Genomic DNA, 144,179 nt, shown 5'->3' on the forward strand with positions numbered 1-144,179 from the left:
CCATATTAATAAATTGAAGGAGAAAAACCATATGATCATCTCAGTAGATGCAGATAAAGCTTTCGACAAAATTCAACACCATTTATGATAAAAACCCTCCAGAAAGTAGGCATAGAGGGAACTTTCCTCAACATAATAAAGGCCATATATAACAAACCTACAACCAACATCGTTCTCAATGGTGAAACACTGAAACCATTTCCTCTAAGATCAGGAAAGAGACAGGATGTCCACTCTCACCACTATTATTGAACATAGTTTTTGAAGTTTAGCCACAGCAATTAGAAGAAAAAGAAATGAAAGGAATCCAAATCGGAAAAGAAGAGTAAAGCTGTCAGTTTGCAGATGACATGATACTATACATAGAGAATCTTAAAGATGCTACCAGAAAACTACTAGAGCTAGTCAATGAATTTGGTAAAGTAGCAGGATACAAAATTAATGCACAGAAATCTCTTGCATTCCTGTACACTAATTATGAAAAATCTGAAAGAGAAATTAAGGAGACCCTCCCATTTACCATTGCACCAAAAAAATAAAATACCTAAGAATAAACCTACCTAAGGAAACAAAAGACCTGTGTGCAGAAAACTATAAGACACTGATGAAAGAAATTAAAGATGATACAAACAGATGGAGAGATATACCATGTTCTTGGATTGGAAGAATCAGCACTGTGAAAATGACTCTACTACACAAAGCAATCTGCAGATTCAATGCAATCCGTATCAAACTAACACTGGCATTTTTCACAGAACTACAACAAAAAATGTCACAATTTTGTATGGAAACACAAAAGACCCTGAATAGCCAAAGCAATCTTGAGAACAAAAAATGGAGCTGGAGGAATCAGGCTCCCTGACTTCAGACTATACTACAAAGCTACAGTAATCACAACAGTATGGTACTGGCACAAAAACAGAAATGTAGATCAATGGAACAGGACAGAAAGCCCAGAGATAAACCCACACACATATGGTCACCTAATTTTTGATAAAGGAGGCAAGAATATACGATGGAGAAAAGACAGCCTCTTCAATAAGTGGTGCTGGGAAAACTGGACAGCTACATGTAAAAGAAAGAGATTAGAACACTCCCTAACACCATACACAAAAATAAACTCAAAATGGATTAAAGACCTAAATGTAAGGCCAGACACCATCAAACTCTTAGAGAAAAACATAGGCAGAACACTCTGACATAAATCACAGCAAGATCCTTTTTGACCCACCTAGAGAAATGGAAATTAAAAAATAATAAACAAATGGGACCTAATGAAACTTAAGAACTTTTGCACAGCAAAGGAAACCATAAACAAGACCAAAAGACAACCCTCAGAATGGGAGAAAATATTTGCAAATGGAGCAGCTGGCAAAGGATTAATCTCCAAAATTTACAAGCAGCTCATGCAGCTCAATATAAAAAAAAAATCAACCCAATCCAAAAATGGACAGAAGACCTAACTAAACATTTCTCCAAAGAAGATATATAGATTGCCAACAAACACATGAAAGGATGCTCAACATCACTAATCATTAGAGAAACGCAAATCAAAACTACAATGTGGTATCACCTCACACCACTCAGAATGGCCATCATCAAAAAATCTACAAACAATAAATGCTGGAGGAGGGTGTGGAGAAACGGGAACCCTTTTGCACTTTTGGTGGGACTGTAAATGCATACAGCCACTATGGAGAACAGTTAGGGAGGTTCCTTAAAAAACTAAAAATAGAACTACCATAAGACCCAGCAATCCCACTACTGGGCATATACCCCGAGAAAACCATAATTCAAAAAGAGTCATGTACCACAATGTTCATTGCAGCCATATATGCAATAGCCAGGACGTGGAAGCAACCTAAGTGTCCATCAACAGATTTATGGATAAAGAAGATGTGGCACATATATACAATGGAATATTACTCTGCCATAAAAAGGAATGAAATTGAGTTGTTTGTAGTGAGGTGGATGGACCTAGAGACTGTCATACAGGGTGAAGTAAGTCAGAAAGAGAAAAACAAATACCGTATACTAACACATATATATGGAATCTAAAAAAGGAAAAAGAAAATGGTTCTGAAGAACCTAGGGGCAGGACAGGAATAAAGACTCAGACATAGATAATGGACTTGAGGACATGGGGAAGGGGGAAGGGTAAGCTGAGATGAAGTGAGAGAGTGACATGGACATATATACACTACCAAATGTAAAATAGATAGCTAGTGGGAAGCAGCCGCATAGCACAGGGAGATCAGCTCGGTGCTTTGTCAGCACCTAGAGGGGTGGGATAGGGAGGGTGGGAGGAGATATGGGGATATATGTATATGTATAGCTGATTCACTTTTTTATAAAGCAGAAACTAACACCATTGTAAAGCAATTATACTCCTATAAAGATGTTAAAAGAAATTCCTCTCCTGGTGTCCTCTTTGCTGATAGAAATAAATTAGCATGTCATAATTATTAATATTTTGTGGCTGTTAGCTATATTATTCCTTTCTGGTGAAATACTGAAACCTAACCAAAGCCTCAGGGTCATAAACACTGAAGGCCAAGGACTTACCAGTATAGGCTTGTGAACATTCTAGCAAGTGAGCATTTTGCCCCTGCTCAGTTGCTACCCCACACAGGGGCTGGCTCTGCCAGTGTTTTAATCACATGAGAAGCATGCAAAGTAAATCTTAGAAAAACTACTAATTATATTAAGTATAGTCTCCTGGAACACAGGAAGCAAGCGTGTTTCCCGCCTATGAACAAAAGGAGGCTTTCCAAATGAATCCATTTATACAATGGGCTAGATCATATTATGTCTTGTGAATTAAACTTAAGAGCTATGTGAACATACTCTGAAAAATATGAGAGGAATAAAGAATTTACCTGTTCAGCTATCTACTTCTAGAAAATTTTATTTCTTTATGTTCATTCGAGACTGAACTCTTAAGAAATAATTTCTACATTAAGAGATAATTTTATGTTAATATTTAGGAAGGGTGTGATTATTTTTCATGAACCTCCACATTTTATTTTGACAGCGTGAGTTTTATCAAGCATTTTTAACAACATTTTGTCTTCCTTTATATATTTCTTATAGTAAGTGGAAAAAATCTTATTGGTTCTTCTTTAATTCTTTTGTAATTAAAATTTTCTTTGTGCTTTTTAGGAGAACCCTTTCAAAATGGTAGAAGTTAGACATTTTGTGCATGGTGTTAAGGTCCAAAGAAACAAGTTGGAGTGAGAAAAGAGGGCTTCATGTTCCCCTTAGAAATAATCAAGAGTTGAAATTTCACTTTGCAGACACTCCATTAGTATGAATACTTCTTCCTAACGGCTTTTCGTTTATGGACTCTGAACACAGGTGCTTGTTGACCTTTGGCTACAATAATAGTTCTCCACTTTTAAGAAATGGACTTGTATGATTACAAACCAAAAACACTTCAAGTGGTTATAGAACAGGGCCTTTGTAATGAATGAAACGGTTAAACTGTTCCCTAGCTTGGTCATTGTTATGTGCTTTTGAATCCTTATGTTCTGTGATTGAGCACTCTGCTTTTACAGTCTGTATAGTTCTCAGTGCTTGACAAATGTTGAATATTCTGTAGCTACATTGGGTTCTTAGAGCATGCAGTGTTATCAAATTTAAGACCTATAAGAGATTTTGTGCAATGTTTAATGAATACTAAGGTTTTCTCTGCTTTGGAACTTATGAAAAATCCATTTTTCTTCATGTACTCTAAATATCCCATGCTTTTTAAAACAGGCTGTTCTTGGCTATACTTGTTTTTATGACTTATCCTCTATTATAGAGAATGTTACAAAATGAGGCCTTTGCTGGTATGTTAACTTGATTATAATTTGTATGTATCACAATAGTAGATGTGATTCTTCCATCGTCAATACTAAATGAGAGCACTCTTTTAAGCCTTGGATTTTTTTTTTTTTTTTTTTTTGGTCAGCATCTTGCATTCCTAGCTATGGGCTAAGCAAGGGTGTTGAGATTAGTATGCAGCACTGGGTCCCCAGTAAACTGTTGACTCAATACTGTGCTCATCTTTTGTGATTATAACAACCACATACTTAGCAAGAGAGTTCCCAGCCTATAAGTAGATTTATTCTATCTTAAGACAGGCCTTGGCTAATATGAGAGAGGTTTCTGGCATCTGGGAGATGGGGTTACGGGAACTTGATTAAAAGAAAAAGGAGATGGTATGGTCTGTCCTGTTTTAGGATGAACAAGGTGTCTAGAAAGTTTTCCTTTAAGCCTGTGTTAACTCATCGTGTTATTTTTTAAACTCTGGTCCCTCTTCCAGAACCACATCTTAAAAGATAAGCATATTTAGTAATAAAATTCCCAGCCTAGAGGGAAGTACCAATAATTGCTGTTTTCAGAAGAGAAGTATAGTGTTTTAGAGCTAGCTAGATCTATCCCTCCCTGTTTTTTTTTTTTTAAACAGATGGAGAAACTGAGTGCCAAAAGGTTGCAACATCCTTGAAGTTATATAAAGAACTAAAATAGCATATGGCTTATCTAGGAGGTAAAGATGGGAACGGCTTCTGCTTGATTGGCGCCCTCTTGAAGAGAAATACTTTTGCTCAGCTTGGTGAGTATTGACCTTCTGATTACATCACTTACGAATTTTTTAAAAAATGTTAAACCTATATTGCAAAAATACATATGTTGCTTTTAAAATGAAAGCTTTCAGCAGCATTTAGATCAATCCATGTGTTACGGTTTAGGCCAAATTAACCAGCCAATTTCAGAGCTGTTTTTTGGAAAGCTTAGGTATACATTCACTCGAAATTTCTGTCAAATCACAGCTTGTAGAAGTTATTTTGAAACGTCCTTTCACTTACTGGTTAAATGAAGGTTGCTTCTCTGAGGAAGAGGTCGTGTGCTCCTAATTGGGGCCAGCCATCCTTCCCTGGTGCTCCCTATGCCGTGCCTGCCTGTCACCTGCCTCTCAAGCATCATGCTCCCTGTCTACTGATGGCATCCTTTCTGGGGCCCCTCTGTTCCCACGTACCTAGGCTCCCTCCTCGAGGGCACAGGGCCTGGGGGTTCAGGGCTAGGTAGAGGACCCTACCAGGCAGCTCTATCCTCTCATCCACTACTAGAGAGTTACAGCAAGCAGGTCACCTGATGGGAAAGCTTCACTGGGGTTCCGCTCTGCAGTCAGGGTAGAGAATTCTTGCTGTAATGAGTGATGGACTAATTTCTTTGGGAAGAAACTCAGAAAGTGACATGGATGATACACACCTCTACTTGGGCTCTGTGTTTGAGTTCAAAGAAGAACATGAGAGGCTTTCTCATACTGTCTCATGGGTCTTCATTTGTTAGAACTGCTGTTGTGTGCCAGGCTCTGAAATAGTATGACCACATTTAATCTTCACTGTGACACTGTGAGGAAGAGATTATTGGCCTTATTTTAGATATGAGGCCATAGATACTTGAGAGAGGCATTCAAATCATTTTCCCCAAATCACATACCTAGTAAACAGTAAAAGGTATGCATTATCTTCACTTGTATGATTTCACCAAACCATACCAAGAAAAAAATAACAAAATGGATGTTTGGTTTGCTCTTTCCTCCCTTCCTTGTATATCACTGTGAATAACAAAATAGTGACTTTTCAGGGCATATATTTATAGTTTTGGCAGAATTTTTGTCTAAGAATGAAATTGTCTATTTATTCCAAAAAACACTTTTTGAGGTCCCACTATATGCCACACTCTGTACTAGGTGCTCTGGATACAGTAGTGAACATGTATAAAAATAAGTGTTATTTTTGTCAAGTCCTGAGATAAAATGAGAAGTTTTGTGCATATTTCATCTTGTCCTTTCTTCTATCAAGTCATTGAGACACAGCCCAAGATTAGTCGCTGTCATTTTTCCATTGACTCACAGAATTACTGAACTAACAGGGTACTTCTGAGGTTACTTCGCCAGCTCCTGAGGATCTGAGGGAAATGTGAACTAAACCATTCTATTAGGTTTCAAGGAGGGAGATTCCATTAAGCCTTTGTGTTACTTGCTGCTTTACACTTTTACAGCTTATTGTGATGATGATTAATTATTTGTGCCCAAGCACAGTTGGCAGGTATGAATCTCAATTTTAAGCTGAGTACATTAGACATTAAAAAAAAATCTTAAGTTCTATACCTTTAACCAAAATAAGCACCTTTAGAGTTTTGAAATGATGAGCAGAGAGCCCAGGGGGGTGGTCAGACACCTGTTTGGTACAACTGTGGCCTGAATCCTATCCATTCTGGTGACAGTCTCTGACAGTTACTCCTGCTTTTCTGTCCAAAACTATGTGTTCCGTTTACCTCACTTCACAATGTAGTTTAGAAGACTCTGGAAACATCTCTTTTAGTAGTTTTCTTGGCCACCTCGTAGGTGACTTGACCTTGTTTTTTCTTCCAGAAGGCTCTATATTTCATGTAGAATTGCATACCTATTTCAGTCATTATCATTATGGTTAAAAGAGCCTGACCTCCTGATACAATAGAATTCTCAGTTCATGGGCTACAGACTTGAGTCTGTTTTATTCAACTCTCATGTGGTAACTTACTATGTGCAAAGCTTCAGTGATGGCCACTGTCACCTCAAGTCTCAGATTCCATGATTTTGTTTATCCCTTGAAAATAGAAGGGAAAGTCAGAGACCCTTTAAATGCTCCCATCATGAGAGCGCAAGTTGTGGGGGAAACATCTCCCAAAAGAGTAACTTGTCAAACTTTCATAGAAGTTTCCCATATAAAATGTTAACATTGATCAGACTCTGAGATAAAGCTAGAAGCTTTATCTGTGCATGTTTCATCATGCTCTTTCTTCACGAGCAAGCTGTTGAAACAGATTCCTACATTCATTCATTCTCTGCTTGCAGAACTATCCAGTTTACTCAGCAGAGGGCTCCCGCTCTCTGGAGTTTGTCATGCTGTTGATTGGAGCCTGTTCAGGGCCTTCGTGGCTGCAGTGCTACCTCACCAGCAGCATCTGGGTCATGATGCTTGGCTTGAGCCACCTTACAGTGGCTCTTTCATCCTGGTCCAAGAAAGGACTTGTGGCTAGAATCATTATTCCTTTCAATGTCCGTCTTTTTGTCTAGCTCCTTAGTGTACTAAATGTGATATTCTTCTCCATTTACCTGGCTAAGATTGTGCTTCAGATGGGGGACAAAAGCACCCTCTGGGTGGCAGACTTAAACAGCATGCAGTTTCACTTCATCACTGAAAGATCACATGTGATAATTCCCCAATTTTCCAAGGCGAAACTTTTCCATTGAAATCACTATGACTGTGGTACTGATGGTGGTGGTGGGTTGTATTTTGGGAAAAAATGTTAAGGAAATGTATATTTAAAAAAAAAAAAATAAATATATATATATATATATATATTTGGTTGCGTTGGGTCTTAGTTGTAGCATTCGGGATCTGCGTTGCGGCATGTGGGATCTTTAGTCGTGGCATGTGAACTCTTAGTTGTGGCATGTGGGATCTAGTTCCCTGACCAGGGATTGAACCCGGGCCCCCTGCATTGGGAGCATGGAGTCTAGCCACTGGACCACCAGGGAAGTCCCAAGGCAATATATTGATATTTACACTCCTTGCATTGCCCCTTAGTGGTTTAATATGCATTTCCATTTTAGTTATCTGGGCAATTGTTGAATGTCTATATTCCCCACTGAAGTTCAATTCCACGATGACAGGAACTGTTGTCACACTGCCTCATATATATATATATAGTAGCTGTCCAGTCAAAACTTGTTTTTATGTGTAGGGTAAAGAACACTGTGCTGGGACCTTGGAATGTGGGCTCCAGTCCCATTTTTGCCTCAACAAGGTAGGCAACCTTGGGCAAGCTACTACCCATAACTGGACCACAGTCTCCTCATCTGTGAAATAAGGTCATAGACAGGGGGATTCATGAGGTTGCTTTCAGCTTTATGAGTCTCAGTTTGTGAGTCTGACTAAACGGAGGAAGAATTGCAGCCAGTCAGTTGGATGCCACGACTTTGTTTCCAAATGCAGGATGACTCCATTGCAGTGCCCTGCCTTGGGCTGGGAAGGGCTGGCCCAAGGTCTTCCCTAGGAGCCCAGGTCAGAACCCAAGTCACCTCCTTTGGGACATCTGGGGGCAGTGTTTTCCACACTTTTTCTGTAGCAGCTCAATTCTCTTCAAAATAATAAACGAATTAAAAAGACTGCTGGTTATGTGTGGGCAGAAACCATGTCAGCCCTTAACCTGTGCCTGGGTATGTATTTGCTGCCAGTAAGATGGAGAAGTCCCAGGAGGTGGTTCAGAGGGCAGTTGCTCAAATGGGGGTGGGGGGTGGAGACACTGTAACATTTCAAATCCTCTGCCCTGGCCAGGTAATAGGGATTCAGATGACTGTAGTAACTACAGAGGTGTGTGACAGGTCAGTCTCAGAAGCTAGGAGCCTGAAATTTACCCTATCAACACTCTCCTCTGATCCCCCTGTAAACTCCCCCTTCCCCCCTCCCCCTACCACTATCTGATTTACTGCCAAGAAGATTGGAAACCTCTCTGTGACAATCTGGAAAATCCTGGATCAAATGGTCTCTTCTCTAATCCAAGAGGAATCAAACTTGAGAATTCAACAAGAACTTACAGCGATTCTCAAGAAAACTACAACCTACCAAAACTCATCTGAGATGAAATCAATAACCTGAGTAGTTCTATAATCATTAGTAAAACTAAATTCATAGTTAAAAATCTTCTGAATAAGAAATCTCCAGGCCCAGGTGGTTCTGCTGGTAAATTCTAACAAACATTTGAGGAAGACATAACACCAATTTTAGACAATATCTTTCAGGAGAGGGAAAAGTTCCCAATTTACTTTATAAGGCCAGTATCACTCTGATGCCAAAGATGGTAAAAAAAAAAAGACAAAACCACAGACCAATATACCTCAAGAACGTAGATTTTAAAAATCATAAAAAATATTAGCAATATTAATTATCAAATTTATATGCATAGAGTTGTTCATAATATTCCCTTATTATCCTTTTAATGTCAGTGGGAACTGTAAGTTATGTTCCCTCTTTCACTCCTGATATTAGTAAGTTGTGTTTTTTCTCTCCTTTTTTTTTCCTTTGTCAGTCTTGCTACAGGCTTAACAATTGTATTGATATTTTCAAATAACCAGTGTTTGTTTACATTGATTTTCTTTCTTCTCTTCTCTTTCTTTCTTTCTTTCTTGTTTTGCTTTCAATTTCATTTATTTCAGCTCTTATCTTTGTCATTTCCTTCCTTACTTTGGGTATATTTTGCTCTTCATTTTCTAGTTTCTGCATGTGGAAGCTTAGATTATTGATTAGAGACCTCTCTTTTTTCTAATATAAATATTTGTTATAAATTTCCCTATAAGCACCGTATTAGCTGCGTCACACACATTTTGATATGTTGTATTTTCATTTTGTTCAATTCAACAATTTTTTTCACTTGAGACTTTCCCCTTTGACCCATACATTATTTAGAAGTACAATGTGTTGTATAATTTCCAAGTATTTGGAAATTTTTATCTTCTCTCTTTGCTGTTGATTTCTAGTTTAATTTCATTGCGATCAGATGACACATTTTGCATTATTTCAGTTCTTTGAAATTTGTTAAATTGTTAAAGTTTTATACTTCAGGGTATGGTCTATCCTCATGAATGTTTTACGTGTGCTTTAAAAGAATGTGTATTCTGCTTTTGTTGGTTAGAATGTCTTACAAATATGAGATGCAGTTGGTTGGTGGTATTTTCCATCTACAATTTCCACATATTACTGGGATAGGAGTGTTGAAGCTTCCGACGGTAACTTTAGGTTTACCTATTTCTCCTTTGAGTTCTGTCAGTTTGGGCTTAATGTATTTTGAAGGTCTGTGGTTAGGTACAAATGCATTTGGCATTTGGAATTGTCACGTCTTCTTGGCAAATTGGCCCTTTTATGTAGTGTCCTTCTTTGTCCCTGGCAGTTGTCTTTGTTTTGAAGTTTGTTTTGTCTGTATAAAGCCACTTCAGCTTTCTTTTGAAGTGTTTTCATGGTATACCTCTTTCTATCCTTTTACTTTTAACCCATCTACCCGATAGTATTATATTTAAAGTGATGTTTTTGTTACCATATGGTTCATATTGTTTATTCATTCTCATAGTCTTTGTCTTTTCATTCATATGTTTAGACCGTTTGAGTTTAACATAGTTATTGATGTTGGATTTATGCCTATCATTTCATTATTGTTTTCTGTTTGTTCCCTCTATTTTCAGGTGTCTATTTTCTGCCTTCTTTTGAGTTATTTGAATATTTCTTAGTGTTTTATTTTACTTGATCTCTTGTGTATCTTTTTGTATCATTTTTTAAGTCCCTGCTCCAGGAATTGAGATGTATATACTTCACTGTCAATTTAGAATCAACAGTTTACCACTTTAAGAGGACTGTAGAAATCTTACCACCATATAGGTCCCTTTATCCTCCCTTCTTTTGTTACCTTCATCTGATCTGTTACATTAGCATACTTTGAAAACCCCATAGGCAATGTTATAATTTTTGCTTTCAACAAAGAACTCAAGAGGAGAAGTGTAGTGTTTTATATTTACCCATATATCTACCATTTCTCTTGCTCTCTCTTCATCCCTCATGCTCCTTGTGATATCATTTCCCTTTGAGCTTTCTTTAGCTGTTATCTTAGAGGAAGTCAGCTGCCAATGGATGTTCTTAGTTTTCCTTCAGCTGAAGATATCTGTATTTCACCTTCATTCCTAAAGGGTAGCTTTTTGAATGTATAGATTTATGTCTCAAGAAATTTAGGAAGTTTTCATCTATTATATTGTTAGATTTTCTTCCTTCACTACATTCTTTCTCCTCTTTCTGGGACTCCCATGACACAAATGGAAGACCTTCTGTTCTTGTCCCTCAAATCCTTAGGGCGCTGTAGTTTTGTTTTTAAAACTTTTTTCTCTTTGTTTTTGTTTGTTTTCTCTTGGTTTCTCTTTGTTGTTCAGACTGGCTAATTTCTATGGTTTCATCTTTAAGTTCACTGACTCTTATCTCCATGTTGCATTGAGCCCATCCAATGAGTTTTTATTTCAGTTATTATATTTTTCCATTCTAAAATTTCCAACAGTTCTCCTTTATACATTTTCTGTCTTTGCTCAGACTTTGTATTCCTCTGTAGGTTTCAAGATTGCACGATTGTTTGCTGGAGCACTTTTGTCATAGCTGCTTTAAAGTCTTTGTCAGATAGTTCAAACATCTCTGTCATCTCGACATTGGCACCTGTTGATAGTTTTTTCCCATGCTGAGTAATTTTGAATTTTATCCAGCACATTTTGAATATTATGTTATGAAACTCTGAATCTTGTTGAAAGCCCATGAAGAACGTTGCTATTTTTGTTTTAGCAGACAGCTGTCTTGGTTAGGTTCTAACCCACCTTCTGTGAGGTGTGGTCCCAATGTCAGTTCAATTTTCCAAGCCTTGGCAGTGCTACTTGGATGTGTCTGATATGTACGTGCCCCAGCAACCCGTCTGGGACTTAGGCAGTTCAGTTCTCAAAGTCTTCAGTAGGCTCTTTAGGATGAGATCCATGCATGTAAAGCCTGCAGGTGAGTCTGAGAGTTCAGAAACAATTTATGGGGTCTTTTCCCGAGCTCCTCCCGCCCAGTGATCTTTCCAATACTTTTTAAAACAATTTGGTTGATTCCAGTATAGTTGGTTTACAATGTTGTGTTAATTTCTGCTGTACAGCAAAGTGATTCAGTTATATACACACATTCTCTTTCATACTTTTTTCCATTATGGTTGATCACAGGATATTGAATATAGTTCCCTGTGCTATACAGTAGGACCTGTTGTTTTCTGATACTTTCCAATTCCACCAGGCTTCTGTTTTTTGGTCATTTAGCCAGAAACCTTGGGATTTCATTATCCTGCTCTGCCGCGTACTTACACAACCGTGCCCACGTCCCCAGTGCCAAGCAGTAGAGAAAAACAGAGAGAAAAAAAATCGTGGGGTTTGGCTCCATCCTCTTGGAACCATAGCTCTGCTGAACCCAGAGGGACGTTCTCCCCCTCCGGAGTTCTGGTCCTGCAGGCTTCTGTTGCCGCAGGCTGCTCTTGCCACTTGGGGGCTGTGGCTTGAGAGAACAGAGAGGAGGCCCCCTGCTCTCTGAGTATCAGGAGTTTTCTTTCTTGCTCCCTGGGCCAGAGCTACAGGACATCTCCTGGCTCTCTCTCTGTCAGTGCCCAATGCCTGCTGGCAATGTGTTGAGTTCAGGCTTGGGGCATACTGGAGGAAAAAGTCATGGTAAACTCACGCGCAGTTTGCTGGTATTTTGAGTTCTGGTCGTTCCTAATCTGCCTGCTACTATTTACTTTTCAGTCCTCAAAGAACTACTCCAGGCTGTCTTTCCAGGTTTTATAGTTTGTGTTCACTGGGAAAGACAGGGTGGAGTGTGCTCACTCCATCTTATGCAGACCTGGAAGCTCTATGTCTGTTTTTGAGTATGTAGAATAGTATGAATCTAAACAATGAATACATGAATTGTCTCCTTAGTGTTACTGTTTGCTTGAAAAACCATCTTTACATCTTTGCTTGAAGAACCATCTTTAGGACCCAGATGCTCATTTTAGGAGGAAGGTGGGATTAATACTGCCAATCAGTAGCATTATTTCTATCATCTGATGAAACAAAACTTGCTTCCTTCTCGACTCTACAGATAAAATTAAATGGGGGAGTGTTTTTTCTCATTGACCTATTTATTACAATGAAAGTCCTTTTTCAAACACAGAGTTATACATACAAGTCAGAGCTTTCTGAAATCCTTTTAGTCCAACTAGAAAAAGACCAGGAAGATAGTGCTTCTGTACATCTGAATCCAGCAAGCACCGTCTCTAGTAAATGAAATACTTCATGAATGAGGAGAGCTTTGTCGTGCAGATTTTTCAGTGCCCTGTTTTTAGATTCTGAGTGTTAACTGGGCTAATAATTCCTGGAGAAGTGATTATTGTGCTAATAGTTAAAATAGTTGAGTTAAAAATCTGAGAACAAGCGTCTATGAAAATTGGAAGTGAAGTTGTAAATACCTCCCTCGATAGCTAAATGGTTAAAGGTATTACCAAGGTGGTGAATGATATTCAAAGACCTGTTGTTCAGGAGGGGTAGGGAGCAGGAAGCTCTGTTGGTGTTAGGGGAGAATGGAATGTTTTAGGCAGTGGGGGTTTGTCATTTCCAGGAGCAGGGCTGGCAGCGCGGTGGGAAGGTCTGGCTCCAGCTTGAGCCCACTCACAGGATGTTAGGGGGAAGTGTGACTAAGGTCACGACCACGCCACGTGGTGGGCCAGCTGGAGCCAGAGCAGGGGCCGCTGTGGCCACACATCCTGAGTTTCCATGGTCTAATGCAGTGGGCTTGAAAGAAAGGGTGGATGCAGGATGCTGGCTGGGCGTGTGTGTGGAGCGCGTGGGTTGCGATGTCTTAAGTGACAGTGGGTGGAGATTACAGCATTTCATCTGCTTTTCCTTTGACACCTTTTAAAGATACAACCCACGGTTTGCAAGGGTTTATGCCTGTGTCTGCTAGAGGGATCTGAAACCCTTCAGCATTCTTAGGAGCACAAGGAAAATTTTTATTTGAGTACCATTGACAATGAATACGGAAATTATAAGTAGCTGGAAATTCGAAATGCTTGTCATGTTAAGCAGTTTATTAGGGGGTTATTTTGAAATCCTTACGTAATTTTAAGTCGTTTTCACATCTGAAAAGGATACATACATTTCTCGTAACTTTTCTTTGGAAAAGGTCTATTCAGGATGTTTAGCAGGTTGGGTTTCAGAATTTCAGCAGCTTGATGGCGTTGTCATCCAGTTTGACAGATTGAATGTGCACTTAGAGGAAATGGAATGTATTTTTAATCGCTGGAATGTATTGTACCTAAGGAACATGGGAGAGTATATGTCAGGTTTCAGCTGTGATTAATCATTTTGCTGATGATTTTTCAGCTACGTGGCAAGCTTAAACTCTGACCTCTAGTCGAACAATGTCTAGTATTTCCTGATTGTCAAAAAGACAATGGGTCTTAGAAAATTGGTCTAGAATTCTTATCCTTAGCCCATTAGGATTTGTGGATGTCTCACTTGAAAATTAATGTCTTAATTTAGGAAAAAAATTTGTATTAAAAAGTATAAAGTAGGAATCTTTTCCCTCCCCCAACAAATTATTTAAAACTGCTTTGAGGAATGAGGCAAGGGGTTTTCTTTAGATTGCCGGATAGTTTGAATTCAAACCCTTTGAATTCAAGTATCACCATAGAAACTTAGGTGGGAGGCTGGAAGTACCTTGGGCTGTTATTGTTAGGTATCGTGGTGAAGATACTGGGTTTTTAAGACCATGCCTCCTGGCAAGAATTCATCGAAATGTAAAACGCATTTCCTTTAAAGTGCTAAGTATTTACTTAGCTCCGGTGTTCTTCCTAAAAATTAAGACTTGCGTTCCTCCTACAGAGAGAAAAGATAGAAGAAATCATAATCTTGAGTTATGTTACTTTTGAATGTAATGCCATATTCAAAATATGTGAGCTTGCCTTTGCAGACAGGTGTCTGCTTTAGAAGCTACAAATTTTTTAACAGAAAGGGATAGTGGGAACCAACATTTTTTTTTTTTTTGAGCGCCAGTTGTGTGCCCTCCTGAAAGCAGGCCATCCATTCTCCTTATGGTTTCCTTTAATTTTCACAACTATTCACTGAGGTAAATTTATAGTTTTGAAAGAAAATCAATGCATAGGTTGGTAAGTTTGGCCTTTGTTGGATAGGGGATGCTAAGGAGGAGAGGCTAAACAGATGGGTGTATTTGGGGACTTAAAACAGTGGTTCTCAACTGAGAGTAACGTGGCACCTTAGGGACATTTGGCAATGTCTGGAGCGGTTTTTTTTGGTGGTTCCAACTGGGGAGTGGAGATGCTATTGACCTCCAGTGGGTTGACACCAGGGATGTTGCTAAACATCCTACAATGCACAGGACAGCCCCCCACCCCACCCCCACCATCAACAACGATGAATGGTCTGGCCCCAAATGTCAACAATGCTGGTATTGAGCAACATAACTTAAAATGAACATAGAAAAGAAATTAAACCCAGTGTTCTCCCTGCCTCACTGAGATGTGTAGAACAAATGTTAGCCTGATTCACCCACCTTAGCAAAGAGTTAAATCTAAATATTATTTCTAGACACCTCAAGGGGTGGAAACTATAGCTTACTAACAAAAAGGATTTACATGTGATTTCTGGGGCCATTATTTATTTATTAATTTATTTTTGTATTGAAGTGTAGTTGATTTACCATGTTGTGTTAGTTTCAGGTATACAGCAAAGTGATTCAGTTTCATATATATATAATATATATGTGACATATTTTTTTCACATTCTTTTCCCATATAGGTTATTACAAAATATTGAGTATAGTTCCCTGTGTTGTACAGTAGGTCCTTGTTGTTTATCTACCTGGGGTCCATTATTTTTTAGGTTTTCACTTTCAGGATACACTTCTTTTTCTCCATCCTGAATTTCTCGGATACAACTTCTTTTTCTCCATCCTGAATTTCTCATAGCATAATTTTGGCTGCTTCCACTTGCACTTGATCTCTCCATCATGGAGGTAATAATCAGCTGACAGCCATTCTGCATGAAGTATTCTTTTGTCCAGGGTATTTAGAGGCTACTGTTACATTGCCCCTGAGCTTCAGATACCATCATCCACCGCGGGTGTACTGCGGAGTGCTACAGTGTGTCGGCATTGTTCAGATTGTTACTAAGCGTCAAAAATAGTAGGGTCCCCAAGTCAAAATATAATGCACTGTAATGATACGGCTTTGTTAGCATCAACTGGCAGTAATATGTGGTTCTTGTTAATAAAACACGTAAGTTCTGTTTTTAAATGTTTCTCTTGTACCTGGAGACTCAGAGATTGAGTTTCAAGGCTTCAGCAATTCAGAAGTCCTGTGCTCCCACCTGCCATCCAAACGGGTTCCCTTTTTCAGCGTTCCAAGTGGCCATAGATTTGTAAAAGGTAACATACCCACAGTATCTGGCACGAGAAGTCATTCTTAGACATTTTGGAGTACTTACCACTGTTTTAAATGTCAAAACACTGAAATCAATGAAAAAAGGTAAGGTTTGTAAAATAAACCAACAGTGGTTCATATCTGAAATATTTTGAGTGCCTAGCAAATGTGAGTTCTTTAGGCACTGGGGATGTAGTAGAGAGAGAGACAGAGAAACAGAGAGAGAGAAGGGATGCGATTTAGCTTAGAACTGAAAGGGCAGAGGGAAGGAACAGCAGACACGACAATCTAGGCTGCTGATTTTATAAAATAAAACATTTCTTATAGTCCTAGGAGAAGAAAGATGTCCTGCTTCTCAGTTTTAATTAGGAAATGTGCTTCAGTTACCTGAAAAGGAAATGATCTCTGGCCTCTTAAAATTATATTTTACAAAGATGCCACCACCATCTCTACCCAAAAAAAGAGAGCTGTATATGGGTATAAATAACACACAAATGGAGCTATCTTCTCAATTATAGACACGGAATTTCAATTTAAAAAATAAAGATTTTCCCCCATATTACCTTTTTTAAAAATGTCAAACGGTAGACATACAGATTTTTGTTGTGGTGGTTCTCTGAATGATAACCTTTAATCTGCTAATAAATTTAAACTCCACAGGAAAATACAAAACAATCTAACCATTTAAAGTCATATTTTAAAAATACATCTCTTGGCCTGAAAAGATTTACATATTGTATTGCTTATCTATTTTCCAGCTGATCTTTTTAACTTCCTGAGGTCAGAGAATCTACTGAAAAGGGTGGTATGTGACTTTCACTCAGGGAGGGTCTATCTTTTATATTTTGTCTTCCCTTAGTTTTAATCTTTCAAAAGAAACTTACAATTAAAAAAAATTTGGCCAAGTTATAATCTTATACCTGCTTTTAACAAGGCAGCTCTGAGTGAGGCACTTGCTCTTTAACATCAATTTTATTAACTTCTTCTTTTTTTTTTTTTTTTTTTTTTTTGTGGTACGCGGGCCTCTCACTGCTGTGGCCTCTCCCATTGTGGAGCACAGGCTCCGGACGCGCAGGCTCAGCGGCCATGACTCACAGGCCCAGCTGCTCCGCAGCATGTGGGATCTTCCTGGACCGGGGCACGAACCCGTGTCCCCTGCATCGGCAGGCGGACTCTCAACCACTGCGCCACCAGGGAAGCCCCAATTTTATTGACTTTTAAAATGAGGGAGAAAAAACAGTGGTGGATGGGGATAGATGAAACAAGCTTGGCAAACATAACCTTTGCAGACAATTAAAGACATGTAGGAGTCATTATACTATACTATTCTCTCTACTTTTGGAGATGCTTTTAAGAGTTTCCACAACAAAAATATTTTTAAAGAGGCAGCAGAAATAGATGACACTAAATCTTGTTCCAGGACTACCATTGGTGCTCTTAAAAGGTCGGGGGGTGGGGAAGAGCTGAATATACCCAGAGGCCAAGTTCAAAGGCAGGCATGTGTGGTATGGGATCAGCTCAGGAGCTGTCTGGGGTCAGTGGAAGATGAAGGCAATAGACGAGAGTATTTGAGGAGGGGTGCAGATAGAAATTACTTAGCTGTGATGAGTGAGTCCTGACCTGGCTCTTATAAACCATCGAGTAAAGGGGCTTTTCCAATGAAGCCTGTCCTCCGCTCATCCTCTTCAGCTCCATTTTCCCCCCTTTCATCAATAAATTGGTCCAAACCTTCCATTGCCCTGAATAATGGTTTACGTTCATATGCTGAATATGGTGCCATCCCCAGAGTCTTGCATGCTCTCAGCGAGATGATCAAGGATTTCTTCTGTCTCAGCACTTCTAGGAGCTGTGAATTTCTGGAACACTTTGGTCTTTGTCCTGAAGTTCTGATTAAGTGCCTCACTTCAGTGGTTGGGTTTCTGGAGCCATCTCCTTATTACCTTGCAAGAGCTGTTTTATTCTGATGTACAGGATACACCTTAGGTAGAACTTTTACCCTGTCTGTCTTGGAACTCACTGGTCCTCAAGTCTTACACTTGACTTTCTGTAAAGTCCCAATGAGAGCTACTGAGGGGAGAGACTTGGGATATCTCAAAAACACTGGAAATACATTTCAATATAAGAGCTGCATAGATGTTCCTAGCAACCCCATGAGTACACGTACATCCCTTCTAGTTCTCCGGCAAGGACCAGGGCTCTGAAGAGCGGAGACTTAGAGCCCAGGTCTTAGCTCTCTTCTGAGGCTGGAAATAGATGTAGTGCCCCTGCCACCCTCATATGGAACTGCACATACATTCCCCATTTACATAGTGATTTTTATTTTCATTTTTTTTCTTCGTAAAACCCCGAGTGAAATCTTGGAAGAGGGAGAGAAGGGAAAAGAGGAAGGAAAGAATTAGATTGAGATTGAGGTAATCATAACAGCACAACAAAAGAGCTTGAAGAATTGAGGTGTGGAGGGCAAATCCAGTCACGCTGGCACTGTTAATAGTGACTTGTGAATAATTTATCCGTAGATTTCCCTTTACTTAGAACCTGATACCCCATATACTTCCCCTAAGCTGCGGTGTTTCTCTAATGGAGGAGAGACAAAAGAAGTTGGGTTACAATTTGCTGCCTAATCTAATATTTGGTTCTTGTGTACTCAGCAGATATGTATTGAACACATGTGTACATGAACACATCTGGGCAAGATGCTGAGGCAGTGGCAAGACAGATTCAGACTCCTCTTCTAATGTAAGAATGCACCATGGCCTGTGGGTACACACAGTGTACTAACTTCTTTGGCATAGGCAGTGTTATAAATGCTGCAATGTTTATTTCTCTTGAAAAACGGGGAGATTTGGCCCCCTGGACCTATATCCCGGCATGGTAAAAGTCAGGGAAGTTGGGGGGTGGGAGGGAAATGCCTGCCATGGTAAGCAGAAGCACATGTTCTACAACCTGCTGTGGCCTCCGCCTCTCACTTGTTGTTTTTTTTTTTTAACATCTTTATTGGAGTATAATTGCTTTACAATGGTGTGTTACTTTCTGCTTTACAACAAAGTGAATCAGTTATACATATACATATGTTCCCATATCTCTTGCCTCTTGCGTCTCCCTCCCTCCCACCCTCCCTATCCCACCCCTCTAGGTGGTCACAAAGCACTGAGCTGATCTCCCTGTGCTATGCGGCTGCTTCCCACTAGCTATCCACCCTACGTTTGATAGTGTATATATGTCCATGCCACTCTCTCACTTCGTCACAGCTTAACCTTCCCTCTTCCCGTGTCCTCAAGTCCATGCTCTAGTAGGTCTGTGTTTTATTCCCGTCCTACCCCTAGTCTCTTCATGACATTTTTTTTTCTTAGATTCCATATATATGTGTTAGCTAGCATACGGCATTTGTTTTTCTCCTTCTGACTTACTTCACTCTGTATGCTGGAGAGGGTGTGGAGAAAAGGGAACCCTCTTGCACTGCTGGTGGGAATATAAATGGATACAGCCACTATGGAGAACAGTATGGAGGTTCCCTAAAAAACTACAAAGAGAACTACCATAGGACCCAGCAGCTCGTGCAGCTCAATATCAAAAAAAACCACAAACAACCCAATCCAAAAATGGGCAGAACACCTAAATAGACATTTCTCCAAAGAAGATATACAGATTGCCAACCAACATATGAAAGGATGCTCAACATCATTAATCATTAGAGAAATGCAAATCAAAAGTACAATGAGGTATCACCTCACACCAGTCAGAATGGCCATCATCAAAAAATCTACAAACAATAAATGCTGGAGAGGGTGTGGAGAAAAGGGAACCCTCTTGCACTGTTGGTGGGAATGTAAATTGATACAGCCACTATGGAGAACAGTAGGGAGGTTCCTTAAAGAACTACAAATAGAACTACCATACGACCCAGCAATCCCACTACTGGGCATATACCCTGAGAAAACCATAATTCAAAAAGAGTCATGTACCAAAAATGTTCATTGCAGCTGTATTTACAATAGCCAGGACACGGAAGCAACCTAAGTGTCCATCGACAGATGAATGGATAAAGAAGATGTGGCACATATATACAATGGAATATTACTCTCACTTGTTTTTGATACTTTACCCCCAGGGGGCATCTTGGTTGGGATCCCCTGTAGTCATGTCCCTCCTTTTCACAGGGATCATGCTGTGGGATGGGGAGGCTTGGGGGAGAGCCGGGACAAGAAGCCCGGCTTCTGAGTTGGGATGGGACGTGTGGCTCTCTGCTCTCCCTGCCCTTTGGGTGATGCTCTTGAGTTCTGCCCTTCATCCATCCTTGCCCAAGCCACCGCTGCACAGCTTACTAGCTGCATGGCTGCTGAGTGCTCTTCAGGATTCGAATATAAGTCAGAAAGGGGAAATCATGGCCCCAGCTTTTTCTAACCCTCCAATCCACGAAGCCTCCATTCCTGACAGTTGTGTTCTTTTTTTCTTCCCTAAATACACTTCTGGCACTGTTTCTGCCTCCACACCCGTGTCTTTGCAATTCTTCCTACCTAGTTAGCCCTTTCCTACCTGCTCATTGGTGCTGCTCACCTTTGAAAGCATACCCTGCCTCGCCTACTCTAGGGCTCTGAAGGCTGGGCACCGGCAGGGTTCAAGGTTGAGGGTGGGCATCAGGGAACAGAGCCTCCTACAGGGGCTTTTCTAGCTTCTGACAGATCACTTGCTTTGATCTGTTTTACATATTGAGCTGTCTTGTGAATTTCCTCTGAAGAAAGCATTCCAAAGCTTAAGGTATTGTCTTTTTCATTCATTTGGAGGTTACCTGTTACTTCATAGTATTCATTATCTTTCCTAACCTGGGTACCTGGTCTCTACAATTGCATCTTGAATTCTGGAGGACAGGGTCTCTGTCCTATACAGTTCTACAGTCCCAGAGCCCAGCTTGGGACTGCACATAGTCAAAAATAAATATTTGTTGCATGAGCAAATCAATATTTCATTTACAGATTGTCAGAGCATGGAGTTTATAGATGGTCCAAATTTAAATTTTAATACCCTGACATCCCTCTCCTTCTGAGGGCACACACATTCCTTTGCTCCTCTTAAAATGTATGTAGTTTTGAAAATGGAATCTGTGTATACCATCCTCTCTTTATTTCCCTCATCCATTGGGTTCTGTCTCTTTAAGTCTCAGGCTAAAGGTAAGGGACAGGTGGTGACAGGCCTGGCTGGAACAGACCCGGGAGCCTCAAGCCACCTGATGTGGGGGAGGTAGGGAGGGATGGGCGCTTTGACAGCGTTCAGGGTGGAGACCACAGTCCTCTCAGAAATACCCGGGGGGATTCCCAGACTCTCCCGCAGAAAACACTTATTTACAACATGGCAGCAGTCACTGGGCAAATAAGTACCCTTTAGGGGAGATCCTACATCCCAGGGCAAGGTGGAAGGATGACTGAACTGGCAGTTGGGAACCCTGATTTGTTAACCTCACCACTTGCTATTTATTTAATCTTTAGCAGTCACTGAACTTTTCTAGGTCTGTTTTATCTAATGTTAGGGATTAAATATGGTGGAGCCCTCACAGCACGATCCCCCCGTAGGCTGTAGCTCTCCCCTATGATTCAGACGAGGTTTTGTGCCAGTGTTCTCCTTAAGTTTCAGAAGAGAATACTAAACTCAGAGCGTGTGAGAATGAAAGGCCCTGAGGCGAGCATAGAATTTATTGATTAAGTCTCTGCCTTATCCTAAAATGTGAAGATTGTATTTTAATCTTCACTAGAGGTCTATGTTTTCACATTAAAACAATTCAAAAATTATTTTTGCCGAGTACATTATTTATCATCCTCCAAGTTTGGAGTACATTTGATGTCCCTGGTTTTGCAAATTCCCAAGAGGGTTCTCATGCTAATTCTATCTAATATTTTTTTGTGGTCAGTTTTAAATTCCAAGATGGAGATTATGACTTTATAATAATTATTGCATACAGCAATTCACTCTACCCTCCCAGTAACCCTATGAAGTAGGTAGGTACTATTGGTTCCCTTCATTTTACAGACCAGAAAACAGACATAAAGATGTTCAATTAGTTGCCCAAAGTTACACAGTTTGTAAATGGTGGAGCCTGGACTTGGCCCCGGGCAGTATGGCTCCCCAGTCTGTCCTCTTAACCTCACTCTGCTGTCTGCCTCTAGAGTTAGTTGACTCAGGTAGACCAATTGAATTTTCTTTTTGTCATTGATAATGGAATTTTGGTGCTGCTTTTCACAGCCACTACCTGACGCACAGCTTTTTTGCAATAAACTTTAATGTCATTTACAGATAACTAATTTGTCTAGAGCTCAAGAAGCTCAATGGTTGGGCTTGATGTCTTCCGTTACCAAGAACTTAGTCAGCCTCAGTTCTGAGGCCACAGATAGACTCTACCTGATGACTACCAACTTGTCAGCTTCTGTGTCGCTGCTAGAAAGACACTCCACCTGAAGTTTGTCTCATGATTCCAGGTGATGGATCTGTATAAACCATGTAGTTGGGTGTTTTCAAACAATGTGACTCAGATACAAAAGGTACTGATATTCTAGTTGCTGTAGTGGCTTTGCATTATTATTTGGTACCGATGTACTTTGCTTCGAGTTCATGGTGTTTCTTAGCTATGTAAACAAAAAGCAAACACCATTTATCATTCACAGTTCTATTTAATGTTTGTGGTTTAAACGTTTGCCAGGTATTCCAATATATAGCCACAGATCACTCTGGGTGACATTGACAACAACAAAGTCTTTGTTTCCTTTCTAAAACTTCTGTTTCTTTAGTTACTTAAAAAAAAAAATTTTGGATTGCGGCTATGGGCTTACTAGATCCAATGTGGCAACAGCAACAACAAAAAGTCCCAAAGGAGAACAAACTAATCCATGTCTAAAGAGAAGTGCTTAGACGTACGACACTAGAAATTAGACCTTCCACACATTCCTGCCTCTGGACCTATTGGCATAGGTCCATGCCAATAGGACCTATGCCAATGGCTGCTCATGGGGTTGTTTTCCCGTACTGCCTCACCAAAGGCTAACCTCTCCATGGCACACTGGGTCCCATCATCTGGCTCCTAATTGAGGCTCCTGCAAGTATCGTGTGTTTCCCAGCATCATCCATTTCTCCCACCCCCACCCCCTTCCAACCACCATGCCATTTCTCTTTATTTTATTTTATTTTTATTATTTATTTTTACTTTTATTTTTTTGCGGTACGCGGGCCTCTCACTGTTGTGGCCTCTCCCGTTGCGGAGCGCAGGCTCCGGACGCGCAGGCTCAGCGGCCATGGCTCACGGGCCCAGCCGCTCCGCGGCATGTGGGATCTTCCCGGATCGGGGCACGAACCCGTGTTCCCTGCATCAGCAGGCGGATTCTCAACCACTGCACCACCAGGGAAACCCCCCCCCCTTTTTTTTTAACATCTTTAGTGGAGTATAATTGCTTTACAATGGTGTGTTGGTTTCTGCTTTATAACAAAGTGAATCAGTTATACATATATGTATATCCCCATATCTCTTCCCTCTTGAGTCTCCCTCCCTCCTGCCATTTCTCTTTGAAAGTGTTGTCTCTATTTACTGCTGCCAACACTTCTCCTCCCATGCTCCATTGTCTTCACTCCAGTTAAGCTTTGTGTCCCCACCCACTACTACCCCAAATGGTTCCCATCAAGAGCGCCCAGGACCTCCACATTTCAAATTCATTGTTGAGTCCCCAGTCCTTATCTTATTCAGCCTGCCAGCAGGATTTGACCCAGCTGCTCCTGCCATCCTCCTGGAAATCATTTCCTTCCCTTGGCTTCCTTGATGCCACACTTGATACTCTGCCTTCCCAGAGGGTGCTCCTTGCCAGTCTTTGCTGATTCCTCCTGGCATCACCCCAACCTCTTCTTATTCAAGTGCCTCTGTCCTCCTACCACTTCTGTGTCTGTCCTCTCTCACAAAGTCAAATTAATCTCTTAGCTTTAAATACCACTTAAACGCTGAAGATTTCATCTTGGAACTCTCTGCTTAGTTTCAACTTTTTCTCTGCTTGTATGTCTAATTGGTACCCCAAACCTAGCGTGTCTAAAATCTAACTCTTCATCCCCGTCTGCATACGTCCCTACCCCTGCCATACCCAGCTTGCCCCTTTTTGGGAAATGGCAGTTTCATTCTTTCAATTGCCCGGACCAGAAACCCTGGAGTAGCCATTGACTCCTCTCTTTAGCTTATATCCCCCATCAGCAAATCCTATCTGCTCTGCCTTTAAAATGTATCCAGAATCTGACCAGTCATCATTATCTCCACTGATAACCACCCAGGCCAGGCCACTGACATCTCATCTGAATTAATCAACTAGGCGCTCTGTTCCACTCATGCCCCAGGGGGTGCCCTTTTAGATTGTTCCACTCTCCTGATCAAAAGGCTCATATGGTTTTTAGTTTTCTCAGAGTAAAGACCATGGTCCTTGAAAGATAATGGCCCTGAAAGCTTGATGTGATCTGCTCCCCCCATCCCTGCCCAACTGAATCTGTGTCATCTTCTTTCTCCCTTGCCCATTCTGCTGTAGTGACACTGGCCTCTTTGCTGTCCCTGTAACTGACCAGGTATGATCCTACCTGAGTGCCCCTGCACAAGTTCTCTCCTCTGCCTTACCCCCTCATTTGTTGCCTAGATCTCCTTGGAACCCAGTTCCTCCCTTTCTTCAGAACTTTGTTCAAATGCCTACTTGATCTGAGAGGCCTTTATTCACTGATCACTCTAAACAAAATAACAGCCACCCCCAGACTCCTACCCCTGCCTGCACCTCAGGATTGTTTGCCTTCTCTATCCCTCCAGAGATCTCATTACCAGCTAGCATATTTTGCATTTATTTGATTGTCTGTCCTTCTCCTCTGGACTGGAAACTCCCTGAGTTCAGAGACTTTGTCTCTTTTGTTAATTGCTGTATCCCTTGAACCTAGCCCAGTACCTGGAAATTAGTAGTACTCAATTAAAATGTTTTAATGAATGAGTGAATTAATCACCCGAACAAGGTGGTCAGAAACAGGCTATGGGAAATAAAGATTTTCTCAGGCTGGAAGGGGACCTACAGCAGCTACAGTATTTCAGGTGTTCGAAGAGATCCCCTCTACCCATCCCCCATATTTAACCATTTCTAAAATTGGGATGCATATTAGAATGGACAGCCTCTCTCAGGTGCCATCTGCCAGGCGGTGGTCGTGATGCAGTTGCTGTTGCCCACGCATTTACAATGTTGGCCATAGCTGTTTACATGGCCAACAGTTTAGTTGAGTTGTGTTGTTGGTTCTATATATGGCTGAGGGTACCTACCATTTGATATGCTTTCAATAAGATTACACTTATTGTCCTTTAGCAGATGAATGGATAAAGAAGTTGTGTTACACACACACACACACACACACACACACACACAATGGAATATTACTCAGCCATAAAATGAGTGAAATAATGCCATTTGTAGCAACATGAATGGACCTAGATATTATCATACTAAGTGAAGAAAGTCAGGAAGAGAAAGACAAATACCATATGATATCACTACAGTGATACATGTGGAATCTCAAAAGTACAACATACTAGTGATTATAACAAAAAGGAAACAGACTCACAGATACAGAGAACAAACTAGTGGTTACCAATGGGAAGAAGGCAGGGGAGGAGGGGCAAGATGGGGTAAGGGATTAAGAGGTACAACTTACTTTGTATAAAATAAATAAGCTATAAGGATACATTGTGCAGCACAGGGAATATGGCCAGTATTTGAAAATAACTATAAATGGAGTATAACCTTTAAAAATTGTGAATCACTATGCTGTACACCTGAAACTTATATAATATTATACATCAACTATACCTCAAAAAAGAGGTTACACTTATTGAAATAAAATTTTATTGGCACTGAAACAAAATGTTACTGTGTACCCAGAAAGAAAGGCATGAGAACAGCACGGGCTAAATTTGATATTAGTGAAGCAAATATTCATTGTTGGAGAAATTACTGAAGTCCCATATTTTCTTTCAAAGCAACAACTGGGAAAATACAAGTGGTTGAAGCTGTGTTATTTGTTGCTGTGATACATGCAGGAGGACTGCCAGTCACACGCCAAGCAGTGTAACTGAAGGCAGGAGAAATCGCCAAATCTCACAGAACAAAGCAATGAAAAGCTAGTTTGACTGTCACTCAGGACTGTGTTTAAGGGATTGTGTCATAGTTAACTGGCAAAGTTTGTTTCTTTCCTAATGGTGCATAAAAGAATGGAGTGTCTTATAATCAACGACATTTCAGGTTGGATGAAATAGACTGGGTCTCTTTTCTAGATCTTAAAATTATAAAACCAATGTGTAAATCTTTATTTTGTCATCTATAGTTATTAGTTTACATTTTAGATTTTATGATACCAAATTTACTCTTCCATATGCATTAAACAAAGAGGGAGAAGCTTGGCCAGGTACTTGTTATGGTTTCTTGGTTTTCCCACTGAATGTTTTTCTCCAGCATTAAGTAGAGAGCTAGCATTATTGGGAATAATTATCCAGAAATGAGTTTTGACTTTGGTTTGTTATGATTAGTTTGAAGATAAATTTTTTTGACAGCTGAAGGTTTCTGTTTTTTGACTTTTTCATTTGAAATAATTACAGGCTCTCAAGAAGTTAGAAAAATAATATGGAGAAGGCTCTGAGTATCCATCACCCAGCTTTCCCCCATGGTGATATCTCAGTTATCATAACTATAGCATAGCTACAGTTTTTTAAAAGTTTTTATGTTATATTAGAATATAGTTGATTAACAATGTTGTGTTAATTTCAGGTGTACAACAAAGTGATTCAGTTATACATATACGTGTCTATTCTTTTTCAAATTCTTTTCCCATTTAGGTTATTACAGAATACTGAGTAGCATTCCCTGTACTATACAGTAGGTCCTTGTTGGTTATCTGTTTTAAATACAGTAGTGTGTACATGTCAATCCCAAATTCCCAATCTATCCCATCCCCCAAACCTTCCCCCTCCACCCCATAACCATAAGTTCGTTCTCTAAGTCTGTGTGTTTCTGTTTTGTAAATAACTTCATTTGTATCTTTTTTTTAAGATTCCCCATATAAGTGATATCATACGGTATTTGTCTTTCTCTGTCTAACTTCACTAAGTATGATAATCTCCAGGTCTATCCATGTTGCTGCAAATGGCATATTTTCATTCCTTTAAAAAACTGCACGGCTAGAGTTTTAATGGATCATCTTGTACTCTTCCAATGACCTGTTGGGGCAGGAATAGAGAGGAAAAGTAGCTTTGTCATACTGTACAACCAGCCACCTCACTTTAGGAGGGTTTCTGGTCACCGGAAGTGAGACCGGAGGCAGAGATGTTCTAGAGGGCGTCATACATTGATTGTCACCTCATAGAGGAAGTAATCAGGTTAAACTAATTTGTGACCTAAAACTCTCCAACAGAGGACGTCATCATCGATTTGTTTTTGTTTCAGCACAAGTTTCTTTTGAAGAAGTTGTTTTAAAGTGATTTAAAATGTTCTACAAAACTCGTGAAATAGAGCAACTTGGAGTTCTAGAATCACAGAGTCGGAAGAGACTTAAGGTCAACCACCCATCGGATAGGGTGACTTCCCCTTTACCATCCCTGCCAGGGTCCTATTCCAGCTCTTCTTAAGGCCTTTCTCTGCTTAGGGCCTCCGTCCAGTTTCCACATGATAGGACTTTTCTTGCCCACACCTCAGACAACAGACAGTTACCTTGGTGCTTTCTCTCCTTCCTTCTGCTTAAATCAGTCTCTATCCTTTAATCCTGTAGTAGTTTCAGCAATTTCCCTCACTACCCTGCTTACTGCTCCTCCACAGGCTGCAGTTTTTTGAGAGCTTGGCGACATCCTGGAGAGAGGATAATGATGGATCAGATAAATTAGAGAGGGAGCTGAGAGATACATGTTTGGAAAAATAATGACAAAGAGGATTTAGTACCAGATTGGAAACAAAAGCTCACTATTAAAATCATACTTTTCAAATGAAACGGTGCCCTCCTTTCCTTGTTTCTCTTTCCCATTTCTATTATTTGTTCCCTTTCACAAGCCAGACTTCTAGGGGGTGGTCTGTATTGTGAGGGGTCCCTATACCCCCCCTCCCCAGCCCGAGCCTCCTACTCACTTTCTATTTTCTGCCTCACTGGCTCCCTTACCTCATCACGTCCCAGCCAAGACCACCACCAGCACTTTCACCTCCACCACTGGCCTTTCCTGGATGCCTGGCTTCCAAGTTTACTTTGGTGCTGTTTTTGGTTTTTCTCCCCTATTGCTAGATGAGAACCAGGTCACCTCAGCATAGTTAGTGACTTATTTACCAAGTCTTAAATTCACTTACACTTAGCATCAATTTTGCTTTTGAAAATTCTGGTTCTCTCCGTGGAAAATATCAGAATGGTAACCACCGTGCCCCTAGCCCCACCCCAAACATTTGGTATATTGGGAAGCAGAAAAAGCCCATGCAGAGTACCCCAAGGACTCTTCTTTTCAGAGGACTCAAACTCTGAGAAGTGATAAGACCTATTTTTCAGGGTCTTCTCCTGTAATTACTACTTAGAACATTTAAAGAAAGAGAAAGAACTAAAATATTTATTGACAATTTCTGGACACTTCTTCCCTTAAAACAGACATGGGTCAGGGTGTGACAAAATTAGATTTGGGAATATTATTTCTACTACAGAAGAAACTAGAGATTTTAAGTAGGGAGAATACTGACTTGAAAGTCAAATACTGAGATAGGGAGTCAGGTGGCAGGGAACTTGAGGGCTGGGGGGTAGACAGCCAGTTCATCTAGTCTGAAAGCAGGTCTAGCTCACTTTATATGGACCCAATGTTGATATCTTTTTGTAGATGATATAAATATTTCTTGACTAAAATCTCCAAAATGTTCCTTGGAGATATGTAAAACTGGGCATACCAATTGTCATCTCTAAAGAGCTCATTATTACAGATGAAAATTTCCAAATTGAGAAACACATAGACATGGAAAAGTTAAAAGCTTTTGCCTATTCAGAGTGGTCCTGAAAGAATTTATTTGGCAACCTTATGAAAGGTTGTGCTCCTGTGTGTAGAATATTCTGTAAGAGTCCTAGATCCATAGGGAGAGTTTGCCTATCTACAGAATATCCATACCTATGTTTAAAAGAAAAAAAACCACCATGGGTAGATAACCCAAAGAACAATGCCTTTTAGCTGTTGGTGCAGTAAAAAATGTAAATGTGTCAATAAAGTTCAAAATATGCCCTCTTCCTAATGCATAGACTTACCTGGGAGTAGAAAATATTTGGTCATTGGAGCCTTTCTCTTTAGATAGGCAAATTTTCCCCATGGTAATATTTATATTCCACAAATTACTAAATAGTTTGGGTTAAAAAATACGGCAGAAAAGGAAGTGCCTTTCAGTAAGTCTGGTTAGATATGTATCCTGACTATAAATAACTCAGCTATGTTCTTATTCTCTATGTAAATTCCAAAACCATAAAAAAAACCCTGATTTCATATGTTTTGATCCATCTTCTTCTCAATATCACTCCTAATAAATTCTTACACGATTGAGGATCCACTTATTTCAGCATAAGGCAGTTCAAAAATTTTGCGTGACAACTCTATTCTCACCAAAGACTATCGTGAAAGGCATGCCCACTTTTCCCCACGGGTTTGTTGTGGCTTGCTGCATTCCCGTCGGCATGCTCTTAAGAGGTTAAACTCACGTCTGAGTGATTGTTTTCATAAATTCAGAATTTTGCTTCCAGTACTCATGGCTTGATAGTGTGTAACCTGGTCTCTACCCAGTATTAGCCACGTTTTTTTCACACTTATCTCTAAGGGCCAAAGATTATCTCACAGAAGCTCCGAAATAATTCCCATGTCTGCAATGCATGTGTAAAAGGAAATTTTTCAAGGGAAGAGGGTGAGAATCAAGTTCAAACTCTTAAGAATTTTTGTAAAGGATTATATTGATTAACAAAAGCTCTCCGTCATCTTCTGGCAGACATGTGAGAGAAGGCAGTGATTGTAATTAATTTTTAGTGAGTGCCGCATATTTGATAATTGCTCTGATTCACACTATTATATTCCTCTTCCTTCACCCACAGCAAAACAAGCTTAATTTGATTCATACCCTTAGGAAGAAAAAAAAAAAAAGCCTAAGATTACTCACATGGCTGTGATTCAGCTCTTGGCTCTCACCTCCTCCTCCTCCTCCTCCCTTTCTCCCACCCTGCCCACTCCCATATTCACTCCCACCCAGTGGCGTTGCCATCAAAAAACTGAGTCAGTTCGTTCTTTAAAATGGGTGGGGAAAGAAGACAACTAATAAAAACTTTTCTGAGTGAAGTATACTGCTTAGATCTGAAATCATTGCAGAAAGACGGGCAGAGTGGCTGCTTATATAATAGGAAAAGCATGGAACAGAGGCAAACTCTCATAAAGAAATGTTGAGTGTCTTATATAAGTCTAGACATAGTTTGTATGCATGTCGGTAGAAGCAAACACATAGCCACATAGGCAGGTTTCTATGAACATTTTCTAATATTGGGAATCTTACATACACTGTATATGAAACTAATCTTCTGATCTCAAAGTATATTACTTTGGTATAATCAAAAAGTGAATCTCGTAGTTAGTTATCCAAAGATTTTCTTTTATCGTAGTTGATTTACAATGTTGTGTTAATTTCTGCTGTACAGTAAAGTGACTCGGTTATACACATATGCACATTCTTTTTCATATTCTTTTCCATTATGGTTTATCACAGGATATTGAATGTCGTTCTCTGTGCTCTACAGTAGGACCTTGTTTATGCCAAAGATTTTTGATTATTGTAAAACATAGGTGAGAAAGTCATTTTGTCAACCTTCAAATGAACAGTGTGACCTAGAAGCCTAAGATAGTTGTTTTCTTACCCCCGACGAGTCGCGAGACTGGTACTGGGGGTGGCAGCTCCCCCTTAGTAGCTGATGGTGGTGGCAAACATTATGGATGCAGTGATTTCTGTTCCTTCCTCATATTTTCTCAGTAATTCTCCAGGTGAAACCAAAGCCTTGGGGCAATGAAGTCACTTTCCCAAGTCCCCACAGATAATAGTCCCAGAGCCAGTATCGGAACCCAGGCTGGCTGTCTGCACCCTGACCTGTAGCTCTGGTTTGTGAGAATCCCACACAGTTGGATCATTTGGTATTTTAGAGATTGCCTGGAGACAGGAGCGTTGGCCGAGAGGAAGCTCTATGTCCAAGCTCCAAACCTGCCTTTAACTAAAACGGGTCTCTGTGCGTCTTCGAACTGACTTCCCGCATGGAGGGGAATGGAATCAAGCCTTCCCCCAAACACTCATTTGTAATCCTAATCACCTTCTCTGCGTTTTGCTGGCTTTCCCCCCATTCTGTTACCATCTGTCTCAGAAACATTGCCTGGATAAAGACAAGTTGGAGCAGTTGCTCGCCCTCCAACAAAACATAGAATTATTTCTCTTTTCCCCCAGAGCAGTGCCGAGCACCATATTTGAGGAGTTCCATATTTATAAAGCTTGCCTGCACCTCGGCGATGTCTGGTTGCTGTCCTTTTTATCATTCTTCAAATATGTTCTATGCTGGCTGGAAATGATTAGCTTTTGTTACTGGAGGGTTTGTGGGATGCTTGAATTTCTTCATATAGTTTTCAGATGGAAATCCATGTAGTTTTCTCCTTTAAGAAATGAGTTTGCTTAATGAAAGACAACATGGGAGAGAATGCATGCTGAGGTTTCTTTTCGAATCCCCTCCACACACACCCTCACTCCTTGGTTTTCCCTTAGGGTGACTATGGTGAAGTTTTATGTCATGACCCTGTGGAGAGAATAAACAGTGGATCTCGGGTACTTTTTTCTGGATCTGAAACCACTTCCTTACGCCTCTGTTTGGGGGCCCCTTGTTGATGTCAAAGGTGGTGCTCCACGCCAAAAGGGCTGTAGTATTTCTCCCAGTCTTTGACCAAACCTTCTTTGCCTTCTTTCCTGGCCGATGAGTTTCCATGTCTTGACCCATCTGGGCTGACTGTAATGGAAATTCTTCTTGAATGTCCTCCCCCGCTGGCCCCAGCCCGATTCTGCATTGGCTTTCGGAAACTCCAAGAAGTTTGGACAGAAAGGCCCCAACAGATGTCAAATGTAAAACCAGACAAGTATTTAAACCACTGAAACTTTGGGAAGGAAAATATGGATTGGCTAGGTGTTTGTCATCGTTAGTGAAATTGTTAAAAAGTGATTCTTTAAGAAAAGTTATGGAATTGTATTTTTCTCACGTAGAAATGTTATTTAGGAACTGACTAAAGTACGTATTACTCTAAAATGATGGTACAAAGGGCAGTTAAAGGGTAGAGATTGGATGATAATGGTAACAGAACAGCCAATCCTTACATAGTACATACTGTCCGTCAGGCAGTGTCCTCTGCACATACATATATTTTTAACCCAGGTGCCACAGCTAGTTTTGGCAGAGCCAGGATTCAAACCCCCAGCAAGTCTGGCCCCAGGCTTTAAAAATATGTTATAGACTCTTGTAAATGCCAGAGTGTTAGGTGTTTGATCTTATTAATATGCTGTTTTCATAGTCTGTGTTTATTTCCATTGAAAGCCATATACTTATAGATTTTAAGGTCTTTGTATATTGTAGGAAGGTAACTTTCTTTAAGCCAATAAAATTTTACTCAAAAAAAGTCAGTGGCTAAATTAATACATCCCTGTGGAAGTATGAATAAGTTTTAAGATCTGAATGTGAAATATGTGTACATAGTTAACATAGAAACGTTTCAAAAGTGTAATTCGGAAATGCACTTCTAAATTGTTCTGTGTGGATTTAACTTCTGAAAGTCAGTTCTATATGTAAATTTAGTGTGGGGTTTCTTCCAGTAAAACCCTAAAGGGAATATTTTTGTGATGTGAATAGTCAGCTCCTGAATTAACTGGATTTCATTGTTTCAGGGTGTATACTTTTTTTCTGCCCTCCTCTACCAATTTGAAAATTAGATATTTGAACGTTTTAATATATTATAGAAATAGACTGTATTTTTTTATATTATAACAAAATTAGTTCTCTATCAAGGCATAATCCACAATAAATGTCAAGCCTTGGTACAAGCAGTTGCTGATTTTGTCAGGGTTAAAGGAAGTATGCTGAAAGAAGATAACTGTAGTTGAACTGCTCAGACCGAGCCTTCCAGATTTTTTGTGTGGGGACTTGCACTTCTTATTACTGCATTCTTCCTGTCTGCGTAATACCTGGGAACAATTTATTCCATGTAATGCCACCCCCATCTTGGTAGTAAACTTGTTTTACTGAAGAGGAAGACTTTTAGGCATGCCAATTTATTTATCGGAATTTTCTCAGATGACATTTGAAGATTTTCAAGTTTTTACTTTGCAGCTTGTAGGCCAGCTGGGATTAAAGGACAGTACAGATTGTGTGTGTGTGTGTGTGTCTGTGTGTGAGAGAGAGAGAGAGTGTGATTGTATTGCATGTGTGCTTGTGTGTGAGTGGCTCAAGTTATAATGTGAATTGCAGTAAATGCAAAAGTGAAAGCTGCAACATGGCTCTCATGCCCCTGACCTCTTCCTAAAGAACCTGCCACCTGGGCTGCAGACTTAGAGTTAAACTTGGGTCCTCAGGACGGAAAGCGTCCGAGCCCCCATGGTAAAAGCCTCCAGTAGACCTAAAATTATAAGACCTGTTTACTGCTGTTCACATGAACTCAAACGTTCGGTTGCCTCAGTTGTAAAGCTTTCAACAAATAATTAAGAAGTTTTAAATATTTGGGAATAGAACCAGAGCCTTGCCATACCTTCAAAACAGTCTTGGCGACTTTCTCTTTTACATGATCCAATTCTTTGAAACCATTTAGAATGTGCATTGTGATCCTGAAATGTACAAGTTATAAAAGAAAAATGTGAGCTTGTCAGATTAACTACAATCACCAGTCTAATAAAACTGAGTCACATCCAAATGGGCTGCACTTACGCTACCCTCCCATTCTAGGGAAAACGTGGCTGGGGGAGGCAGTCTGAGTCATCACCTGGTTTGTTTGACATACGCTTCCTTCCATAAATTGGGAATGGCAAGCAGCACAGTGTTCCAGGCTTGCCTCAGAGGAGGAGCTGTTGCAGCCTTGCACGATCAAAATAGGGCCTTTTAGGTTTGAAGGTTGAAGCTGAGCCCATATTTTGGCTTCAGATGTCGGGGGAGGGAGAGAAACTGACAGACCCAAACAAAGGAAAAATGTAAGTACCATTCTGGGTGGGGGGCAAATAAATGGTAGGGGTGTTCACAGTTGAATTTTTCCTGAGATATAAAAAAATTTGAGAAATACATTGGGGGTGTTAAAATAAGTAAATTGGTAGCTAGTTCGCTAAGCAGGGGGCTCATTTACTTAACAAGAATGTTCTTGTTGTGAACAGTCCAAAATGATTACATGAGACAGAAAGAAAGGGGGAGAGACAGATGATTTGGTCGTTACCGTGCAAATTTGTCCTGACCATGTTTAATTTTGCCTGATTTATGCAACCTTTTTGCGAGACGAGTATTTTGTTTAAGGAACTTTTTCACGGCAGACTTTGAATCTCCTTCAGGGGTATTTTGAGGGGCTGAGAAGAGCAGGGGCTCCTGTGTCTCACCCATTTTTCCTCCAGTGGCTTTGCAGAGGCTCACCGGAGCTTTTTAGAATAAAGAAGTTGAGAATGTAAAATTGCTGGGGAGACTGAAGAGGAAGGGGCAGGAGGAGTAGATTTATAGCTGAAGCAGGTTTGTAAGCTCAGCCTCTGCTTTGCGATTATTTTTTAATATGTGCCAGGCATTCCGCTGATTTCCATCCTGGCTTGGTTGTGGCTTTTTGTCTGTCTGTGTGAGGCTAGGGTGTTCCCTGTTTTAAAGCCGGAGTTGTCACAGCCTGGGCGTTTTCTGTTTCGGCTTATGGCTTTTTTTTTTTTTTTTTCTCTTTTCCTGAATGAGTGTCCTTTGTGTAACCCCAGTAATTCAGAAATCTTGCAGTCATAGGGACTGCCCTGTCATGTGACTTAGGTACTAGGTGCTGCCTGCGATTGGTCAACAGCTAATTGGCGGGTCCCTATAAGAGGTCCCGCTTCGGGCGACCAGCCACTCTCCTGCCTGGGCTGCTGCTCAACAGGGACGGGGGAGGGGGCGCGACGGGTGTCCAGTGATTCAGCCACATGTGATAGATGACCAAGGGACTACTTCCTTGGGGTCTGCACATCAGTGGAAGATACCCAAACTGGTTGTGGCTGCCTTGATCAAACTCTGGCTCCCTGAACTGGTAACTGTCACTTTAATGTAGCTTACTGATTAAACTCAGAAAAATGCAGCTAAAAATCTTTGCCAGGAACTTGTGTGGACTTACTCCCTGTTCCCTCCCTATACCCCCCTTGTTCTTATTCGTTTTGTCACAGGAATGAAATGCAGATAACTCTTTAGAAAACTCGTAGGAAAAAAGCGCCTCGTGTGATCTGGAACAAAGACATTTTCTAATCAGATTTATCAAGCTGTGAAGTGGGAGTTTAGCGAACGGAAGCAGCAGCATTCTGTCACCAGGAAATACTGCTTTATCCAGAATTGGTAAGTGAAAAGTGGCATTGCTCCCTAATAGATATCATATGGTGTGGGTGGGAATTGTAAAATTGTTCACAGACCCCTAACAACTGTGTTGAACCAAAGAACACATAAACAGAGTGAGGAATTCTAAAAAAGGAGCAGCCCAAGAATACAGCATAAAGGCTGAGAAGAAGCCAGGTAGTTAACAAAGATGACCTGAGCATTACCAGTTAGCCAAATATATGTAATACAAATAGCTTGGCTCCCCGACCCCCCACCACCTTTTTCTTTTTATGAGGGGGAAGAAAATAAAAATGGGTTCTCTGGTAAAGTTGTGGCATTAACATTCCATGGATATAGATTTCCATTTGGTCTGAACAGTATGTGTGATAGATATTTAAAGGGATGTTTTCAGAATTAGTCAACTTGCCCTCCTTTCCGTCCTTCTGCACTAGGATGTCAAGAATTTAGTTAGAACTCTACAAAATGATAGTTTAAGTAATGCATTGGAAAAATTTCCTACTGGTTGTGAAGGGCAGATTAAGATGGTAACAGATTTTTTTTTTACACTTGTGTCATGAATTTTAAGACTGTTCTCTTTGATTACATTAGTACAGTAGAAGGGTGGTTTATTCCTACATGGTTCATTTTTGAGAGATGTTTCGAGATATCATGATTAGCAGTTCTTACTGGTGTGCCTGTGTCTCTCTTTCTCCGGAACCTTAAATTCAGTTTTCTAATCTTAAATCTGAGCTGCCCCTATGTTTAAATTTCCAGAAAAAATACAATAATGCTTTGAGTAATTGTGTTAATATATATATATATATATATATATATATATATATATATATATATATATATATAAAATAGGTTCTTGTTCGTGAACTGTAAGGAAACACAATTTTATATTAGGCATGAGTGTCTGATTTCTTGATTTGGCTTCTTAAGAATGATTGTGGTGGAAACGTTGAATAAAATAAGAAAACTAGAATGGAGGTGGCTACCTGATTTTATCAGTTTCCTATTGGTCAATAGAAGTAATCATGTGATGTCCACTTATAGAATCAGATGGAAAAATATTTTGTCCTTTAAGTGCTAGCAAACATGTAGGTAATTTTGGTGATCTCCCTTTATGAATATGAATATATATAATTAAAACTATTAGTGACAGAATTGTAAGTTTAGGGTTATAGAGGATACAATGTTATTTATTTACTTTTTAAAGTACATTATTTCAAATTGAGAGTTAAATCTGCATTTCTGACTTTGGGTTTTCATTCTGTTTCTTTCAAAATCTTGAAATCCTTAACTCAAAAGGGGAAAATGTATAATAAAAAACAGGATAGCAGTTCTACAGTTTCTCTTGTTGGCACTAGAGTGAGATGAGGGTGGAGGGGGGAGGAAGATGAATCTAGTGGGATCTGTTAATTGGTCTTCTTTTCCTGCTTATATACTTTGAGAATTTTTGAGAGTATTTTTCTCAGACTAATAGCTCTCAAGACTTCTGTAGAAGTATTTATTTTCAAAGAAATAGATAAAAAGGCAAGGTAAGCATGGCCGTTAAGGGCAGGTCCTCCAGTAAATCAGACTAGTGATCCAAACTTGTTGATATTACAAGTTATTTGACTTAATTAAAGTGTGGCTAAGGATATGGGAAAATGCTACCCTTTTTCTTGAAGTACATAGATTTATGGGTTTCAAAGTCTTGAAGACAGAAAAGTGGTGACAAAACATTAAGATATTTACAGGTAATTTATATCCGATTGCTAGTTTGTGTTCAGTGATTCACAATTGTTTTCAGCTCTGTATTTCATGGAAATACTTGGGAGAAACATGGTGATTTAGTCATCTGTCTAAACACTGCCATGCTTAATGGAAAAAAGCCTCTATATAATTTTTAGATTTTACTCATCCATTTAGAAGCCATTGTTTTGAATGACAAAAATATGACAGAAGCAGGTTGAAACAGTAAATGCTAAAAAGTATATTCCAAAAGCATTTCTTTAGATCTTCATGTTTTCAGTTCTTTGTGCTCCTCTCTGTTACAATTTATTAATTTAAAAAAATACATGTAAAATAAATAACAGAGCATTGCCCTGAATTCTCTGGGGTTATGGAGAGTCTTAAAAGTTTTGTATACTTTGTTAAAAGACATTAATGGTATGCACATGTCTTTGTCTTTGTGGGTATGTAAAGCTACAAACAGAAGGGACTCAGGTCAAGGGACAGACCTCAGAATAACTTTCTTTAAGTACTATTGATATTTGCAAATCTGGGAATATAAACACTTTCCCTTTGGGCTTGTATTTACATTTTTGGTGTGGTATACAGTTCTGCCCAACTAAATGTTTCGAGGTATGGATATGTATATGTGTATATATTTGATTGGAAGGAGGAACTTTAATCACTAGCGGAACAAGTGGCTGTTTGTCAGAACCTAGATAAGCCTCATAGTGTTGTTCCTATAACAACTGAGGGGTTGGGTGTTGAAATATAGCTTTAAGTTCTCGGTTTGCAAATGTCATTCAGACCTCCCACTACAGTCTCACTGAGTAGGAGGATAATGAGAAGGGGAAAAAACCATGAAGCAATATAAGTATCTCCGTTTGTTCCATGTCTTCCTGACTTGCCTTTGTGTACTGATTGCCATGGGAGTGGTAAACATAGGTCATGAACAAAGCACTACTTGAGTATAAAATAAGTGGAAAGGGGTCAGAGAAGTTGGGGAAGATAAATAACAACATATGGGGGTAATGAAGAGGCAAGAGAAGTCGGTTTCCATGCGTTTGTGCAAATCCTTTATCCAGTGCTGACCAGCAGTGCAAACATCTTGAACTAGTTATTGTATAGCTCTTCAAGAGCTGCAAATATTTCCTTAAATGCAATGTGGAGAAAATTCCTTCGGTAGCAGGATAGTTTACCACTTTGGCATAACGTTTATTCATCTCCCCTAGATGGACTACAGAGCATCCTATATTCTTTGAAGGTCCATGTTTTTTAAGTCAATTTTTAAAATCATTTAATAGCTTGTCTTTTTTTCCATGGGAAAGATAGGGTTGTACTATTAAAATAGTGGTAAAACTTAAGTATATTATCCTATATTCAAAAGTTACTTTTAAAAACCCTTAAAGATTGAGACCTGTTATTTGTGGAAATGAACTGGTTGACTGAGAAGCTTATGGCACACTCTATTTGGAGGGGAGGAGGTATTGTTTAGATTATATTTGGCATAGATTAATTATGCAGTTGTGGATTTCCCATGCCTGAAGGGCTTCCTATTTTCTACTTCTAAACGGTTTTGACTGTTGATTTGGTCATTAGCATGTCCAGAAGTTAGAAAGGAAAAGAAGACTTCAGTGGGTTTTGCCCCTTATTTACTATATAGGTCCACCATCGCTCGCTTCTGAAATCCAAAAAGGTCTGAAAACCAAAAGATTTTAATGTAAAAAATTTGGTAGCAAATCCTGACATGAAGCCAGTGTTTATAGTCTTTATTTATCTCAATCAGTAGGATGTTTTTATGTTTTACTGTAGAAATTATTAATGTGTTTGATCATGGAGTGCTGAGTTTTATATAGATAGAATAGTTACCCTATTATCTTTATAAAATCAGCATCATAATAATCAATCTGAGAGTGAGATAAGGATTTGTAGACCTCTCATTACTGGTATACATTGAGCTCACATTATATGCCAGGCACTGCTCTAAACGAATCATTGGCATCTAGAACAGTGTCTGGCACATGGCAGATGCTCAGTAGATGTGTTTTGGTATAAAATGCTTTACATATATTAACTTACTTAATCTTCACAAAAACCGAAGAGGGCCAATATGGTTTTTAATCCCCATTTTACATGGAGAAACGAGGTGAAGCAACTTACCCAAAGTGTCCCAGCCAGGAAGCGATAGAGCCAAGATTGGGAAGCAAGCAGTCTGGCTGAAGTTTGCTCTTAATGAGTCTGCTTCAGGTATGAGGGAGGCCTGGAGACGTGGCACTGGAACTCTTGACTGAGTCACAGGGGCATTTCAGCTGTTTATTCCTAGTCACCCCATTTCTGGTGTCATCAGACGTCACCACCATGGTCATTACCAGGGGCCTGCTGTGGAATGCTTAGAACAGGTTTTCCTCGGTGGGAAGGTGGGTGTTCCAGGGCTCTGAGAGGCTCTTTATCTCTTTGTAGGCTTCCCAACAGGATCTCCATCAGCAGTCAGCCTGACTTCTTTATCTTGAAAAATGAAGATGCGCAAAATAACTCTTTCCTCTGCCCCAAGGAAGTGATCTGGAATAGTGGGAAGAGTCTTTCTGGAGACATTTCCTGGGCCCTTAACCCAGCAGGAGGTCTGGGCTCTGAGAAGGACACGGATCACTGCAGAGGGAGTGAACTCCTTGGCGTAGGAGCCACACTGGACACAGCAAGGGTCCCTGTGGACCTTGTGCTGCATGACCCTGAATCCACAAAAGGGTACTTTTAACAATACTTCTCAAAGAAGTGTATAAGATGTCTCTCCAATACCTCTATATTTCTAAGGATAAAAATTCATTCCAAGCTGATAGCAACCTCCCCATTCTACTTCCCAACTTCCCTATTCCACTATCTTGCTTAATTTTTCTTCTTAGCATTTATCTCTGTCTGACATACTATATGTTTTACTTATTTATTTGTTTGGCGTTTCAGTCAAATACTAGCAGTAATGTTATCTTTGAACAAATGTAAGGGTCCTAGATTTATTTCTCTTTGATCTCCTTATTCAAACTCATTCCCTCCTATCAATCTCAGACTATCATAAATAATGAAATTTTTTCTGCCCATTGGAGTTTTCTTACTGTTAGTTATTTTTATATTCACAACCATGAGAATTTCTTTTTCTTAAACTGTTTCGATTGTGCAATCAGAATTTGGAGAACCCATGTCTTCATTCAGGAGAGGAAACTTAGCCAAATTTCATTGAGTATTTTTAAAATCAAGACAATTTTAAATTACTAAGGAAAACATACAAAGTAAAATACTTTTGTATCTTATGAATTACCTTCAATTTAGATAAGGAACTGGAGAACATTACATAATATTTATTCCAGTGAAAACATCTTAAACTCAACTACTTGCTATTCTTTTCCTTTGAAAAGTTAAAAAAATTAATATAAAACAATCATTCTGCATATTAAAGAATGTAAATGATTTAATCTTGGACATTTCCTGGCTCAAGTTCTTAAATTCTCAACTGTGTAACCTATTGTCTTTCAACCCTATATTTATTCTAGTTTATACATTCCAAAGAATTTAGGAAAATCTAAAATTGAAAAATACATAGATATTAACTATAAATAATGTGGTCATGTATATACATCATTAGAACTCTCATAGAGTTGATTTTCTTTAAGTTCTTTTTTCTTAACGTCTTTATTGGAGTATAATTGCTTTACAATGGCATGTTAGTTTCTGCTTTACAACAAAGTGAATCAGTTATACATATACATATGTTCCCATATCTCTTCCCTCTTGCGTCTCCCTCCCTCCCTATCCCACCCCTCTAGGTGGTCACAAACCCACCTAGCTGATCTCTCTGTGCCATGCGGCTGCTTCCCACTAGCTATCCACCCTACGTTTGGTAGTGTATATATGTCCATGCCACTCTCTCACTTTGTCACCTTCCCCCTCCCTGTGTCCTCAATTCCATGCTCTAGTAGTCTGTGTTTTATTTCCGTCCTACCCCTAGTCTCTTCATGACATTTTTTTTCTTAGATTCCATATATATGTGTAAGCATACGGTATTTGTTTTTCTCCTTCTGACTTACTTCACTCTGTATGACAGACTCCAGGTCCATCCACCTCACTACAAGTAACTCAGTTTCATTTCTTTTAGTGGCTGAGTATTTTTCCATTGTATATATGTGCCACATTTTCTTTATCCATTCATCTATTGATGGACACTTAGGTTGCTTCCATGTCCTGGCTATTGTAAATAGAGCTGCAATGAACACTGTGGTACATGACTCTTTTTGAATTATGGTTTTCTCAGGGTATATGCCCAGTAGTGGGATTGCTGGGTCGTATGGTAGTTCTATTTGTAGTTTCTTAAGGAACCTCCATACTGTTCTCCATAGTGGCTATATCAATTTACATTCCCACCAACAGTGCAAGAGTGTTCCCTTTTCTCCACACCCTCTCCAGCATTTATTGTTTCTAGATTTTTTTGATGATGGCCATTCTGACCAGTGTGAGATGATATCTCATTGTAGTTTTGATTTGCATTTCTCTAATGATTAATGATGTTGAGCATTCTTTCACATGTTTGTTGGCAATCTGTATATCTTCTTTGGAGAAATGTCTGTTTAGGTCTTCTGCCCATTTTTGGATTGGGTTGTTTGTTTTTTTGTTATTGAGCTGCATGAGTTGCTTATAAATTTTGGATATTAATCCTTTGTCAGTTGCTTCATTTGCAACTATTTTCTCCCATTCTGAGAGTTGTCTTTTGGTCTTGTTTATGGTATCCTTTGCTGTGCAAAAGCTTTTAAGTATCATTAGGGCCCATTTGTTTATTTTTGTTTTTATTTCCATTTCTCTAGGAGGTGGGTCAGAAAGGTTCTTGCTGTGATTTATGTCATAGATTGTTCTGCCTATGTTTTCCTCTAAGACTTTGATAGTGTCTGGCCTTACATGTAGGTCTTTAACCTATTTTGAGTTTATTTTTGTGTATGGTGTTAGGGAGTGTTCTAATTTCATACTTTTACATGTATCTGTCCAGTTTTTCCCAGCACCACTTGTTGAAGAGGCTGTCTTTTCTCCACTGTATATTCTTGCCTCCTTTATCAAAGAGAAGGTGACCATATGTGCGTGGGTTTATCTCTGGGCTTTCTATCCTGTTCCATTGATCTATATTTCTGTTTTTGTGCCAGTACCATACTGTCTTGATTACTGTAGCTTTGTGGTATAGTCTGAAGTCAGGGAGCCTGATTCCTCCAGCTCCATGTTTCGTTCTCAAGATTGCTTTTGCTATCGGGGTCTTTTGTGTTTCCATCCAAATTGTGAAATTTTTTGTTCTAGTTCTGTAAAAAATGCCAGTGGTAGTTTGATAGGGATTGCATTGAATCTGTAGATTGCTTTGGGTGGTAGAGTAATTTTCACAATGTTGATTCTTCCAATCCAAGAACATGGTATATCTCTCCATCTATTTGTATCATCTTTAATTTCTTTCATCAGTGTCTTATAATTTTCTGCATACAGGTCTTTTGTCTCCTTAGGTAGGTTTATTTCTAGATATTTTATTCTTTTTGTTGCAATGTAAATGTGAGTGTTTTCTTAATTTCACTCTCAGAATTTTCATCATTAGTGTATAAGAATGCCAGAGATTTCTGTGCATTAATTTTGTATCCTGCTCCTTTACCAAATTCATTGATTAGCTCTAGTATAAATTCTTTTTTCCTTTAAATTCTTAAGGATTAGATGCATATAACAGTTGAATATAAAATACTTTTGTTAAGTCAATATAATTGAGACATTTTGTTTTTCTTAGCTATATTTTAATAGCAAAATAGTTTCTAGTTGCTTTCTTTTAAATGGTCAATCTAACAAAGTAATAACTTGCTTAAAAACGAAGTGTAACTGGTCACTTTAAGGTAGAAGATGGAGTCATTGATTATGAAAAGCAATCTAAGGTTTTATTTTATTTTATTTTTTAAATTTATTTATTTAATTTATTTTTATTTTGGACTGTGTTGGGTCCTCGTTGCTGCACGCGGGCTTTCTCTAGTTGCAGTGTGCGGACTTCTCATTGCGGTGGCTTCTCTTTGTTGCAGAGCATTCATGGGCTCTAGGCGCATGGACTTCAGTAGTTGTGGCTCACGGGCTCTAGAGTGCAGGCTCAGTAGCTGTGGCTCATGGGCTTAGTTGCTCTGCGGCATGTGGGATCTTCCCGGACCATGGCTCGAACCCTTGTCCCCTGCCTTGGCAGCTGGATTCTTAACCACTACACCACCAGGGAAGTCCCTAAGGTTTTATTTTAAATGATCTTCCCTTTCTGCCTTGGAAGAGTTTAATTCTCTTTGAGCACCTGTTTTACTGAAAGCCCATGGCTGGTGGTGGTATTAGAAGAAAGCTTAGTTTTCCCACCATTCTTTTTTTTTCCCCATCTTTCTTAAAGCAGATGGATAAAGACTTTTAAAATGAAAACCCATTGATTTCTCTCAATTAGTTGTGTGAAATATATAAAGTGAGACTAGAGTTCTTAACAATGAGAGAAACTGAGTGACTTTGTACAGGCCCAGCAAAACGTTACAAGGTGCTTTCAAAGTTCTGATTATCTGAATAAAACCTCCAGACATCTAGACGTTTTCCAGTGAGTATCAAGTATGTGACAGTGGTTCATATGACCCCAAGACGGTAGCTGTTCACAGCGTCCATTGATGTGTTTGCTCCCTAAGAGACCCAGGCTTTGGAAATAAGTAGACTTGTGCTTTAAGCTCACTTGGCCCCTTGCTAGCTGAGTAAGTTATCCCATTTATGTCCATAAGCCCCAGAGAGTGGAGCATCAGTATTTAGCTTCCAGGGCTGTGGCATGAGATAACACATGTAAAGGACCTACTGTGGTCCCTGGAATAATGGTACTTAACACGCTTGAGTTCCTTCCCAGATCCTTTCGGGAACAGACCTCAGTTTACTCTCAAAGCCTGTGGATCCATTCTAAGCTATATGTTTTTCTTCACACCAGATTAAGCAAAACAGTGATGATAATGGTGGCTGCCATTTCTAGCACACTTCCCATGTTCTGGGTAGGCATAGTTGTGAGTACTCTACCCACATTGACCTGTTTAATCCTCTTGACAACCCATTGGTGCAATTATTATGCCTATTTCATAGATGAGGACACTAAGGCACAGAGAGGCAAAGGAATGTGCTTAGGGCCACTCAGCTGATAAGCTGTGGGACCAGAATCTACATCCAAATAAGATGTCACTAGTACAGATAGTAAGTACTTCTGGCAGAAAAGCAGAATAAAAGTTGATTGAACTTGGAAGTTTCAGAAATGGTCTTCTCATTTCTATTCTGCGAAGTGTCACGTCTTCCAGGCCTGGCCCTCTCAATATTGAAATACAAAATTGACTTTTTCTGCTTCTTATTACACAAATCGCTGGGAGCAGTTTTAGTCATTTGTGTTTTATGAGTTTTAATTAGGCCACTGAAGTCCAAGAGGGGAATTCCTTGTTTTCAGTTGATCTCATGCACTAACACATTTACTCATGTAACTTCCCCTATTTTTTTCTCTGATGTTTTCACTTGAAAGTGGGGGTGGAAGGGAGAAGTATGTGAGCTTTCGGGTCCTAGGGGATGTACTTTCATCAGTTTTTCTGGAGATTCTTCTATCGGTATAGCATTCATCCACAGAAAATAAAATGAGTAAGAATCTGTAATTACTAATATTTTCTCCTTTATCTCCATCTCATTCTGTGTGTAATCTAGATGGGCAGAATTTGTAAGTAAAGAATTATAAGAAGCCATCTATGTACATAAAGCCCTTTGGATGAGGAGTTAATTTTCAGAATATGGGAAAGGGGTTTCACCTTGAGAATTTCCTCCTCTTTCAAATATAGGTTAAGAATTTGGTTTAGAAGGCAAGGGCAGGTTGCCATAGCCCGTGGGTCCTGAGTGCTTAGAAATCTCTTTAAAAATTCTCTTGGCCTTGGACTGAGCCTGCCCATAGGAGGATATATTAAGCATATGTCTTCATTCATTCATTTATCCATATTCTCATGTAACTCATTCAACGCCTACCTGCAGACACATGAAAGAAAGGACAGGGTGGAGGGTCCATTAGGGGAAGGAAGGAGGAGTAACTACCAACTCACTCTTTGTTCCTCTCACCTTAGTGACTACATCTTTTATTTGATCCTTTGCCATCTTGGAGGCAAGGCACATTTCACAGACTGACATTCATTAAAGACTTGAAGCATCTTCCTTTGGCAGCCGGACTTCTTTTTTAAAGTAAGGGGGAGAAAAGGGCTCATGACAGGAAAATAATGCAGAGAAATGGTTTTTCTTTCTTTTTTTAATGGTGGTGGAGGAAGGGCTCATAGTAGGGAATCTGTCAGTAAATCCGGTCTAAGAATTCCCCCAACCTTTTGACTCATTTCTCTGAAGAAAATTGAGACAACAAAGGCCTCCACAACGACGTTTTGGGAAATCATTTTAAAATAGAATTTAAGCCAATTTGGAGGTAAAAAGTCCTGTTCTGCCCTCGATTAAATTTATTATGAGTTTTTGAAAATACCTCCAAGTAAAGGTGGGAAAAATGAGGGATACCCTCTCTTTGGGAGAGATGAGGATAGGGAGGAGGGTTTATACTATTAACTCTTCAAGAAGTGTTACTTGGTACCATACTGCAGTTAGGAATATTATTCCTCAAGGCAGACAGGGTCATCAACTTTATGTGTGATTTAGCAGTGATTTAAACTTGGGTGTTATTTTGCATAGTTTTTGAAAAACACATAACTAACCATTCAAACTCTTTGTAATGGCACAAACTTTGTCTGTGTGTTTTCTGATACAGGTTTGGCCACAGCAACAAAGGCGATGAAAATGCTTTATATCTTTTAGCATGAAATGTGAAGTCTACATCAACAGTAGGTATATACAGCCCAATGGAAGGAAATGTGGATGTAAATTTTAAAACAAAATCATTCAACCTCTAAAAGAATGGCTCCTGATATCAGGACTCTTTCTCTCTGAGCTAGATCAAGTAAGGACTGTTTGTGACAAGTTAGGTTGATAAAGATAGTAAATTTCTACCTTTTCTGAAAGATTCTCCTGTATCTTCTACCCTTGGGTAGCAGGGAGAGTATAAAGAAACTGTTCTTTCTTCCCCAACCCCTGCCTAATTTCTCTTCACACTGGGGAAATGAGCACTCTCCTATAGCTCCTGTCCACCTGGCCCTTGAAGTATGGGGTGTTTGATAAGATGTTAACAAAAAGTGTCCCAGGTGCCAACCAGACCTCATAAGCTTGTAGCAGAACAATTGCAAAGCTGTCAGGTGGGAAATGTTCACTTTATAAAAATGTATTGCATCATACCTGCTGCATGCCAGATGGTGTTCCTCGTCTGGGAATACAGCAGTGCACAAGGTCCCTGATTGCATGGAGGGGGCAGGCTGACAGTGATTGAACAAATAAGTAGATGCCAGGCATTAGAAGGTGCTAGAGAGAAAAATAAAACCTGGTCCAACTGAGAGGTCGTACCCATGGGCCCGGGAAAGAGCTGCTTTATCTAGGGCTGACAGGAAAGTCCTCTCTGATGTTGTGATATTTGTGGGAAAGTAGTCGATGAGGTCTGGGAGGCAGTGAATTGCAGATTGCGTAGGACCCTGTTGGCCATAGTAAGAAGCTGCTAGAAGGTGGGAGATGATAACAGAAGAGAAGGAGGCTGGTGTCCTGAAGGGACAGGTGATTTCTGCAGGGAACCTGGGGAGTCCAGCCCATTGTGCCTCATGACCAGAGTGTGTACAAGTTGTGCAGGGCACTCTTTTGGGAAAATGCTACTTTTTTCACTTAAATTACGATGATACGAAAACCTTGGTAAAGAAAGATAAAGTTGAGCTATCAACTCCTTATCAGCTAAAGATCCAAAAGTGGGTAATTTTTTCCTGTCGTATCTACTCCTCAGAGGTGTGGGGTTACTCGGTTTTCTAGCAGTGGGATGCTTCGATTCTATTTATACTTGCCCCAAACACACTTTTGATGGGGGCGTGTCTTTGCTGATTTTATACTCGGTGAGAAATAGTTTAGACTTTTGAACTGCATGGTTTTTAAGTAATTCCGTGTTCAAAATGGTTTTTGTAGCCCCTAGTTTTCTGTTCAATCAATTGATAGGTTCCCTCTTAGAATTCTGTATGAAAATTTATTGTTTGATACTGGTTAAAAAGTCGTGTCACACAGTGCTCATTTTCACAATTGGAGGCAGAAGGGGATCATGGGAAAATAAAAGCTGTTGACCAGTTGGGAAAAAAACACTTGCAGTTTCTTAAAGATAGAGTTGATTGGTGTAAATGCATTGCAGCCCCTTGTCCTTCTCTTACTCTCATAATCTGATATTAAAAGTCCTACCTTTTGTATAAGGTAGGTATAATTTCTGTTATCTGGGAGTTTACATGTTAAGAGACATGGCCTCAGTGAGGTGAGACATAAAATGTATATATAGGTCATTTTATCAACCTTGGACCATGTCACCAGGCCTGATAACAACCAGGGCTTAGCAGGAACTCAGTAGCTCTTTGGAGGTATGGTCCAGGTTTATCTTACTTTACATCACCTGAGACTTCCCATCTAACTTTTATCACCTAGCCTGACCTAGCCTGACTAGTTAGTTATGCATTGGGGTTAACATTCATATTCTTTTAGCCAGGGACCCACCTGCAGAAAAAGAGTTATTGCTTTTGTCATTTATAGTTTAGTTCAACTGGACCGGATTTCCTTACCTCCTCTGGCTGAAACTGACTGAGAATGACGGTTTCACTTGTGGGGAGGAGAAATCAGTACCTTGGGAACATAGAGTGTTTCGTGGAGGAGGGCCTAGTTTGCTCCTTTCCATCTTCCCCCTAAGGTAGGAACTCTGCACTGAGAGAGGGAGTGAGAGTTCGCACATCATGAGGAAGCTGACCCACTTGGATGAACCGCGTCGGGAGCTGAGAAAGATGTAGAAACGGATAACGAAGGATGTAGGGGAGCCTCAGGGTACTGGCAAATCTCTTTGGTCCAAAGCCCTGGTGTCCCCAGGCTCTGGCCTGACTTCTTTCTGGCATCCCTGATAGGATGTCCATTTTTGCTCATCTCCTGGGAGATGAGGGTCACGCTCCTGACTTCCTGAGCAAGGAATTCAGGAATGGGCATTCAAGACACCATCTCCCCGCCAAATCCTCCTGCATACATCTCTCTCAACTGAATCTACTTTCTAGGTGGACTACGGAGAGCTAGACACTAAGGTTCCTTTTCTATCAGCCTATGACTTCTAGCTTTGAGGGAAGCACATATATTGCCCATGAAGTCATGTGTTGTGTTCGGTCCTTCCTCTCAGGCTGGTCACGTCTCATGGTCTCCCAGGGCTTGAGCCGTTTTGCCCCATGCACCCTGGGATTTCCCCCTTTCTTCCCCCATATAAATAGGCAATTTGTTGCCTGTGTTCTAAGACCTTGCTATTTCTACTTTTGACTGGAGTCTATTCTGGTACGATTGTGTGGTAGCTGGGCACTGCAAAATGAGTCAGTTCCTGCAGTTTGGTTACAAGTTCTCAAAAAGTATTTCAGAATGTGGATGTGGTCAGCAGAGTCATTTTCCAGGCATCTAAAAGGAAACCCACATCAACTGTAACAATTGAACTGCGAACCGATGGCCCTGCACAGCAGAACTGGGCCTGCTTTTCCTCAAAGGAAAGCCTGTAGCAGCCCTCAAATCCAGCCTGCTCTACAGATCTTAAAGGAGAATTCTTCTTCATGCTTGCAAATCACATTTTAGCTGTGACTGTTTGCACAAACAACGTGACAGAGGTTTTGGCCTTCGTCACTTTTTGAATATAGGCACACGTCTGACATAAAAAATTTATTTTTGGAAAATGGGATCTTATGGGATTAGAATATAATTAGTACAAAGTGTGAAATGTGGTTTAGAGACAGAAACTTTGGTGATTTTCAACTAATGCACTGAGGAAGAACTAAGATGGTTTAGGTATTAGTAGAATACATGAAAATATAATTACTTTTTTACTAAGTTCTGAACTTGTGTAGACTTAGCAGCAATACTGATAAAAAATAAAGTTCTTTTCAAACTTTAGAAGAATTTCAAGTTTGTCATAACATTTAGAGAATATTTTAGTTCAGCATAGGTTTTAGGAAATAATCATTGTGAAGTTTTTATCCTCTTGGGTACCCATGAATTATGTAAAATTTTGATTGAGTTCTTAGTTACCAGTCTTGTACCACCTGTTAAAAAAAACTGGGGTTTTTAATAATTAGAAAACAAACAACATAGAAAAGATGGGCAAACGGTTTGAATAAACACTTCACTAAAGAAGATATATAAATGACAAATATGCACATTAAGAGATGTTCAACATCGTTAGTCATTAGGAAAATGCAAATGAAAAAGACAGTGAGATACCACTACACACCTATTTGAATGGCTGCAGTTAAAAAGGCTGACTATACCAAGTGTTGGCAAGTTTTTGGAATACCTAGAACCCTCATAATACATGTAAGTCAGTGTAAAATGGTACAAACATCTTGGAAGACAGTTTGGCAGTTTCTTAAAATGTTAAACATACACCTACCATTTGATCCAGATATCCCACTCCTCGGGAAAAGAAAGCATGTGTCCCTATGAAGACTAGTACATGAATGTTTACAGCAGTTTTGTAAGTAAGAGCTAAAAACTGGAAATAACCCTAATATCCACCAGCAGGTGAATGGATCAGTCAATTGTGGTGTATCCATATGATGGATTGTACTCAGTAGTAAAAAGGAGTGAATTACTGATATAGTGAACAACACAGATGACCCTACACTAAGTGAAAAAAGCCAGACCCCCCCCCAAAAGTACATACTGTATGATTCCATTTATATAAAATTCTAGAAAATGCTAAGCAATCTATAGTGACAGAAAGCAGATCAGTGGTTGCTTGGGATGGGGGAGCTGTGAGGGGGCAGGTGGGAGTGATTACAAAAGGGTGTGAGGAAACTTTGGAGCTGGTGGATAATTTCACTATCTTGATGGTGGTGATGGTTTCATTGGTGCATATGTATGCCAAAACTTATCAAATTGTACACTTTAAATATGTGCAATTTATTGTGTTAGTTCTTAATTTTAAAAAAAACGCCTTAAAAAATGAGCATTTTTATAGATGGAGGGGTTTAAAAATGCCCTTATTTGGCAAAATAAAAACTCAGCATCTCTTAGGAGAAAAAAAAAACTGATGAAGTTTTAATGGTTTGGGGATAGAAATGTAACCTTTTAGTACAGATGAGAAACCAAAGTTAAGCTGTAATAATTGCCATCGCTTTAGTTCCTCCTGTTTACAAGGTGTTGAAGCAAGTGGCTCAGAAAGTATCTGGTCCAGCCCTGGTTTATTAACATTTGCACTTAAACACAACTACTGTAGCACTCATTGTCTGATGGGGGCTAAAGCATCTGAAGCAGGGTTCAGATTGCAAAGACATGAAAATGCTACCATCGTATTCTACCACTGTGAGAGAAATGAAATCTCTTCTACTTGCAGAATGCATGAAAATTGGTAAAGTACTTTAATAAACCTCATTTTGTGGGGTCATCTCAATGATCCCATTATAGGTAGGGTAAGTATTATCCTCATTTGCTTGGGGAGCAAACTGAGACCTAGTGAAGCCAAGCTGTTTGTCTGGATCACAGAGCCCCCATCTTCTTAGGCAGAGGTCACCATTCTCCCCATGGCCCCTTGCTGCTTCCCCAAACTCATGTCATTGAGTATTTGGCCTGGACTTTTTGCTCATCAATTTGTCAAGCAGTTACTAGAATCCCTTCTATTTGTATATGAGGTGTTCATGGCGATGATCCCCTTTAATCCTGTTTCGCCATCTGTAAATAGATAATAACACAACCACAGGCTTCACAAGGTTGTTGTAAGGGTCAAAGACTTGGATGTGAAAGAACTGTGATAGTTGGACAGTACTGTATACACAGCAGGTGTTGACATTTACTACGTGATTGCCTTCATCCGGCCTGATTACGGATGGCACAGTACTGAGCGGGTGGCTTTGTAAAACCAACAAGGAAACCTGAGAGCTTAATTCCATTATTCGCACCGTGGCTTCCATCAAGATTGCCATGTTTCATTATAAATGAAATCTGGTGCGCTGGATTATTTTAAATTTTTCTTTAAAGGATCTCAACAGTCATTCGTTTTGTCCCAGCCACGGAAACTGGTGGCTGTGAAAGGAAACAGCATAGAGTTGAAGGCACAGGTGCCATTAGAGTTTACTTAGCCAAGAAGGTTGGCTCATGCCCGGCACCCCCTTTCCCTTTGGTTGTGTTGACAGACATGTGTCCTTGCTCTCTGTCGCTTTCAGTGGCCCTCTGTCTTCAGTATCCCTCTTCCTTTTCACATTCCTGGTTTGGGGGCAGCTTCCTCAGCAGAAATCTTGACAGATCTGTGGCCACCCAAACTTTTCCCTAGTGTATGTGATAAACTGTGCGGGGACCAGTGTAGGCTTTAGTACTGTCTAGTACAAAACATATTTTCAGGAGACAGGGAGAAAATTCTGTGTTTCAGTAAGTTCAGGAAAAGCTGGGTTGAACAACATTAAATAAGTTCCTCTCCTGCAGGACTTTTCAGAACCTTTTATGTTTGTATCGAAACTTCAAGAGGGGCATATAGTACATCTACAACATTTCCTAAATTTAATAGATTCCAAGAACTGTGGGTTTTTTTTGATTCATCTCTTCGTTTAATACTCCAAAGAACACACTTTGGGTAATGCTGTTTTGTAACCTGTTATTTGATATATCGGTAAAATGACAATTTTCTTAAGTGTTTTCTGTCTGTCCCTGCTGGCACATCTAAAACAAAACATGACGTGTTTTCTTGACCCAGTCTCGAGAATTCTAGTTTCTCAACTTTTTATTCATGATTTTAAAATTTATTGAGGTTCATTTAACCTTAGAAAATCAGGAGATTTAATAATAAGAGCATACAAAAATTGTAAGGTTTTGTCTGAGTATGAAACTCAATCTAGGGAATACCTATTTGTTTTATTTTGGTTTTTTTTTCCCCACCAAATCCTCTAGATTCTGCCCTTTTAAGTACCTCCATTTATTCCATCCCTGATTCTGTGGCCCGTCCTGGCCTCCATAGGGGCAGACATGAAAGAAAAGTGGTGATGTACATAACAACTCTCTTGTGTCAGCATAGGGTTTGCATTAACTTTTAGTGTTTCCAGTAGTAAGATGAGTTTGACTCTCAGCGTGAAAAGGATTATCATGGTATGGATGGCTTTTTTTTTCCTTTACAGTTTGTTCCCCAGACTATAGAAAGTTCAATTAGCAGGCTAGGACTTAAAAGAGAGAGAGTGTCAGAATGAATAGTAATTGTCCGTGAGAAATTTCAACAGGTTTGATGCCATTGCCTCCCAGCGAGAAATGGGAGGCAGGAGGACGAACATGGGGTCAGGAAGGGGAGCAGGTAATTCTGGACTTAGTAAATTGGGATCATTCCTGGCTTGTCACATCTACATGGGATGTATTAGCCACAGGCTGGATACCCCAAGAAAGCTTGGTCTTGTGGGGCTCTTGAGGTTGACTGCTCTTCTAGAATTGCCATGTTACATCTAGTGTGTTCTCATTAGACGTCGAGGGTTCCCCTTCATTTCTGAGCTCCTTATAGACCCCCTTTTCTCTAAATGAGAGGCTTTTGCTATTCCTTTTTGACTAAAAATGACTTCTATAGCCCCCCCAACACACACACACACACACACACACACGCACACACACGCACACACACACACATTCTCTTGTCCTCTTTGAGCCAGTCCTTTCAAGGTTATACTATCCTTCAGTGCCAAGTACCTCTCCTGACCTCTTTCTCCACTCACAGAAAGAGGAACCAGATTTCCCCTGTGTTACTTACCATCAGTATAAACCGTAGTTTTGTTTCTGCTCCCCCGACCCCGCACAGGAAGAAAGACTTCCTTCCTTCATCTCTTGACTTTGCCCAGGCCTATGAATAATCTTCCCTTTCTCTTGGACTCCGGATGCTCACCTTTTCTAACTTTTTTTTAATTCCCAAGAGTCACTCCTCTTGTATCCTTCTGGTTTTCTCCATCTGGTAAACTTCCTTTTCTAGCTAGTTCTCAGAGGATGCCCATGAAGCTGTTGCCCCATTGATGAGTGCCTCAGTGTTGTAAATGAGTGTTGGGCTTCTCTTCTACTCCCTTTTGGCTGTATTGACCGACATCTCTCCTCTTTGCTCTCTTCAGTAGCCCTCCTTCTTTGGTATCCCTTTTCCTTTTTCCATCCCAGACTACTTCTGTGACCATCTCAAAAATCTATCTCCAATTGTGAGCCAAGAGCTTAATCTTTTGATATTTTCCTCCATTATTTTTTTGAATCTGACTTTTAATTAGATGGATAGTGTTTCCCTGAACACTTTCATTTGTTCTACAGAACTGTCCATCCCTTGTCAAAAACCCTTCACTGGGATCATCAACTAATAAGGTGAGAAGAAGGTGGAGAAAAATGCTGTTGGCAAGACTTTTCATGGCCCTTGGTTTGTACTGAGTTATTACCGTTGAAACTCTTGTTTCCTTACGACCAGTTGGCGAACTGGTCACACATCCACTGGGTGGCGCCCACTCTGGGAGCAAATATTTGATGCATTCTCTAGAAGTTTCAAAATAGCCAATTACCCCCTTTTCCTTTATTTAACCCATATCAGAACAGTCTTTCTCTATAAATCTCAACGTTCCCATTTTCTCTTTGTTACACAAGTACCATTCAAGTTGCTAAACGTCTTGTGGGTGCTGTAGCTGCTAGATCATCAGATAGTATCAATAAGTATGATAAATGCTACATTTAGCCCTCCACCACTTTTTTTTTTTTTGGTCAACACATTACATTTTTAAAAAATTTTTAAAATTGAAGTATAGTTGATTTACAATGCTGTGTTAATTTCTGCTGTACAGCAAAGTCACTCAGTTATACACATACATACATTCTTTTTAATATTGTTTTCCATTATGGTTTATCCCAGGATATTGTATATAGTTCCCTGTGCTATACAGTAGGACCTCGTTGTTTATCCATCCTACATATAATAGTTTGCATCTGCTAACCCCAAACTCCCAATCCATCCCTCTCACAGCCCCCCGGGCAACCACAAGTCTGTTCTCTATGTGTATGAGTCTGTTTGTTTCATAGATAGGTTCATTTGTGTCATATTTTAGATTCCACATATAAGTAATATCATATGGTATTTGTCTTTCTCTTTCTGACTTACTTCACTTAATATGATAATCTCTAGTTGCACTCCACCATTTTCTAATCATTTTTATTAGCCCCTCCAAATCTTCACACGTATCTGTTAGCTGTCTCCCCTTCTCTTCCTTTGTGGTATGAGCCATTTACACAAACTGCATAATTTAAAAAATCAACATGCTAACTAGCACAGGGAGATCAGCTCGGGGCTTTGTGTCTACCTAGAGGGGTGGGATAGGGAGGGTGGGAGGGAGACGCAAGAGGGAGGAGATATGGGGATGTATGTGTATGTATAGCTGATTCACTTTGTTACACAGCAGAAACTAACACGCCATCGTAAAGCAATTATACTCCAATAAAGATGTTAAAAAAAATCAACATGCTACCATAGACCTCATAATAATTGAAGCCCAATGTTAGCGGCTGGTAGACATGTATGATTTTTGGAAGAGGCTTCATTTGCTCACAACATACTTCATTTCATAGCCATCACAAGCAAAGGAAATTGTAAAACCCATGGATGTTCCCTTTGTTCTTCCTTCTATCCTCTTCTCCCATCCCCCACCATTACCTGTTCAATTGTCTCAATTCTTCCATTTCATCAGAGTTTACTTGTCCTGTGGAATGAAGGCAGTTAGGATAGCCTTCCTGAGCTCCATCTTCTGTGCTACAAGGCTATTCTCCTTGTGCTACAAGGGACTGTATAGAAATGTTCACCTTGAGAGAGTGCTTTCACTAGTCTGCACTTCTGTTAGGAAAATATCCTCTTGATCCTATAAGCACCCACAGATATTATAGAAAAGTACCATAAAACTAAGATGGGAAGTGAGTAATGTTTAAAGGATAAAGAAATGTAAGAATTTTCCTGAAATGGAGATAGTCTCCTGTTGTTTTCGGTTATTTTGTTTTTTGAAGAATATCAGTACAGGTGCCAGGCATGTCACTCAGGTTTCTTTATTTGACAGATATTTATTTAAGATGACTATGATCCAGTGTACCTGCTAGTACCTGGGGAGTCTCAAAAGAACGGGACTCAATCCTTACCCTCACAGAGCTCATATTCTTATAGGGAGACGTATTTCTAAGCAAATAATTAAAGAACAATTTGGCTTGTGTTTCTGCCTGAGACACAGACTGAGTGATCAGGGAGCTGGCCCTGAGTAGCATGCAGCTAACTTTTCGGAGGACTCCAGGAAAGCCCCTTAGAATCCTTCTAGACTCTTCTAGAATCTCTTTGAGCCAGGCCCAGCAGAGGGCGAAGAGGGGCTAGGCAAGCAGTATGTAGAGGCCAAGGATTTGCCCCTCCTTAGTCCAAGCTGAGTGAAACTTGATGGGAAGAGTCAAGGAAGATCAAACGAAGAATTTTGTACTATGAGAACATTTGGTGACAAAAGGAGTTCTGTATAGTAGTGAAATCAGAGGCTTGGTAGAGATTTGATTATAAATGAAACCTGCACTGTTAGGCGTATGTGATGTCAATGCCTTTAGAAAATAGCACAAGGCTTAGAAATGAGACCAAATTTAGAAGGACCCCAGTAATATAGAATAGTAATGGGTTAATTGTTATTAAAAGTCTGTATCAGGGATTCTTGGGAGAACTGTTTTTTCTATTATTTACAGGTTCAGAAAAGAGTCACCTTACTTTGATACCTTTTTTTTTTTTTTACTTATCATTGGTAGAAGAATGCAGATTATTTTATTTCGTTTTTTTCCAATGATGAATTCCTCACCACTATTGCATACTGCCAACATTGTATGAAGAGAATTTAAGAATTTCTTTGAGAGAGGGGGAGAGTGACACAGAGAGAGAGAGAGAGATTTGCACGTGGATTTAGTGCGATTAATTTCTGGAACTTGTCCTTAAAAAGGCAGTTACTTAGGTGAAAACTATCCTTTTTCTCTGAGAGCTTTTAGTGAGTAAGATGATTCATGTTTTCATCCAATGGTTGTTTAAAAAAAATTGGTTTTCATTGAGAAGGATTAAAGGCATGTGCCTAATTGCTAAATATTATTTTTTAAAAACTGGTCTGAGTCTGTCTTTGTGGGCTGTGAGTGGTTTCGCCTTTAGAAGCTTGTTTTAGGATCTTGTGCCAACCCCATCCCTTCCCAGGCCTGTTCAGACTAGAGTTATCTGGCAGGGAATTTTTTTTTTTAATGTCTTGAGCAGGAACATCTCAGAAAACGTTCACCTCAATCTTCAAGTTGACTTCCCAAGCAATTTACTAAATAAGTGATATGAGAATCAAGTGACCGTCGGCTGGAATAAATGTTTTTGGTCAGTGTAGTCATAGGACCTCGGGTATTCAAGACTTGGACAGGCTGCAACCACATGCTGGTTATGGTGAGACCCTGGCTCAAATGCTCTAACGTAACACAAAAGGAATCCAAGTTCACAAGAACGTACTTTAATTAGACACCTGTATTTAAAAGGTTGGTTTTTCCTCGGGCATAATTTCACCCCGCGGCACACTGTGTATACATATATGTGTGCATTTCTTTCCTGGGCTACAGTTAGAGTTAGACTTTTTGTTCTTAACCACGTGGAAGGCAGTTTGTTTGTTTTCTGTACACAACTTCATTGAGTTATCATTGATATACAAATAATTGCATATATTTAATGTGTACAGTTTGATGAGTTTACATGTCCAAACACCCATTATCATCACCACATTCCAGGTAATAGACATATCCCACAGCTAACATAGCTTCCGTTTGTCTATTTTAATGCATGTGTGGTCAGAACACTTAACATGGGATCTACTCCATGGGAGGCAATTTTTGTTAGAAGTAAAATCTTTGTTCGAGTAATATACTGGCGTGTGTTCTGTCAAATCCAAAATACGCTGTCGTATATTCCTATTTAGTTCCAAAAGGCTGCTAGTACATGTGCTAAAATATGTGGAAAATCATGGATGGGGTTTAGAAGGGGACATCTAGAGCCAAACTTTACAATTTTGACTTGGTAAAGTTAACATTCTGGCAGTGCTATGAAATTGTTCATCCCTCTTCATTTACTGCTACGTACAATGCTTGGGGTCAAAATTTCTTTCCAAAAACTACAATTTCTAAAGTTAGAGATGCTTTGGGGAGGCAATATAGAATCATCCAGATCATCCCTTAAAAAGACAGGGAAGTCTACTCTTCCTTTCGTTGAATGACCCACAAAGCAGCATTTCATTAATTTCTAGTGAAATTTTGATGAGAATGTCAGCTTGACTTTAAACATCAGTGGATTTCTTTACTTCTTGGTTGGATTTATGGGTTGCCCCTGTTCTCATTCCGGAGGGTAAGCTCTTCAAATTCTAGTTAACGTTTCAAGAAATGGTCCTTATCACAGTTCCAAGCAGGCTTTCCAACAGCAGGTAGCTGGCTTAACTTTTAATCGGTCTTTTCCTCCCTTTTAACTCTCTTTCCCATTATGTGTACCTCAAATAAATGGTCTTTAGCCAGCATGGATGGGGTTTTTTTTTGTTTATGATTGTCTTTGTTTTGTTTGTTTGTACTGTGAATAGGACTTGAGCATTGAATACCTTGGTTATAATTCTTTCACCCGTCCCTGGGGTTTAATTGTCTTCTTGTTAGATAATAGAATTATGTAATTTGCCATTTTTAGTTTGACTTATTTATAAACTTCTAAAATGTATTATTGGTTAATAGTCTATGCTATAGTATATTTCTTATATATTCTCTATATTTTAATAAACTTTAAAATATGTATTATTGGTTAGTGGTTGACACTAATCTATAGAGTAACCTTTAATAAAATTTTATTTACAGTTTTTCCTTTTTGTGTTACCTAGATAAATTTAAAAGTAAGGGGAAAAAACTGTCTTAACTTTATAGTTCTTTTGACTTAGGAAGATTTAGAGGATAGATAGGGTGAGCTTTGAGAATTAAGAATGCCATTCTTCTAATCTAAATATAGACCAAAATTTATAAAAGATAATCCTTTGGATTTTGGTGTTAAGACTAACCAAGCTAAACCCTTGCCTCACTTTAACTGTTAGTCTTATTATTCATAAAAATAATTGTGAACATTTAGTTTTAGTGGTTTATGAAATGTAAGTTTGTATGTTCTGTAAATGCTTTATTTTATATTGAGGGTAAGATTCAGCCAAACCTGTCTAAGCAGTCTTTTTTCCTACTTTGGCATGTATGCCCTGGCTTTTTCGGTAATGCTAAAATATACTTCATAGATTGAGTTGTTTTTAATTTATTTAAAAAGAAATAAAAAACCCAAGCAATCAAACAAAAACCTACTTCACTTTATAAATTCCATCCTTCTCCTCTCCTAAGAGCTAACCACCTGGTGAAACACTATTATTATAATTTGGCAAGTGGGTTCCCTGTTAAAATTAGACACCTGTGATTAAATAGTTAAATCATTCCCTTGAAATTTATATATTTAGAGCTTTCAGAAATCTGGTTGTCTCTTCTTACACTTAACACATTTTAAAATTATTTATTTTTTTATATTTTAAATTGGAGTATAGTTGATTTACAATGTTGGCTAACACATCTTTTTAAAAGCTACCTTTTGGGCAATAAATATTCCCATCCAGCTTCATGTTCAGTCCAATTGTACTAATGTAAAGTTCTAAGTATAGACTTTCTTCCAATTGACGATAACTTTCCTAAATCTTTTCTAAGTGATAGCCAAAGCATTTTAAATTCATAAGAAGGTCAGATTCTAAAATGTGTGTACTTGGCGCAGACCTGCATAGTCATTTACATTCTAAAAAAAAATCCTAAAAGTGGAAAACAATAATTGGCTACAGCGGTCATATGCTAATATAAGAACGCCTTCTCCAAGACACCAGGCTTCTTCCCACTTCGGGCGGGGCCTTTGTTCTGAATCTCGCCTCTCTCTGCCATGTTCTCACACCACAGGTGTGTGCACAGTTCTCTTCCTCCTTCAAAGAATCTGCTCAAATGTCACACCCGCAATGAGGCTTTTCTTGAAAAGCCTTGTGAAAAATAGCATTCCTTTTCACTGTGGAAAAGGAATGGAAATAACCATCCGTACCTGTTGAGTTGCTTTTTGTCTTTCCCTACCTGCACCTTAAATCTTCACCTTTTAGTTCCATGAGTGCTGGGTCTTGTTTCAGTGTCACATCACCAGTGCCTGGCAGAAAATAAGGAGAAGGCTCTCAGCAGGCATTTCTGGGGTGAATGAATGAATCAATGGGGAAGACACCTATCCTCTAACTTTTTTATACCTACATGGTATTATGGGAGGAAAGCTTGGAACTGACATACCAGTGAGATGCTGCTTTGGATACTTTGTAATGTATCTTTTTTGCAGTTTTCCTAGGTGTTTTAGAAACTTGGTAGAAATAACTATCATCCTCAGTTTATAGAGGAAACAATATACTGCAATATACAGTATTCTTTATTGTACATATGTGCATCATTGCTAGATTACCCAAGTTAAAGTGTAGTAAGGCAGACAAAGATGCTCCAAGACCACAATGAAATGGTGGATTGGGTTTTTTGTTTGCTTGTTTGTTTGTTTTTCATATATATATATACATATATATATACACACACATATATATACACACACATTATTTTTTACATTAAATATACACATATTATTTATCTATCTATCTATATTTTACATTTTACTGCAAAAACATGCCAAATAATCAACTGTAGATTTTCTCACAGACAATCATGCATGCTCTAGAAGGGCAGGGAATTGCATCTTTTTTGTTTGCTGCTGGCTCTCTAGCACCTGAGAGAGTATCTGGTACTTTCCTCAATATCACTCAAACAACATATGTTGAGTAAGTAAATAAACCTAGAGGTTGTTTTAAACTGCAGACATGGGGTTAGTGTCAGACTGTCAATAAAGAAAATATGCAATTGAAACCTCCTAATACCATTCCCACATAAGTTTCCAGGATTGATGTCTTCTCTTTCCTTCCACAGAGCCCCTCCCTAGAAGGCTGCGGATCATCTAGCTGCTGGAATGTGTAGGTACCCTCAATGGCTCAGTAGCCAGTGTAGATCCTGTCTTTTGTAATCAGTAGCTACATCTGGCTACTGGGTCTCTGATGGCATCTTCTACCTTCTGTTACAGTGTCCTGAGTGAGGTTATTGGGAAGTACTCAATAATAAGGCTTTACCTTGATTTACACACACATATACACACAGGATTAAGTTCTTGGGTGGGTGGTAAGTCTTCCATTATTAGCTGGAGTGTGGGAACCATCAGGGTTTTATGAATAATGAGGTGCATTTGATTTCAGCACCACAAAGGGGAGGAATCTGGGTATTTTATCTGTGGATTGTTTATCTGTTTTTTCTCTCTCTCCCTCCCCTGTGGAAGGTATCATTTGGTCACAAAACTATCTGTCTGTCTGTCTATCTATCTATCTATCTATCTATCTATCTATCTATCTATTTATCTACCTACCTACCTATCTTATCCATCCATCCATCCATCTTTTTCATCTCTTGACTTTTAAATGGCATTCTCAAATAATGTGGTAACTTAAGGAAATTTCATTTGTAGTAAATACATCCCAGCAGTGCATTTGTGATTTGTGGTTGTCTTTTCCCTGTGTTAGAGAAGATAAATGCCAGAAATCTTGAATGCAGGGGGCATTTATGTTGAAATCATATGTGGGAAGGCTTGCAGGCACAACATCCAGGTCTGGGGCATGAACCTGGCATACAATGTAGATTTCTGTGTTTGTTGGGCAACAGCTACATTGTCTGCTGGGTTTCAGGCTACCTGGAAACACGTTCTTCATGGCTATTTTCATCAATGCTTCACCTATACTGTTTTGGAATAACTTTTCCAGGTGGCATAAGCCAGTGGGCTTTATCATTGGACAGAGTGCAGAGAAAGGACCCCATGAAAGCTGATCACCTTAGCAAAACATGATTTTGTTATGATTTCACCAAGATGGTCACACACCAGCCCAGGAAACTCAATGAACCAGAGACCAGGTGTAATGCCATCCTTCCTTCTCTCTGCCTCAACTCTCAAGGATTGGTCACCTACATGTTATTAGTAATTATTATTTGGTTTCTATTCATATTTACTATCAGAAGTCATAGCACCTATGGGCCTCATCACACTGCCCTGCTACCTCAACATTCCTACTCATTTTGGCTTCCTGCCCACCAGCAGGAACCCGGTTTCTTTTTGTTCTCCTTTTACCACAGCCCTGTAATTTTTGTGAATGACTCTCAGTCTCACCAGAATCCATATCTCTCACTCTGTCCCAGTATACCACCCCATTGTTTGCTCCCTGAAGTGAACTCTAGAATTTAAGTAAACTGGGTTTTTTTTTTACCACTGTCCACCAGTGGTAAAAACCGGAAGAAGAGCAGCTTCTTCTTCTTTATGAAACCGGAAGAAGAGCAGCTTTCTTATGGAATGACCAAGAACTTGTAAAGATAAACCACCAGTTTGCAGGAGAAAAGGAAGAAAAGAATGATGGAAATAGCTTCTGGAAAACTATTTTTTACATTATGTCTTGTTTGTCTGTTCCTGGTAAATAACTTTAAATCTCTAAGCATTTAAAAAAAAATAGACCAATCTAAACCATTAAATTCTCAATAATAAAGGAATATAACTTTTAAAGGAGATGTTATAAGCCCTTGGTTATATGAACTGGAGATATTTAGTTAGTAAACATGTATTTTAAATGAATATGACTTAACAGATTTAAAGTAGAAAATGAATATACAGAATGAAAGGATAAATGTCTGCATGTAATAGTCGATTTTAGTCATATAATGTTTTTCTGTTACCCCATGCTGAATTCAGTAAAAATAAAGCCAATGACTTGGAGCTTTTAAAAGACTGTGCTTTTTTTCTGTGTGTATGTGTGTCTTTTGGCTTTCTATCCACCAATCAGTTCCATTGTCTATTCTGTACCCAAGTCACTGGCCTTTGTGCCCTGTTAAGAGAAAGTCATTCTACTCGAGCTATTTGACAGCTTTTGAAGAGTGAGAAGAGTCTCTGGGAAGCATGGTTATGTTTAATAAATTATAATTATCAAAGGGACAGTTTTCTTTCTCCCATCTCCATTCCTGTACTTGTGATGTTCTGAGTCCCTTTAGCTGTCATTAAACAAGACAGTGTTGACAATGGAGGCTGGTGTGAAGAAGACCCCCCTAGTTACATGGTCAGGTTTTCATTTCCCTCTCAAGTCTGATGGACCAGTATTGAACTGATCCCCAAAGCAAGAATAAAGGTGCAAATAACTAGGGGCTTGTTTTCTCACTTTTTCTCTCACTCTATGGGACCCAGGAAAGGATGGAAGTTGGTATGTTGGCTTTTCTTAGAAAAGGCACAGCACCCTGGCTATATGATAACTTTTTAAACTTTCCATTCTGAAACAATTCAGACCTTAAAAAAGTTAACCAAAATAATATAAAGACAGTGCTGGTGGGAGTTTAAAATGGTGCAGCTGTTTTGGAAAAGTTTGGCAGTTCCTCAGAAAGTTAAAACAGGGTTACCATGTATATGACCAAGCACTTCCACTCCTAGGTACATACCTAAAAGAACTGAAGATACTTAAACAAATACATGTGCACACATGTTCATGTTCATAATAGCCAAAAGTTGGGAATAACCCAAATTCCCATCAACTGATGAGTGGATAAACAAAGGTGCTCTATACATTGGAATATTATTCAGCCATAAAAAGAAATGAAGTACTGGTAGGCGCTACAACATTGAATGAAACTTGAAAATATTACACTAAGTGGAAGAAGCCAGACAAAACAGGCCAAATATTGTATGATTCCATTTGCATGAAATTTCTAGAATAGGCAAGTTTAGAGAGACAGACAGTAGAGGAATGGTTGCCAAGGGCTAGGGGGAGAAGGGAGAGGGGATTGACTCCTAATGGGTAGAGGGTTTCTCTTTGGAGTGATGAAAATGTTCTGGAATTAATGTCCAAGTAATGGTTGCACAACTTTGTGAATATATTAAAGACTACTGAATTGTACACTTTGAAAGGATGAATTTTATTGTATGTGAATTATATCAAAAATACAGAGTGCTCACATACTCCTTGCCAATTTCCCAGCTGTTAATATCTCATGTAACTAGTTATAAAAATCAGTAAATTAACATCAGTATGATAATTAATCTAGACGCCTTATGCAGCTTTCATCACTTGTCTCACTGTTGTCCTATTTCTCATTCAAGATTCAATCTAAGATGCCACATATAGTTGTCCTATCTCTAGTTTCCTTTAACCCAGAACGATTCCTCAGCCTCCCTTTGTCTTTCATGACTTTGCCACTTTTGGAGAGTACAAGCCAGTTATTTTGTAGACTGTCCCTCAATTTGGATTTCCCTGATGGTTCCTTCTGCTTAAATTCAGGTTACATGTGTTTGGCAAGAATACCACACAAGTGACATTGTGTCCTTGGTGCATCATATCAGAAGGCACTTTATGTTGGTTTGTTCCATTACTGGTAATGTTAACTTTGATCATTTGGTTAAGTTGGTGTCTGATCCAGGCTATTTACATTTTTCTTTCTTGCTTTAAAAAAATTTCCTTTATCACCATCCTGTACTCCCATTTTCCTTCACTCCCCACCCAAAGTTAACTATGTTTAATATACATCATTTAATTTGTATACATTCTTGAAAATATATCTTGGTTTTGGCATTCAGGTTTTTTTTTAATTTTATTTTTTTACTTTTGGCTGCATTGGGTCTTCTTGCTGCACGTGGGCTTTCTCTAGTTGTGGCGAGCAGGGGCTACTCTTCGTTGCTGTGCGTGGGCTTCTCATCATGGTGGTTTCTCGTTGTGGAGCATGGGCTCTAGGCATGGGGGCTTCAGCAGTTGCAGCACGCGGGTTCAGTAGTTGCAATGCACGGGCTCTAGGGCACGTGGGCTTCAGTAGTTGTGGCGCACGGGCTCTAGAGCACAGGCTCAGTAGTTGTGGTGCACGGGCTTAGTTGCTCTATGGCATGTGGGATCTTCCCAGACCAGGGATCGAACACATGTCCCCTGCCTTGGCAGGCGGATTCTTAACCACTGCATCACCAGGGAAGTCCCAGGTATTTTTAATTTACGTGAGTGGTACTGTTATAGCTCATTCTGTTTCTTTTTTAAAATTAAGCACTGTGTTTTTAAGGTCAGTCCACATTGCTGTCTAATTTGTTGCTTCTAATTCTGCATAGTACTCCATGGAGTTGCACCTAACACATTTCATCTATACCATTTCTAGTAATGGACCCCAAATGGGAACCAATTTCTTGCCATCACAAATTACATCATAATAAACATCCTAATACATGTCTCCTGGATCTGTGTAGGAAATTATTTGGAATATATAATGAGTGGAGTTGTTGGATCATAATAGATACATACACACACACACATGCACACACAACATACCCCTCAGAATGGCCTGATCAGTCTCTGCTCCCAACATCAGTGAATGAGATGTCCTATGCATATCCCTGCCAATAATTGATTCACTGGAGATGTTTTTGCCAGTCTAAAAGGTGTAAAGTGATATATTATTGTATTAATTTGCATTTCTCTAGTTACTAATGATTATGAACATCTTTTCATATGCATTTGAGTTTGGGGAATTTTCTGTAAATTTCCTGTTCATATCTTTTACCATTTTAAAAATTTTAAAATTCTGAAGTATAGCACACATATGGGAACATGCACATAAAATAAGTGAACAACTCACTGAACAGATTTGCGTAACCATCACCCAGGTCAAAAATGGAATATTGCCAGTGCTTCAGAAACACTATTCTGATGAGTCCATCCCATTCACTATCCCTCCCCCTCCCCAAAGGAAACTCGTATCCTAAAATCTAAAATTATAGCTTAGTTTTGTTTGTTAATGAAGTTTCTGTAAGTGGGATTATATGGCACATAATCTTTTGTGTTTGACTTATTTTTCTCAAAAAATGTGAGATTTATCCATGCTTTATGTAGCTGTAGTTTGTTCATTTTCACTGCTGCATTTCAATCCATGTTAGTAAACATTTGGACATTTCCAGTTGTGCATCCAGTAACCTTGCTATGAATGTTCTTTTACTTACAACCTGATGGGACATGTACACTCATTCTGTTGGAGAATACCGAGGAGTAGAAGTGTTAGGTCATGGAATTGGGATAAGTCAGCTTTAATAGATAATGCCAGTGCTACGTGGTGATTGTTAGACTTCACACTTCCACCAACCACGTATGGGAATTACTATTGCCCCACATCCTTAACAACACAGTATTGTATGTCTTCTTAATTTTAACCGCTCTGCTGGTATTTAGTGATATTTATGGTGCATTTAATATGATGATTAATGAGATTGAGCACCTTTTTATATGTTTATTGGCCATTTAGATATCCACTTGGTGAGGTACCTGTTCAAATCTCCTACTCATTTTTATGTTGGGTTGGGTTACTCATTGACTTGTAGGAATTCTTCATATATCCTGGATGTGAGCTGTTTGTTTTTTTGTTTGTTTGTTTTTGTTTTTGTTTTTTTGTGCTAGGCGGGCCTCTCACTGTTGTGGCCTCTCCCGTTGCGGAGCACAGGCTCCAGACGCGCAGGCTCAGCGGCCATGGCTCACGGGCCCAGCCGCTCCGCGGCACGTGGGATCTTCCCGGACCAGGGCACGAACCCGTGTCCTCTGCATCGGCAGGCGGATTCTCAACCACTGCGCCACCAGGGAAGCCCGCTATTTTATTACAAATATATATAACTCTGATTTCCCTTTTATTTTCTCAGTGGTTTCAGTGATCAAAAATTCTTAATGTAATTCAATCTATCAATCTTTTCTTTCAGAGTAAGTGCTGGTTTTTGTGTACCCGCTTAAAATCTTTCCCTATTCCAAAATTTTTGATATTTTGCCTTTCACATTTAAATCTACAGTTCTCCTGGAATTGAATTTTGTAAATTGGGTGTGTTAGACATCAAATTTCACTTTTTAATATAGTGCTATACAATTTACCCAATGTTGTTTGTTGAAAAGACTTTCCCCAGTGCTCTGCAGTGCCACTTTTGTTGTAAGTCAAATGCCCATATATGTAGGTGTCTAGATATCTACTCTATTTTATTGGCTTATTTGAATATTCTTGTGCCTCTTGTGATTTATTGCTAAGCCATATAAATTTTTTTAAACATCTTTATTGGAGTATAATTGCTTTACAATGGTATGTTAGTTTCTGCTGTATAACAAAGTGAATCAGCTATACGTATACATATATCCTCATATCCCCTCTCTCTTGATATCCACTAGAGTTGTTGTTTTTGATATTGCTTAGGATATTTATTTTAGGCATTTCACATTTGTGTTATAAAATTTCAGAATCCATTGTCAATTTTGACAAACAGTTTAGGATTTTAATGGGAATTATAGTTAGTAAATTTTGGGAGAATTGACATTTATACTTTACTGAGTCTTCTGATACATGAATATTGGGATCTCTCCATTGGTTTAGGCCTTCTTTATTTTCTTACAATGTTTCATAGTTTTCCATGTAGAGCTCTTGCATATCATATGTTAGATTCAGAGGTAACTGATCTTTTATTATGCTATTATAAGTGGTATCTTCTTAAAATTTTACTTTGTAACGGATTGTTGCTGGTATATAAACGTGCGTTTTGTGTTTGTTTGTTTTGTTTTTACTTTGTATCCAGCAACTTTGCTAAACTTACTTGATAATTCCAAGATTAACTATAGATTCTTTTGAAGTTTTCTATGTATACAAATATATCTGTGAGTAAGTTTTCTTTCTAATCTTTTTACTTCTTATTTATTTTTATTTACCAATTGTACTGGCTAGGACATGTAGTACAGTGTCAAATAGAAGGGTAGATAGAGGGCATCCTTGTCTTGGTATCAAAGGGAAAGCTTTCAACATTTCACCAGCAGGTGTGATGTTTACTATAGTTTCTTTGTAGAGTAGACATCTTTTAAGACAGTTTACCTCTCTTCCAAGGTGATTAAGAGTTTTTATCATGAGTAGATAGTGAATTTTATCAAATGCTTGTTCTAGATTTATTGAGATGGTCATCTAATTTTTGTCTTTTTTGTTTAGTTAATGTGGTGAATTACACTGATTTTTTTTTAAAAATCACCTTTAATTAGGTATAATTTACATATGTTAAAATGCAACCATCTTAAGTGTATAGTTTGAAGAGTTTTGATAAATGTATATACCCATTAACAACCATTACAATCAAGATATAAAGCATTCTATTACCCCCAAAATCTCCCTTGTACTTCTCTTAAATAATTCCCATCACTGCCACACACACAAGGCACACACTGATCTATCCCTGTGGATTGTGTTTCCTTTTCTAAAGATTTATGTAAATGGAATTATACAATACGCAGCCTTTTGAGTTAAGCTTCCTTCACTGGGCATAATGTTTTTGAGATTCATCCTGTTGCATGTATAGGTAGTTTGTTCCTTCTTATTGCTGAGTAGTATTCTATTGTATGAATATCACACATTTGTTTATCCATTTACCTGTGGATGGACATTTGGGTTCTTGTTAGTATTTTTTATTTGTTTGTTTGGTTTTTTTTGTTTTGTTTTTTTGCAGTACGCGGACCTCTCACTGTTGTGGCCTCTCCCGTTGTGGAGCACAGGCTCCAGATGCGCAGGCTCAGCGGCCATGGCTCACGGGCCTAGCCGCTCCGCGGCATGCGGGATCTTCCCAGACCCGGGCACGAACCCATGTCCCCTGCATCAGCAGGCGGACTCTCAATGACTGTGCCACCAGGGAAGCCCTCTTGTCAGTTTTTCACTGTTATAAATAAAGCTTTATGAATATTCAATCGTTGTAAGGACATATATTTTCTTTTCTCTTGGGAAAATACCTTCGAATCATAGGTAGTTTTATTTTTAATTTTATAAGAAACTGCTAAACTGTTTTCCAAAGTGATTTTATCATTTACCTTGTCACCTACAATTTATGAGAGTTCCATTAGCTTTACATCCATGCTAACCCTTGGTATTGGCAGTCCTTTTTAATTTTAGCTACACTTACAGTTTCATTTCATTATGGTTACACTTATGGTAGTATTTCATTATGGTTTTAAATTGCATTTTCCTAATGACTAAAGATGTTGACTTTCTTTTCATGTGTTTATCTGCCATTCATATATCTTCTTTGGTTAAATATTTCTTTATCTTTTGCTCATTTTAAATTAGATTGTTTCTTTTCTCATTATTGGGTTTTAAGAGTTCTTTATATAGTCTGGTATAGATCTTTTATTAGATACCTGTTTTGCTAATATTTTATCCCAGCCTGAGTCTGTTGCATGCCTTTTCACTTTCTTAAGAGTATTGTTGCAGGAACAAAAGTTTTAAATTTTGACATTTAATTTATGCACTTTCCTTTTATGATTATCATGCTTTTAATGGCTTGTTGAAGAAATCTTTGACTACCACACAGGGAAAAAAATGTTTGTTGCATTTTCTTACAGAATATTCATAATTTTAGCTTTTGTATTTAGGTTTATGATCCATTTCTAGTTCATTTTTATGTGTGGTTTGTAGTAAAGGTAAAATATATTTTTCCTTGTAGATTTCCAATTTTTCTGAGCACCATTTGCTGAAAAGACTATCCTATCCCTAGTTAATTATCTTGTCCTCATTTTAAAAAAATCAATTAACTATATATGTGTGGGTCTATTTCTATGCTTTCTATTCTGTTCTGTTGATAGGTATATCTATCTTTATGTCAATTCCACAGTGTCTTGATAACTGAAGCTTTACTGTAAGACTTGAAGTCAGTAGTGTATGTCCATTAACCTTATTCTTATTTTTCAAATCTTATTTGGTTATTTTAGATCCTTTGCATTTCCATACAAATTTTAGAATCATCTTTTATTTTTTACAAAACAACCTAGTGGGATTTAGATTGAGATTACATAAAACCTGTAGATATATTTGGAGAGAATTGTTATCCTAACAATGTTGAGTCTTTTGATCCATGAACATGGTATGGATATTTCCTTTTATTTAGGACTTTAAAATTTTTTCTCAGTAATGATTTACATTTTGCAAGAGTAGTGATCTTGTCCATATTTTGTTAAATTTATTCCAAGTATTTTAAGTTTTTTCATTGCTACTGCAACTGGTCTTTTTAATATCAGTTTCCAATTCTACATTCTACATACATAGAAATACAGTTGATTTTTATATATTGATCATGTTTTCTGTGACATTGCTAAACTTACATATTTGTCCTAGTCTGTCTGGACTGCTATAACAGAATACCATAGACTGTTGGTTTATAAACAAAAGAAATTTATTTATTTTATATATATATATTTAAATTTTATTGAAGTATAGTTGATTTACAATATTGTTTTAATTTCTGCTGCACAGCAAAGTGACTCAGTTACACATATATAAGAAATTTATTTCTTACAGCTCTAGAGGCTGAGAAATCCAAGATCAGGGCACTGGCAGATTTGGTGTCTGGTGAGGGTCTGCTTCCTTGTTTGCTGTATCCTCACATGGTGGAAGGGGATAAGAGCTCTCTAAGGTCTCATTTATATGGGCACTAATCTCCTTCACAAGGGCTCCACCCACATGACCTAATCACCTCCCAGAGGTCCCACCTTCTAAAACTATCACATTGGGGGTTAAGATTTCAATATGAATTTGTGGGGGGAGCACAAATATTCAGTCCATTGCAGTATTCTTGTAGCTTTTTGTAGATATCTCAGGATTTTTCTTAAACAAACATGGTCATGGTATCAGCGCATGAAGATAGTTTTACTTTTCAATATATATGTCTTTATTTCTTGCCCTGTTACCCTGGGTAAGACTTCAAGTACAATGTTGAATAGATGTTGTGAGAACAAACATACTTTCTTTTCTCTTTTTTTCCCCATATATTAAGGTGATCTTATGGCATATCTTTTTTAGTCTATAAAGTAAATTACATTGAATGATTTTTCAAATGTTAAACCAACTTTACATTCCTGGTATATACTCTACTTGGTCAAGATGCATAATCCTTGCTAGTATTTTGTTGACAATGTCTGCAGATATGTTAATGAGGGATATTAATCTATAGTTTTCTTCTCTTATAATATTTTTTTCTGATATTCATATCAGGGTTATGCTGACCTCATAAAATGAGTTGGGAAGTATTCCTTCCTCCTTTAATTTCTTAAAGAATTTGTATAAAATTGGTAGTATTTCTTTTTAAAAATATTTGATAAAATTCACTACTGAAGTAATCTGAGCCTGGAGTTTTCTTTATGGGATGATTTTAAATTAAGAATTTAATTTCTTTAATAGATACCATTCTTGAGATTTTCTGTTTCTTCTTGAGTCAGTTTTCATATTTGTATATTCCAAGGAATTTGTGTCTTTTCACTTTTTTTCTTGATTTGGTTTCAACACTTTTCTTTCAGCAATTGATAGAACAAGAATACGGAAAATCAGTGAGGATATAGAAAACTTGGATAACACTATCAACCAACTTAACCTAATTGACATTTGTAGAATATTCCACTCAACATCAACATAATACACATTCTTTCCAAATATACATGGAACATACACCAAGGTTGATCATATTCTGGACCATAAAACATGTTTCCGTATATTTTAAAGGATTGAAAGCATATAGGGTATGTTTTCTGGTATAACAAAATTAAATTGGAAATAAACAACAGATACTTGGGAAAATGTCAAGTATTTGGAAATTAGCACTCATCTAAGTAATCCAGGGAGAAGAAGAAAATTAGAAAATATTTTGAACTGAATGAAAATGAAAATATAGCATATCAAAGTTTGTGAGATACAGCTAAAAGCAATGCTTAGATGGAAATGTATAGCTTTAAGTATTTATTTTAGAAAAGATGATGGTCCAACATCAATTATATAAAATTCTACCTAAGAAGCTAGAAAAAGAAGAGCAAAGTAAACCCATAGTAAGTAGAAGGATAACAATGAAAAAAAGAGCAGAAGGCAATGCAATAAGAAAATGGACAGGGACTCCCCTGGTGGTTCAGTGGTAAAGAATCTGCCTTCCAATGCAGGGGACGTGGGTTTGATCCCTGGTCAGGGAACTAAGATCCCACATGCTACAGGGCAACTAAGCCCATGTGCCACAACTACTGAGCTCACGTGCTTCACCTAGGGAGTCTGCATGCCACAAACTACAGGGCCCACATGTTCTGGAACCCGTGTGCCATAACTACACAGCCCAGGCGCCCTGGAGCCCACACCACAACTAGAGAAGAGAAAACCCACATGCTACAGCTAGAGAGAAGCCTGTGCTCCACAACAAAATATTCCGCACACCTCAACAAAGATTGCGCGTGCTCAACTAAGACCCAACACAGCCATAAATAAATTAATAAATAAAATAAATAATAAATCTGAAACAAAAAGAAAGAAAGAAAATGGACAAACAATAGAAACAATCAATTAAGCCAAAACCTTGCTTTTGAAAAGACCAATAAAATTGAAAAAATCTCCAGTTAGATTGATCAAACAAAACAGAGAAGCCACAAATTATGTGAAAAATGAAAGGGGACATTGCTGCAGATCATGTAGATGTTAAGATCTTACTACTGAGTCAGGTGTATCCCTAAATTTTTCTTTTTTGAGGTTTGCTTATCTTCTTATGACCTCTGTTTTCTGTATAGATGTTAGAGTAAATATACTGCATTTCTAAAAAAAAAAAAATCCACCTTGGATTTTGATTGGAATTGTATTGAATTTATAAATCAATTTAGATTGAATTGAGATCATTATAATAGTGTTTTCACATCAAAGAAAATGAAATTTCTCCCTTTTATGCAGATCATCTTTTATAATCATCAGTAAAATTTTTGTTTTCTCTGAAGTCTTATATATTCTTAGATAAAATAATTACTAGATAAATTATGTTTTATTTTATCAGTGGTATTTCTGATGTAGAGAACACATTGACTTTTGTAAGTTGTTCTTGTATCTGGCAACTTTGCTCAACTTATTAGATTTAATAGTTTATATTCTGTTGGCTTTTCTAGGGACATGAACTTATGTGAAAGTAATAATAGTTTCATATATTTCCTTCTAACACTTAACCTCTTATCTCTTTTTCTTTTCCTATGCCTCTGGTTAGCATTTCCAGAACCATATTAATTAGTGGCAGTTTTAGTGTGGATCTTTGTCTTATTTGAGATCTTAAGAGGAATGCATTTAAATTTTCTATAATAAATATAATGTTGGTGGTAAGTTTTATGAAGTACAAAAAGTCACTTCTATCCCTAAATTGCTAGTTTTTTAAAATCATAAATAAATGTTGAAATAAAATTCATCAACTGAGATAATATATGATTTCTTTCCTTTAGTTTGTTGTAAACCATCCCTTAATTCCTGGTGTAAACATGATCTGTTTTTGTTGTTGTTGTTGCTGCAGTTGTTTCTTTTCAAATTAATTTAACCAATATTGTCTTTAGGAATTTTGCATCTATATTCAAAAGTGGAAGGGGCCTAGATTTTTCTTGTATGTATATTATACTTCAATATGAAGCTTATATAATATTTAAAAATCCAAGAACCTGAGTGAAGAAAATAGGAAAAAGTGACTTCTGAGCTCCTTAAGATTCCACAAAATATCTGATTTCTCATCAGCCATGGGAACAGATTGACCTCCTACTTAGGTAATCTTGTAAACTAGCTAATTCCCTATTCCTTTGACTTACTTCATGAGGTTTCAGTTTAAGGGTCCAGTGTTGAACTACTGTTTCAATATGCATATTTAAAGTTACTAAGTGGGATTCCTTAAGTGAATAATAATACATCCATGCAGCTGTTCAAAATAATGAGATAGGGCTTCCCTCGTGGCGCAGTGGTTGAGGGTCCGCCTGCCGATGCAGGGAACACGGGTTCGTGTCCTGGTCCGGGAAGATCCCACATGCCGCGGAGTGGCTAGGCCCGTGAGCCATGGCCGCTGAGCCTGCGCTCTGCAACGGGAGAGGCCACAACAGTGAGAGGCCCGCATACTGCAAAAATAAAAATTTAAAAAATGAGATAGATCAATCTAAACACACTAATGTGAGAGAGCACCAAAGATGTATTACTACATGAGAAAAGCATGGTATAGGGTTATGTGTATAATATGATATCATTCACTATTTGTATGTGTGCATGAAAATTTTCTGAAAACATACTCAAGAAAATGTTAAAGTGGTTATTTCTGGGAAGTGGGTTGAGGAGGGAAGAAGATGACTTCCTTTTCAGATTATACCCTCCTGTCATATTTGAATTTTTTTAATCCTGTTGTTTATGGCATTTATATAAATCAAATGAAAAATAAACTCCCCAGATATAATTTACAAATGCCTTTTATATGTGTATCTCAGATACATCAACTTATTACCCTCCTAATATTTGAGAGTTCTTTTTTTATGCTAGGAAAGGGAGTAATGATGCTACATTAGAGAAAGCATCCAGAGTTGAAGGCTGCATTTATTAGGGCAGCTTTACATGGATGAAATCCATGTTAAGGTCAAGATCCATTGACATTCAGTCAGAATTCCACAAGGAAAATACCTATATCCCAGGGTTGCAAATTGCCCCTCTGACACTGAGCACCCTCTCCGTGGCGGTTCGTGTGCTGGCCAGCGGTAGACGGCTGGTTTGTTTAGACCCACCACCTCTATAAAGAAATTCTGATTTGAAAGTGCCTGGTGGATTTGAGGGATTTGATTTGAAAGTGCCTGACGGATTACTTATCACATTTACATAAACAGGACAGTGCATACAAATAGTTCATTACCCCTTGCTTGGCATTTATTTTGTAAGGCTATTTTCATTTAGTTTAAATTTGGTTTCATTGAAATACATTAAAAATTTAACAGATCATAATTCCAGTAAAAGCAACCTTTTTTTTCTCTCTGGTTATAAAAGTAGTAACACTCAATGTAGGAGGTCAGAAAAAACAAAATAAAAATTCAAACTCTAAGTATAGTTTGGTGCATATCTTCCCAGTCTCTTTGGCCATGAATATATATTTTCATATTTTACATACCGGTTTGTGTGTGGATTTGCTTACAGTCAATCACAAACCTTTCCCCAAACACAACATTGTAAAACAACTATACCCCAATTAAAAAAAAAAACTTTCCCCATAACATTCAGTATTCTAAAACATGATTTTTGGCTATGTAATATGGTTACACTATAATTTACTTAACCAATTGATTATTATACATTACATAATAATTTTTAGTACTATAAATTATACAAAGAGACATACAAACAAATGATTTGTTTACCTTGCTTTTTTTTTCTAATGTTCTCAATGACTTTTTTTTTAACATCTTTATTGGAGTATAACTGTTTTACAATGGTGTGTTAGTTTCTGCTTTACAACAAAGCGAATCAGTTATACATATACATATGTTCCCATATCTCTTCCCTCTTGCATCTCCCTCCCTCCCCCCCTCCCTATCCCACCTCTCTAGGTGGTCACAAAGCACCGAGCTGATCTCCCTGTGCTATGCGGCTGCTTCCCACTAGCTATCTATTTTATATTAGGTATTGTATATATGTCCATGCCACTCTCTCACTTCATCACAGTTTACCCTTCCCCCTCCCCATATCCTCAAGTCAATACTCTAGTAGGTCTGTGTTTTATTCCCATCGTACCCCTAGGCTCTTCATGACATTTATTTTTCTTAGATTCCATATATATGGGTTAGCATATAGTATTTCTTTTTCTCCTTCTGACTTACTTCACTCTGTATGACACACTCCAGGTCTATCCACCTCATTACAAATAACTCAAGTTTCATTTCTTTTTATAGCTGAGTAATATTCCATTGTATATATGTACCACATCTTCTTTATCCATTCATCCAATGGTGGACACTTAGGTTGCTTCCATGTCCTGGCTATTGTAAATAGAGCTGCAATGAACATTTTGGTACATGACTCTTTTTGAATCATGGTTTTCTCAGGGTATATGCCCAGTAGTGGGATTGCGGAGTCGTATGGTAGTTCTATTTGTAGTTCTTTAAGGAACCTCCATACTGTTCTCCATAGTGGCTGTATCAATTTACATTCCCATCAGCAGTGCAAGAGTGTTCTCTTTTCTCCACACCCTCTCCAGCATTTCTTGTTTCTAGATTTTTTGATGATGGCCATTCTGACCGGTGTGAGATGATATCTCATTGTAGTTTTCACTTGCATTTCTCTAAAGATTAATGATGTTGAGCATTCTTTCATGTGTTTGTTGGCAATCTGTATATCTTCTTTGGAGAAATGTCTAGTTAGGTCTTCTGCCCATTTTTGGATTGGATTGTTTGTTTTTTTGTTATTGAGCTGCATGAGTTGCTTATAAATATTGCAGATTAACCCTTTGTCAGTTGCTTCATTTGCAACTATTTTCTCCCATTCTGAGGGTTGTCTTTTGGTCTTGTTTATGGTATCCTTTGCTGTGCAAAAGCTTTTAAGTATTTTTGTTTTTATTTCCATTTCTCTAGGAGGTGGGTCAGAAAGGTTCTTGCTGAGATTTATGTGATAGAATGTTCTGCCTATGTTTTCCTCTAAGAGTTTAATAGTGTCTGGCCTTACAGACACTATTTTGAGTTTCTTTTTGTGTATGGTGTTAGGGAGTGTTCTAATTTCATACTTTTACATGTACCTGTCCAGTTTTCCCAGCACCACTTACTGAAGAGGCTGTCTTTTCTCCACTGTATATTCTTGCCTCCTTTATCAAAGAGAAGGTGACCATATGTGCGTGGGTTTATCTCTGGGCTTTCTATCCTGTTCCATTGATCTATATTTCTGTTTTTGTGCCAGTACCATACTGTCTTGATTACTGTAGCTTTGTGGTATAGTCTGAAGTCAGGGAGCCTGATTCCTCCAGCTCCATGTTTCGTTCTCAAGATTGCTTTGGCTATTCGGGGTCTTTTGTGTTTCCATCCAAATTGTGAAATTTTTTGTTCTAGTTCTGTAAAAAATGCCAGTGGTAGTTTGATAGGGATTGCATTGAATCTGTAGATTGCTTTGGGTAGTAGAGTCATTTTCACAATGTTGATTATTCCAGTCCAAGAACATGGTATATCTCTCCATCTATTTGTATCATCTTTAATTTCTTTCATCAGTGTCTTATAATTTTCTGCATACAGGTCTTTTGTCTCCTTAGGTAGGTTTATTCCTAGATATTTTATTCTTTTTGTTGCAATGGTAAATGGGAGTGTTGTCTTAAATTCATTCTCAGAATTTTCATCAGTAGTGTATAAGAATGCCAGAGATTTCTGTGCATTAGTTTTGTATCCTGCTACTTTACCAAATTCATTGATTAGCTCTAGTAGTTTTCTGGTAGCATCCTTAGGATTCTCTGTGTATAGTATCATGTCCTCTGCAAACAGTGACAGCTTTACTTTCTCTTTTCTGATTTGGTTTCCTTTTATTTCTTTTTCTTCTCTGATTGCTGGGGTTAAAACTTCCAAAACTATGTTGAATAAGAGTGGTGAGAGTGGGCAACCTTGTCTTGTTCCTGATCTTAGTGGAAATGGTTTCAGTTTTTCACCATTGAGAACAATGCTGGTTGTGGGTTTGTCATACATGGACTTTATTATGTTGAGGAAAGTTCCCTCTATGCTTACTTTCTGCGGGGTTTTTATCATAAATGGGTGTTGAATTTTGTCAAAAGCTTTCTCTGCATCTATTGAGATGATCATATGGTTTTTCTCCTTCAGTTTGTTGATATGGTGTATCACGTTGATTGATTTGCATATATTGAAGAATCCTTGCATTCCTGGGATAAACCCCACTTGATCATGGTGTATGATCCTTTTAATGTGCTGTTGGATTCTGTTTGCTATTATTTTTTTGAGGATTTTTGCATCTATGTTCAACAGTGATATTGGCCTGTAGTTTTCTTTCTTTGTGATGTCTTTGTCTGGTTTTGGTATCAGGGTTATGGTGGCCTCATAGAATGAGTTTGGGAGTGTCCCTCCCTCTGCTATCTTTTGGAAGAGTTTGAGAAGGATAGGTTTTAGCTCTTCTCTAAATGTTTGATAAAATTCACCTGTGAAGCCATCTGGTCCTGGGCTTTTGTTTGGTGGAAGATTTTTAATCACAGTTTCAATTTCAGTGCTTGTTATTGGTCTGTTCATATTTTCTATTTCTACCTGGTTCAGTCTCAGCAGGTTGTGCATTTCTAAGAATTTGTCCATTTCTTCCAGGTTGTCCATTTTATTGGCATAGAGTTGCTTGTAGTAATCTCTAATAATCTTTTGTATTTCTGCAGTGTCCATTTTTACGTCTCCTTTTTCATTTCTAATGCTATTGATTTGAGTCTTCTCCCTTTTTTTCTTGATGAGTCTGGCTAATGGTTTATCAATTTTGTTTATCTTCTCAAAGAACCATCTTTTAGTTTTATTGATCTTTGCTATCATTTCCTTCATTTCTTTTTCATTTATTTCTGATCTGATATTTATGATTTCTTTCCTTCTGCTAAATTTGCGGTGTTTTTGTTCTTCTTTCTCTAATTGCGTTAGGTGCAAAGTTAGGTTGTTTATTCGAGATGCTTCCTGTTTCTTAAGGTAGGATTGTATTGCTATAAACTTCCCTCTTAGAACTGCTTTTGCTGTATCCCATAGGTTTTGGGTCGTCGTGTCTCCATTGTCATTTGTTTCTAAGTATTTTTTGATTTCCTCTTTGATTTCTTCAGTGATCACTTCGTTATTAAGTATTGTATTGTTTAGCCTCCATGTGTTTGTATTTTTTACATATTTTTTCCTGTAATTGATATCTAGTCTCATAACGTTGTGGTTGGAAAAGGTACTTGATATGATTGCATTTTTATTAAATCTACCAAGGCTTGATTTGTGACCCAAGATATGATCTACCCTGGAGAATGTTCCATGAGCACTTGAGAAAAATGTGTATTTTGTTGTTTTTGGATGGAATGTCCTATAATTATCAATTAAGTCCATCTTGTGTAATGTATCATTTAAAGCTTGTGTTTCCTTATTTATTTTCATTTTGGATGATCTGTCCATTGGTGAAAGTGGGGTGTTAAAGTCCCCTACTATGATTGTGTTACTGTCGATTTCCCCTTTTATGGCTGTTAGTATTTGCCTTATGTATTGAGGTGCTCCTATGTTGGGTGCATAAATATTTACAATTGTTATATCATCTTCATGGATCGATCCCTTGACCATTATGTAGTGTCCTTCTTTGTCTCTTATAATAGTCTTTATTTTAAAGTCTATTTTGTCTGATATGAGAATTGCTACTCCAGCTTTCTTCTGATTTCCATTTGCATGGAATATCTTTTTCCATCCCCTCACTTTCAGTCTGTATGTGTCCCTAGGTCTGAAGTGGGTCTCTTGTAGCCAGCATGTATATGGGTCTTGTTTTTGTATCCATTCAGCCACTCTGTGTCTTTTGGTTGGAGCACTTAATCCATTTACATTTAAGGTAATTATCGATATGTATGCTCCTATTACCATTTACTTAACTGTTTCTGGTTTGTTCTTGTAGGCCTTTTCCTTCTCTTGTCTTTCTAGCCTAGAGAAGTTTCTTTAACATTTGTTGTAAAGCTGGTTTGGTGGTGCTGAAGTCTCTCAGCTTTTGCTTGTCTGTAAAGGTTGTAACTTCTCCATCAAATCTGAATGAGATCCTTGCTGGGTAGAGTAATCTTGGTTGTAGGTTTTTCTCCTTCATCACTTTAATTATGTCCTGCCACTACCTTCTGGCTTGCAGTGTTTCTGCTGAAAGATCAGCTGTTAACCTTATGGGAATTCCCTTGTGTGTTATTTGTTGTTTTTCCCTTCCTGCTTTTAATATTTTTTCTTTGTATTTAATTTTTGATAGTTTGATTAATATGTGTCTTGGCGTGTTTCTCCTTGGATTTATCCTGTGTGGGACTCTCTGTGCTTCCTGGACTTGTTTGACTATTTCCCATCTTAGGGAAGTTTTCAACTATAGTCTCTTCAAATATTTTCTCAGTCCCTTTCTTTTTCTCTTCTTCGTCTGGGACCCCTGTAATTCGAATGTTGGTGCATTTAATGTTGTCCCAGAGGGCTCTGAGACTGTCCTCAGTTCTCTTCATTCTTTTTTCTTTATTATTCTCTGCTGTAGTTATTTCCAGTATTTTATCTTCCAGGTTACTTATCTGTTCTTCTGCCTCAGTTATTCTGCTATTGATCCCATCTAGGGTATTTTTAATTTCATTTACTGTGTTGCTCATCGTTGCTTGCTTCCTCTTTATTTCTTCTAGGTCCTTGTTAAATGTTTCTTGCATTTTGTCTCCTCTATTTCCAAGATTTAGGATCATCTTTACTATCATTATTCTGAATTCATTTTCAGGTAGACTGCCTATTTCCTCTTCATTTGTTAGGTCTGGTGGGTTTTTACCTTGCTCCTTCATCTGCTGTGTGTTTTTCTGTCTTTTCATTTTGCTTACTGTGTTTGGGGTCTCCTTTTTGCAGGCTGCAATTTCGTAGTTCCCGTTCTTTTTGGTGTCTGTCCCCAGTGGCTAAGGTTGGTTCAGTGGATTGAGTAGGTTTCCTGGTTGGGAGGACTAGTGCCTATGTTCTGGTGGATGAGGCTGGATCTTGTCTTTCTGGTTGCCAGGTCCACTTCTGGTGGTGTGTTTTGGGATGTTGGTAGCCTTATTATGATTTTAGGCTGCCTCTGTGCTAATGGATGGGGCTGTAGTCCTGTCTTGCTATTTGTTGGGCATAGGGTGTCCAGCACTGTAGGTTGCTGGTCATTGAGTGAAGCTGAGTCTTGGTGTTGAGATGCAGATCTCTGGGAGATTTTCACCGTTTGATATTATATGGAGCTCGGAGGTCTCTTGTGGACCAGTGTCCTGAAGTTGGTTCTCCCACCTCAGAGACACAGCCCTGAAGCCTGGCTGGGGCACCAAGAGCCTTTAATCCACATGGTCTTTGAAGAGCACAGCCTTCTTTCCCAACTGCTACTGGCTCTGGCAGAAGCTGAAAATGAGACTCTGACCTCAGCCGCCTGGGACCAGCCACACTATCTAGACTCCTGTCCTCGGCCCCGGTCCCCTGCTCAGGTCCAGCAGCAACACCCGTGCCTCCGCAGCTCTCAGCTCTGGGGCCGGCTCAGCTGGGAGCCTTAAAGGTGCTGCATGAGGGCCTACGTCCTCCAACAGAAAAGCCGGCTCCGCCCACGGCCAGCCCCCAGCACTGCTCCCCGGCTGTCACGTTCTGTCTTGGGGGCTCAGGGGCAAGAACCCCCAGCTCCCCGGCGCCCCTGGCTTATAGCCTTAGGCCTGGAGTCTAAAGTTAGTATTCCGCACAACCCGTCTCCAGGCATCCAATAGCGCCTACTCTGTTTACCTTGCTTTTTAAAAAGAGTCTTAGAAGTATGACTGAGTTCAAAGTATATAAATATTTCTAATCTTTCAATACAAATTTCTCTCTGGGACAGTTGTGCCAATTAACAGTCTTACAAGCCCTTAGGTTCCAATTTCCTTGCTACATTATTGTGATAATATTGCTTTTTACATCTTTACCAATTTGACAGGTAGAATTGGTATCTTGGTTTAATTTGGATTTATTTGGTTGCTAGTGAGGCTGAACTTATTTTGATATACATGAACTATGACTTTGTCTTTGATTCTATACTCAAGCACATGGTAATGTGGTAGATACTCTGAATAACTCAAAAAGTGTTGGGTGATGAACTGACTGTACTATTGAAATTTCCTTTTTTTAAAAAAAATTCTCAGACATCTAGATTTAAATTGTACTGTATTGCTGTAAATTTTTCTATTCCAGAACTCTGCCTCTTTTTTTCCCTCCTCTAATAAGGGTGTTCTAGATAATGAAAACATTAGCTCTTTTGGTAGGAGTTTTAAAGGCCAAGGACACAGTTTTATCGAAGCTCCACGTGTGAAGATGACTATCTTAATTTAAATTTGTTTGATTCTGTCTTCCAAAACATTCCCAAGGACACACAAACTCTTTGTTATACACAAATTGTAGAAATTGAGATTGAATTCGCTAGCAAGGACACAAAACTTTATGGCAGATGCAGTATATTTTTGTCTCCTGTGAATCTTCTGTTTTCTTGATGGCATTTAGCTTACTTGTCTTCCACAAGCAAATCTGGTAAATAACAGTTTACATATAAGTTCAGATTTTAATGCAAATGTACTTAGGTAACCCAGAACATATCTAGTAACTGGAATTAGAGATCTTACATAAAATATACTTAACAGTTGAAATAATTCATTGTGTTTGTGACTAGTTATTGCCAACTTAGTAGGAATGTGCTGTTAGAACGAGGTTATTAATTGATAACCATCATCTGTTAACAGAGGCTGTAAATTGTAATTAATCCACAATGTTTAGGAAAGGGTTATTTTGACTAATTGAATAGTATTTTCACTCCACATGGGATATGGATTTTTGAAGTAATGAAAATTTAGCAAAATGTATTTATCACTAAATTTAAATTATTTCCATTTTTAATTTAGAAGACATCAGGATTATGAAATTACTTAGTAATGTATATGATCCTTAACTTTAATTGTATAGTGTTCTACAAGGATTAGATTCAATGTTTTAATAATCTCTTCTCTGCTTGAAATTAGCTTGTTGTCATTTGCTGAGAGAAAGATAGTTTTTTTATAGTTACTTTTTCATAGTTCATCTTCTAGAAAGCCAGTTTACTGTATATCATTTTTTTAACCTCTCACAAAATTTGAAATGAAAGATAGGTAGTTTTTAATAGTTTATTTCCATTGGGTCTTATTAATCTTAAATTAACCTCTCATTTAGAAAGTTAATCTAGTAGACAAATAACAAAAAAAACATAATCTTGTTTTATTTATTCTAGGGTACTGCAATTCCCATATACTCTTCTTAAACTGTGGCATTTTTGTCACCTCATTCGGACACATACAAATCAATAACCTGTGTTAATTCTGTGGAAGGAAATTGAAGTATCTTAAATCATTTGGTGGGGTATTCTTATGAATTGTTTTACAAATCGTTCCTTTTCTTAAAGTTTTAGTTGATTTTTTCTGATTTATAGTCTAATTTTCTAAAAGTTGTGGGGGAATATACAAAGTTTAAGAGGCAAATAGGTCTATAAGACTTATGGAGAAGGTTCCTGATCTCTCCCCTTCCACTCTCCCCTCCCTCAACATTTCCCACTCCCTGGAGACAACCACATTCAACTGCTTTCTTTCTTTCTTTTTGGGGGAGTATTTACCTCTATATTTCTAAATAAAATCCTTACACTGCTATTTCTTGATTTGTCAGTGCTAAAAGTTGCCCTCTCACCATCCCACACAAGTACACTTTCCATGACCTCTTCTCCCAATGTAGCCATATAGAAATCTCAACTGGAGCAATATTCAGTGTTTAATTATTATGACTTTGTAATAAAAGCTAGTCACAGCCAAGCCATGAAGTATATGATGACTACTTTTTCCTTACTGTGTAACTTTTTGTTTTCCCTGGAATGAATAATTTTCTTTTCTCTTTTGTTTGTTTAGTTTTTTGGGTATCTACAAGTACTTCATCCCCAGACTCTTCTCTATCCTTTCTCTCAATAAGTTTGAGTACATTAGATATTCTCTCAGTTTATTGTTTTTTTCAGACAAGTCTCTCCCAAGATCTGCTTAAATATGGACAGCTTGCTCCCTAGGCTTGCTGAATACTGTCATCCTAGAATCTCCCTTCACCACCATCTTAGGTGTGCTTTTTGCCTTCTTCTTGACTTGGTTCTCCTATTGCTTTTTCTCATATTTCCTCTTTGTATTTTATTGTCATTTTTGGTGAGCACATCTTCCAGTAGTTTCCCAAGAAAGAGGGCACGGGAAATAAAATTTTTGAGACTATAGGTGTTTTACTTTGCCCTCATACTTAACTCCTAGTTTCAGTGAATGTAGAACTCTAGTTGGGAAATTATTTTTTCCTTCAAGTTTTGATGGCATTGTTCCATTGTTTTCTAGCTTCCAGCATTGCTGTGGAAAAATAAAATGCCATAATGATTCATGATCCTTTATATGAAAGAACTTTTTTTTTCTTCTCTTGCTCTCTGGAGAGATGTTTTCTTTGTCTCAACTGATTAAAGCTCTGCCTTGATGTGGATCTATTTTTCTCTGTTGTGATGAGCTCTTTTAAACTGGAAATTCAAGTCTTTCAATTTTGAGAAATGTTCTGGAATTATTTTGTTGATGATGTCTTCTCATCTGTTTTTCTTTGCCCTGTGTTTGTGGAAGACAGGAATGCAAAAGAGAGACAGCTCTTACTCTTCTTTATAAGCCTTATAGAACTATTTGCCTCTTAAGCTATGTACATTCCCCTGCAACTTTTACAAAACTGAGCTATAAATAAGAAAAAAAAACTAAAACTTTTTAAAAGAAACAATTTGTGAAACTTAAGAACTCATTTGAATACCTCAGCAAATGATTTAAGTTACCTCAATTTCCTTCTACAAAACTAACTCAGCTTATTCAAATTTAGATCTTCTGAACTGGTCCTTATCTTTTTTTCTCTTATTTTTAATCAAATATGTTTTGCTCTATTTTCTGAGAGATTTTCTCAACTTTATCTTCCTAATATTTTACTGAATTTTAATTTTATTTCCAATAGCTCTTCAACTCTTTGTGTATTCTGAATGTTCTTTTCTCATACCATCTTGTTCTTGTTTTGTGAATATAATGTCTTACCTCTCTGAGACTATAAATAATCCTTTTTTTAAAAAAAAGTTTTCTTCTCTCTGCAAAGTTTGTTTCCTGCTTTTTTCTGTTTGGTTATTTTGTCTACTTTGTTTCATATTTCTCATATCTGCTTACCCTTGACTCTTTGAACACATTATAAAGCTTTGCTTACATGAGTAGGTTTTTCAACTTTGGGAAGCACTATAGGATGATCTGCCTGCTCTATTTCATTAGGAAATCCCCAGCAATAATATATTTTCCCCCTTGAACTGGTCAGATTCCCAAGAGAGGACCCTAACACCTCTTTCCAGCATTTGGGAATCTGATTGGGAAAAGAAGGCTGGCGTCAGCATTTAGAGTGTAAAGTTTCCTTTATTCTCCTTATGTTCATTATAGTATCTTTTCCATCTGCCATACTTGGTGTCCCCTGGTCCAGAAACTTGCTGTCCTTCTCATCCACTAAAATGAATAAAACTTCAGCCTTTTGTTAGGATGAAGTAAGATCTGTCTTGGCTGCTTGGAGTGGAGGGACACTTTGGGATCTAACTTCTTACACAGATTTTCAATGAAACCTCCTTTTTTTAGCCTTACCTTAGCTGCCATTTCTACATATGCCACCAATCTCTGAGCTCTTAGGAAATTCTGAAGTGCAAAATGGGTCGTTTCTTGGCTTTCCCACTGCTGGCTTAGAATTCAGCTGAATCGAGCCTCTTAAGTCAGTTACCATTTATCCATCTGTTATCCATCTTCCTTCATTTTACTGCTGTTGTCTTCTCTCTCTTCTCTTTGTTCTCATGGTTCTATGGCAGTTGTAATAATGTATGTGCTCAGTTGGTCATTATTATCCAAAACAGTGCCCTCCTTTTAACTTGAATTCAATATAATATTCTTGTGCTTTTCTGATACATTTATTTCATCCCATTGCTCCCATCATCCCTTTATCTCCTCAATCTAGCCATATGTTCAAATGTTAGATCTCATTCATAATATACACATAAGGTTCTGAATGACAGCTGCAGATTTCAGTGCAACTGTTGGAAGAAACCATATGTGTTTGAGTGTGCATGGGTGTGCGTGCACACACACACAGAGAATATGATTAGGTTAAACTCCTTGTTTATTTAGGGAAGAACATAGAATCATCTTGGAAGCAAGTTGGCCAAACAGAACAAAGGCAGATTCAGCATATCTTGTGAAGCTATCCTTCCAGCTCTGCCCCAGCATCCCTTGGAAGCTGCAGGTGACACTGACCATGCAAAGTTGAGGCGTTTTGTTTGTTTTCTTTTTTGACCTGGGAAACTCATTTTTTAAAAAACAACACCACAGTACCATCGAAGAAGAATTTACACAAATGTATGCCCTTAGAGGGAAATATTTAGAGATACCCTAGAATATTAGAGGCAAGCTGGAGATGGGCAAGAGATTCTTGAGGAAACTCAGCATCAGCAAGACCCCACACTCATTTAAAGGAAAATAGAGTGAGTGTGAAGGTGTCCCTGGACATTCTCTGTATCCATCTTCCAAGTGTCCTGGAAAGCCTGTTTCCCTACAGTCTGTCCACAGCCTTCAATAGAATACTCCTTTTGCTTGAGTGACTCTGATCCTATGTTTGGTCAAAAGATCATCTAGCATTAAATTTTAAAACAACCTCCCAAATGTTTGACTTTAGTGTTTATGGGATAGAGTAATGTTGATGTACAAATGAGTCTTTTTTAAAAATAAAAGCCATTTATTACTCTTGCAACCAGTAATATTATTGTTGACATCATAGCTTTTTAGTTCTAAGCAATTACTGATCTTCATAAATGATACAGAAACTTGCAATTTTAAAGAGTTTGCCCTCTCACTTTGCATATGGCCTTTCTCCCAGTAATACGTTTTGTTTCTTTGTAATGGAGCACAGTAGGACTGTTTAGTGTGGATTGGTTTAGTTATAGAAACTTCAAAGACTGTTCTAGGTAAAATAAGGTGCTCAAGACCTTCATGCAGCCTTATGGTAGATGCTACAAGGACCATAGTGCTTGGTGCAAGTCTATTGGCAGAGAACACTTTTTAAGCCTCTAAATGGCAAACATAAGTGAGTTCAAAAGGCCAGTAATTGGAAACAGAGTGATAGTGTGTCACCAAGGTATAAATAGCTAAATAATTCATTTTCATTCATAAAAGAAAATAATACATGACCAAAAGGAGTAAGCTGAAAATTCTCCATTCTTTTTAGTTGCCACTCCAAATTGCTGTTTAAACAAAGATTTCTTGGGTACAGAGATAATAAACCCAGAAATTTTTTACCCCAGCAGACCTTGGTGAGCTGTAGCCATTATGATAGCAGCCACCAAAGAGGATTTTCACGCATAAGCCAAGGAAGGCTTAGCTCAGATGCCCCAAATTTTACTACCTACCCTGAAAATGTTTTTAGCAAGTTTAAATGTCCTGCATGTTTGGCAGTTGGGTCAAAGTTAAATAATCAGCAGTTTTACGAGTTCTTGAGGTATTTAGTCCTTTTGGCAAAATAGATTTTTCTCATTTGAACTCAGCTCAGTTGCAAGGAGTTTGGTCTAAGTCTGAGCCCTCATATTAAGGAGTAAGCAAAGTTCATTCCCATTTTGTTCTTTCCTACAGGATGGCTGTTATTAAGTTAGTATAATTCCTTCCTTAGTAACTAGTATTATATGTTTTAGGACTCTGGATCAGAAATGTAAGAAAATACCCTCAAATTCATTTTTTTCAGACTTTTAAAAGACAACACAGACTCAAATTTCAAGTTGACATTTTTGAACAAACGTACAAACTACACTTTCTGCTGCTTTGGAGTGTAAGGGGATTTTTTTTTTTTTTGGATGTTTGTTATGTGGCTTACATGGCCTCTGGTCAAAGTTACCATTTGAGCTTATGTTTGATCTCCTGTAGAAATGTTCTTTTATCCCCTTTCAATAACTGAATCTACATACAGCCCATGGTTCATTAGTATTCACAATTTAATCAGTCCCAAGACCAAACATAGAATTGAAGAAAATTTTTAACCTGTAACATACATATCTATGTTGATGGTATGCATTTCTAAAGTTGTACATCACATTAAGAAAAACACTTGAATGAAAGGGCATATATGGAGTGTTTTTAAATCCAAATACTAATGCCATTTGCTGGAAGAGTTATAGCTAAAAAAAAAATCCCTCTACAGGAATTTGACAATCAACTTGCCCTCTGTTCTGCATTATGCATGCTTAAGATATGTTTAAAGTCTTTGGGCTACTTTCCAATGTTACAAGGAACCAGTTTTGTTGGTTTCTCTGTTTATTTTAAGGTCCCATTTTCAAAACAACCTCATAGCTGGGAGAAACTAAAAAATTAGAAAATTAACTTTAGAGCATATAAGTTCCTTTTAAAAAAAATACTACCGTTTCAAGCTCCAGGGGTGCCAGCAACACACAGATAGAGAGCATTGCCCTCATTTTACAGATAAGAGTACTGAGATCCAGCTGGTAAGCCAAGATATGTATCTGCTATTGGCAAAATAACTTTATTTATTTATTTATTTATTTATTTTTTGTTGGCAGAGCCAGATGAAGCTTTATTCTGAAAAAGACACTTGGATTGGCTTTTAGTTGGGGGCATGGGCAAGAGAGGGAGCCCCAGGCAGTTGACTCCCCCAGGGCTGGGCTAAGGACGGGACTGAGCCTCAGGTCTTTGGTTCCAACACTCCCCTGCATAACTCCTTCTTGCAGGAGCAAGTGATCAGGGAGGCTGGGAGGGGCAAAATAACTTTAAAGAGTAGTAATCATAAGCATGAGTGTACCATGATATAGCTATATATCTCTAAGTTTGAACATGTTAGCACATAATAAATGTGAAGAAAATAATTATATATAACTATATATAATTATTATAATATATATTATATATAATGTATTATATAACAATTATATATAGTTATATCTGATATATATAATTCTAGTATATATATCAGCTATATACTATATGTAGTTATATCTGATATTATATATATATGAGCTAATTTGACTATTTGGGCTCTGAACATTCCTAGTCTACACTCTTAAGAATAATACCAAAAAATGGATATGAGGCTTGAATGCTACACAAATTTTATAAAGCCCTAGCTTTAAGAATTTGATTCAGTAGACATTTATTGATACCTGCCATGTGCAAGGCACTGTGCCAGATGCTAAGAAGGTATTGAATTTCCTTTAACAAACAATCCTCAAATCTCAGTAACTAAACACTTAAGTCACAGGCCCATGTAGTCAGCAAGTGTTGGCAGGATGGTGGGATGCCCCAAGCGTTATCCAGTCTGTAGCTCCATGTGATTGGATTCTCACCAAACCCAGCCTGAGTTGGAGATGGCAGAGTAAATTAGTCAGGGTAAGTTACACACAGTGGTGTGCTGGAGTTAGTTCATACAGGCTCACAAGAGCCAATGGTTAGCATCCCTTCCCAGCTCTGTGTTCAGTGACATCACTTTGGTAGCTTGAAATTGGCCATGGTGGGAGTATTTATACCATGGAAATTTATACCATAGCAAACTTTACAAATCAATGTTTTGTTTTGTTTTGTTTTGTTTCATTTAGAGATCCAGTTGCTAAACATTTACCAGCACACAACTGGTTATATAAGCTGCTTTTACAAACAATCCCAGTACCTCAGTGAATTGACACAATACATTTTTATTCCTTGCTCACATCACTATATAATGCCAGCTGACAGGGGACTCCACTCCAGGCAAAAACCAGAGATACAACTCCTTTCATTGGGGGGCCCAACTATCTTCACATGGCTTCACCGTGACCCTGGGACGTCTGCTTACAGACAGAGGCTAGGTGGAAAGAACACAGAGAAGGCCCAACACTTCTTAATTTTTAATGCCTCAACCCCAAAGTGACCCTTTACTTCCATGCACTTCCAGCAATGAGAACTAATCACAAGACCCCACATAGAAAAGCAAGAGAGACAGCAAATGCTTGGCAGTGGAGGATAGCAGAGGAAGTAACACCTTAAAGTTATTGAAGGGCTAAACAAATGTTTTTTTTTTTTTTTTCTGGATTCAGGAAGACCTGGATTTAAGAAGTACTTATTACATTGAATAAGCCCCACTCTTGTGATGTAAATTTGACCATTCTGCTGATCAAAGCAAGTCACAAGAGGAAGGGAAAAAAATATCACCACTTGTTGGGAAAAGCAGCAGAGTTACATTGCAAAGGAGCATGGACATAGAAAGATGTGATTTTTAATAATTTACCACAACATAGTTCCAGCAGAATTCAAGCAACCCAGCCTGCCCTCTGTTCTTGAAAGCCATTGTGTGACTTTGGCTGTCTGTGATGCCAGCCCTAGAAATCAATTTAATTTGCCTGGTGTTTGCAAGACATGGGGAGAACCCCAAATTCTTCCCTAGCTTAAATCTGCCAACCCACTCTTACGTCTCAACTTTTACAGTGTTTTGTGTTCCAGCCATTTGTCTACTGATCATTTCCTCTTTACCAGGCTTCTGACTTTTTAAAATTGAGGTATATTTGACATACAATATTATTTTTCAGGTGTACAACATAGTGATTCAACAATTTTAAAAGTTATACTCCATTTATAGTTATTATAAACTATTGGCAATATCCCCTGTGTTGTATCCTTGCAGCTTATTTATTTTATACATAGTAGTCTGTATATCTTAACCCCTTACCCCTATCTTGCCCTTCCTCACTTCCCTCTCCCCACGGGTAACCATTAGTTTGTTCTTTATATCTGTGAGTCTGTTTTTCTTTTTTGTTATATTCACTAGTTTGCTTTACTTTTTAGATTCCACATATAAGTGATATCATATAGTATTTGTCTTTGTCTGTCTGACTTATTTCACTTAGCATAATAACCTCCAAGTCTATCCATGTTGTAGCAAATGGCAACATTTTATTCCTTCTTTATGGCTGAGTAGTATTCTACTATATATATATATATATATATATATATATATATATATATATATATATACCACATATTCTCTAACCATTAATCTGCTGATGGACACTTGGGTTGCTTCCATGCCTTGGCAATTGTAAATAGTACTGCTATGAACATTGGGGTGCATGAATTTTTTCAAATTAGTGTTTTAGTTTTCTTTGGATATATACCCAGGAGTGGAATTGCTGGATCATATGGTAGTTCTATTTTTAGTTTTTTGAGAAAACTCCATACTGTTTTCCACAGTTGCTGCACCAATTTACATCCCCATGAACAGTGTACTAGGGTTCCCTTTTCTCCATATCCTCGCCAATATTTGTTATTTGTGTTCCTTTTGATGATAGCTATTCTATCAGGTGTGAGGTGATATCTCATTGTTATTTTAATTTGCATTTCTCTGATAATTAACGATGCTGAGCATTTTTTTCATGTTCCTATTAGCCATCTGTATGTCTTCTCTGGAAAAATGTCTATTCAGGTTTTCTGCCTCATTTTTTAATCAGATTGTTTGTTCTTTGATGTTGAGTTGTATGAGCTGAGTATATATTTTAGATATTAACCCCTTATTGGTCATATCACTTGCAAATATTTTCTCCCATTCAGTCAGTTGTTTTTTCATTTTGTGGATTGTTTCCTTTGCTGTGCAAAAGATTTCCAGATTAATTAGGTCCTGTTTGTTTATTTTTGTTTTTATTTCCTTTGCTCTAGGGGATAGATCAAAAAAAATATTGCTACAATTTATGTCAAAGAGAGTTCTGCCTATGTTTTCTTCTAGGAATTTTATTATTTCTGGTCTTACCTTTAGTTCTTTAAGCCACTTTGAGTTTATTTTTGTATATAGCATTAGAGAATGTTTTAATTTCATTCTTTTACATGTAACTGTTCAGTTTTCCCAGCACCACTTATTGAAGAGACTGTCTTTTCTCCATTGTATATTCTTGCCTCTTTTGTTGTAGTTTAATTGACCATAAGAGCGAGGGTTAATTTCTGGGCTGTCCATTCTATTCCGTTGATCTATATGTCTGTTTTTGTGCAGGTATTATACTGTTTTCATTACTGTAGCTTTGTAGTATAGTCTGAAATCAGGGAGTGTGATACCTCCAGCTCTGTTCTTTCTCAAGATTGTTTTGGCTATCCGGGGTCTTTTGTGTTTCCATACAAATTTTTAAATTGGTTGTTCTATTTCTGAGAAAAATGTCCTCAGTATTTTGAAAGTGATTACACTGAATTTTAGATTGCCTTGGGTAGTATGGTCATTTTCACAATATTAATTCTTCCAACCATGAAAATGATGTATATTTCCATCAGTTTGTGTTGTCTTCAATTTCTTTCATCAGTGTCTAATAGTTTTCCTAGTACAGGTCTTTTACCTATTTAGGTAGGTTTATCCCTAAGTATTTTATTCTTTTTGATGTGATTGTAAATGGGATTGTTTTCTTATTGTCTCTCTGATAGTTTGTTGTTAGTATATAGAAATGCAACAGATTCCTGTGTATTAATTTTGTATCCTGCAAATTTACCAAATTTATTGATAAGCTCTAGTAGTTTTCTGGTAGTGTCTTTAGGATTTTTTACATATAGTATCGTTATCTGCAAACAGTAACAGTTTTACTCCTTCCTTACCAATTTGGATTCCTTTTATTTCCTTTAATTGTCTGATGTCTGTGGCTAGGACGTCCAATACTATGTCGAATAAAAGTGGAGAGAGTGGGCATTCTCATCTTGTTCCTGATCTTAGAGGAAATGCTTTCAGCTTTGTACCATTGAGCATGATGTTAACTGTGGGTTTGTCATATATGGCCTTTATTATGTTGAGATAGGTTCCCTCTATGCCCACTTTCTGGAGAGTTTTTATCATGAATGGATGTTGAATTTTGTCAAACCTTTTTCTACTTTGTGGATATTGAAAAATCCTTTCATCCCTGGGGTAAATCTTACTTGATCATGGTGTATGATTCTTTTCATATATTGTTGGATTCAGTTTGATAATATTAAGTTGAGGATTTTTGTATCTATGTTCATCAGTGATATTGGCCTGTAATTTTCTTTTTTTGTAATATCTTCATCTGATTTTGGTATCAGGGTGATTCTGGCCTTATAGAATGAGTTCAGAAGCATTTCTTCCTCTGCAATTCTTTGAAATAGGTTGAGAAGGATAGGTATTAACTCTTCTATATATGTTTGGTAGAATTCACCTGTGAAGCCATCTGGACTTTTGTTTGTTGAGGGTTTTAAAAAATTATTAATGATTCAAATTCTTTACTGGTAATCATTCTATTCACATTTCCTTTTTTTTCTTTTTAAGATCTTTATTGGAGTATAATTGCTTTATAACGGTGTGCTTGTTTCTGCTTTATAACAAAGTGAATCAGTGATACATATAAATATATCCCCATATCTCTTCCCTCTTGCATGTCCCTACAACACACCCTGCCTATCCCACCCCTCACAAAGCACCAAGCTGATCTCCCTCTGCTATGCAGCTACTTCCCATCAGCTATCTATTTTACATTTAGTAGTGTATATATGTATGTGTATATACATGTGTATATATACGTCCATGCCACTCTCTCACTTTGTCACAGCTTACCCTTCCCCCTCCCCATGTCCTAAAGTCCATTCTCTAGTAGGTCTGCATCTTTATTCCCATCTTGCCCCTAGGTTCTTCAGAACCATTTTTTTTAGATTCCATATATATGTGTTAGCATACAGTATTTGTTTTTCTCTTTCTGACTTACTTCACTCTGTATGACAGACTCTAGCTCCATCCACCTCACTACAAATAACTCAAGTTTAGTTTCTTTTTATGGCTGAGTAATATTCCATTGTATATATGTGCCACATTTTCTTTATCCATTCATCTATTGATGGACACTTAGGTTGCTTCCATGTCCTGGCTATTGTAAATACAGCTGCAATGAACACTGTGGTACATGACTCTTTTTGAATTATGGTTTTCTCACGGTATATGCCCAGTAGTGGGATTGCTGGGTCTTATGGTAGTTCTATTTTTCGTTTTTTAAGGACCTCCATAATGTTCTCCATAGTGGCTGTATCAATTTACATTCCCACCAACAGTGCAAGAGAGTTTCCTATTCTCCACACCCTCTCCAGCATTTATTGTTTGTAGATATTTTGATGATGGCAATTCTGACTGGTGTGAAATGATATCTCATTGTAGTTTTTATTTGAATTTCTCTAATGATTGGTGATGTTGAGCATTCTTTCATTTGTTTGTTGGCAATCTGTATATCATCTTTGGAGAAGTGTCTATTTAGGTCTTCTGCCCATTTTTGGACTGGGTTGTTTGTTTTTTTGATATTCAGCTGCATGAGCTGCTTGTAAAATTTCCAGATTAATCCTTTGTCAGTTACTTCATTTGGAAATATTTTCTTCCATTCTGAGGGTTGTATTTTTGTGTTGTTTATGGTTTCCTTTGCTGTGCAAGAACTTTTAAGTTTCATTAGGTCCCACTTGTTTATTTTTGTTTTTATTTCCATTTCTCTAGGAGGTGGGTCAAAAAGGCTCTTGTGGTGATTTATGTCATAGAGTGTTCCGCCTATGTTTTTCTCTAAAAGTTTGATGGTGTCTGGCCTTACATTTAGGTCTTTAATCCATTTTGAGTTTATTTTTGTGTATGGTGTCAGGGAGTGTTCTAATTTTATTCTTTTACATGTAGCTGTCTAGTTTTCCCAGTATCACTTATTGAAGCGGCTGTCTTTTCTCCACTGTGTATTCTTGCCTCCTTTATCAAAGAGAAGGTGACCATATGTGTGTGGGTTTATCTGTGAACTTTCTATCCTGTTCCATTGATCTATATTTCTGTTTTTGTGCCAGTACCATACTGTCTTGATTACTGTAGCTTTGTAGTATAGTCTGAAGTCAGGGAGCCTGATTCTTCCAGCTCTGTTTTTCTTTCTCAAGATTGCTTTGGCTATTCGGGGTCTTTTGTGTTTCCATTCAAATTGTTAAATTTTTTGTTCTAGTTCTGTGAAAAATGCCATTGGTAGTTTTATAGGTATTACATTGAATCTGTAGATTGCTTTAGGTAGTATAGTCCTTTTCACAATGTTGATTCTTCCAATCCAAGAACATGGTATAGCTCTCCATCTATTTGTGTCATCTTTAATTTCTTTCATAAGAGTCTTATAATTTTCTGCATACAGGTCTTTTGTCTCCTTAGATAGGTTTGTTCTTAGGTATTTTATTCTTTTTGTTGCAATGGTAAATGAGAGTGTTTTCTTAATTTTACTTTCAGATTTTCCATCATTAGTGTATAGGAATGCAAGAGATTTCTGTGCATTAATTTTGTATCCTGCTACTTTACCAAATTCATTGATTAGCTCTAGTAGTTTTCTGGTAGCATCTTTAGTATTCTCTGTGTGTAGTAACATGTCATCTGAAAACAATGACAGCTTTACTTCTTCTTTTCTGATCTGGATTCCTTTTATTTCTCTTTCTTCTCTGATTGCTGGGGTTAAAACTTCCAAAACTATGTTGAATAAGAGTGGTGAGAGTGGGCAACCTTGTCTTGTTCCTGATCTTAGTGGAAGTGGTTTCAGTTTTTCACCATTGAGGACGATGCTTGCTGTGGGTTTGTCATATATGGCCTTTATTATGTTGACGTAAGCTCCCTTTATGCCTACTTTCTGGAGGGTTTTTACCATAAATGTGTGTTGAATTTTGTTGAAAGATTTCTCTGCATTGATTGAGATGATCATATGGTTTTTCCCTTCAATTTGTGAGTATGGTGTATCACACTGATTGATTTTCATATACTGAAGAATCCTTGCATTCCTTGCATACACTCCACTTTACCATAGTATATGATCCTTTTAATGTGCTGTTGGGTTCTGTTTGCTAGTATTTTGTTGAGTATTTTTGCATCTATGTTCATCAGTGATATTGGCCTGTAGTTTTCTTTCCTTGGGCCATCTATGTGTGGTTTGGGTATCAGGGTGATGGTGGCCCCATTGAATGAGTTAGGGAGTGTTCCTCCCTCTTCTATATTTTGGAAGAGTTAGAGAAGGATAGGTGGTGGCTCTTCTCTAAATGTTTGATAGAATTCGCCTGTGAAGCCATCTGGTCCTGGGCTTTTGTTTGTTGGAAGATTTTTAATCACAGTTTCAATGTCAATGCTTGTGATTGGTCTGTTCCTATTTTCTATTTCTTCCTGTTTCAGTCTTGGAAGGTTGTGCTTTTCTAAGAATTTGTCCATTTCTTCCAGGTTGTCCATTTTATTGGCATATAGTTGCTTGTAGTAATCTCTCCTGATCCTTTGTACTCCCGCAGAGTCAGTTGTTACTTCTCCTTTTTCATTTCTAATTCTATTGATTTGAGTCTTCTTCCTTTTTTTCCCTGATGAGTCTGGCTAATGGTTTATCAATTTTGTTTATCTTCTCAAAGAACCAGCTTTTAGTTTTACTGATATTTGCTATTGTTTCCTTCATTTCTTTTTCAGTTATTTCTGATCTTTATGATTTCTTTCCTTCTGCTAACTTTGGGGAGTTTTTGTTCTTCTTTCTCTAATTGCTTTAGGTGTAAGGTTGGGTTGTTTATTTGAGACGCTTTTTGTTTCTGAAGGTAGGACTGTATTGCTATCAACTTCCCTCTTAGTACTGCTTTTGCTGCATCCTGTAGGTTTTGGGTCGTTGTGTTTTCATTGTCATTTGTTTCTAGGTATTTTCTGGTTTCCTCTTTGATTTCTTCTGTGATCCCTTGGTTATTAAGTATTGTATTGTTTAGCCTCCATGTGTCTTTCTTTTCACTACACCTAACTCAGGCTCTGACCATGTGTTTGTATTTTTTACATATTTTTTCCTGTAAGTGATATCTAGTCTCATAGCATTGTGGTCAGTAATGATACTTGATACAATTTCAATTTTCTTAAATTTACCAAGGCTTGATTTGTGACCCAAAACATGATCTATCCTGGAGAATGTTCCATGAGCACTAGAGAAGAAAGTGTATTCTGTTGTTTTTGGATGGAATGTCCTATAAATATCAATTAAGTCCATCTTGTTTAATGTAACATTTAAACCTTGTGTTTCCTTATTTATTTTCATTTTGGATGATCTGTCTATTGGTGAAAGTGGGGTGTTAAAGTCCCCTACTATGATTGTGTTACTGTTGATTTTCCCTTTTATGGCTGTTAGTATTTGTCTTATGTATTGAGGTGCTCCTACGTTGGTGCATAAGTGTTTACAATTGTTATATCTTCTTCTTGGATTGATCCTTTGATCATTATGCAGTGTCCTCTGTCTCTTGTAATAGTCTTTGTTTTAAAGTCTATTTTGTCTGATATGAAAATTGCTACTCCAGCTTTCTTTTGATTTCCAATTGCATGGAATATCTTTTTCCATTCCCTCACTTTCAGTCTGTATGTGTCCCTAGGTCTGAAGTGAGTCTCTTGTAGACAGCATATATACGGGTCTTGTTTTTGTATGCATTTAGCCTGTCTATGTCTCTTGGTTGGGGCATTTAATCCATTTACAGTTAAAGTAATTATCGATATGTATGTTCCTATTACCATTTTCTTAATTGTTTTGGGTTTGTTATTGTAGTTCTTTTCCTTCTCTTGTGTATCCTGCCTACAGAAGTTCCTTTACCATTTATTGTTAAGCTGGTTTAGTGGCATTGACTTCTCTTAGCTTTTGCTTGTCTGTAAAGTTTTTAATTTCTCCATCAAATCTGAATGAGATCCTTGCTGGGTAGAGTAATCTTGGTTGTAAGTTTTTCTCCTTCATCACCTTAAATATGTCCTGCCACTCCTTTCTGGCTTGCAGAGTTTCTGCTGAAAGATCAGCTGTTAACTTTATGGGGATTCCATTGTATGTTATTTGTTGTTTTTCCCTTGCTGCTTTTAATATTTTTTCTTTGTATTTAATTTTTGATAGTTTGATTAATATGTGTCTTGGCGTGTTTCCCCTTGGATTTATCCTGTATGGAGTCTCTGTGTTTCTTGGATTTGATTAACTATTTCCTTTCCATATTAGGGAAGTTTTCAACTATAATCTCTTCAAATATTTTCTGAATCCCTTTCTTTTTCTCTTTTTCTTCTGGGACATCTATAATTCGAATGTTGGTGTGTTTAATGTTGTCCCAGAGGTCTCTGAGCTTGTCTTCAATTCTTTTCATTCTTTTTTCTTTATTCTGCTCTGCAGTAGTCATTTCCACTATTTTATCTTCCAGGTCACTTATCCTTTCTTCTGCCTCAGTTATTCTGCTATTGATCCCTTCTGGAGAATTTTTAATATCTTTTATCTTGTTGTTCATCATTGTTTGCTTGCTCATTAGTTCCTCTAGGTCCTTGTTAAACATTTCTTGTATTTTCTCCATTCTATTTAGAAGATTTTGGATCATCTTTACTATCATTATTCTGAATTCTTTTTCAGGTAGACTGCCTATTTCCTCTTCATTTGTTAGGTCTGGTGGGTTTTTATCTTGTTCCTTCATCTGCTGTGTGTTTCTCTGTGTTCTCATTTTCCTTAAGTTACTGTGTTTGGGGTCTCCTTTTCGCAGGCTGCAGGTTCATAGTTCCCATTGTTTTTGGTGTCTGCCCCCAGTGGCTGAGGTTTGTTTAGTGGTTTGTGTAGGCTTCCTGGCGGAGAGGGCTAGTGCCTGTGTTCTGGTGGATGAAGCTGGGTCTTTTCTTTCTGGTGGGCAGGTCAACATCTGGTGGTGTGTTCTGGGGTGTCTGTGACCTTTTTATGATCTTAGGCAGCCTCTCTGCTAATGAGTGGGGTGGTGTTCCTGTCTTGCTAGTTTTTTGGCATAAGCTTTCCAGCACTGTAGCTTGCTGGTCGTTGAGTGGAGCTGGGCCTTGGCATTGAGATGGAGATCTCTGGGAGATTTTCACCTTTTGATATTATGTGGAGCTGTGGGGGTCTCTGTTGGACCATGTCCTGAACTTGGCGTTCCCACCTCAGAGGCACAGCTCTGACGCCTGTCTGGAGCACCAAAAGCCTGTCATCCACACAGCTTAGAATAAAAGGGAGAAAAAAAGAAGGAAAGAAAGAAAAAGTTAAAATAAGATACAATGAAATAAAATAATCAAATTAATAATAAAACAATTATTAAAAAAATTAAAAAGTAATTAAAAGAAAGAAAGAAGAGAGCAAGCAAACGAAAAAAAAAACCTAATCCATGAATGAAAACAAGTGCTAAAAACTATACTTAAAAAAAGGGAAGGGCTTCCCTGTTGGCGCAGTTGTTGAGAGTCTGCCTGCCGATGCAGGGAACACAGGTTCATTCCCTGGTCTGGGATGATCCCATGTGCTGTGAAGCGGCTGAGCCTGTGAGCCATGGCCACTGAGCCTGCACGTCCAGAGCCTGTGCTCCTCAGTGGGAGAGGCCACAAAAGTGAGAGGCCCACCTACCGCAAAAAAAAGGGGGGGCGGGGAAGGGACAGGCAGAACCCTAGGACAAATGGTAAAAGCAATGCTATACAGACAAAATCACACACAGAAGCATACACATACACACTCACAAAATGAGAAAAAGGGGGAAAAATATATATCGTTGCTCCCAAAGTACACTTCCGCAATTTGGGATGATTCCCTGTCTATTCAGGTATTCCACAGATGCAGGGTACATCAAGTTGATTGTGGAGCTTTACTCCTCTGCTCCTGAGGCTGCTGGGAGAACTTTCCCTTTCTCTTCTTTGTTTGCACAGCTCCCAGGGTTCAGCTTTGGATTTGACCCTGCCTCTGACTGTAGGTCACCTGAGGGTGGCTGTTCTTCGCTCAGACAGGATGGGGTTAAAGAAGCAGGTGATTCGGGGGCTGTGGCTCACTTAGGCCAGAAAGAGGGAGGGGTATGGAATGCGGGGTGAGCCTGCAGCAGCAGAGGCTGGCATGACGTTGCACCAGCCTGAGGTGTGCCATGTGTTCTCCCAGGGAAGTTGTCCCTGGATCACAGCACCCTGGCAGTGGCAGGCTGCACATGCTCCCGGGAGGGGAGGTGTGGATAGTGACCTGTGCTTGCACACAGGCTTCTTGGTGGCTGCAGCAGCAGCCTTAGCATCTCATGCCCATCTCTGGGGTCCGTGCTGATAGCCATGGCTCATGCCCATCTCTGGAGCTCGTTTAGGTGGCACTCTTAATCCCCTCTCCTCGCACACCAGGAAACAAAGAGGCAAGAAAAAGCCTCTTGCCTCTTTGGCATCTCCAGACTTTTTCCTGGACTGCCTCCTGGCTAGCTGTGGCTCACTAGCCCCCTTCAGGCTGTGTTCATGCAGCCAACCTCAGTCCTCTCCCTGGGATCTGACCTCCGAATCCCGAGCCTCAACTCCCAGCCTCCACCTGTCCCGGCAGGTGAGCAGACAAGCCCTCTTGGGCTGGTGAGTGCTGGTTGGCACCTATCCTCTGTGCAGGAGTCTCTCTGCTTTGCACTCAGAACCCCTGTTCCTGCGCTCTCCTCTGTGGCTCCGAAGCATCCCCCCCACCACCCACAGTGTCCACCCGTGAAGGGCCTTCCTAATGTGTGGAAACCTTTCCTCCTTCACAGGTCCCTCCCACTCGTGCAGGTCCTGTCCCTATTCTTTTGTCTCTGTTGTTTCTTTTTTCTTTTGCCCTACCCAGGTACATGGGGAGTTTCTTGCCTTTTGGGAGATCTGAGGTCTTCTGCCAGCATTCAGTAGGTGTTCTGTAGGAGTTGTTCCACATGTAGATGTATTTCTGATGTATTTGTGGGGAAGAAGATGATCTTCATGTCTTACTCTTCTGCCATCTTGAAGCTCCCCCCATTCATATTTTCTATTTCTTCCTGGTTCAACCTCGGGAGATTGTACATTTCTAGGAATTTGTCCATTTCTTCTAGGTCGTTCATTTTATTGGCATATAGCTGTTCATAGTAGTGTCTTATGATCCTTTGTATTTCTGTTGTATTGGTTGTAACTTCTCCTTTTTCATTTCTGGTTTTATTGATTTGGGCCCACTTTCTTTTTTTCCTGATGCATCTTGCTAAAGGTTTATCAATTTTTTTTTGTCTTTTCAAAGAACCGTCTCTTAATTTCATTGATTTTTTTCTGTTATTTTTTAATCTCTTTTATTTACTTTTAGTATGATATTTACTATTTCTTTCCTTCTACTAACTCTGGGTTTTGTTTGTTCTTCTTCTGTTTCCTTTATGTGTTAGGTTAGTTTGTTTATCTGAGATTTTTCTTGTTTCCTGAGGTAAACTTCCCTCTTAGAATTGCTTTTTCTGCATCTCATAGATTTTGGATCACTGTGTATTTGTTTTCATTTTCCTCCAGGTGTTTTTTTAATTTCCCCTTTGATTTCTTCAGTGATTCATTGCTTGTTTAGTAGCATATTGTTTAGACTCCACATGTTTGTGTTTTTTGCACTTTTTTTCTGTAGTTGATTTCTAATCTCATAACATTGTAGTTGAAAAGGATGCTTGATATTATTTCAATCTTCTCATGTTTATTGAGACTTGTTTTGTGGCCTAGCATGTGATCTATCCTGGAAGATGTTCCATGTGCACTTGAAAAGAAGGTGTATAGTGTGCCTTTCAGATGGAATGTTCTGTATATATATCTATTAAGTCTATCTGATCTAATGTGTCATTTAAGACCAGTGTTTCCTTATTGATTTTTTGTATGGATGATCTGTCCATTGATGTAAGTGGTGGGTGTTAAAGTCCCCTATTATTATTGTGTTATTGTCAATTTTTCCTTTTACATCCATTAATATTTGCTTTATGTATTTAAGTGCCCCTATGTTGGGTACATAGATATTTACACTTGTTATATATTTTCTTGTGTTGATCCCTTGATCATTATGTAATGCCCTTCCTCATCTCTTATAACAGTCTTTATTTTAAAGTCTTTTTTTGTCTGATATACGTATTGCTACCCAGGCTTTCTTTTGATTTCCATTTGCATGGAGTGCCTGTTTCCATCCCCTCACTTAAAGTCTGTGTGTGTCTTTAGATCTGAAATGAGTATCTTGTAAGCAGCATATATACAAGTCTTGTTTTTGTATCCTTCAGCCACTCTGTGTCTTTTGATTGGAGCATTTAGTCCATTTACATTTAAGGTGATTGTTGGTATGTATGTTCTTATTTCCATCCTGTTCATTGTTTAGGGGTGGTTTTGTAGGTTTTTTTGCTTCTTTCTTCTTCTTTTGTTCTAGTCTCTTGTGATTTGATGACTGTCTTTAGTGTTCTGTTTGGATTCCTTTTTGGTTTTGTGTGTGCATCTATTATAGGTTTTTGGTTTGTGGCTACCATGAAGTTTTTATATAGCAATCTCTCTCTATATGTGATTATTTTAAGTTGCTGATCTCTTAATTTCAAATGCATTTTAACAACCCTGAATTCACATTCTCTTCCCTTATATTTACTCTTTTTGATATCATATTTTACATCTAATTATTTTTGTGTGTATCCCTTAATTGCATATTGTGGATGTAGATGATTTTACTACTTTTGTCTTTTAACCTTCCTATTAGCTGTGTGTGGATGATTTCCTACCTTTACTGTATGTTAGGCTACTGACTTCTTGAAAGCAAGGCCTGGGTCTTTCCCACCTGTATATCTTCAATAATGCCAAGCACAGCTTTGCACATATCAGTCTTCAATAAATGTTGATTCAAATTGACCATCCCAATTTTGATCAACCTTTTCTTCTTGATCTGCCCCAATATAAAATTATTTCTGATAATCAGTCTGATTTTTGATCTGATTATCATTCAAGAAAAGAAAGCAAATAAAGTAGTACTGAGGTCTCCTAGAGAATTCCTGAAAACTATCCTTTGTTTCTAGCCACACTGTTTCTCATAGGCAAATACCATCCTTCATCTGGTATCTATGCCTGTGGTCAGGCTTCTAGGAGCAGGCCAAGGAAGGCCAAATACTTAGTGGGTACAGGATAGAGCCACTGGAAGAATCGAAATCAAAACTTTCCACAACTGGCTTTTCAAAAGACACAAAGGAGTGGAGCCTCAATATTGTAAAGGGCTATGAGCCCTGTGTGGGAAAACACCATACAAAAACAATGAAAGAAAAAATAGCTAGCATAGCATTGCCAAACCACATACATACCTCTGTTCCCCTACCCCAGCCTGAAGTGACTATAGATTACAGTGAAGCCATTAGGAAAATTGTTGTAATTCTAATTATATTCTACTTGACTCCACTGCTGCCTCATACTCCATCTTCCCTCAACAAAAAAAGTGTGTCAATATATTCACTGCTAATTCTGAGGCAGTCTTTGTCCTTTAGATGTGTTTGTAGACCCCCTCCACTCTGGTGACCCCTGCTAATTCCAAGATGAGGCAGTTTCAGATGAGTTCAAATACTTTGCCCATGAAATTAAATTGGATATTGATGTAATTTTAATTTCTCCCTTTTTCCATCCCTACTTGTGATTTGGGGAATTAGCCAAGCTTCTCAATCTGCTTGTCTATAAAATTGGGCTATCCATTCACATAAAAGAGAAAATCGGTGAAAAACATTGAGTTTTTTTTTCAGAGATGACCCAGCCTGAGTCAGATTTTTATACCTCACCCATTCCCAGGAGCTGACAGATGGGTAGCTCCTTCCACCCTAAGGTTCTCTCTGGGACTGAAACAGCCCACCTTTCATTTTCCTTCCAGCTTATTCTTGTCTCACTGCCGATGTTTTACTTTGCTATGTAATTTTTTTGGTTTTTCTTTGTTGTTAGCAGTTGGATGTTTAATTTTTTAAATGTAGTGTGTTATTTGCATTTGAATTAAAAACTTTAAAATCAATGAATGAATGGCCATCTATGTGAACTGTTTATCATAAATCATTGATTCAAAGCAAAACAATTATCTATAGAAACTCCATACTTCTACCATATAATTGCTGTATTGTTAATAGCTTCATTGAGGTATAATTCACAGAAAATATGCTGCACATATTTAAGGTATACAATTTGATAAATTTTTACATATGTGTATAGCTATGAAACCATCTTCACAATCAAGATAATGAACATATTCATCACCTCCAAAACTTTCCTCATGACCTTTTATAATCTCTCCTTCCCACTCCTTATAGCCCTGCCCATTCCCACACCCATCTCCAGACTGGTAGGAGTGCCTATCCACAGGCACTATTCACTATTCCTGGCTCTGTGTGACCACTGGACACTGTTCCTTCTAAACCTTTGGGGTGGTTCTCTCCCCAGACTTGTGTAGTTTCCTCACACACATACTGATCAGTACTCTGCTGAATACTTAAAGGGGGCCCTCTGCAGCTCTTCTGAGTTTTTTCTCTATATACTTCTCTTATCTCTACACTGTGAACTCCAGTTGCCTTGATATCCCTGGACTCTCAGCTCCATATATTCAACTCAAGGGTTCTTCTGCCGTGCCTCCAAGTTCCTCCTCCCTGTACTGTGACCTGGATACCTTCTCCAGGTAGTAAGTAGGAGTGATTATGGAGCTTACTTCCTTTGTTTCCTCTCAGGGATCACTGTCCTCATTTGCCTGCTGTCCAATGTCTTAAAAACCATTGTCTCATATATTTTGTCCAATTTCTTAGTTTTTTAAGATGGGAGGATAAATTTTCTCCCTATTCTCCATCTTGGATACAAGAGGAAGTTCCTCATAGTACTTTTGTTTGCTGTAAAATATTTAAAGGGCAATAAAATTTCTGCTAATAAACTGTAGGAAAATGTTTTTCATGAACTCAATAAGCAGATTTGGAAGGTAAATTTAATTTCCCAACTCCTTAAATACAAGGGCATGGGACTATTAAGAAGGTAAATATTCATTATAACTGCATTTGAAGGAAAATGGGTGAAATGAATAAAATTTAGAAGTGAGTAAATAAGGAGACATGATTTCCAATTTCTTTTCCCTTTTCTCCATTTTCTTACACTACCTTCTCTCCAATGTCTGCCCACTCTCCTCAATTTAAACTTTACCACACAACCCATCCATGTATCCATTAATCCACTTATCAAATGCTACTGAGAGCCAGGGATAAAATGAATTATAAGACAGGGAACCTCTAGCAAGGTGCTCATATATGATGGATGAGAGTTCTCTTGTCATATAGAATAAAATGCTGAGGCAATGTGGAGGGTGGAGTCATTAACTTGGGGTGGGGTTGAGAAACAGATCAAGGAAGACCTCTCCTGGAAGGATACCTTTGAAATGGGTATTGAAGAATAAGTAGCATTTAACTAGGTGGAGATGGAATGGAGGAGGCATTTGAGAGAGAGAAAATGAGCCAAGGTAAGTGTGGCAAAAAGATGAGTCCTGTTTGTAGAGTGGTGAAAAACTGACTATGGATGGAGTCTAAGGGATGGAGGTGTGACTTGGTAGGTAATTAGGCTGCAGAAGTGGTTGGGGCCAGGTTAAGGAGAACTGTGAGTGCCAAGTCAAGGAATCTGGATTTTAATCTTCCAGCAACATGAAATTTTGGAGCAAGGAGTGGTATGATCACATGTGGGTCCTGGACTCTCTAGGAGAGGAAAGAAGTAAGAGGGTTCTTCAGGAGGCTGCTGAAGCCATCCAAGAAAGGGTATTTGGACTAATCTGAGAGACGTTTCTGCAAGAGAACCTACAGTGTACAGTGACGAGTTGCACACCAAGAATGAATGAGAGGGAGACTTGAGGATAAATGCCTCTAGGTTTTCCAATTTGAGAGAATTGGCAAATGTCATGTCATTAACTAAGATGGAGACAGAAGGCAGAATAAGCTTAAATTATCTCTTAGTCTCACTGAGTTTGGAGTTTTTATGAGCCATTCAGATGGAGAATTATAGCAGCCAATTAGATCCCAAGAGAGATGCTTGAGAGTCAATAGTTGTGGTTAGAATGATCAAAATTGGTTTTTGTATGTAAAATGAGAAGGAAATTAATATGTTACTCTTGCTTTCTCAAAAACCTTAATGAAGAATATTGTACTTCAAATTTCTATCAAACAAAGATATTCATGCAGGCCAATTTCTAAGTATCCCAGTGTAAGAGATAAAATTCTGCCATAATATTCTCTCAGTGAGCAAAGGGATTTAAGGTATTCTAATCGTCCCTCATGAATTCTAGACTTTTATGTGGTGTAATAATGTTCTTTAGTGAAAATGAAAGTATCAGACACGAGGCATATATTGTCATAGACTTTCTAAGCAGTGACCATTGGAAGAAAAAAGTAAGAGGGGTAGCTATAAGAGATTCTTAGGAGTCTGTGATGAGCCCTTTTTCCAAGAGTTGCTATTTTAAGGTCAGTTCTGATTTAAATATTCCTGGTACTGAATAAACAGAGGAACTTGGGTCAGCCTGAGTCAGCCTCACACCCTCAACTGACTTCATCAACCAAGACACATTCTAACTTGGCCATTTTATGAGCCTATGAAAGTGAGACCTATTTGAGGAAGAAGTGATTTGGTTTGACCTTCAAGCAGTGGAAAAGAAAACACTTGCCACTTCAGGAGGACTTCCTCAGAGGAGGCTCTCCTCAGACAGTAGAAACCACTGACATTTCTCAGGCTCTTGAAATGTCAGAAATATTGGCTACAACATTTGTATTCATGAGGACTACTTGTTTGAGCATTATTGCTGGACAACTTTGTTAGTGCCAGTTAGTCCAAAGCTCTTACCAAGTTCTTTCCTTCCTTAACTCTCCTGGTCCAGGGTAAGCAGTGTCACAAATCATAAGGAGGCTCCTGGAAACTTCTTCTCCAAGGCTACAAGATATAGGCAGAGAGAATGAAGAACCCAGGTTTCCTGGATCCTAATCCAGCCCCCCAAACATGGCATGGTCCTATTCCTCTATTCCAAAATCAGACATCCCATGGCATGATCACTCAGTTTTCAGACTGAGACAGATTTGTTGTTTTTTGTGTCTTTCAGGGAAGTAGACAACATCAAGAAACTTCTTGTTCCTCAAGTGCCATCTAGTATGAGTAATTCTCAAATACACCAGAGATTACAAAATAGCTAGGATTTGCAATCACACCGTTTAAAAGTTTTCTTCTTCATGTTATTGGAAGTTGTGTCAGTGGAAATTAAGAAATGCAATAATAAACTTTCTTCAGGAACCTCTAGACCTGCAAACATAATCCTGAGAGGAGATAGTGTTGTCACTTATTCCAGAATAATTGGAAGGTCCTTGAGAAAGTAGAAGTTGATCTTCAGAGAGCTTAGAAATTTTTGGTAAGTGGAGCCTGTTTCTGGAATCCAGAGCTTTCTGTCTGCTGGGAAGAGAGTGCTTAAAAACGATGGTGAATGGGCAGCTATAGGCCACACCTATAGATGTCCAGTGCGAGAAATGGAGAAAACGGCCTTTTGTTTTCCAGGGCCATCCACAATGAACTTTGAAGGAAGTGCACAGAATGCTCAAATGGAGCAAAAGCCTTGAGCCATTTGTATCCAAAATAAGCTCTAGGTAATGATGAGTCATCTTAAGGATGTGGTGCAAAAGGTTAGGGGCAAGGAGTTCACACTCAAAAGGCCACCACCCTTGTCCCAAACTGCTACTGATCTCTGAACTTCTACCACCACTTACTCCCTAGCCACCCTCTTCTTGGAATTTATGGAAGAAAAACAGGTGCTACCACCAGGGTGTGAATTAATTAACCAAACTTGTTCCCTGGTTATTATCTGGGTCATTGGTTGGTAAAGAAGGTAAGCAGCCCCAAATAAAACTCCATCTCCTTTGCAATTTTGCTTACTTATTATATCATTGTCTTTGGGAATTCCTGATTACCCCAGAAGTGAGAATACCTTATAATATGCTACTTTTTCTGGTCATTTTATTAGGTATTCTATGTTCCAGGTTTTGTGCTAAGGATTTTATGAATATGATTCTTACAAAAGATCCTGAAATGTGGGTAGTATATCTATTTTATAGATGAGGAAACTAAGAGTCCCTGAGGTTAAGTGACTTAACCAATGTCACTGAGACTCAAACCTGGGTCTGTGTAAATGCAATGTCCTATTCTGCCTAGACTTTTGTTACATCTCTAATGAGTCATAATGATATTTTTCTCCATACTTAATCATAAAACTATGGCTTCTCTTCAAATAACTTTTAAATGGTTTTCCACTAAATAGTGTTTAGGGTTTATACTCATTCATTCTCACTATTTAATTCAGTCTCCCTCAGGGCCAACTTGTGTCCCATTTGCCTGGACAAACTTTGCTGCAGCCAAACTAATAAAATACTTCATGTTCTCACATACCCCCAATATTTTCCAATGTACATTCTTTTTCAAGAGCAGAAAAATGGGGACAGTGTGTAGAAAGAACTGCATGGTGTCCATCTTCTGCTCATTGTTGGGACAGGAAGAAGCTGAAGACATTGTTTTAAGGAGGGCTGTGTCAGATATGAGACATTCAACATATCTTCATGTCTATGTAGATGGCCCTGGAAAGCAAAAGACCATTCTCTCCATTTCTCCATAGAATTAGTAAGGCTTCAGTCCCAGGAGTCAAAGGGACCATGATGCCATCATGGTTTCCACTATAGCAGCTTTGGGTTCACAGTAGATAAATTCCTGGGAGGTATACCATACTCACAGAAGAGGTGGTAGCTCTGCAGAGTGGGCATGGCTGGGGTATTGCCCCTTTCAAAACATTGGATAAAGACCAGACTGGAAGAATAAGAGAAGACAGTGCATGAGCACATGCAAAACAGCCCTTAAGGTTCTGGGAATAACTGAAATGACTTGGGAGAGAGAGAGTTCTGGGCCTGAGGCCCAACATTATCCAGAGATATCAAAGGAATATGAGTTATCCCCATTCGGTGACCTCACCCTCATTTGGACCAACCATAGTTCATTCATTTGGGAGACATGTATTAAATACCTAAGATGTGCCAGACCCTGTGCAAAGCTCTGAGGATCCAAAGACAAATAAGACCCAGTCCTTGCTCTTTGAGGATTTACATCACGATAGCAAGTCTACTCCTTATCTCCGCAAGAGATTTTGTCCTGGAAATGTCTTAGATTCTTGCCCCAAGATTGCTACCAGTGGCCACACAGGTTGTATTCTGCTCAGAGAATATGATGTGAATGGCAACCCCTTGTGTTACAAATTGAACAACCTCACTTGGTAGCCCTGTTTGCCCACATATTCTCCACCTAAAAACCTTCCCCTGCAACTCTGCCTTCCAACTCCTTCCTGATGCATCTCTGATCTGAACTCCTTTCTCTATCCTCACAATCCCCTCCTGCCCACAAACCCCAAGGTGTTCCATTTTCCTCAGGCCTTCTTTGGTATATTCTGTTTATATTGGTAACCTGAAAATTAAACAAAGCCTGCATGCACCATCTCTTGTTCAATGTTTTCTTTTACTATTATTTTAGCCCTGTGCTCTTATTCAGCTTTTGGCCAGCCTGAATCTTATCTTCTTGCATGGTTTTCAGCTGTAAGGGTAGGAACTGTGTCCTATCCATCTTTGTATCTCCCTACAGGGCTTGCACATAATTGAAATTCAATAGAACAAGAGAATAAAGTACAGTTTAAGATGAGAGACCTTTTAAAGAGTGAAAGATGCCAGTTGAAATGGAGTGTCTGTGACAAAAATCTTCAGTCAGTAAGTTTTTCAAATTCTTTCACTTGTTGACTCTCAAATATTTATGCTAATATGGGGGAAAATATTTATGCTAATGACAACCAGGAAAAGCACAGATGTTGGAAATTTACCAAACTGAAGACTAATTCTAGCCAACTAATTCTTTTCACCAAACTTTCTGCAAGAACATCTAACAAGAAGAGGGGCAGGCATCATTGACCACTTGCAACTCTCCCTTGAGGGAGTCAACCTCTTTCTTTCTCGGGTTCAAACCGTTAGTAGGAGGTCCAAAGTATGGTGATCTGAGGGTACAGGAGGAAGATGGAAAAGGAAAGGGAAAAAGCAAAAGATCTGAAAATTAAAGAAAAAGTATAATTGTTGATATAGAGCTTGGATTTAGAAACTTAGAAGATATCAGCTAAGGTCATTTCCATTTAATTACTTAAGTAATTTTATTCTTATAAAGAACAGTTGCTTTTTTCAAGGAAAGAAGGAAGGAGAGAAAGAGAGAGAGAGAAACAAAGAAAGGAAGAAAAAGAGGGAAAGAGAGAGCAAAGGAAGGAGGGAGGGGGAGAGAGCGCAAGTGAGCAGAACATTAGGGGAAGAGATGGAATCTCCAAACAGACCACTGCTTGCCTTTTTGTTATTCTGTTGAAGTTCAATGTGCTTTAATTGACACAAGAGTCTGGAATGCTCTGAAACTCTGACTAAGGGGATGGCCTCCCTGGGTAATTTAAACTTCCGTTCTCATTCATAACCTCAACCACAAGGTTAAGCTGGCACCCCGTTCTTTTCAAATTTCATGAGTAAAAAATGCACTGAAAACGATTACTCTAGCTGGAATGAGTGATATTTTCTCCAGATCTACTTTCTGACAAATATAGTACGTCCTAAACCAGGTAGCTGACTAAGTCCTTAGTCACAGAAACAGAAGTTTTTCATCTGAAGTCAATGTTTTCCCCCTCTGAGTTAGCCAGGCTGCCCCATCTGCTCTGGGACAATGGAGTGCCATGAGTAGATTAGAAACCTAACCTCAGGGGACTGAGATACTCAGAGGAAAACCCCAGCATCCTGCGGTCTCTGATTGTAGCACCACACAAGGACATTAGGAAAGAAAATGCAAATAGTTTGACATAGACTAAGAATTAGTAGGTTCTGTGGTCTGATAGTAGGGAGTCTGGGAAGACCCTAATGTCACCTCCCCCCACAAGATTGTGGCCTTCTGAGGTAAGGCTCTAATCCCTCCTCAAAGGTCAACTGATTAAGGTCCCAAAGTGTTGTTAGTCACATCTTCATGTGAATGTATAACTTGAAATAAAGTTTGGAGAGAAGGAGAGAGAGAGCAAGGAGAACAACGCATGTTAAGGTACATGTCATACCCCAAGTCAGAACCTTGGAGAGCTGGGTGCCTTTGAGAAAGTTCTTTTGCTTCTCTGAGGATCTTGACAGTTGATCTAACTTGATGATCTTACCTCTCTCTCCCCTTCCTTCCTCCCTTTCTTCCATTCTCTGTCTTTCCTTTCCTCCTTTTCTACAAGTATTTTTTGAGCCCCTACTCTGGCTTTGTTCTATGGCATTAGGAATATAACTGTAAATAAAATAAGCTAAGTCTCCATCCCACTTAACTTACATTCTGGTGGGGGAAATGTAACAAGCAAATAGTAGATTGTAATACAGATAGTCCTCACTTTGCATTGTTTCGATTTACATGAATTTCAATCACCATGATTTAGTTAACAGTAGTCACCCAATAACACAGTTCAAATTTCAGTCATCACCATATATTAATTATGAGTAATTGCATAGAATACAAATTTCACTGCTAGCTCTCCAGTCCACAAATCACTATGTAAATGAGAGATGCATGTTATGGTATGATCAGTGACCAATCACATCCCTTCTTTTCAAACTGAATCAGTGACTAGTCACTGCTCATATGTTGCTCAGTTCACACAAGGACAGCAAAGCATGTAGTTGTATTGCCTCCTTGTCTTCCACTGACAGAGAGACGTTGCAGGGAAAATAATTTAACTTTCATAGATACATGTATATGTAATATATATATATATATATATATATATATATATATATATATATATATATATATACACACACACATTTGAATTAAAAACGTTTATGTGATAACAAAAGAAAACCACTACTACTGTTGGATAATGCTCCAGGTCACCCTGATTCTCTTGAATGGAAATGTGACAATTTGCTTTTTACCACCAAACACAACTTCATCCAATGGACTATGGAGTTATTTCAACATTTAAAGCCTAGTAGATGGACTTTATAACAGGTTATTGATGACACAACTGGAGAGAGAGAGGGATACAATTTCATGCAATTTCTTTAGCTGAGTTTTGAAAAAAATATGTCATGCAATTGAAAATATTCAAGCAAGTAGTATGCACACAGCAGGTCAGGAAATTTTACTGCAATGCGTAAGTAACTTTACAGGTTTCTAATAGAAAGTAAACGAAGTTATAGAATAAATAGCTGACTCTGGGATTGTGGACACAGTGCTGCTGTTTGAGAGGGTCTAGCTCTGCAGCCAGAGACCTTAGAAAGGCAACTTTATGGGCTTAAATGAAAAAAGTGAGCGTGACTCATGATGAAAAGGATGAAGAAGTCCCAGAGGAAGGCACACCAGCAAAAAAAGTTAACATTAAAGGAACACTTAGAGATTTTCCATGACATTGAGAACACAAAGGACAAAATGTTGGAAGCTAGTCCAAACTTAGAAAGGAATATGGCTGTTCAGCAAGGAATAAAAATAACGTTCTCTCCATGTCATGAGTTTTACAATGAGAAGAAAGAGGCAAGCACTGCTCAAATTACTCTTCATAAGTTTTTTTAATTGGCAAAATATACACAACATAAAATTTGCCATTTTAATCACTTTTAAATGTACAGTTGTGTCATTTAATATATTCATTGTCGTACAACCATTGCCACTATCCATGTCCAGAACTTTTTCATCATCCCATACTGAAAATCTATACTCATTAAAGACTAACTCCCCGTTCCCTTTTTTTTTTCTTTTTAACATCTTTATTGGAGTATGATTGCTTTACAATGGTGTGCTAGTCTCTGCTTTATAACAAAGCAAATCAGCTGTAGATACACATATATCCCCATATCTCCTCCCTCTTGCGTCTCCTTCCCACCCTCCTTATCCCACGCCTCTAGGTGGTCACAAAGCACTGAACTGATCTCCCTGTGCTATGTGGCTGCTTCCCACTAGCTATCAATTTTAAATTTGGTGGTATATATAAGTCCATGCCACATTCACACTTTGTCTCAGATTACTGTTCCCCCTCCCTGTGTCCTCAAGTCCATTCTCTACATCTGCACCACTTATTGAATAGGCTGCCTGTTCTCCATTGTATATTCTTGCCTCCTTTATCAAAAATAAGGTGATGATATGTGTGTGGGTTTATCTCTGGACTTTCTATCCTGTTCCATTGGTCTATATTTCTGTTTTTGTGCCAGTACCATACTGTCTTGATTACTGTAGCTTTGTAGTATAGTCTGAAGACCAGGAGCCTGATTCCTCCAGCTCCGTTTTTCATTCTCAAGATTGCTTTGGCTATTCAGGGTTATTTGTGTTTCCATACAAATTGTGAAATTTTTTATTCTAGTTCTGTGAAAAATGCCATTGGTAGTTTGATAGGGATTGCATTGAATCTGTAAATTGCTTTGGGTAGTAGAGTCATTTTCACAATGTTGATTATTCCAGTCCAAGAACATGGTATATCTCTCCATCTATTTGTATCATCTTTAATTTCTTTCATCAGTGTCTTATAATTTTCTGCATACAGGTCTTTTGTCTCCTTAGGTAGGTTTATTCCTAAGTATTTTATTCTTCATGTTGCAATGGTAAATGGGGCTGTTTCCTTAATTCTCTTTCAGACTTTTCATCATTAGTGTATAGGAATGCAAGAGATTTCTGTGCGTTAATTTTGTATCCTGCTACTTTACCAAATGCATTGATTAGCTCTAGTAGTTTTCTGGTAGCATCTTTAGGATTCTCTACGTATAGTATCATGTCATTTGCAAACTGTGACAGTTTTACTCCTTCTTTTCTGATTTGGATTACTTTTATTTTTTTTTCTTCCCTGATTAGTGTGCTAAAACTTCCAAAGCTATGTTGACTAATAGTGGTGAGAATGGACAACCTTGTCTTACTCCTGATCTTAGTGGAAATGGTTTCAGTTTTTCACCATTGAGGATGATGTTGGCTGTGGGTTTGTCATATATGGCCTTTATTATGTTGAGGTAACTCCCCTCTATTCTTACTTTCTGGAGGGTTTTTATCATAAATGGGTGTTGAATTTTGTTGAAAGTCTTTTCTGCATCTATTGAGATGATCATATGGTTTTCCTCCCTCAATTTGTTAATATGGTGTATCACATTAATTATTTGCATATATTGAAGAATCCTTGCATTCCTGAGATAAACCCCACTTGATCATGGTGTATGATCCTTTTAATGTGCTGTTGGATTCTGTTTCCTGGTATTTTGTTGAGGATTTTTGCATCTATGTTCATCAGTGATATTGGCCCATAGTTTTCTTTCTTTGTGACATCTTTTTCTGGTTTTGGTATCAGGGTGATGGTGGCCTCGTTGAATGAGTTTGGAAGTGTTCCTCCCTCTGCTATATTTTGGAAGAGTTTGAGAAGGCTAGGTGTTCGCTCTTCTCTAAATGTTTGATAGAATTTGCCTGTGAAGCCATCTGGTGCTGGGCTTTTGTTTTTTGGAAGATTTTTAATCACAGTCTCAATTTCAGTGCTTGTGATTGGGCTGTTTATATTTTCTATTTCTTCTTGGTTCAGTCTCAGAAGGTTGTGCTTTTCTAAGAATTTGTCCATTTCTTCCAGGTTGTCCAGTTTATTGGCATATAATTGCTTGTAGTAATCTCTCATGATCCTTTGTATTTCTGCTGTGTCAGTTGTTACTTCTCCTTTTTCATTTCTAATTCTACTGATTTGAGTCTTCTCCCTTTTTTTCTTGATGAGTCTGGCTAATGTTTAATCAATTTTGTTTATCTTCTCAAAGAACCAACTTTTAGTTTTACTGATATTTGCTATCGTTTCCTTCATTTCTTTTTCATTTATTTCTGATCTGATCTGTATGATTTCTTTCCTTCTGCTAACTTTGGGCTTTTTTTGTTCTTATTTCTCTAATTGCCTTAGGTGTAAGCTTAGGTTGTTTATTTGAGATTTTTCTTATTTCTTGAGGGAGGATGTATTGCTACAAACTTCCCTCTTAGAACTGCTTTTGCTTCATCACGTAGGTTTTGGGTCGTCGCATCTCCATTGTCATTTGTTTCTAGGTATTTTTGGATTTCCTCTTTGATTTCTTCAGTGATCTCTTGGTTATTAAGTAGTGTATTGTTTAGCCTCCATGTGTTTGTATTTATTACAGATTTTTTCCTGTAATTGATTTCTAGTCTCATAGCATTGTGGTTGGAAAAGATACTTGATATAATTTCAATTTTCTTAAATTTACCAAGACTTGGTTTGTGACCCAAGATGTGATCTCTCCTGGAGAATGTTCCATGAGCACTAGAGAAGAAAGTGCATTGTGCTGTTTTCGGATGGAATGTCCTATAAATATCAATTAAGTCCATCTTGTGTAATGTATCATTTAAAGCTTGTGTTTCCTTATTTATTTTCATTTTGGGTGATCTGTCCATTGGTGAAAGTGGGGTGTTAAAGTCCCCTAGTATGACTGTGTTACTGTCAGTTTCCCCTTTTATGGCTGTTAGCATTTGCCTTAAGTATTGTGGTGCTCCTATGTTGGGTGCATAAATATTTACAATTGTTATATCTTCTTCTTGGATTGATCCCTTGATCATTATGTAGTGTCCTTCTTTGTCTCTTGTAATAATCTTTATTTTAAAGTCTATTTTGTCTGATATGAGAAGTGCTACTCCAGCTTTTTTTTGATTTCCATTTGCATGGAATATCTTTTTCCATTCTCTCATTTTCAGCCTGTATGTGTCCCTAAGTCTGAAGTGGGTCTCTTGTAGACTGCATATATATGGGTCTTTTTTTCTATCCATTCAGGCAGTCTATGTCTTTTGGTTGGAGCATTTACTCCATTTACATTTAAGTTAATTATCGATATGTATGTTCCTATTACCATTTTCTTATTTGTTTTGGGTTTGTTACTGTCAGTCTTTTCCTTCTCTTGTGTTTCCTGCCTACAGAAGTTCCTTTGCCATTTGTTGTAAAGCTGATTTGGTGGTGCTGACTTCTGTTAGCTTTTGCTTGTCTGTAAAGGTTTTAATTTCTCCATTGAATCTGAATGAGACCCTTGCTGGGTAGAGTGATCTTGGTTGTTGGTTTTTCCCTTTCATCACTTTAAATATCCTGCCACTCCCTTCTGGCTTGCAGAGTTTTTGCTGAAAGATCAGCTGTTAATGTTATGGGGATTCCCTTGTATGTTATTTGTTACTTTTACCTTGCTGATTTTCATATTTTTTCTTTGTATTTAATTTTTGATAGTTTGATTAATATGTGTCAGGTTGTTTCTCCTTGGATTTATCCTGTATGGGACTCTCTGCTTTCTGGTCTTGATTGACTATTTCCTTTCCCATATTAGGGAAGTTTTCAACTATAATCTCTTCAAATATTTTTTCAGTCCGTTTCTTTTTCTCTTCTTCTTCTGGGATCCCTGTAATTCGAATATTGGTGCATTTAATGTTGTCCCAGAGGTCTCTGAGACTGTCCTCAATTCTTTTCATTCTTTTTTCTTTATTCTTCTCTGCAGTACTTATTTCCACTATTTTATCCTCCAGGGCACTTATCCATTCTTCTGCCTCAGTTATTCTGCTATTGATTCCTTCTAGAGTATTTTTAATTTCAGTTATTGTGTTGTTCATCATTGTTTGTTTGCTTTTTCGTTCTTATAGGTCCATGTTAAACCTTTCTTGTATTTTTTCCATTGTATTTCCAAGATTTTGGATCATCTTTACTATCATTACTCTGGATTCTTTTTCAGGTAGACTGCCTATTTCCTCGTCATTTGTTTGGTCTGGTGGGTTTTTACCTTGCTCCTTCATCTGCTGTGTTTCTCTGTCTTCTCATTTTGCTTAACTTACTGTGTTTGGGGTCTGCTTTTCACAGGCTGCAGGTTTGTAGTTCCTGTTGTTTTTGGTGTCTGCCCTCAGTGGATAAGGTTGGTTCAGTGGGTTGTGTAGGTTTCCTGGTGGAGGGGACTAATGTCTGTGTTCTGGTGGATGAGGCTGGATCTTGTCTTTCTGGTGGGCAGGGCCACATCTGGTGGTGTGTTTGGGGGTGTCTGTGACCTTATTATGATTTTAGGCAGCCTCTCTGCTAATGGGTTGGGTGGTGTTCCTGTATGGCTACTTGTTTGTCATAGGGTGTCCAGCACTGTAGCTTGCTGGTCGTTGAGTGGAGCTGGGTCTTAAAATTGCGATGGAGATCTCCGGGAGAGCTTTCGCTGTTTGATATTATGTGGAGCTGGGAGATCTCTGGTGGACCAATGTCCTGACCTCAGCTCTCCCACCTCAGTAGCACAGGCCTGACACCTGCCAGAGCACCAAGACCCTGTCAGCCACATAGCTCAGAAGAAAAGGGAGAAAAAAGAAAGAAAGAAAGAAAAGTAAAATAAAATAAGTCGTTAAAATAAAACATAATTATTAAAAATTAAAAAGTAATTTAAAAAACAAAGAAAGAAAGAAGAAAGCAATGAAACTAAAAAACAAATTCACCAATGCTAACAAGTGCTAAAAAGTATACTAAAAAAAAGCAATAACAACAACAAAAGAACCAAAAAAAACAAAAACAGAAAATAATACAGACAGGCAGAACCCTAGGACAAATGGTAAATGCAGAGGTATACAGTCAAAATCACACAAGGAAGCATACACATACACTCTCACAAAAAGACAAAAAGGAAAAATATATATATATCTATATTTTTTTAAAAAAAGAAGGAAGAGAGCAACCAAATCAATAAACATATCTACCAATGATAGTAAACTCCAAATACTAAACTAAGGTAAATATGAAACCAAAACAAATTAGAGGCAGAAAGCAAACCCCAAGTCTACCATTGCTCCCAAAATCCACTGCCTCAATTTTGAGATGATTCGTTGTCTATTCAGGTATTCCAGAGATGCAGGGTACATCAGGTTGATTGTGGAGATTTAATTCGCTGCTCCTGAGGCTGCTGGAGAGATTTCCCTTTCTCTTCTTTGTTCGCAGAGCTCCTGGGGTTCAGCTTTGGGTTTGGCCCTGCCTCTGCATGTAGGTCTCCTGAGGGTGCCTGTTCCCATCCAGATAGGACTGGATTAATGGAGCGGCTGATCAGGGAGCTCTGGCTCACTCAGGCCACAGGGAGGGAGGGGTTTGGGAAGCAGGGCAAGCCTGCAGTGGCAGAGGCCGATGTGACGTTGCAACAGCCTGAGGCACGCTGTGTGTTCTCGCGAGGAAGTTGTCCCTGGATCACGGGACCCTGGCAGTGGCGGGCTGCACAGGCTCCCAGGAGGGGAGGTGTGGATAATGACCTGTGCTTGCACACAGGCTTCTTGGTGGCTGCAAGCAGCAGCCTTAGTGTTTCATGCCCATCTCTGTGGTCCGCGCTAATAGCCGTGGCTCACGCCCATCCCTGGAGCTCGCTTAGTCAGTGCTCTGAATCCCCTCTCCTCGCGCAGCCCGAAACAATGGTCTCTTGCCTCTTCAGCAGGTCCAGACTTTTTCCTGGACTCCCCCCCAGATAGCTGTGGTGTACTAGCCCCCTACAGGCTGTGTTCATGCAGTCAATCCCAGTCCTCTCCCTGGGATCTGACCTCCAATTCACAGCCTCAGCTCCCAGCCCCCACCCATCCTGGTGGGTGAGCAGACAAGCCTCTCAGGCTGGTGAGTGCTGGTTGGCACCGATCCTCTGTGTGGGAATCTCTCTGCTTTGCCCTCCACACCCCTGTTGCTGCGCTCTCCTCCATGGCTCCGAAGCTTCCCCCTCCGCCACCCACAGTCTCCGCCCACGAAGGGGCTTCCTAGTGTGTGGAAACCTTTTCTCCTTCACAGCTCCCTCCCACTGGTGCAGGTCCCATCCCTATTCTTTTGTCTCTGTTTATTCTTTTTTTCTTTTGCCCTACCCAGGTACGTGGGGAGTTTCTTGCCTTTTGGGAGGTCTGAGGTCTTCTGCCATTGTTCATTAGGTGTTCTGTAAGAGCTGTTCCACATGTAGATGTATTTTTGATGCATTTGTGGGGAGGATGGTGATCTCCACATCTTACTCCTCTGCCATCTTGAAGGTCTCCCCCCATTCCCTTCTTCCCCCTGCCCATGGTAGCCTCTATTCTACCTTCTGTGTCAATGAATTTCACTACCCTAGATACCTCATATAAGTGGAGTCATATAGTATTTGTCTTTTTGTGACTGGCCTATTTCACTTAGCATAATGTCTTCAAGGTTCATACATACTGTAGCATGTGTCACAATTTACTTTCTTTTTTTAAGGATCTTTTTAAGGCTGAAAAATATTCCATTGTATGTATGTACCACATTTTGTTTATCCCATTTAGCTTTTTTCTACCTTTGGGCTATTATGAATAATGCTGCTATGAATATTGGTGTGCAAATATCTATTCAAGTCCTTGGTTTTTAATTGTTTCATGTATATATCCAGATATGAAACTGGAATTGTTAAATCACAGGGTAATCCTATGTTTAATTTTTTTTTTTTTTTTTTTTTTTTTTTTTTGCGGTATGCGGGCCTCTCACTGTTGTGGCCTCTCCCGTTGCGGAGCACAGGCTCCGGACGCACAGGCTCAGCGGCCATGGCTCACGGGCTTAGTTGCTCCACGGCATGTGGGATCTTCCCGGACCAGGGCACGAACCCGTGTCTCCTGCATCGGCAGGCGGATTCTCAACCACTGCGCCACCAGGGAAGCCCCCTATGTTTAATTTTTTGAGGAACTGCCGTACTATTTCCCATAGGGGCTGCAGCATTTTACATCTCTGCAGCAATCCACAAGGGTTCCAATTTCTCCACAACCTCAACAACTCTTGTTATTTTCCATGTTTTTGTAAAATAATAGCCATCTTAATGGATTTGCAGCCACTATGGGAAATAGTGTTTTGATTTGTGTTTTGATTTGCATTTTGGTAATGATTAGTGATGTTGAACATCTTTTCACATACCTTTTGGCCTTCTGTATGTCTTTTGAGAAATGTCCATCTAATCGATAAGTTTTCTATAAAGAAATAAAACATTTAAATTCTCAATATTCCTAATGTTTTAAATTACAATGTAGTAAATAAATTTTTATTTTACAAGTTTTTCACATTTCTATATGTTTATAACCAATGATAGGAGTGTTTTTAATGTTTTGACCAAGAAAAAGGTTATTCATGGAGCAATAATAATTTTCCCCAATTATTAAGAATGCTTTGTAGAAGTGTACAACCATTTTTATGGTCCCCGACTACCATGCAAAGTGAGGATTTCCTCTAGAGTGTTAGATTAGTGATCAGGGATATGAAAATAAAGCAGGATGAGGGGATAGGGAATGATGGACTGTGATGGGAGAATGGGCTATTTATTTTATTTTATTAATTTTTTAAATATTAGCTTTAGGGCTTCCCTGGTGGCGCAGTGGTTGAGAGCCCACCTGCTGATGCAGGGGACCACGGGTTCGTGCCCTGGTCCGGGAAAATCCCACGTGCCGCGGAGCGGCTGGGCCCATGAGCCATTGCCGCTAAGCCTGCGCATCCGGAGCCTGTGCTCCACAATGGGAAAGGCCACAACAGTGAGAGGCCCACGTACAGAAAAAAAAAAAAAAAAAAAAAAAAAAAAAATATATATATATATATATATATATATTAGTTTTATTTTATTTTATTTTGGCTGTGCCATGCAGCTTGTGGGATCTTAGTTTCCCGACCAGGGATTGAACCCAGGCTCTTGGCAGTGAAAGCCCAGAGTCCTAACCACTAGACCTCTGGGGTCAGGGAACTAGGATCCTGCAAGCTGCACAACAAAAAACAAGCAAACAAATAAAACCAAAACAAAATGAGAAACAAAGAAAACAAAACAAAGAAAACAAAACAAAAAACCAAAACAAAAAGAGAATGGGCTATATATGTCAGTTGTTAGGCAATGCCAACTCTGGGAAAGTGAAGTTTGAGTAGAGGCCTAAATGGAGTGAGGAAGCTAGCCATATCCCTGCCTATGGGAAGCACTTTCCAGGCTTAGGGAATAGCTAGTGGAAAGGCCTTTAGATGGGATCCTGCTTAGCCTGTTTGGGAAATAGTAAAAATCTCACTATGGCTAGAGCACAGTGAGGGAGGGGGAGAGTGGTAGCAGATAAAGATGGAAAGGTAGACAGGGGCCAAATCATGTAGGGCCTTGTTGGCCATGGTATGTACTTTGGGTTTTATTCTAAAGTGATGGAAAACCATTGGAGGTCTGAAAGTGATGTTATGTTAGTCCATAGAACATCTGATTGATTAGGGCTGAGTTCCTCTCAGAAGAGAAAAGGAGAGAATGAGGATACAAAAGTTAACTTCACCTACTTCATAATTTTTCTAATGGCCAATTTTGGCTGGAAAATGAAGAGATGATAAAAGACTAAGAGGAGACTAAGACATACTCATAGATTTATTAAGCATCCCATATGTACCAAGGAGGCTTCTCAACTCCTTCAGTCTCACTAAGAGCCTCCTGGAATTTTCCCAGGAGGCTTTCAGGACAAGACACTTCTCACCCAGGACATGGAAGATGGAGCGTTCCTAGTCAACAGAGCTATCAGAGGACATGAGTGCTCCCGAATTTCCAGAGAAGCAGCAGCCAGATTTCTTTACACACCAAGCCAGGTTCACAAACACACAAGCCCATGAGTCAGGCAGGGAGTACAAATTGGTAAAGCTGGCCCAGGGAGGCTGGTGAGATGGAAAGCTTGTGCCTTGCCTAAAGAGGGTAGTCATTGGCAGCTCCTACTAGCTCCTATCATGAGGAAACATGGCTCCGGGGGACCAAGTCTTCAAGAGAAGCAGGAAATACAGGTTAAAATCCTGGGTTTTGAGTAGTAGCAAGTAATTTAAAACATTTAACACATCATGCAGGCTATATATAAATGTACCTATGACCCTGGTGTTCTTCTTTCTGATCTTAAAGGACCTTGCCCCTCATACACCTCTCTATCATTCCCTAAGAATATTCATGCAGAAATCAGAAGTGTTACCTTTCTCCAGAAGGGAATTACACTTAATTAAAAATCTCAGTGTCTTTTAGTGACCTCTCAATTCCAAGTTTAATGTACCTTGACCACTGAAAAGGCCTTTTATAAAAGGATACTGGATTTGGCAAAAAAAACTCTGAATTGGGCAAACATTATTATTTAGCATCTAAGTATCCATTGTTTTCTTAAAACACTACAAACCCTTAAAAGGTATGGTATCTTAATTAAACAACTTGATACAAAAAGTAAGAAACATCACCAATGTCATTGATTTACAAGGCAGGAATTCACTAAAAAAAAAACTTATGCTTGTACATTCTAATTTTAGAGAGCCAGGAAGGGCAAAGCAAATACAGAGAGCATTTTGATTAAGGGTTAAGTGGATTTTCTTTGTGTTGAACTTTCCAAAAAGATCTATCGAAATATTTGTACTACTGAGAAATTGTATACATGCATATTTTTTTTTCACTCCTAGAAGAGCTCCATATTTATACGGGTGTTTTACTTTCACTTTCTTGCTTCTCATTTGTTTCAAATAAAAGAGAAGTTTAAATGGGATTTTGTAATCTGAGGTTATATTATGAGAGAAGAGAAATTATATCAGTCTTTCAGGGCCAGACTTTTTAAAGATTTTTTTTTACTTCTGAAGGCAATTTAGTCAATTATTTTACTTGAGAACAAAAAATTTCATATCTTAAAAAAAAAATCCCCGTGATTGTTAGCTACCCTTCTAAACTCAAAAAAAGCTGAAGAACTTTTTTATAGTACCTTAAACCACAATGTCTGTTAGTCAGTGTTAGGTTAGAAAGAAATCTGCAGTGTGTAGTTCTCCTAGACTCTTCATTCGATGTAGATAATTACTCTCAAATTATTTAATCATCTCTTCTAAGAATATCAATATATAATCTGATTGGTTGGCTTCCGTAGCAACAATAGCCTTCAGAGCTTCAAAATATTTTGGCTTAGCTCAAGCTAATGGGAAATGGAACGTATGCCCAGCCTCAGAAGTTGGGCATCCCAGCTCCTTTTACATGGATAGACCAAGAGGACTATTTCTCACTGCTCCAGAGTAACACCAGGGAAGGACACACTTTCTATGTTAATTTTAAGGACATGTGAGAACTTACAAGGATCCAGAGAGGATCCAATTTAATTTAGCAAAGGCCTGATCCCCACCATATCCCATTTCTGAGACGTTTGCTTTCACAAGGGGAGTAAGGTGATCTTTAAGATCCCTACCATACCTAGGAGCCTACTACTCCACCTTTAAAGTTCTTGCAGCTCCCATTGTATTTATTATATTTAGTCAATGAAGGAGGGTTGTGAGATCTGCCAGTATATATGGCACATGGCTCTGAATTCAAAGAATATTTTGTACTTTCAGAGAATGCTATTCATGGAGTAAAGAAAAAGTGGTCATTTTGTGCCACGCCCCTCACAGAACAAATATGGTGCCTGTATACAGCACATTTCTCTAAAACAGAACTCAAATACTTTTGCATAGAGGTGGATTTGATTTTTTATTTTGTTATTTTTTTCCATTGTAGAAGAGTGTCCTATGAGATAAAAAGTGACAAATACCAACCAGATGTTGCAGAAGAAATCAAGATAAAAGGGGTGTGAAAGATTCTCTCCAATGTCTGAATGAATCAATGCAGAACACTGCTGACAAATTTAAGAAACCAGGTCATGAGGCACAAACGGGAAATTCTCTTTAGAGTTTTTATTATGAGACTTTATGATGGAGAATTAACACTAGCATGCATTGCCAAAGGTTAGGCCAACTGCATTAGTTTCCTATTGCTGCCATAAGAAATTACCAATTAAGATATGGAAGATCACATGACTTTTAGCAGTTCTTTGTAACAGACCTGGATAAAGGTACCATGTCCAGTCTGGACTAGAGAACCTTAGGAAAAATCTTTGGACAGAATCGGGAAGAATCTCTGAGAAACAGTATCAGATCATGATTTGTTTGGCCTGGATTTGTTTCCTATGGAGTTCCTATTGACAGAATCTCCATCTGCAATGCTCCCTGCTAAAATGCCTAACTACTTTGATCTTGAGAGGTTAATTCTATACTTTTGTAATTTTATACTAAGACCCTAATGAATAAAGCTACACAGTTGTCAAAAAGAGAGAAATTACCACAAATTTAGTGGCTCAAAACAATACTAATTTATTATCTTATGGTTCTGGAGGTCAGATGTCCAGAATCTGTCTAACTAGACTAAAGTCAAGGTATCAGCAGGGTGACTCTTTTTGGAGTCTCTGAGGGCAGAATCCATTCCTTTGCTTTTTCCAGTGATTCTAGAGGCAGCTTGCATTCCTTGGCTCATGACCCCTTCCTCCATCTTCAAAGCCAGAAATGGTGGGTTGAGTCCTCCTCGCATCAAATCACTGACACTAACTCTCCTGCCTCCCTCTTATAAGGAAGCTTATGATTACACTGGACCCACCTGGATAATGCAAGATAATCTCCCCATCTCAAAATCTTTAATTTAATTACATCTACCTTTAAAGACCCTTTTGCCATGTAAGGTAACATATTCATTGGTTCCTGGGATTGGGATGTGAACATCTTTGGGGGCCATTATTCTGCCTATTACACTAGCCATACTGCAAATTTCAATGGGCTCTAGGGGTAGCAGTTCAGCAAGTAAACATTATGATTTCTCTTAAAGTATCAAGTTTAGGGCACCCCCCTGGGGGCTCCTATTTACCTTTGCCTATTATGTTTCCCAGCTAGGGCCAATCTCATTTTACAGATGAGAAAACAGAAGCCCAAAGAGCAAAATGGTTATCTCTAACAACCCTCCAGTGTGATCAAGGCAGGAGTAAGTCTGGAACATGGAGCTCTCAATGCTCTGCCAGCACGTTCCTCACCTTTCTCCAGTGCCTCTTCTCTGAGAAGTATGTCCTAAAGAGATGTTGGAGTGAATTTGGCACCATATTGAGTAGCATTGGGCAGGGTGGGCATTGAGGGTAGATAAAGGAAGGGAAAAAACATTCTATCCAACACTCTACAACATTTGTCTAAGAAGTAGACAAAGCAACCACACACAGATTGTACTCTCAGGCACTGCTCTCCACTCTTACACAGATTTTTAAAGAGGGTCCCTTCCGTAGTACCTTCTAGACTTTAAGTTGGATGATGATAGTGGGCATGCTTCATCTTATATGTACACAATGAGGTATTTGAGTCCACTGATTTCTTTGGTATATCAATAGAGTAAAATATTTAATAACTAGAACCAGTTTGGGGGATCAATTCAGAGACTGGGATTGACATATACACACTACCATATGTAAAACAAATAACTAATAAGGAACTACTGTATAGCACAGGGAACTCTACCCAATACTCTGTAATGGCCTATATGGGAAAAGAATCTAAAAAAGATTGGATATATGTATATGTATAACTGATTCACTTTGCTGTACACCTGAAACTAACACAACACTGTAAAACAACTATACTCCAATAAAAAATTTTTAAAAAAAGAATCAGTCTTGGGGTCAGACCCTGGGGGGCTCCACACCCCAGCTCTAGCATGTACCATTGGCCATGTGAACAGTGGAAATAGCACCTACCTCGTGGACTAGATGTGACAAATAAAGAAGCTAATCCACAGAAAGTGTTTGGCAGGGTGCAAGGATGCAATAAATGCCAGCTGCTGCTATTATTATTTTTATTATTATTAGGACATCAGCTTGCCCTTCATGAGCTGGCCCCTGCCCAACTCCCAGCATCATCTCCTACAATTCTCTCCTCTTCTCCATTGTACTCCAGTTACACCAGCCCAGCCTTCTTTCTGACCCTCAAGCAGGCTGTGGAGAGTCTTTGTATTTGCTGTTCTTTTAACTTGGAATTCTTCCCCCAAATATTTACACGTCTACCTGTATCTCATTATTCAGGCCTTAGCTCAAATATTACCTCCTAGCAAATTCTCCTCTGATCACCCCAACTAGAGTAGCCATCCCACCATCCCCAGTCACACCCTGTACTATCTTTTTCTTTTATCCCTTTAGTGGATGGACATTATTAAGCTTTGAAATTAACTCCCTCCCTCTTTCCCCTCCTGTCTCTCTCCTTATCTATAGACTTTAAGCTCCTTTCATTCATCAGTGTTATCATGTTCATTGATATATCTCCAACAGCTAGAATAGCGCCTGGGCCTGGAACGCAACAGGAGTTCAATGTTTGCCAGCAGGCTGACCAACTGATAATAGACTACCATCAGAACAGATCATAGTTTAATGTATTAATTAAAATTTTTTGTTTTCTATGAGCATTGACCTTTTGGGACCCATTCTCCCCACCATTGTTAATTACCCTGATTTCTCTTTGATGTCTCTTCACCCCTCCCCAGCTCTTCCTCCTCTTCACCTCGTTCCTTTAAGGCCATAAAGTGGGCTCCTCCCTCATTCCAAGTACATTTTAAAAAATTATAGCAAAGTACTCTCAAAGTTCAAGGAACTTAAAAGACTCAAAGAATGAATCATTACTGGTGAAACTTCAGAGGCCATTGTTGGTTGATTGGGCACTATTTCTGGTCCCTTTGCCTCCCTGATCTGAAGCACAATTGCATAATTGCTTGTAGGCTCATGAGAGCTAAGGGCTTGCCCAAATATGTCTTATATCCAGGGTGTGGCACAGTGATTTAAGCATATAACAAGCACTCCTAAATGTGTGTGACATGAATGGGGGCTTCTACCTACTCATAAAATTGTTTGAAAGAAATGCAAATCAATAGTGATCAAGGAAGGATATAAGAATCCTGCCTTATGTCCTGGCAGACCTCCTTACCCCTCTCAGAATCAGGCCAAAGGCCAGCTGATCTGCCAGTGGAGAGGGGGTCAAGAAAGAGTGGGGTGGGTGAGTGCCTTGTTCCTAAGCCCTATCTCCTAGGAGATGGAGTTTGGCAGAACCATTGAGGTCCCCAAGTTGCAGTCAAGAGCTGTCAACAAGAAGAGGCAATACCTCTTGGTGTTTCCTTTGAAAAGAGGAAGAGAAATCCCATGGCTAAAATCTTGGGACCATAGAATTTCAAAATTGGAAGGGTCTTTGGGAGTCATCTGACCTATTTTCAATTAAATTACTAGCCCACAATAACCCAGTAGTAGAGCTGGGACTAGAACTCAGGACTGATACCCATTGCCTTGTTGTAAGGATAGAAAGAGATGAAGTATGTAAGGCAATTTTCTCCTTCTCAATCATCATGTACTAAAACTCGGAGAACAAATGTAAGGCTGTATAAATAGATATGCATACCCTTCTTTATTTCATACACATTATATATATACATATATATATATATAAAGCATTCATCAAAATTTCAACTTAATTTAGCTGGAAAATAGAAAAATACGTTTCAGCTTCTGATCTCAAATTCCTTACCCTCAAAATAAATCCTTATTCAACATATGGCAAATGTTTATACTGAGTTAATATTCTAGGTGCTTTTTCACTCTAGTAAACAGTATTTTTTAAATGAGTGCTGGGTTATATATTGTAATACACATATGGGCACACATTTATACTTCAGAAGATTTCAGAAGAACAAAATATTGTTGGCAGTTGTACCCCTTCCTCTCCTCATCCTCCCTCTCCTCTCCTCTCCTCTCTTCTGTGCCCCAGATTTGCTCTTCCCTGCAACATCTCAACACACAGGAATGCAGTCTCCCTGGGAAATATATGAGCACTGCTCAGCATTGAATTTTAGCTTCCTACAACATCTAAGCTCTTTAAGACTACCTTGAATAATAAAAACATTAGCTTTGCAAAGTTACTATACGTTTCTTCCCTTAGAAAATGGAACATTTTTTTAAAAGCTTTGGGACATAAATGGTTAAAAAGTCAGCTCCCTCTTGTTTTTACAATTCTTAAATCATTTATTTATTTTCCAGGGATACGGAGGGTGGGGGTGATGGTATTGATTCTCTGCCTGGTATTAATTTTAAGAATTTTTGGTGTGTCATTCTTTGTGTGTGTGTGTGTGTGTGTGTGTGTGTGTGTGTGTGCTTCTCCCTTTGGAAAAACAAAAGATGGGTTTCCTTGCCCACCATGGAAAAAATGTAACATACAACTCAATCCCTTCCTGAGAGCACGGAGGACCAAAAGCAGGCAGCTTAGATCAGGGTGGTGAGGAAGTTTTGTCATTTCCAGAAGGAAGTATGAGTCATAGTGTGCGACATTTTGGGAGGCCTGAATCAGAGCTGTCAAGGAAGTCAGTTCTCAGACAGTTTAACTTAGAACCACAATGTAATTTAACACCTTCAATATCGTGTCTTTCTCCAAGATGGCTGCAGACATAGATGTTCCAATTATTTCCCTTCAGGAACGGAGAATAATTTAACAGCTGAAGAAGTCCCCTGATCCATTTCTGAGCAACTAAGCCTGAAGATTATAATTAACATATATCTTTTAGAAAGGATAAAAAAGAGTGGGTAAAAGAGGGAGGGAGGATGCTGCTCTAAAATCTATTAATAAATGAAGAAGGGTCAAGTTAAATTAGATTGTTAGAAATATTAAATCCTTATGGACAGATAAGCATTTTAACAAACACCCTTTTCCTCTTTGAGACCAAAATGGACTTCAGAAAAAAATTTTTCCACACACTCAAATTTCTCGATGCTATAAGATTCTGTCCTCTTTTGCAAAGGCTCAATACCCAGAAAGGTTCCAGAACGCTAAGGAACACTCCATATAACCATTCAGAAGAAGATGGTCATGGGTGAGCTTCAGGGATGAGAAGAAATTCTGCTCTTTGGGGCTGGGAGAGGGTGGCACTGAGTTGGGGTGGAACCAAGCAGGGGAAGAAGTGCAGAGATAGCAGGATGCGACGCATTTCCTAGATGGGTTTGGAGCTACTACTAAGAGGTTTGGGGTAAAATAAGTTAGAAATGCTTTGAAATTAGAGGCAGAGATCATAGAAAAATCTTGATACGTTATGGTTCCAGGAGCCTGATGATTCAGAAGCCTAATAATATTCATTAGAACATGGTCTGATAATCAAATAGATTTGGAGTGAATTCAGGTAGATAACTTTGGGTTCTGCCCTGTTCCCAAACTCCACCGTTATCTCCTGGAGGCCTGAGAACGAAGAAGGGTGTTACTTTAGTATGATCGTTTCCTGTGGTTGGTTTTACTTTCAGCTAAGCATTTGGTGGGGAGCCAGCTGCTGTTAGGCCTGGGAAAATTTGCCTGGGACAGTTACAGCCCTTGGCAACCCTAAGAACATGTGTGTAGATGAGAAAAGAAGAAAGAGGAACATATGTTCTGCAATCTAGAAATTTAAGAGATACACACACACGCAATATGAGGCATGAGGCCCCAAGATCTATTTGGGATATCAAAGGTTGGCAAGATACTAGCAGAAAGGGGACTTTCCCATTGGTCCAGTGGTTAGGACTCCGCACTTCCACTGCAGGGGGCACGGGCTCAATCCCTGTTTGGGGAACTAAGATCCCACATGCCCCATGGCATGGCCCCCCCAAAATAATAATAAAATAAAATCAATAAAAATAAAAAAGATAGTAGCAGAAAACCTGTCCTCCTGACCTATATGTAGGTTGTAAAGAGACATTATTGATATCAGGACTTATAAGACCTTTGTAAAAGTTTTTCTCTGAGTCAGTTGTAAACTGGCTAGGACCTGTCCCTGGGGTTTGCGGTGGGTGACTGTTTGCCCCATCAAACTTCCTAGGATTCAGTGGACCACACAATATTTGCCTCCTTCAAGATGCCTTGGTACTGTCACAGAAAGTACTTTGGGACAGAAGCAAAATGGAAAATCATGGGATATAGAAGGCCTAGTTTCAACTTTTCAGTTTGTCCCTGCAAGTTATGAGCTGGGAGACTCTCAGTCTGGGCTTCAGGGTCCTGATTCCTAGAAGTGAGAATGAGGACACCAGGGTTGCAGTGAGGACCAGATGAAGTAAGTACTGAGCAGTGGTAAAGCCATAGCACCCTGAGCATTGCTACATGATAGTGTGGTAACTGCGCACAGTGAGAGAGCCTTTCTCCTTCTAGACCATTCTTCTTTTCTTCTTCCTGGTTCATAAAATAAGATTCCTCAAGTGTGTTCTCTCCTTCCCTCCCACCACTGCCATGGTTCAGACCTTCTTTCTGTTGCATCTGAACCATGTTCAGGAGGCTCCTTCCTGACAGCTTCCACCTTGATCCTTTGCTCTCACTGTTTCCACTTCCTGGCACACTCTTCCCCCAGATGCCCACATGGCTTGCTGCTCAAATGTCAGCTCCTCAGAAAGGCCTTCCTCAGCACCCTGTGTAAAATAGCCCCCAGATCCCCCACACCCAATCTCCCTTACCTTGTTTTGTTTTTTCCATAGCACTTATAATAAACCTCTATAATCATTTGGTTATTTTTATGTAAATAAATACTTTATTTTTGAATACTTTTAGATTTACAGAAAATTTGCAAAAATAATAGAGAATTCCTATATGCTTCTTTCCCAATTTCCCCTGTTGTTAGCTTCTTACATTGCTAGGGTACATTTGTTAAAACAAAGGGACCACATTGATACACTATTATTAGCTAAATGCCATACTTTATCCAGATTTCCTTAGTTTTTCCCTAATGTCCCTTTTCTGTTCAAGGATCTCATCCAGGATACCATACGACATTCATCCTTAGCTTCCTCTACTCTCTGTGAGAGTTTCTCAGACTTTCTTTGTTTTTGATGACCTTGACAGTTTTGAGGAGTACTGTCAGATGTTTTGTAGAATGTCCCTCAATTTGGGTTTGCCTGGTGTTTTTCTCATGGTTAGATTGGGTGTTATAGGGTTTTGGGAGAAAGGACATAGGGGGAAGTGCCCTTCTCATCACATTATATCAAAGTTCATACTATCAACAAGATTTATCACTGTTGATGTTGACTTTAATCATCTGAGACAGTGTCTATCAGATTTCCCCACTGTAAAGTTACTTTTACCCCCCTTTACATACTCTATTCTTTGGAAATAAGTCACTAGGCACAGCCCACACTCAAAAGGTGGGAGGGGCTTCCCTGGTGGCGCAGTGGCTGAGAATCCGCCTGCCGATGCAGGAGACACGGGTTCGTGCCCTGGTCCGGGAAGATCCCACATGCCGCGGAGCAACTAAGCCCATGAGCCATGGCCGCTAGGCCTGCGCGTCCGGAGCCTGTGCTCCGCAATGGGAGAGGCCACAACAGTGAGAGGCCCGCAAGGTGGGGACTTAAATCCTACCTATTTAATGAAGAAGTATCTACTTAAATTACTGGGAAGTTCTTGTGTGTAGGAGGTTTGTGTCTTCTCCATTTATTATTCAACCATTTACTTGTATCAGTATGGACTCACAGATATTTGTTTTACACTCTGTGTTATAATCCAATACTGTATTATATATTTGTTGCTCAAATTGTTCCAGCTTTGGCCATTGGGAACGATTTCAGGTGGCTCCTGTGTCACTTTGACATTATTTTGTTATTTGAACACTTCCTTACTTTTTGGTGCTACAAGATGCTCCAGGCTCATCTTGTATATTTCCTGCCCCAACCCTAGTATCAGCATTTCTCTAAGAAGTCCCAGTTCCTTTTCTTAGAGAATGTTATTAGAAAACAAGATCTGGGTTTTGGGTGTGCTTGTTGCTGGGTGTCTTTTCTTCCAGGCCTTCTCAGAGGGCAAACCTAAGAAACTCACGTATGCACTCACATCTATAATTATTTCCGTATGAATCCATCTGTATCTGTGTTAAGCTCAATGTAAATTTATACTGATATCTTTGACTCTAATCCAGTATCACATGGATCCTTCTAGCCTTCTCTGCTTGCTTATCTGTAAATTCCCTCACCAGTGGTGAGCAACCTGGCTCCCACCATCCATTTATTTATTTGTGCATCCCAGTATACAAGTACAGCAATGTTGGAATTGTTAGGCCATAGCCCCATGAGAAACAACTTTAACAACTAGCGTTCAATGTTCCTATACAGTCCCTTTTGTCTTTAGTCTTAGTGTGTATAGTAAAAACACCATTTGTCAAAGTTACTTAGGTCAGCACCTTTTGCTCAGTCTCTTCAGTGAGGTTATGTCTTACATAATACAGTTAGATTTTTTTTGTCATACTGTGCATTCTATCCTGGGATCCCCCAACCTCCTGGTTGATTTAAAAAAAATTTTGTGTACATTATGTTTCACTCTTTGTGCTTTAAATTTCTGTTAAGTTTTGACAATTGCATAGCATCATACATCTACCACTACAATACAGATTAATTCCACAGCCTAAAAACCCCTTGTGCTTCCCCTAGTTACATGTTATTACCTGTTTTCCCTCCAGTAGAATATAAGCTTCATAAGGACAGGGATTTTGTCTGTTTGGTTTGATGTTGTATTCTCAGTCCCTAAAAAAGTGTCTGGTGTGTAGTAAGTGCTCAATAAATATGTTTTTGGAAGGCAAGAAATCATCTACTCTTGCCTTTTGCAATCCAACTCTCCTGTCCTCCATAGTAAAACTCCTAAAACTTCACATAGAAACATATCAGTTCCTGGCCTGGAAATTTATCATGGCATAGAGAGACATTTGTGCATATGGGCTCTAGCCAATTTCTCTCCCCCAGGATGGGTTACATGCTCCACCCCTGTAATTAAGCATATGTATAACTCTACTGTAGTATTTTCTACCATATACTACAATGATTCTTTTTCCTCTAGCTTTATTGAGGTATAATTAAGAAATAAAATTGTGTATATTTACACTAACATGTATAAAATAACTAATGACCTGCTGTATAAAAAAATAACATAAAACAAAATTCAAAAAAGATTGTACATATTTAAAGAATACAATGTGATGATTTGGTATATGTATACATTGTGAAATGATTACCACAGTCAAGTTAATTTACATACACATCACCTCTAATTTTTGGGGTGTTTGACAATGCTTAAGATCTACTCTCTTATCAAATTTCAAGTATTCAATACAGTATTGTTAACTATAGTTATCATGCTATACATTAGGCCCCTGAACTTATTTATCTTATAACTGAAAACTTGTACTCTTTGACTATCATCTCCTGATTTCCTCCACATCCCAGCCTCTGGTAACCACAATTCTACTCTATGCTTCTATAAATTTGACTTTTTTTTTTAGATTTCACATATAAATGTGGAATATAAATTACTTAGCATAATGTCCTCTAGGTTCATCAGTGCTGTTGCAAATGTGGCAGAATTTCCTTCTTTCTCATGGCTGAATAATAGTGTGTGTGTGTGTGTGTGTGTGTGTGTGTGTGTGTGTGTGTGTGTATAAAATCTTCTTTATTCATTCATTCATAAATGAACACTTAGGATGTTTCCATATCTTGGCTATTGTGAATAAAGCTACAATGAATGTGGGAGTGCAGATATTGCTTTGAGATACTGATTTTGTTTCCTTCAGATATATGCCAGAAGTGGGATTATGGATCATATGGTAGTTCTATTTTTAATATTTTGAGGAACCTCCATATTGTTTTTTATAATGGCTGTGCCAATTTATGTGTCTACCAACAGTACACTAGGCCTTTTCTCATGTCTTTGCCATCACTTATCTCTTGTTCTTTTGATAAAAGCTATCCTAACAGGTGTGAGGTGATATTTCACTTTGGTTTTGATTTGCATTTCCCTGATGATTAGTGATGTTGAGCACCTGTTCATGTACCTGTTGACTGTTAAGCCTTCTTTGGAAAACTGTCTATCAAGGTCCTTTACTCATTTAAAAATTGCATTATTTAGGGTTTTTTTTCTATTGAGGTGTATGAGTTCCTTATGTACTTTGGATACCAACCCCTTATCAGGTATATGGTTTGCAAATATTTTCTCCCATTACGTAGGTTACCCTTTCACTCTATTAATTGTTTTTCTGTGCAGGAAAAACACAGAATGTGTTTTCTCTAGGAATTTTATGGTTTCAGATGTTACATTTAAGTATTTAATCCACTTGAGTTATTTTTATGAGGGCTGTAAAATAGGAGTCCAGAGTTATTCTTTTGCATGTGGCTATTCAGTTTTCCCAGCACCATTTACTGAAGAGACTACCCTTTCCCCATTGTGTGTTCTTGGTGCCCTTATCAAAAATTAGTTGACTGCATATGTACAGGCTTATTTCTGAGCTCCCTATTGTGTTCCATTGATCTATGTGTATGTTTTATGCCAGTACCACATTGTTTTGATTACTGTAGTTTCTCAATATAGTTTGAATTCAGAAAGTGTGATGTCCCCAGCTTTATTCTTCTTTCTCAAGATTGCTGTGGCTGATTGGGGTTTTTTGCGGTTTCATACAAATTTTAGGATTGTCTTTCAACTTCTGTGAAAAATGGCCTTGGAGTTTTGCTAGAGATTTCATTGAATCTGTAGATAATTTGGGATCGTATGGGCATTTTAACAATATTAATTTTTCCAATCCTTGAAAATGGCATATAGTTCACTTATTTGTGTTTTCTTCAATTTATTTCATCAGAGTCTTGTAGTTTGCAGTGTACAGGTTTTTCACCTCCTTGGTTAAATGAATTCTTAGGTATTTTTATGCTATTTTAAATGGGATTGTTTTCTTAATTTCTCTTTCTGATAGTTCATTGTTAGTGTGTAGAAGCGGAACTGATTTCTCTATGTTGATTTTGTATCCTGCAGCTTCACTGAATTTGTTGATTAGGTCTAACAGTTTTCAGAGTCTTTAGGGTTGTCTATATATAAGATTATGTCATCTGCAGAGACAATTTTATTTCTTCCTTTTGGATTTGGATGCCTTTTATTTCTTTTTCTTGCTTAATTACTCTGGGTAGGACTTCCAATACTATGTTGAATAACAATGGCAAGACTGGGCATCCTTGTCTTGTTCCTGATCTTAGAGGAAGCTTTTCAACATTGAGTATGATGTTAACTGTGGGCTTGTCATAAATGCCTTTTGTTATGTTGATGTACATCATTCCTTCAATACCTAATATTCTGAGAGTTTTTATTATGAAATTATGTTGAGTTTTATCAAATGCCTTTTCTTCATCTATTGAGATGAAAATATGATTTTTATCCTTTATTCTTTTAACATTATGTAACATATTGAATGATTTTCATGTGTTGAATTTCCCCTGCATCCCAGGAATAAATTTCACTTGATCAGAGTGTGTGATCCCTTTAATTTACTGTTGAATTCAGTTTGGTAATATTTTTGTTAAGTACTTTTGTGTCTATACTCATCAAGGATATTGGCCTGTAGTTGTTGTTGTTGTTGTTTTCTTGTAGTGTCCTTGTCTGGCTTTGATATCAGGGTAATGCTGGCCTAGTAAAATGAGTTTGGGAGTGTTCCTTCCTCTTCAGTTTTTTGGAAGAGTTTGAGAAAGACTCATATTAATTCTTCTTTAAATGTTTGGTAGAATTCACGAATAAAGCCATCTCGTGTGGGCTTTACTTTGTTGGGAGGATTTTGATTACTGATTCAATCTCCTTATTTGTTATTGGTTTATTTCTTCATGATTCAGTCTTGGTAAGTTGTATGTTCCCAGGAATTTATCTATTTCTTCTAGGTTATCCAATTAGTTGACATATAATTGTTCATAGTAGTCTTTTATGATTCTTTGTATTTCTGTATCAGTTGTAATGTTGCCTCTTTCATTTCTTATTTTATATTTGAGTCTTCTTTCTTTTTTTTTCTGAAATCCAACTGTGAACCAGAGCTAGTGTCTTTGCTGATATCTTCAGTGATATTCTTTACTGGGCAAAATGGCCAGGATCAGAACCAGCAACTGACCCAAAAGACTCTGAGAGTGCAAGCTCTCTCACTGAACCGAGGACTTAGGGGCACACTTCACCTACACCACCTTCCTCCAGCACCACCCTTAGACATAGATAATATGTACCCTGCTCCTTAGAAGGACCTTTTTTGGCCTTCTCTAACATGGCTTCACCCTGTATGATGAGGATTCCATTAATCCAAGGAGATGTGCCCATACAGAGGCTATGGTCCTTCTTCTGGACCATGCTCTGGGTAGCTGGGACCCTGAGATTCCCTTCCCAGATGACTCCAAACTGGTTTCCAGAACCTGTGTAGTCCTCTTCCCTGGGCCTGTCTTCCTGAGGGTGGATATACCATGGGGTGCTTCCCCCTGAGAATAGTGCTATGGGTGGAGGTAGGACATGGAATCTGGAATGTCTTGTATTCACATAGCTGTGTGCGTGGTCCCTCATAGTGCATAACTGCATTGGATATGAGCAGAGAGAAACTGGCCACAGTCTTAGGGCCTCATTCATCCTTTTGTCCAAAATTCTACCAATGTTAGGGATGGATCCACTTTCCTCCACCCCAGGCTGAAAGGTGGGTTCACTAGAATTTAGGTCCATTCATTAGAATCTGATCTAAACGTTTTGTCTTGCTTCTCTCTGTTCATAAGTTACAGGTTGGGTCATAAGGTTGTTCACTGTTCATGGCTGGGCTAGGACAGCATCAGGGGTGCATGAGCTCTTGGCCAAGATGTATATGGAACTATCAAGAGACTCCAGGAAGGCCAAGGGCAATCTTGAGCTACAGTGACATTGCTTTCTTGAGCATCCTTATACTAGGCTCCCAAACACATTTCCTCTGATTCATCAAGGGAAGGGTCTGTGTCTTAGTCTATGTTGAATCTCTTTCTTTTAGCATCAAGTCTGGCTCTCAGCAGATACACAATAAATGCTCATTGAACCTTACTGACTCTTCCTAGAAACTATAAAGTAATATATTATCATATTCACCTTAGCAGAAAAGAGCAGGTCTCCCAGTCCTCAGGTCAAATAAAACAAAAGCCGTGGCCTCATTAAAAGAACCAGAGATGCCATTCCTAAAGCAATTGTCAGCTGCAACAGGCATTGGAAAAAATATATGGAAGGAAAACCAATCTTTATTCCAGCATTAACAGATCTTTGTAATGGCTAGAGCTGTAGTAATACACTCAGGGACTCTAAAATATTTGTTCATTAAGCCATGGTTCTCAAATTTTAAGGTTCAGCAGAATAACCAGGAGGGATTTTTAAAAACATATACTCCTGAGCCTCTCCCCCAGAGTACCTATCTGATTCAGTAGCTGGGGATAGGATCAGAAAATCTGCATTTATAACAAGTTCCCAGGTGATGCTGATGATGCTGGTCTGGACATCATACTTTGAGAACCATTGCTTTAAGCAAAAGAAGAAAGGTGCTTAAATTACCAATAAAGACCTTCACACAAACCAATGTGAGATATAAAAGAGTTTGGTAGATAACCCCAAACCAGGATCATGAGAGAAAAAGAGAATCCAGGTTGAACAAATCAGAGATATTAAAAAAAGCCTCGGGAGCCAACTTGGAAGATGCTCCTACTGGCGAAAACCAGACAATATGAGCTTCCAAAGGATAATAATTGCAATTGAAATCCATCAAACATGTTTAAATCCATGAGTTCTTAATATTTTAAAAAACACATTTGTCATCATTTGGGGATAATAAAGGGAAAACAACCAAGCACTTATCCTGCTTTTCCTACATGAACCCTCTCACTGAGTAACAATTATAAATGAGAGGTAACATCTCTTTATAAAAGTATTTTAATTAATAAAAATAAAAAATAGAATTAGAAAATCACCATTTTACAGCTTCCCAGTGAACTGGTGAATCCAGGCATATGAACATTGACAGTTGATAATATAAAAATAGAGATCATCAGATATTATGTAACCCTACCAATGAAAGAACAGAACACCTATATATATATACAGTTTTGCCAAAGAGATTGAACATGATTCAAGTGACTTCAGTTTTTTAATGGGCAAGAATAAACTAAAGTACATAGAAATGCACCCGTGGGTGACAAGACAATAAAGAAAAGCAAGTCAGGATAGTGGTTATTTTGGGGGGAAGGAGGGGTTGGGATTGGAGCAGTGAATTGAGAAGCTTCTAGAATGGTTGACAAAGTTTTCTTTCTTGACCTGGGTGATGATTACAAGGGCACAACTCCTTTGTGTGGTGAGATTTTTTTGTATCTATGTTTTATTTTACAATAAAAAGTTTTTTTAAAAAAATCAGTCAACTACTGTTGTAGACAAAACAAAATGGCGAACTGTTCAGGGATATGTTCCATGTGAAAATACTTATTTTATAGAAACCAAATATATTTTTTACAGACCTAGGTCTGCCTTTCTTATGAAGTGTTTGGACGAAGATAATGTTGGAATTAGTGGAGAGGATAAGTCGGAAACCATTCATGCTAAGCAGAGGCTTTCTTCCAGTTTAGTGCACTGTGAAAACTACTGACAAAGTTAGAATAAAGAATCCCAACTTAGTCTTTGATATTTGCAACTAAATGATAAATGAACGAGACTTCAGAGGATTGGATATAGAGAGTTGTGAAGACAAAATAACTGTTGAGGTTGTTCCTCCAATTTGAGAAGGAAAATGTTGAATCTTGGTTCTAGTTGCCATATTGTTAGCTAGGGATGAGTATCCTTTGTTGAGCCCTACTCAGCACCCACTTTGGTACTGCTGATTTGCCTCTGTGGCATTGAAGCTCTGGGAGTTTATCTGACTTTTTGTGCTGCCCAACCAGTTAAAGACAAGTGGATCAGTCTCTTGGCCTGATAGGCTCTAAATTTGTGATGTTCAAAGGAAGGGAGAGACCCTACCACCTCACTATACCCACAGTGCTGAGCACAGTCCAGACACATCACAGAAAGTAAGAGTCTGTCAGTCTGAAATGATTGTCCCTCACACTGGCCTCATTTCTACTTTTCATGGAAGTTGAAACTATGTGGAATATTTGGAAATATTGTTGAAAGTATGCTTGCAGAATTAAAACACATGATTCATATCCTAAAATCATCTTGGTTTGTAGCAAAAGGGTAATGACTAAGTCTTTAACAATACAAATAAAAGAAAAACTGAACTACCCAACATAAAATATTATACACACTCATATGTATATATACCTGTTCTTTTCTGATGGTACATGAATAAATACTTTAATAATTATAGCTAATGCTTAATAAGAGACCACGTAATGCCTAGGACATTTTACATATATTAACTCACTTATTTACATATATGTAAATACATTTTGCATATATTTTACATATATTAACTCACTTAACCCTCATCACAGCTCGATGAGGTAGAGACTATTATTTTGCACATTTCACAAGTGAAGAAACTGAGACACAGATGTTGGATGCTGTCCAAGATCACACGTACTCCCCTACTATTCCTTGTTGCTCTTCAGGCTTTTCACCATGTGGCAGCCAAAGTGATTTTTCTAAAAATAGAACACAAACTATCAATGCCTAACCACTGCTTTTAGGGCAAAGTCCAAATGCTATAAAGTGGCTGCAAATACATCATCTAAAGGAAGACTTCTGTGTATCTCTCAGCTGCATCTTTCAGCCACCCCTGCCTGCTCACTCTCTTTCCCTAAGCAACTTCATCCACCTCCTTCAATGTGTCATTCCCTACTGCACCTCCCCGCTTTCTCACATGCTGAGCCCTCCCCCTGGAATGCTTTCTCTTGGTTTCTTTGCCTATCTAATACCTACTTTCTGTGGATATCCTCCTCACGACGTCTCCACAAACTTACAGTATGTTAGGACCCTGTAGTGTGAATCCTCCAAATATACATTCTACCCCTCAGTTGGCGTGACTGCTTGTTTCCTTATGTGTGTTTCCTGCTAGATTATAAGCTCCTGAAGTCAGGGAACCTGACTATCTTATTAACACTGTCCCTCCAATATAGAGCCCCACGTTCCAGCAAGTAGTAGGAACTTAATAAGTATGTACTGGATTCCGGTTATTGTTATCAATTGGTTTTTGAGACCTAGGCCAGAAATGTAAGTTTATGATACAATCATATAACAAGAGTTGAATCATGTCAAACATATACCACAAATTTGTTTCTGTACAGATTCTACATTCATGGCCAAGACAGACCAGCTTGGGAGTCCTGGGATGGTGTTAAAAACTGGCATAGGGATAAAAATAAGAAAATACAGTATAAGGCAGAATAAAATAATCACTATAATTTTCTTCTGTGTGTATGGGGGGGCAGGTAGGAATGGGAAATCATGTGCATGGCACTTAAGAACTGAACAACAAAGAATAGAGAGATTCTTTGAGAAGATAAAAAAAAAATTGATAAACCATTAGCCAGACTCATCAAGAAAAAATGGGAGAAGACTCAAATCAATAGAATTAGAAATGAAAAAGGAGAAGTAACAACTGACACAGCAGAAATACAAAGGATCAGGAGAGATTACTACAAGCAACCATGTGCCAATAAAATGGACTACCTGGAAGAAATGGACAAATTCTTAGAAATGCACAACCTTCCGACACTGAACCAGGAAGATATAGAAAACATGAACAGACCAATCTCAAGCACTGAAATTGAAACTGTGATTGAAAATCTTCCAACAAACAAAAGCCCAAGACCAGATGGCTTCACCGGCAAATTCTATCAAATATTTAGAGAGGAGCTAACACCTAGCCTTCTCAAACTCTTCCAAAATATAGCAGAGGGAGAAACACTCCCAAACTCATTCTATGAGACCACCATCACCCTGATACCAAAACCAGAAAAAGATGTCACAAAGAAAGAAAACTACAGGCCAATATCACTGATGAACATAGATGCAAAAATCCTCAACAAAATACTAGCAAACAGAGTCCAACAGCACATTAAAAGGATCATACACCATGATCAAATGGGGTTTATCCCAGGAATGCAAGGATTCTTCAGTATACACAAATCAATCAATGTGATAAACCATATTAACAAACTGAAGGAGAAAAACCATATGATCATCTCAACAGATGCAGAGAAACCTTTTCACAAGTTCAACAACCATTTATAATAAAAAACCCTCCAGAAAGTAGGCATAGAGAGAACTTACCTCAAAATAATAAATGCCATATATGACAAACCCACAGCCAACATCGTCCTCAATGGTGAAACACTGAAACCATTTTCATTAAGATCACGAACAAGACAAGGTTGCCCACTCTCACCACTATCATTCAACATAGTTTTGGAAGTTTTAGCCACAGCCATCAGAGAAGAAAAAGAAATAAAAGGAATCCAAATGGGAAAAGAAGTAAAGCTGTCACTGTTTGCAGATGACATGATACTATACATAAAGAATCCTAAAGATGCTACCAGAAAACTACTAGAGCTAATCAATGAATTTGGTAAAGTAGCAGGATACAAAATTAATGCACAGAAACCTCTTGCATTCCTATACACTAATGATGAAAAATCTGAAAGTGAAATTAAGAAAACACTCCCATTTCCATTGCAACAAAAAGAATAAAATATCTAGGAATAAACCTACCTAAGGAGACAAAAGACCGGTATGCAGAAAACTATGACACTGATGAAAGAAATTAAAGATGACACAAATAGATGGAGAGATATACATGTTCTTGGATTGGAAGAATCAACATTGTGAAAATGACTCTACTACCCAAAGCAATCTACAGATTCAATGCAATCTCTATCAAACTACCACTGGCATTTTTCACAGAACTAGAACAAAAAAAGTCACAATTTGTATGGAAACACAAAAGACCCCGAATAGCCAAAGCAATCTTTAGAAAGAAAAATGGAGCTAGAGGAATCAGGCTCTCTGACATCAGACTATACTACAAAGTTACAGTAATCAAGACAGTATGGTACTGGCACAAAAACAGAAATATAGATCAATGGAACAGGATAGAAAGCCCAGAGATAAACCCACGTACATATAGTAACCTTCTCTTTGATAAAAGAGGCAAGAATATAGAGTGAAGAAAACAGAGCCTCTTCAATAAGTGGTGCTGGGAAAACTGGACAGCTACATGTAAAAAATGAAATTAGAACACTGCCTATCACCATACACCCAAATAAACCCAAAATGGTTTAAAGACCTAAATGTAAGGCCAGATGTTATCAAACTCTTAGAAGAAAACATAGGCAGAACACTCTATGACATAAATCACAGCAAGATCCCTTTTGACTCACCTCCTAGAGAAATGGACCTAAAAACAAAAATAAACAAATGGGACATAATGAAACTTAAAAGCTTTTGCACAGCAAAGGATACCATAAATAAGACCAAAAGACAACCCTCAGTATGGGAGAAAATAGTTGCAAATGAAGCAACTGACAAAGGATTAATCTCCAAAATTTACAAGCAGCTCATGCCGCTCAATAACAAAAAACCAAACAACCCATTCCAAAAATAGGCAGAAAACCTAAATAGACATTTCTCCAAAGAAGATATACAGATTGCCAACAAACACATGAAGGAATGCTCAACATCATTAATCATTAGAGAAATGCAAATCAAAACTACAATGAGATATCATCTCACACCAGTCAGAATGGCCATCATCAAAAAATCTAGAAACAAGAAATGCTGGAGAGGGTGTGGAGAAAAGGGAACACTCTTACACTGTTGCTGGGATTGTAAATTGATACAGCCAGTATGGAGAACAGTATAGAGGTTCCTTAAAAAACTACAAATAGAACTACCATATGACCCAGCAATCCCACTACTGGGCATATACCCTGAGAAAACCATAATTCAAAAAGAGTCATGTACCACAATGTTCATTGCAGCTCTATTTACAATAGCCAGGACATGGAAGCAACCTAAATGTCCATCAACAGATGAATGGATAAAGAAGATGTGGCACATATATACAATGGAAAAATACTCAGCCATTAAAAGAAATGAAACTGAGTTACTTGTAGTGAGGTGGATGGACCTGGAGTCTGTCATACAGAGTGAAGTAAGTCAGAAGGAGAAAAACAAATACCGTATGCTAACACATATATATGGAATCTAAGAAAATAAATGTCATGAAGAGACTAGGGGTAGGATGGGAATAAAACACAGACCTACTAGAGCATGGACTTGAGGATATGGGGAGGAGGAAGGGTAAGCTGTGATGACGTGAGAGAGTGGCATGGACATATATACACTACCAAACGTAGGGTGGATAGCTAGTGGGAAGCAGCCGCATGGCACAGGAAGATCAACTAGGTGGTTTGTGACCACCTAGAGGGGTGGTATAGGGAGGGTGGGAGGGAGGGAGACACAAGAAGGAAGAGATATGGGAACATAAGTATATGTATAACTGATTCACTTTGTTGTAAAGCAGAAACTAACACACCATTGTAAAGCAATTATAATCCAATAAAGATGTTTAAAAAATATTTGAGTAAGGGGAAAAAGAAAACAGGTTACATAAATGTGGTGAGATGTTGATCATTGTTGAATCTGGGTGATATTTTTGGGGAGGTTGGTTGAACTACTCTCTTCTTTTGTGAATGTTTAACATAATTTTTCATAATAAAAATTTTGTTAAAAAAACTACAATGAGATATCATCTCACACTGGTCAGAATGGCCATCATCAAAAAATCTACAAACAATTAATGCTGGAGAGGGTGTGGAGAAAAGGGAACCTCTTGCACTGTTGGTGGGAATGTAAATTGATACAGTCACTATGGAGAACAGTAGGGAGGTTCCTTAAAAAACTAAAAAGAGAACTACCATATGACCCAGCAATCCCACTACTGGGCATATACCCTGAGAAAACCATAATTCAAAGAGTCATGTACCATAATGTTCACTGCAGTTCTATTTACAATAGCCAGGACATGGAAGCAACCTAAGTGTCCATCAACAGATGAATGGATAAAGATGTAGCACATATATACAATGGAATATTACTCAGCCATAAAAAGAAACGAAATTGAGTTATTTGTAGTGAGGTGGATGGACCTAGAGTCTGTTATACAGAGTGAAGTAAGTCAAAAAGAGAAAAACAAATCATATGTTAACACATATATATGGAATCTAATAAAAAGAAAATGAAAATGGTCATGAAGAACCTAGGGGCAATACGGGAATAAAGATGCAGACCTACTAGAGAATGGACTTGAGGATACGGGGAGGGTGAAAGTTAAGCTGGGACAAAGTGAGAGAGTGACATGGACATATATACACTACCAAATGTAAAATAGCTAGTGAGAAGCAGCCGCATAGCACAGGGATATCACCTCGGCGCTTTGTGACCACCTAGAGGGGTGGGATGGGGGGGTGGGAGGGAGGGAGACACAAGAGGGAAGAGATATGGGGACATATCTATATGTATAATTCATTCATTTTGTTATAAAACAAAAACTAACACACTATTGTAAAGCAATTATACTCCATAAATATGTTTTAAAAAAAGCAATAGGACATGCAAAAAACAATGAATCTTTGAAATTACTTGGATTTAAATATATTTAAATAATATGGCATTCCATTTTCCTAATCTCTACAAGTATATTATTCATTGAATTTAATTAAACTTAACTGAATTACAAAAAAAAAGAATACAAAGAATTTTGATAAGAAGGAGATGATGGAAATAACAACCTAGAGAGAAGGAATACCGTAAACTAGGACTTGAGAACAAGAAAAGGCATAACTTCTTCAGGGAGAATGGGAGTCTTCATAAATTGAAATGCACCTGAATTTTGAATGCTATAGCATTTTACTTAGCATCTCAGTACAAGGCAATAATCAAAGATGCAGATGGAGTGTGGATGAATGTGCACAGGTACTCATTGTAGATGCCAACTCTGGGTGAACTGCGTCAAGTAGTGTTCTCAAAGTCAGTCCTGTTTTTTTCAGGAAAAACTTGTGTCAGCATTTCTAGTATCCCTCTCCGTAAGAGAGATGACCTGATGAAGGAATTTGAGCAATTTCTTTGGTGAAGCAGATTTCTTTAGTCTGAGGGATGCAAGAATATCAGACAATCTTGGTTCAACACCATGCAACCCTGGACTCATCAACTCGCTTTGTTTAGAGTCTGTATAGTAAGTCCCCTACATACGAACCTTCAAGTTGTGAACTTTCAAAGATGCGAATGTGTATTCGCATGTCCAATCACATTAGTTCACATGTCTGGTGTACATTGTCACGTGAGTGCATCCTCTACAAGTGGTCGTGCTTTTGTGTGCTTTACTGTACAGTACTGTACATAGTACAGTATCTTTATTTCAAACCCAGGATGCCCAGAAACAAGCATAAATGCAGCAGTGATGTAGCTGGTACCACTGTACTTTTCAAGGTGCTGTAGTGTAAGATTAAAACTGTTTTCTTTTTTTTTTGTTCATTTGTTTTTTATGTATTATTTGTGTGAAAAGTATTATAAACCTATTACAGTAC

This window comes from Kogia breviceps, chromosome X (assembly GCF_026419965.1).
Source record: "Kogia breviceps isolate mKogBre1 chromosome X, mKogBre1 haplotype 1, whole genome shotgun sequence".
Classification (NCBI taxonomy): domain Eukaryota; kingdom Metazoa; phylum Chordata; class Mammalia; order Artiodactyla; family Physeteridae; genus Kogia; species Kogia breviceps.